Source organism: Tauraco erythrolophus, chromosome 7 (genome assembly GCF_009769465.1).
Source record: "Tauraco erythrolophus isolate bTauEry1 chromosome 7, bTauEry1.pri, whole genome shotgun sequence".
In the NCBI taxonomy this organism is placed as follows: Eukaryota; Metazoa; Chordata; class Aves; order Musophagiformes; family Musophagidae; genus Tauraco; species Tauraco erythrolophus.
In genome coordinates this window covers 31,169,601-31,313,779 of record NC_141471.1, presented here as the reverse complement: position 1 = coordinate 31,313,779, position 144,179 = coordinate 31,169,601, and the positions used below count along the sequence as shown (strand labels likewise).

The 144,179-nt window shown below is 39.7% G+C and overlaps 3 protein-coding genes across 4 annotated transcripts; 1 reads left to right on the top strand and 2 right to left on the bottom strand.

Moving 5' to 3' along the window:
- Positions 1-34,814: 34,814 nt before the first annotated feature.
- VWDE (von Willebrand factor D and EGF domains) lies at positions 34,815-73,510 on the top strand. Its single transcript, XM_086614904.1, has 30 exons — positions 34,815-34,902; positions 40,363-40,547; positions 43,355-43,586; positions 45,610-45,675; positions 46,363-46,622; positions 47,831-47,920; positions 49,264-49,408; positions 50,094-50,308; positions 50,638-50,711; positions 52,612-52,885; positions 54,297-54,505; positions 54,963-55,948; positions 57,161-57,297; positions 60,214-60,369; positions 60,974-61,078; positions 61,446-61,560; positions 63,444-63,694; positions 63,813-64,032; positions 64,596-64,733; positions 65,309-65,371; positions 66,923-67,603; positions 67,930-68,025; positions 68,109-68,204; positions 68,729-68,824; positions 70,155-70,250; positions 70,588-70,683; positions 71,187-71,282; positions 71,382-71,477; positions 72,740-72,835; positions 73,392-73,510. Exons 1-30 carry the CDS (start codon positions 34,815-34,817, stop codon positions 73,508-73,510), a joined length of 5,577 nt encoding a protein of 1,858 aa, XP_086471030.1.
- Positions 73,511-80,909: 7,399 nt separating this feature from the next.
- Positions 80,910-90,828, bottom strand: LOC104375076 (uncharacterized). The gene is made up of 5 exons (XM_086615016.1): positions 90,540-90,828; positions 86,713-86,808; positions 83,508-83,612; positions 82,637-82,732; positions 80,910-81,019 (listed from the first exon to the last, which is right to left on the bottom strand). Exons 1-5 carry the CDS (start codon positions 90,772-90,774, stop codon positions 80,910-80,912), a joined length of 642 nt encoding a protein of 213 aa, XP_086471142.1. The 5' UTR covers positions 90,775-90,828.
- Positions 90,829-126,749: 35,921 nt separating this feature from the next.
- On the bottom strand, positions 126,750-142,143 carry TMEM106B (transmembrane protein 106B). Of its 2 annotated transcripts, none has more exons than XM_086614514.1 (8): positions 142,098-142,143; positions 138,677-138,898; positions 136,181-136,244; positions 134,746-134,905; positions 133,760-133,900; positions 133,620-133,669; positions 130,836-130,889; positions 126,750-130,099 (listed from the first exon to the last, which is right to left on the bottom strand). In XM_086614514.1, exons 2-8 carry the CDS (start codon positions 138,894-138,896, stop codon positions 129,961-129,963), a joined length of 828 nt encoding a protein of 275 aa, XP_086470640.1. In that variant the 5' UTR covers positions 138,897-138,898; positions 142,098-142,143; the 3' UTR covers positions 126,750-129,960. The 2 variants fall into 2 exon arrangements, with proteins under 2 accessions (XP_086470640.1, XP_086470641.1); XM_086614515.1 differs by lacking the exon at positions 142,098-142,143 and adding an exon at positions 141,694-141,823.
- Positions 142,144-144,179: the final 2,036 nt, after the last annotated feature.

Genomic DNA, 144,179 nt, shown 5'->3' with positions numbered 1-144,179 from the left:
CAGGCAGCCTTTTTCATCCATTTCCCTGATCTCTGTAAGGCTGGAAACCATCCACCTAGGAGGCTAGTAATTAAGCACCAGGACTAGGGTCTTACATCCATGTAGGTGATATATGAGGAATAAAGTATCTGAGCTGAAGGAACTGACACATCCAATATCTGCTAGAAAAACAAGAGATTCACAAGTTATTTTCTAAATAACTTGCACAAGGCTGTTTCTGTCATGAATGACAATTTTGAGTGGCTACAATTCCGTTTTATCGCATTGATAATGTAGTTTGGACTCCAAAAGTCATACAAACGATACCTAAAAATAAACAGGTACCATTAGCTGTTTACTGCTGCCTTGTTTAAAGTATTTCAGTCGTCCAGCCAGGGTGCCCAAATTCCCACAACAAGGACGCACCTTTTTATTCTGTACGGTTCCCACCAACCAAACCGTGCTCCGGGACTGCAGCGTTGACGCGTTACCACGTTGTAGGCCAGCACCTGCCTCGCGCTGGCCGAGAAGAGAAGCGGGAAACTGGAACGTTTGGAGTCTCTCGTCTGAAGGTACCAGGTCAGATTATTCGATCAGTGGGAACCATCTGGAGAAAAGCTTATGTTTCTCGTTGAAGAAGTGCCGGAAGAGTTCATTTAGGGAAAAACCTCTTGACTGAGGAAGAAGGTTTCGCAGAGAGACAGGAGGAAAATCCTTGGCAACAGTTTCTTTTGGAAACAGGACTAGAGGTAAGAGACTGCAATTTGTTCCTAACAGTGTGACCTTGGAAAATTCACACTTCTGCTTCAAACATTTTTCCCCTCGCTCCTTTCCCTGCCTGGCTTTTCTGCCCTTTCCTTTCCCTTCCTTTTGCAGAGGCGCCACCATCTCGGCTGAGGGGCTCAGCCATGCCCTGTGGTGGGTCTGTTGGAACCGTCTGGAACCGTCTGGAACTGGCTGTGTCCAGCACTGGGCAGCCCTGGCCTCTCCTCACAGAGGAGCTGCCAGCACCTCCCCGCCAACATCCAGTCGAGCCTTTAACATAAAAACTCACATATTCCGATGATCTTGGGCCGAACAGTGACATTCACCGTGTAAGCCAGCATACCGAGATACACCGAGAGACCTCCCTGTGTGCCCGTGCCAACAAGTCATTACACTGAACTCAAGTAGACCATTTGCTCACTCAGATAGCAGTGGAAAGTGTATGTTCTGATTCAGATACACATTGGAAAATATCTGCCATAAATTAACCAGCACCATGAACACAGGGTCCTGCAGTTCCTACATTTCTGTTCGTAGGAGACCTTCCGATGGATGAGAGATGAGGGTTCAAGCTTCAGCACAACATTAATTCACAACAAACAGTTTAACGAGTTCAAGCACAACATATGAACTGTGTGTAAGACATAATAAATGTTCTGAAAACCTGCAATTCTACGAGGGTGTATACTAGTGAAAACTATAACCTCATTCCTGCCCCCTGAGATAAATAGGGGAGAGGTGGGAAATTGCACCCTTAAGTGCACAGGAATACAAGGGTCTAATCTCTCCTTACGGACCTTTGTTTCTTTAAACTTTTCCAGAAGTGTGTATCTGTATCAGAGCTTTATGATTCAGGCCAACTTCTACAAATCAAGAGTAGCACAGAACAATTTCATAATCTCATGGAAATACATCCAAGAACGGTATTTCCTTTAAAAAGAAGAAACAGCACACCAGAACTGGGTAACCCTGTTTCTTGAATTAGGTGTTCACACAACCTGCTGAATCGTTGCAATTTGAATCCTGAGTATCCAGCTCTCCCCATTCAATGTGCTCTATCTCAGTCTTATGAATTACCTTTATAGTCAGGTATCTAATCTGGAGGCTTTACAGCCATATGCAATATGGTTCCTAAAACATTATTTTGGATACATCCTGCTGACTCTTCAATATTGATAAAACATATATAATAGTATTTTCCTACGTCCACAGAGGTATGCAGTTTTGAGGCAGGGGTATCTAAATACCAAGTCCTGAGACAGGGACACATGATGATGCCCTTACCAGTACCTTTAACTGGCTGAAAACTGGGGAGAGGAAAGAGTGAGTTGTAAGAGAAGGAACGGGGAACAGGCTAACCCCAGAGAGCATCATAGGTATAGACATATAGTATAGAAGGAGGAACTGAGACCAGTCAAGGTTAGCACTCCATTCAGACTTCTTGCAGATGGTGAACAAGAGAAAACCTACTGGTTCTGTCCACTGTAAGTAAGCTGGGACCTAATACATGTTCTCTGCAAATATTCTTTGAAAGACAGTTTTGAAATCATTACCTGACCTCATTTGCTAAATACAGATGAACGTAATTTTCTGCAGGATGTTTTTCCTAGCAGGAACCTAATTTCTTAAACAGCAGACAAAATTTACTAGAATTAAATAATTGCTTAATAAAGACAATTCTTTCATTATATAGTAAGTCCTTTTCTCTTTGAAATTAATTTTCTAGTAATCCCCATATTTCTCTAACAGATGAGAATAATTATATTAGCTCTGCTGAATAACCTTAAGCCATTACATTCCTTTAGCTAAGCATAGTTTTATGAAACAGCCAAATGAACATTGTATTTGTAATGAAGATCTGCAATACTGAATGCTTTGCAGTCTAAATACAAAATTCTACCATAAGAGGCTGGATATTATTTCAATCAGTCAGGACTCTTTCAGGCAAATTGACTAATCATTTTCTAGCATACTTAATTGTAAACTGGAGTTAAATGTTCTGAATTTCCAAGATTCTTTGTTCAGCATTTCGGAAGCCAAATCAAGTATAATTTGCATTACTACAAAGGCGCTAATAAATATACACTGCTTCCAAAGGCTTAATATAAACTCAAATAGATTGCATATATGCACAGCTCTAAATCACTGATTTGTTTATAAATTGAAATCATTAATTCAACCACCATATTACAATATTGTGTCACATTGTAGGACTTACAGTATATTCACATGAAGGCGGATAGAGTTTGCTTTCATTATTCAATATGTTTACCCTTCCAAAATAAATGGAAAGCAATAATGAGTCCTATTGGTGTAGGTAGATGAGTGCATGAAGAAGCCTGGCTTTTATTTGTTTAGCAATAAAATAAATTAAAAAGGAAAATACTTTTCTAGCAACACTCGAATGTTCTTCTTGTCCTCTTAAATATCTCTCTGCCTTCTATTCACAACCCTTTTTCTTGTTAAAAGAGTATTTGGTGAAAGCACCTCACATTTATGAACTAGACCTTTGTATTGGAGTTCCCTTGTGACAGAACAGTGAAAACAGATAGCCTCAATCATCTTTTGCTGAAATGCCAACTTTGACCTCCTTCTCTACTCATTCTTTATGTTTTTCTTACTTCTTCTTAGCTTTAAGCCCTTGGTTTCTTCTCCTTTTACTTCATCCTCTCCCACCACAGGACTGATAGGATGGTGTAGCACTTGTTAGTGGCTCTGCAGAAGTTGGGCACCTTTTCTCTTGGCTAAACTGGATGTTGAGAACTGGATGTCTGGCTTTGGTTAGTGAACTGCTTCTGAGCCCATGTCTTTATGGCCAACTGTACAGGGACTGTTGCACATGCAGAATGGGAAAGTGGGTTTCAGGAAGCTGTCTTCCATAACACATTTGTACTTTGTCCTATTAAACACATTTTTTCACATCAAAACGAGGATTCTACAATTCTCCCAAGTGCACTTTGTTTTCTGTCTGAAACTCTTCAATTCTCATCCTTTCCTGTATCATCTCAAAGAAGGTGATGACACATGGAGCTGTTATATACTGCTATGTACATGGATCTGTGTATCTGCTACACTTTCAGGTTGTATTTCTGTCATCCTGACTTTTCTCTTTCAAATATCTCACATCAACTCCATGGTTCTCATTGAAAGGAGATGCCGTTTGTTAGTGATCTGGAATTTGATTACAATAGCAAAACAGTCAAAAAGACTTTGTTACTCTATTTTACATAAGGCTTATTGAGCAATTAATCAATAATTTGAGAAAGAGGATATCAACTCTATTGTTTGGTGGAATTTAAGCATGTATTTAAGATATTTTCTGGATAAATATAGATTTGATTACACAGGTAAGAGTCTTACTGAATCAAGTTGCTTATTCTAAAACACGAACCTGCATGGTACATGATTAGAACCCAACAGTGCCCAGTATTTGGTGTGCCAAATCTGGTAACAGCATTCTGTGCATGGTATCTGTGTATGTGCTCTGGTTTCAAATGTAGCTCTTCTAACACAAGTGTAACAACAGACATCAGGGCTTGAATCTTAGTTTTCTTAGCAAAAGCTAGTGAAAAATTCAGAAGAAAGAGCTATCCAGTGAGAACTTTTATTTCTACAGTTTTCTGAAAGCTCTTTAAATGCAAATAAAACAGGACATCGCGTTTGGCACTCACAAGACTGCATATTTATAGTCAAAAAGTAAATTAAAATCTTCCACTGTAAATCAAGTGGTGATGCATGTTCGTACTAATAGACATCAAATAAATATCAACGTTCTTTTGCAGCAAGAAGGTTTAGATCTTATACTGACTGGCAGACAAACTGCCTTTAATAAGGGTGATGTAGAGGGTTAGATGTTAAAAGCCAGGGCAGTGCACCAGAGTTCAATGAAAGCTTAGGAGTGAAACCACAGAGACTAAGTCCTAAATCCAAACTGGTATGTGTCATCTGGCAGGCAAGGTTTATCCGGATGTATATCCCTCACTAGACGTAATTTGAGATGCTGTTCTTTAAGCAAGTGATCACCTACAAATAACCCTCACTTTAAAAGAAACAATTCCTGTTCTGGGAGGCTTCAAATTATGTTCTCCAGTTAGCAGTTATCCTGGAATATTTCCCCAGTGCTGCCTCTTGAAGAAATATGTGATAAAACTAGCACAGGATGAAGTCATTACATATCAATATTCATCTGGAAATTCATGACAGGCTTTATGTAGAACTTCTGTAACAGTGATGGCTATGACAGAGAAGGCTGCCCAAAGCCCCTCTGAGTTTAAATTGCTTTGAATCAGGACAGTTGAATGTATGGAGGGATAAGCTATTGCCAGAGCTTTGAAGAAAAAGCGCTAGATGCTTCTTTCTTGAAATGGAGTGGAAACACTCACTACCACTGTCATAAAGTAAGAGAGAAAGTGGACAGTAGCAAAGATTGAGATGCTCTTTTATGGGCTTCTGTGCTGAGGTGTCTGCGACTGCATGAACTACACTTCATCTGCACAGTATGCCTGCAGAGACAGCTAGCTAAAAAAAGCTGTCTGTGAATATGGCCATGTGGATAAATATTGCCAGAACTAACACTAATACCTGAAAACCTCATTTTTGTTTTCAGTTCACTTTGCCAAGAATACTGGTTTTGCCTTCTGAGAGGAAACATGCCTTGCATAGTCAGAGGGAACTGACACTGCAGAACAGTAGAGACACCAGAGAATTAGAAATTCGCAGTCCTTACGGAAGACAAGACAGAGGTAGGTTATGCATCACAGATGCATAGGATGCAGAAAGGTTCAGATGTCTTTTGGATGATAGCTTTTAGAGGACATAGAAATATTATAAACTTCCATAAGGAATGTGCTGCCAAAGTTTTCTGCCATCATGATGCCATCCCGGAAAAATTCAGATACCACAGAACAGCCAGGATAAAGTCACAGGAAAATCTTTTTTGTCTCTTAATCCACATAACTCATAATGATAATAAATTAATTTGCTGACATGCCCAATATTGATTTAATTTAAGAATGGCCAGATAGATGGATTATATTTCCACCTCATAAAATTCCTCATTCTATTTGCTCAATGCAGTATTCCTGAGGATCTACTCCAGACAGCCTGACTGAAAGACACTTTGCTCTGCATGGTATCACTCTGCCTCCGGCTGCCACCTAGAGTTACTAATGGCGTCTTCCCTACAGGGAACAACAGAGATGTTTTTCCTCATCTGTAGATACTGAAAAACAAACTGCAGATGGACTGAGTTTCTAAATCAGCTGCTACAATTTCAAGAAAGGGACCAAAAAAGCCTTGCAATCATTTCCCATTTGTTTGTTGATAGTAAAATACTTGCATTCTGCTCAATTTCCAGCTTTGTGCCTAGGTCTCAGAGCATGATTCTGACCTCTAACAAAACTGAAAAAAGTCAATATATTAAAACAAATGTTACTTCACTTTGAAGCAAGAGTATTCTCTCACTTTCCCTCCCCATACATGCTGCAGAATACCCAGGTCTGGAGACATATTTTACTGGAATGCTGAGACATGTGAAGAAGATTGTAAAACTGTACATAAGTCTCTGGAAAGTTCAGAGCCCTTTAGCTTGTTTAATTAATTTAATACATACCTGGCTCTGTGCCAGGTTCAGCTCAAGACACGAGTGCAATTGCAGATATGATGCTGACATTCACATGAAGATCAAAAGCAGCATCCACCAAGGAACTCGTTATGCACCCTCTTCATTTGGAAGGGAGGGAAGAAGGCAGAGCTGAAGTCATAGCTCCTAGTTCTTAGACAAGTGATTGATGAGGAGGCAGTGGGAGAGCTCTTTGCTACTTCTAGTGAAGAAGGACCATTGAGATCATCTTCCTGTGCCTAGTACTCATGCTCACAAGAGGGCACAACTTCCCCTGTGCTCTTCCTGTTGTGTCTGTCCCAACCAGGCATGCAAGTGCAGTAAAAAGAACATGGCATAGGTAACTGAAGGGCTTTACAGATTTGTGCTTAAGCAAAAGCAGATTATTCCCGGTCCAAGGCTTAAGACTCTGTGTTATATCTAAGTCAAATGTGCTCTCCACATGATTACTCAGCGACAGACAAGAATCAAACAAGATAAGATAGTCTATCAGCTCCCACAAACAACTGTCTTGACACAACTGAAGAGACAGGAACTTCTTAAGTCAACTTATAATGAAATCATTGTTTCACCATGCCAGGAGTCAATAGGATTACTCTAAAAAAGAGCATAACTTGCCTCCCATCACACAGGGCCTTCAGCTTACTTTCTATTGACTAATAAATCCAGAATTTCACACAGAATGCATTTCAGTTGAATACTCACATGGACAAGTTACATGGATACAGCTGGGCAGGACTGTGCTTTTTGGTTCTGTGGCGAAACACAAGTCCTGAAGGATATATTAATCAAGCTAGAAACCACAATAAAATCTTTACATTCTTTTAAAATTCACTAGAGGCTTTACACAATGTGAATTTAATTGAAAACTATCCATCCCCCTTTCAAAGTCAGAAAGTTTTCTAGGCATATCATCAGTGATCAGTGGAACAGTGAAAACTTCCCTGTGTCAAAGGCCTTAAAATTAATTAATCTTGTGAAAAGATTTATGACAGGTCGCTTGTTCACAACTGGCTTCCCTTCACAGCTGAATAGTTCCTGTTCTTGCGTAACTGTGCACATAGATGAAGTCCACGTACCTAAGCCTTTTGAACATCAGAAAGCTTTTTACAGCTCCATGGCAAAGGGCACTTCAAAAATTAGTTGTCAGTAACCAACACCCCTGCCTGTCCTGACCTGGAACACCTGTGAAAATGAACTTAGTTTATGATGATAATGATGTATCTGTGATTTGCGTTTTCAACTTCCTGAGGCCACTTTTTGATTTGTGAACAAAGTTACAGACAGATAATATGCCAAGGAAAATATGGTTTAAGATATAAAATAGTCATATTTAGTTTTGTATTAAAGAATTAGTAATCTACTGAAAAATAATCTTTAGTATATCCCTAATTCTATCTTAGTTACGTAGTGTAACAATATACTTTGCTTTTTCTAATGGCTATTTTCCCAACTTTGTTTACAAAATTCATCCACACATATATTTTGACACAAGGACAAGCCACTCTGATTTGAGCTGTTACATAAATAGGTCTCAAGAACTTCCTTGTTTTCTTATCGCCTATTAAACTGAAGGATTAATGAAATTATTTCACACTGCTTGCAATTTTCTGTTAGAGAATTTTGGTGTTTGCTATAAGGTGAGCTGCCTTAAAAAACATTGTATCCTCCTTTATAAATGGTCTAAATTAAATAAAATATGGATCAGATTAACACACATTCATGTAGCAAGTCTGAGAAAGAACTGGGAATTTTATATTTAATTTTCAAGATGAAAACAGCTGTTTGCTTTTAAGAGTAAATGGCTAATTGTAGAGGGAGCACAAGTGCCTGACTTACCAGAACAAATAACTACATTGAGCGGAGCATCACACCAATGTCACTGCAGAGTTTCCAGAACTGGATCCACTTATTTTCAGTTCTCTCTAATATTTCACCGCATGGACATTTCTAATGCCTCACTAAGACATCTACTATCAAACATTGTTGAGACTAAAATCTGCACTTTCTCACCAAGCCTCATCTCAAGCAAAGCCTGGATCCCTATTAGCATACAACCGTACCAGCAGCCATATGGGGTAGCCCGTTCACTTTTTGGTGTTTCCATCTGTAGTGGCTGACTGTCTTACACCTTACTGTTATAAGGTGCCCTGAAGTCAGTGTATAAATTTTATAGAAAAACCATTTGAGATACAGAATGTCTTGGTCAGATAATGTAATTAAAAGCATAAACTGCAGTTAAGTCTAAACTGAGGTTGCAGCAAAATTAGGGATATATGCAGAAAATTCTGTGTTCTAGCAGGAATAATAAGTTGCATTAAAAAAAGAAAAAAGTGAAAGAATGGAGTGAGTCTAAACCAGCACTTTCCTTGGTATATTTTCCTAGTTTTGGCAGTTCTTAACATTGGGTTTCTTGTTCTGGAGACGTCGGTCAAATCTTTATCTTTAATAGTCCTCAGATAGCTCGCTCTTTGATGAATTTCTAAACTTCGTTTTTCGAACCATCTACACATTTGTATTCCAAACATTCATTTTAATTATACAGTTTGAAAAAAGACTTTATTTTAAACTGGAAACTTGATTACTTGACCAAATGCTCCTTGGTCCTTTTTTAAATGCGAAATAAAGGATTTTTTTTTAATTCCTTGTCTTCATCTGTTTTCTATTAAATGTTAAAAAAAAAAATTAAAATTGCATTTCCATTTCAACTGGTTGCATTTTGCATTGGATGAGCCTGGTTTAGTGGAACAAACACTGTCTGTCTAACAGGATGTAGATTCTTGTAAAGTGCCCTTTTATAACAGACCCATTATCTGAGAACCATGGTGTCTCCCTACTTTGCTAATCCCTCATTCTTTCGTCTTCAAGCAAAGAGAATTATTTTGTCCCGGCAAACATGATTCATTCAGTGAGCCTTTTCTTTGGGAGAGAGGTTATACAAAAAGAAAAAAACACCTTAATCCAAACCAAACATTCTTACTCTACCAAGTTCCTTCCTGTCATTGGTGTCAATGGCTGTTTTTACTAATAGCAATTAGATATTACTTATATAGAGTAAGTACGGAACTGCAGAAATGTTTTCAATAAAGCCACTGTATTTGGCATCTCAGAAAAGAAACTTATCCTGCATTTTATTTCAAAACAATTCTTCCAGCTGAGCTTGTTGGAAGCTGTTGGAACAATTCTTCCAGCTCCAGCTTGTAGCTGAAGACCCAAGCTGTGTGATATACCTGAGGCACTATCAAAACTCTTCAATTTGCAGACAATATATGCAATTTTCTTAAATATGGGACAACTGACAAATATTGCAGAAGCATTAAAGAATTTACAGAGCAATACCAAAACAACAAATTTAGGTGCTATGAGTCCAGGAGGAAATCAGTGTATCTGTTCAAGCTACCAAGACCTTGGGTCCCAGTGAGAGGAAAAAATGTTTATTTTCTTATCTCTGGAGGGAGAAGGTTGCAAATGTCTCTGATGACATTACTACTGCTTCTGAATTACTGTGATTCCCACAGGTGGTACAGTCAGTGACACATCTTGTTCCACAATGAAGCTCATGTTTGTAAAGATCAATGACATTATAACTTCTCTGTGGTTACAGCTTGCAATGTCATGTGATTATGTTGCATTTCAGAAACTGCATATTGGCATGTTTCAAGTAAATATATTACATGTTAATTAACTATAGGAAAACATTGTCTGTTGGAAAAGAAAGCTAGACAATTAATGCTACAGAAATCCAACTGTAAAGGAAACTATTCTAGTTTAGGTGTTCCTGACTCAGATAAGCAATTATTGAGTAACAGGCTCTAATCAGCTGCTATTCTGGAGTCAGAAAAGTCCACAGATCAGCAGTGACCTGATGCAGTAATTAGCTGGGGCTTCTTTCCCATGTCTCTAGCCACCATCCTCACTGCAGTACCTGCTTGCCACCTTGTCACCTACCTTTCTTTCCAACAAAATACAATGGCCCCTACCTCCCTTCACTGCAGCAGCAACCTGGCTGCCCATTACCTCTTCATCTACAGAGGCCATCATGCAGCACGCAGAGACAGGGCTGTGGCTGACTCTCAGCTGCTCTGCCATCAGCTGAGGCTGCCCCAGTTGCAGGCTGCCTGGCTGAGCAGCAGTGCATTCTCTGGCCAGCCATTCCTGCCTATGTTATCTGCTCAGAGTGGTAAGTGAGAGAAAATGCTCAGCAGGACATATGAGGCCCATCTGCCCTATACCCTATAGATATGTTCTAAAGGAATGTGTAAAAACTATAAAATATGTATGCAAACAAAAAGACTTCCTTCTAGGCAGCTCTCCGTAGTTCCACAATCCATTCGATGTCTTGGGTTTCTTTCCTGTCCTTTTGCAAGGCAAAACTTCTAAGAGTGTATGGACTTCAGAAATAGATTAAAATGTCCGGACAACTTTGGAAGCAATTTCTCAGTGGGAACTGCAAAGCTGAGGAGACTTCTGTATATTTCATGTTTATACTGTAAATGAAATATGGTACTTTATGTTTTATTCTCCAAATGTGAACAGATGTGTTACTATAGTTTAAACACTACAATAGGTCACTTAGATGAATTAACACTTACTTGACAAACAGAAGGCTTATCGTTCAGTTTCCGTTTATAAATAGTGCCAAAATAGTGTCAATCTCTATTTCTTTGTTTCCACATATCCCCCTCCCGTAAGTGTTTTGAATTAATCTTATATTTTCTGATTCTTTGTAAAGCGGAATAAAAAGTGCAAAGCATCACACATATCCAACAATATAGGGCCATGTTCAAACATTTTTACTTAGATTTAGTAAGATCTTCTTTTGGAAGAATGGATACTTGGCTCTTCATGACAGACTAATCACACACAAACATCAGCCACAGTTACAGTTACAAAGCTGTATGTGCAAAAGCATGAAAAAATGGACAATAAATAAATACTCCAGGAAAAATTATGAAGTACTCAAGCATCTCCAAATAAACTTTGCTCTATATGTATTTATTGAAGGATGATGATGACATGAAGCACAGGCCTTTCACAACATTGCTGTCCTTTAGGTTTGCAAGTCATATGAGGTGCAACCAGAGAGGCTTTCATGCTCCATATACTTGCTCCATATATACGCTCCATATCACTTCACCACTGGTTAGATACTCTCTTCATACCTGCTATATAACCAACAAAAGATATAACAACTTCCAAGTCCACTAGACAGGCATCAGCCTCTCCTCCTGTGACACTGAGCTACTCTCCTCCCCTCAAATCCATTCTTCGTTCCCAACCCAAATGATATCTCACTATTTTTCTATCTTTCCCCTCAACACCATAGACTCAGTCTTCTTCTTGCAAAGTCCTGCACACCCCACGCTTGCAGGACTGCATCAGAGCAAGACCTACCATCCATTCAGCCCTTGTCTATGTTTTTTTATCTCTGAAATCTTTCCCTCAGCTAACTAAGGACTCCCTCTCTCTGTTAGTAAGGATCTATTAACAAAATCTTGCAGAAGACATGAAAATTAGGATTTTTGAAAACACTCAGTCTTGGCATTCATTTCTGTCCTTGCTGCAGTCTATGGTAAAACTTCTTTTGCCAACATTTGAGAGGTATATAAGAAAATAGTAGGAGGGTCTGAAGTGATCCAGGATTTCAGAAAACTGAAAAGTCATACAGAGTGGCAGAGATAAGCGGTACTGGAACTGATGTTCTCCCTAAATATGAACACATCACCACCTGCAACTGCGAATAACTACAACTAGCAACTTCTCCCATGAATTTCAGACAAGTCTTGCACTGTTTTTACTGTTGCTGCAAGAAATTGCCTAGTCAACAAAAGAGATTGTGACAGAAATCTCATGCTTAAAGAGATTATAGATGAGATATTCAACATGCATAGCACCTGGGATACAGTTAAATGAGGAACATAGACTGCAAATGCTCGAGGGGATCTATTAGCAAAAACGTCCTGCAGTGACAGTACCCAGCAAGGTAACAAAATCATTTGTAATAAGGGTATTCCCTAAAAAAAATAAATCATTAATGTGTTCCTGCTGTGCTAGGAGTATTCATGACTTACGGAGAGACAGTGGTGGTAACTGGGCTGGAGGAGGAAAACAAGGGGTTCTTTTTACAAGATTGATGGTGTTATTTTATACCAACCAGGTATAGAGGGGGAGTAAAACCAATATGTCTAATGACAGCTCCCTAGAGAGGTTATTTATGCTGTGCCAAAAGATTTCAGATGCTGAATTTAAACAGCACCCACAAAAGAAGTGTGGAGTAAGAACAATAAGTTATAAAACTTGAGACTTAATTTTGTTTCCAGGCTTATTGCCACTGAAAAGATGTTTATTGATTTTATATAAACAGTGAGATTTGATGGGTGTTTGATCTTTGAGTTTCTCTCTTAACCTGTATGGATAAGTATCTGATCATGGTGTAAAGATTAGAGTTTAGCAGAGGTTTGGCACACGACCCAGAGGGCTCAAAATTTTGGAAAGTTTCTACCTCAGAGTCACTACTCCACTGTATATAACCAAGGGTGAGATTCCAGTTCTAGATTCAAAAAACATCACCATTTCAGATGCTTTTATTGTAAAAAATTTCAGAACACTTTCTGAATATGAGAGCCAAGTCCCATGAAAATGGATGAGAGAATTGCTATCAACGCTAACGAGCATTTAATAAGAACATAAAAGGAAAGGAAACTAATGGCATACATCAGCTCTTTCTCAAGTTATACTCTTTTGACAGTAAGAGTCTGTGTAATCTGTGACTGGCTTTCTTCTAACATACTCTATATTTCATTGGCTTACTCTGGGATTCCCTTTGATAATAGAGAGTTAATGGATTTCCTGGCACTTACTGACTTTTGAAAATTCTGACTATCTACTTCACAGAGAATTACTTCAATTCGCTAATGTTTACTGAATGCTTTTGAATCCTCTGAAGGAAAGCTTTAGATAAGGCAATGGTATTGTTGTTGTTCTTCGTCTCTGATAGCTTAACTTGGGATTTGCCTTGATGCTGAACAGAACATTCAATGTATAGCTATAAAGCTGCCAGACTTCAGAAAAAATTCAATCTTACTCCAGAAGAAAATAAAAATTGATATTCATTATTTTTAACCCCTGATGATATATACAGTTATAAAGAGTTTCATTTTTAAGCTCTGGGAAATCAAACATTCAAATTTGACAGCATCTTTCAATAGTGTGCTTTGAAAATGGTCCTGGGGGGGACAAAATATTATTGATTTATTCCAGAAGCTCAACATTTACATGAACAGGAAATATACCCCATGATGATCTCTTATAAGCAACCACATAGAGCCAGGAAATTGAATGCATTACTTTATGCTTTTCAACCTGGGATTTAGGAATTTAGATAAAGAGTGGTTCTCTTTATGGAAAAACATGAAAATTTCTCATTTCCCATTCCTCTTGAGATTTTAGTTTCCTTTTTCCAGTGCACTAATATTGTTGGTTTTCCTATTCATTCATTCCATCATGTCAAAATATATTAGCATTCTTTTGAAAAATTAGAAACAGAATGAAAAGACATATGCTTTCAGCATACTCACTAACTAGTTCAATAACTCCATTTTATTGTGCTCTCAGATTTTGCTTCCGAGAGTACAATAGGTTAGCCATTGTCCTCTCCCCCCGCCAGCCACTGCATCTGGAAAAGGGAAAATACCGAATAGAAAGATTGAATAATTTTTTTTTTTATTTTTGCAGCATCACAACAGTGTAATGTAATTTCTAAACCTTTCTATTGCGAAGATGGTCCAAAATGTCCAATGCTGATTGCTGGTTTGCATTGATTTATCTTAAAGAAAACAGCTATTTCACATTTTTTAACACTCTCTCTGTTTAAGTTTTGCAGCCCTTGAAACCCGTGGCTCTGGTGCACTAATTCTGGTGGTCATGTGGTTGTTTTGAAATGTTGCTTTGGAGCTTCTGCTATATTTTCCTTCCTATCTGCCTTGTAGTTACTAGTGGTATAACAATACACGGTGTCCAGGGTCCATTTCTGAGCTCAGCAATACAGGAGAGACATGGACACACTGAAGCAAGCCCAGGGAATGGCCTTGAAGATGATTAAGGAACTGGAGCATCCTTGATATGAGAAGAGGCTGACAGCTGAGACAGTTTAACCTGGAGAAGAACCTAGAGTGGATCTTATCAGTGTGTAGATGATAGATTGTACTCCCTGCAGTTCAATGTTTCTTGCATCAGGGCTTCAGGGTTGCTTGCAGCAGTTAAAAGGTTAATGTTTAGTGCAACTCTGAAGTTTCTAAAGTAGTATCCCATCAACACCTCCTTCTGTTTTTTGACTGCTCTGTGTTTAAGCCAGTCTTTCATTCTGAAACGTCCAAGACCCTGTGTCAAGATAGTCACATTGAAAAATATAATATAATCATTTAGCCACAAACAAAGCAAAATCTGTCTCCATGAGACAATGTGTTAATGAATGCCTGTGAGCTGTGCTTGCGAAGTAATGTTCTGCAAATCCCACAATAAGAGGCAAAGCAGAGAGAAATGTGATTGAACCACATAGACTGGGGAAAAAAAGAAAGAACGAAACAAAAACACTCATTAAGCTTTCATTTTCTGTCTTACAGCTTCAATTCATTTTAGGGAAAACATAACTATCATCCAGACAGCTATATCTTTCTTATTGTATTACAGGAATCTGCGATCAGATGAAAACCTATAGGCTGTCTTCTTTGGTATGATACTTTTAGCAACTCACTTGTTTATAGCTGTATTTGCAATCACATTCTACAGACTAGTTTTTCCCTTCTGTAATCTGAATGCATGTTCAGGGAGTTAAATGGGAATTCTGTTCATAAGCAATTGCAGAGTTAAGTCCCTAACGATAAAGTTGTAACACAGCTATCAAAATACTGCAATTAAATACTGAGATGAGACTGAATTCTGAGCTGCCCTGTACTGCGTAAAGCATAAACCAGACTGCAAAATAACGGATAGCCTACACACGTTATCTGCTATTCGGTTTTCATCTGTTTTTAGTTTAATTTCTTAATCCTTTGGACCAGAATGCTGTTTGATAATATGTCTAGGAAGTAAGTAACAATATATATTGTAACAGTTATAAAACAAATTACAATTGTGCATAGAATATTCTGCAAAGAATATTGTTTAATAAAGTTGCATCACAGGTACCACTGGAGAAAGAAGAATAAGAAGGAAACTGCAAAACATTAGGAACAAGAGTAGAGGACTTAAAACAGCTGTGGAAACAAATATCATCTTTACAGATAATATTTTTAATGTCATCTTCTAATTCTTTTATGTATAGCAATATCTGCTTGAGGCACTGCAGAAGGGTGTAAATGAATATGTCCTCAGCATGCCAGCTGTTGCTCTACAGTTAGCTATGCTACTTTATGTCAGGCAATGTTTAGGTTTATAAGAAAGCTCCACACGTTGCTTTGGAATAGGTGGCTCAATGGGATTCCATCGCCAGGAGCAGCAAGATCAAATGTACTGTCTCGGATTACAATTACCAACTCATATTGCAGAAGCAGGAATTAAATCCCCAGTCAATAACAACAGTATGCAGAGGCAATAATCCCACCCTATGAAGCCACCCTGCTGCTTCTTCTTAAGAAAAATTAAATGGGTAGATAATCATTAAACTGTTCAGAACGTGGTAACCTGCCAGGTCCACTGACCACACTTGATTTGGGTGGGTGTGTACCTCAGCGAGAAATCTGATTAGTAGGAGATAGCTCAAAAAACTCAATGAAATGTTTTGTGAAAAGAGACAGCCCTGCTGTGCAATATTGTTATATCTCAGCCATGCCCTGCTGGGGTAACAAATAAAGCAGGAGCAGCTATAGCTATAAAAACTTACCATATGACTACAATGCAGTGAAAGGATTAAACTTATTTTAGTGACAGCACTCAACTTTAATCGTACCAACATCACCAGAAGAGGAAAGACTGCTGAACAGTGAAAAGAGCCATAGTTTTCACACAGTTTTCAACGTGGCTATCAAATACATGGCCCCACTCTGGCATAACCAAGTCCTTGGCCATTTTGAGTTTTTATATCTGGGAAATTATGTGTTGCACATCAAGATAATTATCTGATTGGTATGAGTATGGCAGAATTCAGAGTGTAAAATTAGAGTATAAACTTTTGAATATACACACTAGCATGCCGATGTAAAATTACGTCTTGCATACTTTCATCTGCAATGTGCTTTTTGTTCCTAGGACAGGTATGTTAGAGTGCAGATGAAAAACTTTAGCTCATTTTGTCAAGTGTTTTGGCTTGATCTCTTTGAACAATGTCACTTGTACTCCTGCATTGTCAAACCTTGGGGCTTTTGACATGCATTTTTTTAAATTTTTGAATAAAATAATACAAAAATACCCCTATGAAAAGCTATTTTTAAAGCTAGTGTCCCTTAGTGTCCCGTCTGCAGCTGCTGATACGTCAGTAAGAAAGATAAAGGTATAACCAAGAAAAAAAGTGCCTTAAGCTCATAAAACAAACTTTACCTGTTGACACACAGCATCTGGGAATATCAGTAACTCAGTGGGCCCTGTCTGAGTTTCCTTCTTCCTTTAACTGACACTGGAGTCTCACATTTACTCTCAAATTAGATCCAGACTAGATAGGGCCAATTCTGTATTCGTTGCTTTGTTAGGTTCACTCTGAAGGAAATCACAGCAGTGATAAAAGCTTGAGTGAACACTGCTCTATTATTGAAATCCAAATAGCTGCATCAAGGCAAAAATCACAGCTACCAGAAAACACTCTTACATATGTCAGTGCTTCATTATAGACAAAAGGAAATTTGTCATGTGTTGAAGTCTTGGAGCTTTGATTGCCTCAGGTTGCACGAGCAAAGCTGCTGAGAAAAATCAGGGTCTTTAGAAGTACTGTTGGAATGTGGTGCCTCCAAAGGTCCCATTTAATGGCTTTTCCACATCATTTGTGAGATAGAACTCTAAACCTCATCTCCTGAGGGTTAACTTTTTTGTCTCTAGGCTCCTCCTGCAGGAAATGAAAGTACAGACTTTTTTTAGCAAGACACACAATACGCTTGAAGACTTAGACACAGCAGAGAAATGTTAGAAATGTTGTCTTTAATAAGATGTGGAAGGTGACCTTAAGATCTGGGAACTCACTTTCCTCCTGAAGAACTAGGATAAATCAGCAATGAAGAAAAAGTCCAAAACTTTAATCCCTAGGGAGACTGCTGAGTTTTCAAGTTAAATAAATAATTGTTTTATCTCTAGTTTGGCAATCTAATGAAGTATTTAAGCCACACTTTCCCTGCAGCAATTAGACCTGTAAGGGAACTCTATTCAGAAGAAAGGAGCCCACTCTGTGAGCACTAAAACGTACATGTTCTAAATACTGCAAGTCAGTAAATCATAACCAAAAGGAACTCAAATGTATTTGGTTGAGGCAGCAGCTGAAGTAATGTCCTCATTTCATGTTTGATGTCCATAAAAATATTTTCACATTTCTTCAAACACCCATAATTTATAATACTGTATCTAGTATGTATGTAGTTGAAGGCAGGATATGGAATATTGTATTAAAACCTACACATATCCTCCTTCAGAACATAAAGACTGGCCTGTTAAGAACTTTGTCTGGGAAACTCTATTTCAGGAGTGATTAGTTCAAATGTATTTATGCCATTTCCATGTAGATGTAACATTAGATTAGTAGAAGCCCCAGGCATAAGTTAAAATGTGTTCCCTCTTCCTCCTAGCCACGCTGCAGATGTCGTACACAGTGCTATTTAGTTGTTCCCAAGAACTCTCTTCTTCCCTGTAGTAGCTTGTTTCTAAATGCAATCTCAGCTTTCATACATCAGTAAAATAAGATTGTGACTTGCCACCGAGTTGGCACTCAGAGCAAAGTCAACAGGGAAACTTTGCTGAATCTTTTATTGAACCCTTGTTCTGCTCAACTGTAGAGCTGGACAACTTGAGAGCTTTGAATGTAAGAACTGTAGACAGCAAATCATCACAGATTGAAAAGTTGTGGGGCTGTGAAAACACTTTATCTTCTCTGTACCAACTCCTCCTTGGGACTCTGGAAATTCAAGTATGTTCAATATAAGTTTCAGTAAAAGATTCAGCTGTAAACACAGGCAATTTCTTGCAAAAGTCAAGCCCTACTTTCCTCTTTCCCCCCTCTTTGATGTGTACATGAGAAGGTGAAACCCTAATGCACGGCACTTTCGACAGAAAATAGACATGACATCAAATTACACAGTAGTGAAGGAGGTATTTTTGCATGGTGTGTTTCTTTCCTCCTCATTCAACAACATGAACGGTATTGGCATGTACAACTACTACACTAGAAGGCTTAAAATACTCTTATAAAACTTGAGGTAGATAGTTATGTTTCCACTTTCGAGAATCAAGAGGTAATTTTATTTTCCTTGAGGAAAATAACTATGATACTTTTTATAGTGATAAAATAGCATTTCTGTTCATCCAGTATGGGATCTGAGGGATCATAATAAATGTCATCCTTGTATTATATTAGCTTATTTTTGTGATAGTACTTGTTTAAGTCTACTTCTCATGCTGTATTTTTTCTGTCAAGGTTAGCTCACATGCTACTAATTATACTTTTTAATTAAGTTAAATTTTTAACTGTGTCATCAATCAATTCTGAGAAATGTAATTTTCTGTAACAATGGCTTTAGGAAACTGGTACCATCTACAGACAGAATAGCCATTAGCATACGTAAATGGAAAAACATGGAAAAGAAGATGAGACCTGTCTGTAGGCTCTGAAATTATCAATCTCCAAGACAAGATAAAAGAACAGCTTCCCTGTGGGAGACAATGACTTACTTCTTCATGATGGTTATTTAATGTCAATGTACTTTATTCAGATAATAAATAAGAGGAGTTCCCCTGAGCCTGATTGCTTGTATAATGTTATATATAATTATAAAGAGAATGAAAAGCCAAGTTGGTGTGTGAGGAAGCACACTAACTTCACCACCCACCACCTCTCCCCATGTTTTTGGCTGCTCACCTGGGCAATTAGCAATGTGTTTTTCACCTGCAGGCTGTATTATGACACATTTGTGAACATCATTTATTTAATAAAACAATCTTTAAAAAAAAATCCACAAATTTATTCCTTATAGGAGACATCATTAGCACATAGCTAAAAAGGGTGCAATAACCTCTAATTCAGGAAACTGAAAGAACCTTTAATGATCTATCCTACAGGACAATTAACCACAAGTTAAATAGCCATCACTGCTTTCAGCAGACTTCAAGTGCGATTGATTCTGCTTTAAGATAAGAATACAGTAATCTTAACATCCCAATTCTGAAAGCCACATAGTACCAGATGTTTGAGACATACGAAAATAAATAAAATGCTAACATCTCCCAAAGGTCTTTAACTTTCAGTGAACAGCTAGGTAGCTAGAGATTCAAAATTTTAAGTCTGGCCCCTAGTCCACACAGTGTGAGAGTCAGTACAAAGCTAGTGCATCATTCAAGCCTTATTAAACCATCTATCTGCAACTTTAATGATACACAAGACTCATGCTGACTTCTCCTGCAGAAATGGCTCTCATGCTGCATCCCTTCCATTTTTACACTACCAAGTTATACAGATACACATCAAATATGTAAAAAAGGCTTTTGGAAACTCAATCAGGTCAAAAATATTGACTAGCATACAACATATAAATCTAAAAGCTGTAAATATAGGATCTTTTTCCTAACTTCGCCCTTCTTTGGGAAACATGCATGAGAAGGAGAAGTTATGACTGACAAACAGGTTATTTGCAAATGTGAAGCCTTTACTGTTTGTGAGTAATCACCACTTCCTGGTGAAAACCAGGCAAATTGCAAAAAGTGTTTTGATGTAATACTCCGGTACTTTCCTGGGGAGTGAGGATGTTAGTATAGGGCAAAAGTACTCTGTCTCCCCTAGAAAGCAGGTAAAACTTACACAGCATTTTTTTACTTAATGCAGGACCAAACACTTATTAAAAATCTTATTGTACAGGGGCTTGTTGGGATGGAGTCCATTTTCTTCATAGCAGCCTATATGGTGCTGTGGTTTAGGTAGGTGTGTTAACACACCAATGTTTCGGCTATTGCTGAACGATGCTTGCACAGTGTCAAGGCTGTCTCTCCAAACACTCCACCAAAGGCCAGGAGGCTGGGAGTCGGCAAGAGGCTGGCAGGGGACACAGCTGGGACAGATGACCCTAACTGGTCAAATGGTTCATATAATGTCACATCCAGCAATAAAACTTGGAGTGAGTTTTTCCAAAGCAGCCTTTGCTCAGAGATTGGCTGGGCACTGATCAGCTGCTTGTGAGTGGTTGCTTTTGCATGTCTTGCTTTTTCCCTTTTGCTTATTAAACGGTCTTTATCTTGACCCACAAGTTTTCTCACTTCTGCTGTTCTGATTCTCTCTGTCCTGCTGGAGAAGAACTGAGTGAGCAACTGGATGGGGGCTTAGCTCCCAGCTGGGATCAACTCACCACACTTACCTAAAATTCTTCTGTATTTCTAGCTTCCTTGTGTTATTGTTTGAGATTCTCAGCCTCAGAAGAAGTCATGCTGAAGCTATCAGGGACCACAGCTTAGGAAACCTGGTCTCCTAAACAGCCTGCCAGGCAAAGAACCAGATTTTTGCTTCACTGAAATGTCACAGGAATGAAGATATTTTTCATTAGGACAAACTGTTTTGTCAGAAGTTTTGCCAGCCTGCTCTAATTTGGACTAGATTATTCCTGTGCCGTGCATTCACAGACCTCCTGGTAGGAAAAGGAAGGAGCTGAAAATAGGCACGGTTGGAGACCTAATTACAGCATAATTGCTGACCTGTCCATGTTGATATTTTGGAGAGCCTTAGAATGAATTCTGCATAGTTATCTGTACCTCACTGGAGTTTTCTGTCATCCTCTCAGAATATTTTATCTGGCTTTTTGGCCAATAAAATCCTGAATCCATTGCTATTCCGCTCATGCCAGATACGAAGGAGCACACAGTCATGTCCTGCGTCCTGATTCTTCCCCTTCCATACATTTCTGGATATAAAAGGCAATAACAGCTCTAACAAAGGAGTCACTACACATTATGCATCGCCTCATGAATCACATGCAGAAACAATTAACAAAGTTCCTTTTCAAACAGAAATGCACATGAGAATATGCATTCATTACTAATGAACATGGCAACAGATGCATGTTTAAGAAGATCAAGTGGAATTAAAATACGTATATCCAAAGTTGAAATCAGGGATACAACCAAAAGATCTCATAGACAGAGAAGTATATAGCTATCTACAAATAAAGGTACAAAACAGGTTCCAATAAATATATTTTATTTTACTGCACAACTCAAAATTAGAGTTTTGACTGAGTAGAGACAACAGAGATCTTGACAGTTTCTTCTAGCTCCAAAGTACTTCAGATGCAGTAATACTCTTCAGAAGATTTGAGCTTTGTTCTTGGATCTACCAGAGAGCTATCTTATAGATGCAACACTTAGAGACGCTAACCATGGGGGGACATGGCCATGACTTAGAGACAATAACTAGGAGACTACGACCTCAGGGTTTGCTAGCAAGACAAATCCTTGTGATAATGTTTGTGAAAAACTTGTAACAGTGTGGTTTAGTGCTAACACTTTTCAAAAGGCAAAAATCTATTCTTGCTCTCATCAAAGGTAGTATCAAAATTATCATTAATTATAGCATAGACAGAAGTATATTTTAAGAGATGACAGCAGCACATTCACAATATGGCTCAACCAAGCCACTACAAGAATAACCAATTACAAAAAGAAGTAACAGTTTACAAATCTTGAATCCTCTTAAACATTTGTTGTTCAATTTAAGACAATTCCTTCACAAAGGATATCTCAAACTAGACATAAAAGTTTTTAAGCCTGTAACTTTAGGATATACTTTTGTTCATCCAGAAGAGCACTTCAAAATAGTTTTTTTCTGCCTTTCATCCAACAACCGGAGAATTGTAAATATTTTCTATAACATCAAAGAATTTAAAAATTTTCACACTTAATTGTGAGTTTTCAAAGACAGTTTTAGATTTTCCCTGAAAGTCCAACCTAAATGCAACCCAAAACCTCAGTAATTAAACTGTTCAGTGTGGCATATCAACAAGTTAAAGATAACACACAGGGTAAATCCTTCCTGAAACATATCTATGTTAGCTAGCTTTGCATTTTATCCAAGGGAACAGTAGGCCCTTCAGCCATTTTCAGTTTCACTGCAAAGCCATTTTTTTGCATGTATAAGAAATATGAAGACGTATTTTGTACAACTTTGCCTTTTCTTACATGTATGTGCTTGTGCCTTTTCTCATATATATAGGTAAAAGATACTCTTAGACTCATATAGAAGATACAGGACTTGTCCATCAATATTTCTATGGTTATGTTTGCTGCAATATTCAAGTTAAGCCTGTCATGTCCCTAAATGGCACAGCAGGACAACAATTTTCTTTTATAAAGAACTTGGTAAAAGGTAGAAGAAAAGATCACTACAATATGTAGAATCCTTTACAGAAGCACCAGAGGCTGAAAAAAATTTTGTCCCCAATAAATTCAGTTGCTGCTGGTGTCATCATAAAGACAAGCAGTGACTAAGATACGCACTTCCTTTTGAGTAATAAGAGCTGAATGGCGAGATAAGCTGTGAAGTATCACATCACTTCATCCAGTAAGCAGGTTTGCCCATTTGCTGAGCCCTGTGTTAGAATCCTTCATCAACGGACTGTTTTCATCAGTGCTGGAAGCAAACCGCCACTCAGTCCACACGTGCTATGGCCAAGAGAAAAGATGATCAGGAAAACATGTACCCTGGAGCAACATTCTGCATTTGACTTGGTCAAGAAAACAAACCTGTTTCAAAGCCATCATTATTGTCTAAAGATTATCATTAAAGATTTTTTTTAAATTGCATCCTTCACAAGAAGCTGCTTCTGCTCCAAATTCTTAAAGCATTCTTCATGCTTTCTGCATTTCTACTTAGTCTTATTTAGAAATAAGTTTTGAGATACGTGAAAAGTTGTCATAGAACATGGGTTTTTTGTTTTGGTTTGTTTTTTTTTAAGTTTAAGATCCTCAACTAGATAAATATTGACATCTAAGTAAAAGTATACTATGATATGTAAGGAATGGTTTTCATATCCACCAAGCAGTCAGACTTTTATTAAAGTCAATTCCAATTATCGTAATTCAGCCCATTACATTTTTGCTCTCTAGGAAAATGAAATCTCTCTATGGAGTGATCTCCATATCCAGTCATCGCTTTCACCTAGATCTAGTTTAGAAAGTCACACAAAATCAGAACTATTCCTATGCATGTAATAAAAGAGGTCTTGTCTGAGCAACTTTAAAAAAACCTGTCTTTAAAGTGGGTCACAAATTTAAAAAAATAATGTGTTGTCTCACATATCGTCTTTCATGTGGGATCTTTATTTAATGGGACTTGCAGTCTTCAAGATTCTTCCAAATATGCCATTCTTTAAATGATGGTAACTCCTTATTCCATAATTGCTTATACTGAAACAATCTAAATGCCAAGCTGTGGAGAAGAAACCTGTTGATGCTGTTCCAGGTTTGTGTCAGCTCTTTAAAGAGCCTGAACATGCTCCAGGAGATGATGTCATTTACTATGACAGTAGTCAAACACTGAAATAGTACTGAAGGACCTTGTGGCCACTTCACAAGGTCTTTCAGTCTTTGGTTTCTGCAGAGGCATTCAGCTGAGCATTATGCCCTTCAGACCTACAGATCCAGGAATCTTTCCAGAGTGGGCAACTTGCAGGACTGCAGGTAACAAGGAAAGGAAGACTGAACTGGTTCCATGGTGCTACACCTGTTCTGTGATAAAGCTCAATACTGAAATGCTGGATAATACTTCCAGAGCTACCAATGTAACCATTTTGTGATTCACAAAAGCTACTCAAAGAGAGAATTACAATTTTCTTACAGCGGGCTTAAAAAGTCTTTGCAAAGAGTCGATAGTATCAGGTGATATAAGTCATGAACACAAAAAAAACTCTAAATATTAACATTTGGTATCTGTAACACGACTTACACTGAATGTGAAATTGTACAGCATTATGCAGCAAAAATTCTGCTTACATGCTTTAGGTAGATTTACAGTTTAAACCGTTGGACAAAACAACAAACCTCTGATAGCTGCCAGTATCATTATGTATCCTTTATATGTGAAGGGTACGTGTATGTATTTACACGCACACACACACACAAACTTCATATGCATGTATAAACATTTATATGTATATACTCATACAAGTTATGACACATTGCTTCAGATCAGCATTGGAGGGCAGCTCAGAGAAGTGGAGATTAAATTTAATAAGAGAAGATGAAAAAACAAAAGGAAAATTTGGGGGGTTTAACTGTTTTCTAGTCTGTACACTAAATGCTAGTCAATGGTCTGGAATATTGAAAATTGCCCTGAGCTTTGCTAGGCAGAGTACAGGGAAGCAGTGGGTAATTTATAGAGCCAGCGAGAACACAACGTTCTAAAAATTACACAAAATGGAGGGAAATGTTTTAAAGAATATTTGGCAATCCCTTCTCCTGTTCGGCTTTTTCCCTAGCAAGCTTATTCTGGTCATTGTGATGTCTATACATTTAAGTGCACAAGTACACACATACACACTAAGATGATTAGATCACTCAAACAAGATGAGAAATCCCAGATGCAAGCCATGGATATTCTCCATTTATACACAAAAGGCAAGCCCTTGGGGAATCTAACCACTCTTCAATTGTAAAACATTTAATGGTGCAGAGAGGATGTAGATCTTGATCCTGCAAACACTTAAACACGTGCTGCAGTGTAAGCTGTTAAATAGCCCAAAGAAGTCAAGTGTGTAAAGCTAAGTACATAATTTAGTTGCAAATCGAAGGTCTTAAAACACTGCAGAATGTATTGCTTTTAAAACTTCCACTATTTTTTTCCTCGGCGATACCACACAAAGCAGGAAGAGATAATCACAGCTTGAAAATCTTTTAGCAGAATTCTTGTAAAACCAAAGATTACACTTAGAAGGGGCAACTGTCATAACCTTTACGTTCACAGATGCCGAAAAGATGCCGGTGGTCTAGGGATTATCTTCAAATACACAATGCTAAGGCTCCAGTTAAACAGCACGACATCTGTTCTTAGCGGAGCAGCAAGTCTGGAAACAGAGAGGTAAGAGCACCACTAAGAGTCACAGATCAGTCACAGATAGAAGAGGAATTCCTAGTTTTACAAATCAGCAAATGCAGTATCTCTAGATTAAATCTGTATCATCAAAGAGGAAGGATTTGAAATAAGGTCTGACTGATTATATTGCCTTTGCAGAGGGCTTAGAGATTGAATGTTTTAACTTCAGTAAACCTGCTATTAATGGGTTGTGGAGTTTAAAATTACCTTTCATCCTCAAAATACAGATGAGCTGGCTTCTACACACATGAGGGTTCTCTGAAAAGAGAAGCCAAGGAGGTTATCAAGAACTAAGCGGGAAAAAAATGTTACAGATGATATCTCTTGCTTAAAAAGATGTTTTTCGTTCTAAGACTGTCATTATACAAAAGGCAAATAACCATCTTTTTGCCTTTGCTACATTATATTCCTTCTTGATTGACAGTCCTTCTCCCCGTGAATAAGTCTATATCGCTATGTAGACAAAAATGAATAGATTTTAAACTGCCTATTCCTTGGTAATTTATGTAAGCTCAGACCCGTCTAAATACAGCAGAAGGAAAGAAAAGAAATGTTACATTGTATTGATCACTTTTACTTCTAAATATGTTCACTTGTGAGCAATAGCCACTTCAGGTTCGTAACTAATCAGATCGCATTTGTTTTCAGATAGTTAAAGAACAGCATTGACCAGGAAAATGATTGTTTTCATCTGAATGCAGAGGACATCAGCTTGAAATAGTCCTCGTGGGACACAGTAGATGTGTTTGAGATCCATGTTATCTGTCAACCTGTATGTGAAGCTTTAAACTGTGATATTTTACATTTTCACAAGGGACTCATAAGCATTAACCTCCACCATATTTCAGGGCAGGTTACAAAACAAATTTCTAACAGATGTTTGAGGACCGTTGAAGATATGAGAAGTTTTGTTACCCAGTGTTTTTTATTAGCTCCTGTTTTAATTTTGTACTTGTGGACTATATTTCGAATTCATGACAGCAGATCCCGCAAAAGAAAAGTGTTATATGCAATGGAAAACTAAGAACACAAAGGCAGGACTGAAAGAAAACTCACTTAAATGTAAAGCCTTCTCTCCCTGTTTGCTGGAACTGTTTTAAATTCATATAAATCCTATGGCCAACTTTCACCAGCACAAGGTCATGTAGCTCCATGGGGCCATACCAGTGTACCGAGGTGTCCCCCACCAGGGACCATTACAACGTCCAACATTTTCCATTCTTTCCAACCTTTCTCCCTGAACTGCATTCAGACATTGCTGTAAAAGAACAGTATAACTTGGCTCTGCTTTTTACTTTTTTTTTTTTTGCTGGTATCTTTTATGTTGATTTCATCCAACAGTTTCAGCAATGATCTGCTGAAAACATTCTCCAAGCCTATGGGTGGTCTCTGAACCATGCAGCAAAGGAGTTGAAAACTGAACAGTATTACGGACCAACAGGCCTAACAGGAGACTATTAATAATAAGACACATTTATTCCATTTTACGTTTTCATAGCTCAGGCTCATAAAGAAGAACACTGAGAGTACCGAGAGCAGTAGAATGCGCTACTACTGAGGGTAACACAGTATTTCCATAGCTCCTTCAAGCACAGCAGCTCAATGCTCTTCCAGCTGATGAATTTCACTAAATTGAAAATTGAGATACAGCAGGAAATAGGACTGTGTTTTACCAGCACTAGCTTTTCTACTGCTGACAGAAAAGACACAGAGGTTCATGGCTTTGTTCTGTTCACCTATCAAAACCTTCAGGTATTTGTCAAAACTGCATTTCTTCATCAGAAAGAGCACAAGCTGCTGACATGTCTTCTGAACATTTCCAGTTTGAAGGAGTGTTGTATAGTACTAAGTAGATGAGGAGTTGAGATTAGCAATTATGCCAAGGACGTCCATAATGTAAAATAAAGTATTTCAATTCTAACAATAGCTCTCAATATCTTTATCAGTTATATACCCACACATAGACATTGTTTAATACATCCATTTAATTAAGAACTAGTTTTATCTAACTAATACTTATTAATTCCAGATATAAATCAGATGTTTATATACTATTATAAAATATTTGGTGCACTATAAAAATAACACCTATGAAGTCAGACTAAAGATATTACCTTCTTTACTGCAAAGCAGGTATGTTGCCCCAACAAGTTGGAATAATGAGTCTTTGTCTAAGGAACATGAAGGAGTTCACCCTTAACTCACCCACTTACATGTTTTCTCAAACACACAAAAACAATACCCCACCAAATATAACAAGTTAATCATGATTTCCCTTTGTCAGGACCATAGATGTAAACATAGCACCTCTGAAGACAGAGAGCTATGATACAGAAAGGGTGTATTTTTAATGGGGAAAAAAAAAGAAATTATGTTATAATCATAGGTTTTGGGGAAGGATTAAGGCAGAGATAAATGCCTACAGACAGTCTGTGTAGGAGAGGCAACTTAGGGGAAGCTGATACACTACAGTCTTGTTCTAGCTAGAGAAATTAAGTAGCTGGTTTGTTGGATTTTGAAATAGCGCTATCCCTGTCTAAATTTTATTGCCGAAGTTGTCATTTTATTCATTCTTGACCTACGTAGTCATTGGAACAAAACTTGAAAGATAAAGAGAGATGCCACAAGGATTTATTTTCTACCCATTGACCATCTGGCTTTCATTCTCAGGTCTATTTCTAAAATGACAAAACTGAGATTATTAACAATACTAAACATCAGAATACAGCAGGTACATTTTCTTTATCCTTACTCAAATCTCTGTCTCTATAAGCCATCTCATTACCTCACACAGTTCATAGAAAAATTCCTAACTGTAGAGGAAGAAAGGTAATAGAACAGAAACTTCAAATTACAGTAAAACTGAAGAGAGTACTTAAATAAATATTATGCCAGAAAGACATTAAATAAAAATAAAATTCAAAAAAAGACAACAAAAAAAACAAAACAACATAGCATTTACCACAGTTCTTTATACTACGAATAAAATGAGAATTAATCTTTTAAACTAATCTAATTGAATTAGAATAGTTTCTCCTTCCCATTTCCAATTGACATCTGTAGGCAATTGAAGCTTTCATATCTGTATTGTTATCAATAGACCTGTGCTGTTGTGCATAGGTTCAAGACTTGATCCATTACCTATAAAGCAGATTGCCTTCTGGCACTTATTAATACAATTCATTTTCTTAATGAGGTTGACACCTCATTAAGAAAAGCTACCTTTTAAAATTTTATTTATAAAATTTAACAATAATTACATCATATAGGGAAACCACACGATTTTTTCTTTTTTTGCTACAATAAGATTTTCCTTGAAACAGATTTCTGACTGCAGTTTCAGACCTCTATTTAAATGACTTAAATGAGGCTTTTGCACTTCTATCCTGAGATTTTTTTGAGAGTCTTGCATCTGGGTACGAACAACCCCATGTACCAGTACAAGCTGGGGACTGAACTGCTGGGGAACCGCACAGGAGAAAGGGACCTGGGGGTCCCAGTGGACAGCAGGATGACCATGAGCCAGCAATGTGCCCTTGTGGCCAAGAAGGCCAATGGCATCCTGGGGTGTATTAGAAGGGGTGTGGTCAGTAGGTCGAGAGAGGTTCTCCTCCCCCTCTACTCTGCCCTGGTGAGGCCACATCCGGAATATTGTGTCCAGTTCTGGGCCCCTCAGTGCAAGAAGGACAAGGAACTGCTTGAGAGAGTCCAGTGCAGGGCAACAAAGATGATTAAGGGAGTGGAGCATCTCCCTTATGAGGAAAGGCTGAGGGAGCTGGGTCTCTTTAGCTTGGAGGAGACTGAGGGGGGACCTCATTAATGTTTATAATGATGTAAAGGGTGACTGTCATGAGGATGGAACCGGGATCTTCTCAGTGGTATCCAATGATAGGACAAGGGGAAATGGATATAAGCTGGAATATAAGTTCTCACCTTCATTTTAGTAGAGCACATAATTTAGACAAGACTTTTAAGTAATGTTAATTTCTATTTGACAAATATAAAAAACAGCAGTGCAAATATAAACAGGTCAAAGTCAGTAAGAATAAGAGCATGATGTACATGGTTACCTACAACATCAATGCTTTGGACCTTACTCAAGTAACCTTTATTCTAAATAGGCTAAAAAACAAATTCCATATTTTTCCCACTTTTTAAAAATTACAACTTACTAATCCGTACACACATGAAAAACAAACCACAGGAGATAGAAAGAGAAGAAATAATATGTGACAGTGGTATCACATGCAAGTGATCAATGTAATTACACGTCAGTGCCACAGTTCAGTATGGGTAGAACAAAGATTATTCCATTAATATTCCACCAGCCAACGGTTTTCCAAGACTTCAAAATATTCTGGCACATTCTGAGTAAGTACAGCTGACAGACATTTGAGTTAAGTTTCAAGCCATTATGTAATAAAGAATATAAAAATACTTGAGAACAGTAAAAGACTGAGGGGCCAATCCAAAGACAATTGAAGTTAATGAAAAGCCTACCATTGATTTTATTTGGCTCTTAATAACTCCTGGAGATGGATTTACTGTGATTTATATTATACTTCATACTGCTTATTACATTAGATTTTTATACTGAAGTCCTTTACTGTGTAAGTCAAATACGGTATATACAAGAGGTCAAATATGAAAGAGAATTAGGAGCTAAAACATACTAAAGATGTCATTACTTCTAAAAGCTAAACAGACTGTCAACACTGAGTACATTTACATGGCAGTTTAAAAAATACCCTCTACAAATTTTAAAAGCATTTCAAAAAACAAATGCCACTCAAAAGCCTTGCAGTTTTCAGAAAAAGCCGCCAGTAGAATAAACATGAGCCGATTTAACCTCTTGTAATGTTGCAATGTTAGCCACAGAATGACCAAAATAAATAAATGCATATGAACATTACTGATTCTCTGTTTCTATTTATTTGGTGTCAAAGTCAGGGATGGGGGATAAAATCAAACCTCTCATTCAGAACCGGAACTGGCAATGTGTCTTAGTCTATCTTCCTACGTTTTAGTGATGTTTCGGGACATTAGTTTCAGAGCTGTTAAACCACGTTTTTAAATCAAATGAACCTTAGCTAAGTTAAAAGTCACACAACCCACAATTTGAAGGGAACATTGGAATTTAACTTTAAGGATAGAATTGATTAGATTAGACACAGAATGTTAACAATTTATTGTTTCAGACAGGACAAGTTCACTTACCATTCGCATAAATGAACTGGCACAATTGAAAAGAAATTATTTTTACAAACAGAGAGAACTAAAAACATTAAAGGGCAAGTGCAAGAGAACTCAAGCTCTCTGACAGTTTTGGATCTGCCTAGAGCTGTTGGCTATCTCTCAGCCATCTGCTCCTTACAGGAGAGGTGTTATCTGCTGAAGGCAACTCTTTCCAAACATTCAGCACTTGGCATTACTACAATGATCCTTTGAAGCTCAGCGGGGAAATCTCTCCCAGCTTCCAAGTTCTATGAACAGCTTTATTTGGAGTTCTCATCCATGTTCTATCTCTGCACAGATAATAAATATAGCAACATAGGTTCAAAGGGCTTATTCAAATTCACCTTGCCTACAATAGCAGACAGGCTTAACCGTACAGCACAGAGGATTCATTTCAGAAAGACTTCCATTCGTGCTTTTAGCTACACGATTTGAAAGAAAGGGCTTATAATAAATCAGATATGGTGGGCTATTTTAGCTTAAGCTTAATCAGAGTCTTTTCTAATTGTTTAGCTTTATTTACAAAATATCGCTAAGATCCTCTAAGTGGCTGAGGGTGTATTGTTCAGGACAGCATCCACCCGCCTAGCTGCTGCCCTTGGCTCTAGGTCTTTGCTTTTCCTCTCCTGTGCACCACCTTTCACACTAATTACTTGTTATTCCAAGTAGCCTGCCACAAGCACAGCCTTTGTTCTGGATGATCCCTTTAGTTCGAGTTTAACTTGGATACAACTACAGAAAACATCCGTGGCTTTGCCTGGAGCCAAAACTCAAAGGTGATTTCTTATTTCCAGTTCACACCTGAACAGCTGGACACACATTTGTGAATGTGCACGTTTTGGCAAACATCAATGATTGTTCTTCCTGACCTACTTACCTAAAATATTTAAGACTATTACTCCTTGATCTTTAATCAGCCTGCTATCCACTTTTCTGCTGCTCACTGTGGACCTTTCCCCCAACTGCACTTTGAGATAACATCATCTTGTTAAATATTAGACAAGACGTGTATTTCATATTATTAAGTTTATGATCGAAGGTGCAGTGTTACAGAGATCACACTAGTGTGTTGTCAGTAGATGTGTCAAATGAACCATGAAATTGCTATATTGGCTGTATTTATAAGACAGCTTCCTTTTTTTCTTTTTCACATTTTTTCTAGGATTCCTGTTCTGCATACAACACGTGTCAGAGCCGCACAGTCATGAACTTATGCAGATAACCATTAAACCAGTACAATCTAGTTGCAGCACAGAGGACTTAGCATCATCAGAACCACCTTCTTTTTTATCTGAATTTTCAAACTTCTGCAATGACTCTATTTTCAGCCTTGCCCAAGCCCCTGCTCCTTGTCACCCAACACGTCTGCTTTTTCCGATTTATCACTATGCTCTTCCCTCCCTAAGAAGTCAGTCCCGAGTCAGCAAAAGCACTTCTTCTCAGGCTTTGTTCAAGCAAAATAGCTTAGTTCATTCATAGATGAAAACTAAAAGTCCACCTTAAATTATATATATATTTAAAAGTTTTACTGAACAGACTTATATTACTAAACTGGAAGTTAGCCCTGGAATAACTTACCTGGAACCAAACTTACATCGCACTTTCTTCATAGTTATTCATAAAATACACTTCTGGGACATGCTGCTCTGTGCTGCAATATCTAAATGCTCCCTAGCATTGATACTGTTGCTCCCTGTCTTGTGTTTCCAGTCAAACTTTAAACTGTTTACAACAGTAATGACTTGGACTACGTAGTCATTTATAGTATCTTAAATTCTTCCTCCATTCGACAGTTTTTCCTCCCAAACATCCTGCTACTTAAGAACATGCATATACAAAATTGTAGTTTTATTTCATATTCCATCGTGAGCGAAAGGGGTGTTTTCAGTAGTGCAAACCTGTTTTACATAGCCCATGATTTACTTAATCAAAACTATGTAAATTACTGTCTTAAACTTTCTGAAACTGCAACCTTCTGGAAAGACCTGTACTCCTATTATAAGCATGAGGCTGCTCTAGAATTTCTTTCATTTTTCGTAAATTCACTGTCACTGACACACTTCTGTCATCATGAGCACCAACTACTACATTCGGCGTGTTGTCAGCTCTTTTAACCACAGTGTGCTCTTGCTCTGCTATGGCTGTAAGAGGCTACAAGGCTGATAACAGCAGCAGAGGGAGCTGGTAGAGGAAAACCAGTGCAGAAAAGATGAAAGGTACCTTTACCCCAGCAGCCATTATTGCCACCTCTTTTGGTCTCCAGCATGATCCATGATGAAAGGTGTTAATCCTCCTGTAAATACCACTCCATCATGATTAGCATAGGTCAAAGTAGTAGCTCAATGTTTAAATTTTGTCAAAGCTTCTTACGTTCTTCTTTCTAGGTCCTCGTTTTGTAACCTGTTTTGTAAAATACCGCTTTCCTTTTGTCTCCTTTATAAAAACACACTTTGGTAAAAACAAACAAACAAACAAACATACAACAAAACTCAAACTAATTTCAGATGTATGCAGCTTTCCAGGATAAAAGTTTACCGAAAATAATAAATAACAAATAACCCAGATAGTTGACTAAACAATTAAGAAAACTCATCATTAAAATTTCCTGGAATGCTTATGATAAAATTATCTACTTCAGAGAACTGACAGAAATCCAAGACCGAGCTCAAGGCTCAGGCTGCGCCAGCGATTCCTTTTAAAAACTTGCTGCTGTCATGGAGTCAAACTGCTTCTTTCAGTGAAGAGGCCCAGGGTGTGTGCACAAGAGCAGGCTGAGGTTACCCACACAACGCTGCGTCTGCTCCAAGCCCTGATACCGCCTTCTGCAGGGAAACTACTCTGCCAAGAGCCACCCAGGTCAGTACCTCCTGAAAGCAGTCCTCACTAAACATTTTACCCTTGTAGATGTTCAGTGGATGGCAGCAAGCTGTGTTTCATTGTCAGCAACATTTATTTGTTTGATTTAGGTCTGCGCACACTGATGAGAACACGAAGCATTTCTGTGGACTGCTGTACACCTTGTGTGTGCAAAGTAGTGCAGTGCCTGCACAACCTCAGGCCTACAAAGGAAAATACCAGCATTACCACATCTTAAATGCTGAGATTTGTCCTTTTCTTTGTCCTCTGCTAGACATTTCCAAAGAGGAACATCTCCTAGAAAGCCTTGAAACTTGGATGCTCGAAACTGTTAAATATTTGCCGAACTCATTCTGTATTAATGGTATCGAACACAGCAGGTTGCAATTGTTACTAAAGCAGAATCATAGAATCATAGAATGGTCAGGGTTGGAAGGGACCTCAAAGACCATCTAGTTCCAACCTCCCTGCCGTGGGCAGGGAAACCCTCCACTACACCAGGTTGCCCAAAGCCTCATCCAGCCTGGCCTTGAACACTTTCAGGGATGGGGCATCTACAACTTCTCCGGGCAACCTGTTCCAGTGCCTCACCACACTCAGTGAAGTATGAAACACTCTTGGCGATGTAAGGAAATGTAAATGTAAATGACCAGAGGGTTCACGGCAAACAGTTTGAAACGGGCTCTTTCTCAGCATTTTACTGCACATTAGGAAATAAACACAGTTATGGGGTCGTTCGCTTGTTTGCTGATAACCCCACCGCTGCAAAACCCTCCCGGGGGCCGGGCCCCATCCGCAGCGCCCGCGCAAACGCCGCAGTCGCTGCCGCCGCCCCAGGGCCTGGAGCGGACACCCGCGGCGCGACCGCCGGCGGGCCGGGCCGGGCCGGGGCCGGCAGCGGGGCGGGCTGAGGGCCGGGCCCCGCCGAGCACCCCCCGAGGGAGGGGCTGCGCTGAGGCGCAGGGTGGGCGCACGAAGCCGCCAGAGCAGCGCGGAGGCACCGCTGGGGCCGGCGGCGGAGCGAGCGGGGCGGCGCGGGCAGCGGAGCGGCCGGCCGGTCAGGCAGTCAGTCGGTCGGTCAGTCGGCCGGCGCGGGGGGCCATGGCGGGGGCCGCCCCCGCAGCCCGCCGCCTCTGGCTCTGCGCCGCCCTGCTGGGGTGCCTGGCGGCGGCGAGGCCCCGCCGGCGAGGTAAGCGACGCCGGGCCGGGCACCGAGAGGGGCGAGCGGCTGCCGGGGGGACATCGCCGCCGGCAGGTGAACGGGAGGGCGCGGAGGCGGGCGGCTGCTCCGGGCGCCGTGGCGCAGAGTGTTGGAATAGCGAGTGTTGGAATAGCGGCTCTTGGAATAGCCCCTGGCAGGGAGCGCGCTCCTTGCCCGGTCGCAGGGGGCGGCTGGGTTCGGTCCTGCCCTGCGACCCCGCATCTGCTTGCTTTCCAGCCCGGCAGTTCCATGTACCTAGTTTTACTGGAAGAGGCTTAACTTTATGAACTGACAAAATAGGAATTGTCATTGGCGGAGTGCACCTGCCGGGAAAACCTGCCAAGTGACAGTGGAAGAGCAGGAACCTTTTTTCTCCCGTTCTTCCTCGTTCCCTTTTGCCTGTGTGCTGCGGCACACGCGGTGCGTCGGCACACCCTGACCTGGGAGCGCTGCGAAGAGCTTTGCAAAAACTGTGTCTGCATTGTTTCAAATTTCTGAGAGAAAATCCACAGAAAGAGTAGATACGATAGCGTATTATATTGAGAACTGCTACAAAATACATTTTTTTAAAGGTTATTTACTGTTATAAACTATTTACTACCTTTACGAAGCACCCTTAGGGTGCAGAAATGAGTGGCTGAGAAGTGTTTTAACATCCATTCAAACAGTGCTATTTATACAGATGTGTCGATGTGTGTGCGTTGATTCTGTTTTATTCGTGGTTCCACATACAGGAGTGTTCATATTTCTGTTCCATGGTATTGTGATAGTCTCATTGCTACAACACTTGCGATCCTGTTCTTTTATATGTCTCATCCAAGCAAATGATATCTTTTAGGTAAATAGTTACATTCGTTTTTATGTTTTACTTTGAAAGTGGTACCCTAAACTTCTTCGGAATGGTAAATCTCTTTCTAGTTTAGTATTTTGAGAGAGTTTAAATCCACAAATACAGCTGAGCACTTTTGTTAAATGCAGTCCTAGCTCTAACTTCTGCCTGGAGGTGTTGACATGCTGCATCCTTTGCAAGAAAAAGCACATTCAAGATCGGAGTGGGCACTTACTAAGGGCAGTATTTGTTTCCCTGTGGTCATTTGCCAGGTCCTGGCCTTTGGACAGCAGAGGATACAAACCGATAGGCTCTCTGTACCTGAGAAACTGAGTTGCCAGTCCTGCTGCACTTTCCTTGCCTGCCTCTACTCTGTGGCTCTCTCCTTTTCCTGTCTCTACTCTGGTTTGCACCCAGCAGACCTCAATCCCTGACTGCTCCATGATGCTGGAAATGTTATGTACAGGTGGAAAATGATCAGCCCTTCCTTGCAGGTGGATGTGAATGGAGATATGGACAGGGAATTGAAAAGGCCTTCCTTTGTGGGACTTGTTTTCCACTTGAGTGCCTCAGGAGCCACTTAAATATCTCTTTCAGGAAAGCGAGCACCTGTGTTTTTTCAGGAACCTCTTTGACTTTCAGTTAACGTGTGATGTTCAGCGTACCTGTTGCCTGACCCCGTTTGTGGCAACCGTGGTACAAACTGCAGTGTTTTGGTAGGAAGTGCCACCAAGTGGAAGAGTGCGGTTGCCTGACGGTTGGCCCAATGGTCTGCCTAAAACAGTCCAAACAGAGCTTAAGTAACTGTGCCTCTCAGAAGACAATCCTCCAGAAACAGGTAGCATTGTCACTTCAGAGATTTCATCTGTATCTTTCCCAGAAAGCCTGATATATGTGTACTAGTTAGTCTCTTTTTTGTATTTTAATCTGTTCAGCGAGATGACTGGAAAAATCTGCCCAGTATGGAAAGCAGACAGAAACCAGTTCTTGGAATAACCCAATGTAACAAATGCATGCACTGAAGTCTGGGTAGCAAACAAGGCAGATATCTGGTATCCAAAATGCCACCTTAATCCTTAATTAAATGAGCTACTTTTACTGTACAAGGAAGTTTTGATAAGGTAAACTCAGGACTGGGTGTAGTAACAAGGCCTCAGCCTTTCAATTGCGAGCAGTAGCTGTGATCCAGTGGAGCTCCTATTGCTCATCCTCCGGCACAATGCTGTACTTGTGTTTAAGATGTTGCAAAAGTTGAATTCTTTTCCGGCTTAGGGTCACATTTCTCAGTATCTGACAGGACCAAGTAGGTCTGGGGTGGATCCAGGCGAAGCTCTGTGTATTAATCCTGAAGACAGTCAAGAAAAAGCAAACAAGGAATGAATTTCTTCATGGCTTGCAGAGACCTCAGTTAAAGAACAGTAGAGAGCCGTTACACAGTGTATAGGGTGTTTGTGGAAAGCAGCACTGAGTGTGGTAAATAAACTCAAATTCTAAGGAAAAAGCTGCATATTTTCCCAAGACAGATTGCTTTTCTAGCAGACAGTGTGTAGATTTAGACCTCGAAACAGAATGGGAGGGTTTGGCTTTCTGGAAGTAAGTCTCTCCTCATAGCCTGTCGCTATGTCTGTCTCCACTAGGCTCAGTTGAACCTTTGGTGCACCATCTACAAAGGAGGCTGAATTTCAGTCTTAAGTATTCATTTATGTATTTCATAATTAGAAATTTTATTTCATTATTCTACAGGAAATATTTAAATTTAAAGCTACTAAAGGACTAATACATTTAAAGGTCCTAAAAGAAAACATTAAAAATAAGATTCCCATATATATGGAAAGATTTCCATCAAGAATAATCATTCTGAAATTATAAATTCAGTTAAAACAAACATGAGTTTTCCTCTGTGTATCAGAACATATCTGAATATTTTGTAACTGTGGAGGAAGATGCTGTAGGTCAACAGTGACATAGATGCCTTCCTGTACTTTAATGTTTCTCCCGCACTAGGCAGAGCTGGCAGGTAAGCGTGCCCTGTAGGTAAGCGTGCCCTGTAGGTAAGCTTCCTTTATACTTTCAAGTTACCAGACCTTGTTTTCAGTTGTTATTTTGTCAGACTTGCCTCACTGGGTTGATAATTGCTGGGCATTAGACACAGGCAGAGCTTTTCTGGAGCATTACAGCATCGTCGGTATTCGTTGTTCTGAGAATGAAGTTTGAAAGCATGTTTATATCAAAATTGTTTCTTTTATAAATAAATCCTGAATAAGGAAATCATTATTTCAGTGGAAAATTTAGCCAACTCGCCTCTTAAGTGCCTGTGTTTCGGGCAGGTGTGGTCTGCAAAGGTAACTTTTTCACAGAGAACACAACATACATCTCTTGTGTATGTAAATATGATAGCTTTATTTGTTTCTGCTGTTGCCAGAGTTAAACAACACATGTTACACTCAGATGTGTAATAAAATATTTTAATTTGTATTATTGATGGCGGTGGTTATTTTCAGTTGTTTTGCAGCATGGATAAAGAAAATAAAAGACGCTAAAAAAAATCAACTAGTGTTACACAACATGAGATTTCCAAGCAGAATACTAGCATGCCTCTAAAAAGGAAGAAAGAATACACAAAGAGCTGGGTGACATTTTAAAGTGATGTGCATAATAACAAGAAATGTATAATTTGATCTTTAGTAGGATTTATAACCCCATTACAAGTGAGTACAGTCAGCTGTTTTAGAGATCTATCAAACGATGATCTAATTAAGCTGTGGAGGAAAAGAAAATAAAGACTTGTCTCATGTCTAGCTTGATTTATTAATGAAAGAGGTAACAGATATTAATTGTTTCAGGAGTGATTCAGTTACAGGAAAGAAAACTAATGAGGGTGCTGTATGAAAGGGAGAATTCCAATAAAAAATAGAAGACAGGAAGAAGCTTTCACCATGGTTCGTAAACTGCTTGTGCTGGAGCTTGCTTGGAAAACATTTCAATAACACACATGACTGACCTGTGATTCTTCAAGGGCTTTTCTTCAAATTCCAAGGAGGGATAAATTCTCAGTAAGGTCAACTTGTATGGACATGAATAGCCTACAGGCTACTACAAGCAACTCAGAAGCACAGTGGTGGCACAGTCAATCACATTGACTTCCATCTGCCCTTAGAGGATAGAAGATAAAGCTATTGTTACCTGCCTGGGTAGCCTAAAGCCCTATCAGATTAAATCTTCAAGTCTTTGAAAGACTATAGGATTCTCATACTGTGCTTGAAAGAGATGAAGTCTCTTCTTTCACTGGGGTATCTTCTCCGTGTAAAGGAGGAGAATTACCTGATTTTGAAACTGTTTTGTAATTGTGGTTATCTGAACAGTGAAATGAAAAATCTGGAAGATAGCACATTATTGCATGATTTGAACCAAAATATGTTTGTAATCAGTAACACAATAACAGCATGCAAAATACAAAAAATAAATGGGAGCAAAAACTGAAAATCAGACTACTAATATTCAAAATTTAAGATTATAGAGTTTACTTACAGCTGCATTTTTAAAATTCATTAGTACCAGAGTAGAGGCAAGAATTAAGATTAACTGTGTAATTCAGGATAACCTGAAATTCCATTCACAGTCAGCATCAGCTGATATCCATTTTAAAAAGTAATGTAAATAGATAATATTTATTTGTAAACATTCTCTTATTTCATCTTTCCCTACTTCCACTTCCTCAACATATTTCTGAGCAAGAATGGCTGTTCCGTATGTTGCATGCAAATATGCCATTAGCCGGAACTTTTACAGTCACTGTCTTTGACAGGAGTCAATTCAGCTTCCAAAGATCAGTCTTACAAATTCTAGCTTTGTTTCTGAATGAGTCTGCATTTAAAGAAAAACACAATAACTCTTGTAAAGACTTCTTCAGATTCTGATCCTTCATTTTACCTGCCAGCAATTTTGAATTTGTTGTTGAGACCACAAGGTCGCTTAGATGTCCAAAAATGTTTGTCAGTTTTGTTTGCTTTGTTGAAATTTAGCGTGTCAATTGACTTAAAATGTATAACTACATATTTACCTATTTCCATACACACTTTTGCTATGGTCTGCATGTATACATGCAAACTGTATGGAACTACCTCTCATCCATTTGAGGGAATTCTTCATTTCAAGCATAGGAACCCTGTAAAGTGGTAGCCTATTTGCAAAAGACCTTTAGATAATCCTTACTCCTCCTGAGGTAAGATTTTCATCCTCCCGTATATCTGACACCCTATTTTTATTGAGGTTGTTACGCTTCATAAACATCAGTGGAACTAGAAAGTCAAAATCTGGAGAGAAAGTATAAACATATTCTTTTGTTTTTACATCTGGGGTAAATGCCTAATGTCGTTATTAATTTACATTTGTTATTCATTTAAACATGGGAAAGTTACCACATGATGGATTCTATTAAATTTTAGAATGCTAACATACCTATTTGTTGTTGTTACTGAGACTTGAATATGTTTTCAATAAAAGTGTTCTTAAAGCATATTGCAGTATCTCCATATGTTCCAGTTGAAAATGCTTAGCATCTTTTCTAATACACTTGTTGGGCATTCCATCTTGATACTCAAAATACTCTTGGTCCACAGTTCTTGAATGCTCTCCTGGTGGACATCAGCTCCTACAGAGCCCCTACCGAAGCGTTGATTTTGATTCATCCCATCTCCAGCAATCAGCTATTCAGGATTTAATATGTGACCATTCCCTAACACCAGGATGGTATCGCTTTATGATTTTTGATAAGCCTGCTGAGATGCCGACCAAGTGTGTGGAGGTATTGTTACAACTCACTTGTTTATGAGAAATACATATTTTTTTTAAGAAATTTTCAATCGGATAGGTATAAAAAAAGAATATGGTTATGGAGACTGATGTGGAAGAATGCAGAGCACCTTTTCTCTCTAAATATGTGAGTATATTGAAATGTTTTAACTGGACAATTTTACATTGAATGGGCAATAGCAGAGGGTGATGAATTACACCCCTCTTAGAGCACTCAAAAACTGTTATTTGTAGTCACTGCTAAAGAAGATTTTCTCAGTGGCAGCGTAGCAGGGATGTCATGTTGTAAAGCTGAAACCTTGTGATGATCAGTCTCTTAGGAAGGCCTTGTGAAAGGAGTATAAAGACTTGCAGCCACATGAATCCAGTAATTGTGGAGCTTTTAAAGTGATTGTGTTAGAGAGAAGAGATTACTCCTAAAATTACTTGAATTAACAGAGCTAACTGAAGATTAGTTGTCTTGTCATCTGCAAGTCCCCTAAAACTCAAGAATTACTTGGAATATGTAATACTTTAGACTTGTAATGCTTGATTTTGGAGCTGTTCCAAAATGTCTGTGATAGTTATATTCTAAGGAGATGTATCTTTGTAGTTTCCTATTTTAAAACGTTTCCTTGTTTAAAAAAGATAAAAATGTCATTAGAGTCTTTTTCTAAAGAATTCAAATTGCCTAGTCACAGTTTCTTAAAAAAAAAGCCCAACCATGAAACATTTTTAACGGAATACAAAACAGTTAAAACATAGTAATGAAATTAAATTCAGTTTATAGCATCCCGTTTTATTTTCATTTATTTATTTATTTATTATTAAATCTTTATAGCAGTATAAAGTACCTTTAATGTGTAGCTGACTCAAGTACTTGAAGGGCTGTGTTTCAGAGGCAGCTGTTATCCAGGCTTTTGTATTGCAAAAAACTGGTGAAAAATGTGATTCCTGAAGGACTTTCTTTCTATTAGATTTAATATAAACAAATTAACTACCTAGTTGTGTTTTCTCAAAATGGATACTTTTATGCAAAGAACGAGCATGAGAAACGAGGGGAAAAAGCAATGTGTCTTTCAGAACAAACTAGCAAGATACCCACTCAGATCATCTAGGAAAGTTTTAGAAATCTGAACAAAGTTTTCAGTGCTTAGTAAATACTTGGTAAAAATAGACTACCATCCTAATACAGAGGAGTCCAGATAATTACAGTTGGAAAGAGATTGATTCAAAACTTATTCAGCAAATTAAATTTATGCATTGACATCTGCTTCTTTGCATCTATTGACAAAAACAAGACATTTGTTTTGAAATCTCGAAGTCAAAACCTTAAACCCAAACTAAAATGGATGTCTTTTTTGGGAAGTTTCATCCTTTCTTTCCCTTTAGGAGAACTTTTATTATAGCTATATTTAATCCTCGTTAAAGAATCTGACTCTGTTAAACAACCCATCCCATTTCTATCTACTTCTCATTAGTTCTGTCTGTCCGATGGATTGATGGTGGGCTCAGATATTCTAGGTAAAGAAAGAAAAGTGTACTTTTGAGATGGTTGATTGCTCAATGAGTCTGCATTGCTCTACAAAATGATCTGAGACTAGGTCACTACCAGGTTAAAGAAAAGAATACTTGAGGTGATGTATGAAGGAGATGAGATTCTCAAAATCTCACAGTTTCAGATTTATGGTTTTCATGTAAAAATTTTCCAAACGCTGGCCTTAACACACCATGTCCTTCTAGGTGTTTCTCTTCAGTTGGCTTTCTGCAGCACATGAAAGACAGGAGGTGATCTTTAACTCATTTTGGTAACCTGCGAACCAGATTCCTTCTTTGACTCCTTTTCTCAGGATTCATTTTTGTGTATTCCACTGGTAAACTCTGATGTCTGCTTAATCAGACTTACGCTTCGGTTACCGTGATTGGTACTGCTGTTAAGTTGTGACCTGCATGGCAGCTTCCTTGACCTGAAGACCTCAGATCACCGCAGTGGTGAGAGGTGAAGGGGTCTATTCCACAGCATGCTTCTCACTCTGTGAGGAAGAGTGCAGAACAAGGCTTTTGTTTGGGAGAGAGGGAACAACAGCCCTCTTCAATCACATGTGGAGTCGGTGTCTGAACAGCAGACCTTGTGAAGCCCACTGCTTTGTAAACGCCAAAGGATTTAGGGTTGCTGCAAAGCCACTGTGGTTGTTACAGGAGTGCTACAAGCATATTTACATCTAAAGGTGGGGAACTGAAAGACAGACAGGGCTTATCAGGTGTCCTGCATTTTTGGCTAAGGCTGCAAGTCAGTAACCTTGTGTCAGCTGGCCATGTCTCTTAGATGAAATCCAGGAGGTTAGCTGAGCCTTGAATTTATGGCAAAGTGCAAATAAAATGTGGCAGCTTTAACACCTTTAGTTGATATTCACTGCATATATGTTGTGCTCTGTATTTGCTGTGCTCTCATTGTATTCACATAGTCAGTTACTGTAGGTTAATGGGTGTAGAGAAACTCATTAAGCCTTAACACAACTGTTAGCTTTTTTTAAGCAAAACACTCAGGTGTGGCTCCTGGTTAAGTTCTTCAGGCACTACATTATAGTCCATCTTTAGAAACCCAAATTCATTAGACTCAGAGAAGGACTTAAGTCTCTTTTGTGTGTATTTGTATTCAACCTTGAGGAGCAAAGTAAGCGAGCCCTCAATTGCACTGTCTAAACTCTGCTAAAAGCTCATGTGGGAAGTTAATTGGATACATGTGTGCCTCTCACTAAAGCACAGCAATAGTTTGATATAGCACTAACCATTTTCTGACGTTTTTCTCTGGTGCTGAAGATGAATCGCTGTGGTACTCAAGCCCCTGTTTGGTTGTCTCTGAGGGAGTCAGAATCCATGCCTCGACCTGGTGAGATCAAGCAGTTAACAGCTTGTGCTACATGGCAGTTTTTCTTCAGCACTTCAAAAGACTGCTGTCTTTTCCGAATTCCTGTCAGTGTGAGGAACTGTGGAGATTTCTTTGTTTACTTACTGCAGCCCACCCAAGGATGCATGGGGTATTGTGCAGAAGGTGAGAAAATGCATGCTCTAACTCAACTAAGTGTGTGTGGCTTTTAGTAAGTGTGTTTCTCTGATATTTGGCTGAGCAGAAATGTCTGGAAATAGTTATACATGCTAAAATTTCTTGCAATCCTTACTTTTAGTATTGATATGAGAGAAGAATGATTTTGTATGGTAAGTTGGGTTCACACCACCCCTTTTTAACTTACATTTAGCACTCAAGTGTTGTTCAAAGCCCAAAAACTTAAGAATTGAAATTTTCCATATAATGAGGTGGGAATATGGCACAGCTAGAAGTCAAAATTCAGAGTACCTACAGTGGCACTCACTCTGCAAATACCCGTTACTGAATGTGCATAGAATTGCGTGTCAGAGTAAATTTTGTTTAAGAACTTGACCAAACTGTATTTATATCAATTATTGTTCAGCATCGTTAGGAATATTTTTCCTACTGTAACTCTTTTATCATCATTCTGGAGAGTGTACATGTTGTTGATAGAAGAAAATTCAATGCAGAAATGCTCTGTTGATAAACACTTTATTAGTATGATGAGAAAGAACTGGAGTCCTTTTGCAATGTCTCAACATTGTCTTGGACCCTTGTGCTGCAAAAGTGTGTTGTGTTCACAGCTCAAAACTTCAGTATTTCATTATTCATGCCAGATGTTTTAGGTGACCTAAGGAAGGCATGAGTAAACCCTTACAGTTAGAAATACTGTGAAGTAGTGACAAATTAGTGTAGTAGGAGATTCTTATTAGCTTATATAACACGCTGTTGTAAAAATTCTACCAATATTCTTATGCATCATATACTGTATTGCTCTAAGTCATATTCTCTATTACTGACTGCCTTCAAAAGCTGAATAGCAAAACTATCGGTGGGTTTTCTGGTGCTTTATTGGCCCATCATTATACCTTTAGGTCCAGTTGTTAAGGCATTCTCCAAGACTTTATTGACAGAAAATAAATGCCAGAAATGGGACATTTCAGCATGCAAGTGACTGAAGCAAGGAAGAACTCCTGCACTATATGACTTCGCATTTACTTTGGATGATGGCTTATGAAGAGGAAGGAGAATATAAAAACCATAGGCAGTGAGCTAGCAAATTTTTACTGCCTTAAAACAAAGTTGGCAAGAAATAGAACTCTGGTTTGGCTCTGCTGAATACTGTAAATCTGATACACATTTTGAGTTTAAAAGCCCTCGTTTAAGATGATATTTTCATGTGAAGTGTGTTACACTCCTGCTTTTTGGATCTAGGTTACCCTATGTACTGTGTTTTCTCTTTAACACTTGATAGCTGCAAGCACCTCATGCAAATTTTCAAACAGTCCCTCCTGTATATGCTAAGAAATTCAAACGTCGTATCACTGAAGAGTGAAACATCAAAATCTGCTTTTCATTCTTTTTGATACAGAGAGTTGCCAGTACTGCTGCCTTTTTAAGTTAGAGTGGAGTGACTAAGTGCTTTCTACTCCTTTTACAAATTCTGTGGTATTTTAATGTTTAATTAAAGTTCCACTTTTTTTTTTTAAATAACATTCAAAGAGGCAACCAATAGCAGTGCACAAGCACTTTTTCGTAGGCCCCTGTAAGAAAGATTTTTTTCGAAGCAGGTCTGCTCTGAGTTTGGGTGTCCAGGGTTACAGCTAATGAATAAGCATTCCAACATGGATTTAGGGAGACAAAATATATATTCAAGAGAATAGTTTAATTTCTTTTTATTCAGTAACAACATCTGTAAATATTGGCTGGGTACATCTGTAGTAAAAGAAGTAGAGGTGATAGAATGTTCTGTACTCTTCCTCCTAGGTGTAGCCAATCTCCTTGTGATTTCCAGCACAAGGCTTTGTACTGACTGCTACCATAATTGTATATGAATCGGATTACAAGATTGTTTTGTTCTGCTAATTTGCACTTCAGTTAGTGTCTTGTGAAATTTGGTGTATTTTTAACATAGGTCAGTAATTTAAGAGCATTGGTGTACCTACTGTCTATGTGTGTGAATATACGAATCAAGAACAATTTATAGTTGTTTCAGATGCAAAGCCACAGACCTGTGATCCTGATAGAATGCAAATTCAAGGCATCTGTAGCAGTAAGTATTTTGTTTTGATTTTCAACATTCTCTTTGCATTCGTGACCCAGTAATGTCAACATTTAGTAGTATTTTGTCTTGAATAAAAACATGTTTGTGTTATCGACGGTATTGGTCTGTTGCAAAATGAGCAGTTTGGAGGTAATTTCAGACCTTGGATTACAAACGTAGTTTCTCATCATAATGTTCAGAATAAGTATCAAAATGTTGAAAAGTAAGTTTAATTTTGCTGATTTACAGATGACTTTCATTCTTCAGGGGGTCAAATATAAGACAAATCTGCAAATCATACTGTTGCTTATTCTGTTCCTTTTTACATAGTCCTTTTTTTTTTTCCTTTTCCTTTACAAGTAGAGAAAATATTCTTCTTTGAGGCAAATTCCTTTGCACGTTGCTTTGTCCTGCCTGGTAAAAGGATTCATTGCATTTTATTTCCTCAGTTTCTTTTCCCCTCTTCAGCACCTTCCTATGGGCTAGAATATAATCAAAGGCTGATAAAGAGTTTTTCTCCATATAATAATTAATAAAAGGAACATACATGCTTTCTCTAATTCTCTAAGCAATTGCTTAAGATTTCCACATACAGAAAAAGGTAAATATAATTGAGAAAATACACGTCAATGTCATTTTATCTGATACTGGTTTTGCGCAGAATAAAAAGCACAAACCACGCTTCTGTTTAACTAGGTAAACTGGCTCCTTCATCATCTCCACCTGTGTCACCACCACTACCAGCCATTCCTGAAGTTGTAGCAGAGTTGATCAAAGGCAGCATTTACCTAAGGTGTACCTTTGGTGCTCCTTTTGCAAATACCTCAGTCGGATTCGTTGTAATTTGGTCAAGACTTTCTCCTGAAGGTATCAAAGAAGAACTGAAACATGAGACAGCAGTTCATACATTCTCACTTCTAGAACTAGATGGGATAAACGTCAGACTTGGAGACAGAGTATGTTAAAAAATATTATGATCTCTTCATATCCTAGTAAATCTATTATTTCTCTTCACCCTCTACTGTGACTTTGTTTGATACTGTAAATTAAGAGGATATTTGGATGCAACTGCATCTAGGTGAGAGACTATAAGAGCCAGAGGTTGTGAGAAGCTGGGTTGTTGATTCATTAGGTAGATTTCTTTCCTCTGATTCAATAATGAGCTGCCACTTGGTGGCTTTGTCTCTAGGGTCGGATTTAAATGGTTTAATCTCTGCCATCAAAAGCAGTGGGAGTACCTGTCGACTTGCATGGTAGCAGAATCAAGATCTAGGTTCTCACAGTAACTTTGAGAAACTTAAGCATTGGAAAATCAATAAGCTTTCTACTTGTATATATCAAATACGGGTTAATTTTTCCTGGCCAAAATATAAAACAAAAAAGCACGTGGTTCGTGTGTGTGTGTGTTCATGCCAAAGCCTGGCTGCTTGGATGGCTTATGGACAACAAAAGCAATTGCTAATCCTCAAAAATCCTTTGGGGACTTGGTGAATAGTTGCCTGACAGTGTTAGTTCAGTGACAGTCAAAAGGAAAGGTACAGTCATAAACTACCTGCTGCTAGTATGCATCCTTGGTTTTCTCAGGGTCTCAAATATTGTTTGTGTGGTCAACACATCTCAAAAGGGATATAGCAAAATAAAGAAAAAAAAAAAAAACAAAACGAAAACCAAAACAAAACCGCAGTGTCTGGTTCAGTGGAGGGAAATCACATTAAATTTTTCAGGTTGAAAAATATTATTCAGGCCCATTATACCAGGAAAAAAAGTATAGTAAGAAGAGGAGGAGGAGGGGATGGTTGTTTTGTGTAATTCAAGATCTAATGAGCACTCAACAAAATTAAAAGGCAACAAATGTGAAACAGACAAAAAGAAGTAAATAACATTAATAAAATACGAAATGCATTTCCACAAGATGGTTTGGATGTGGCCTTTAGTTGAAGAAATCTCGGCACCACTGGTGGGTTATGCCACGAAAAGATCTTAGGATGCTTGATCTGTTTCTGCGCTTTACTTATGCAGCACCACTGGCAATTGGTAACTTCTGGTGCAAACAGAAGACTGGGCATGATGAATCTATTACGCTCACCCCTGCCGGCTCGGTTTTGTCTTGACGTGTCCATTTCATGCCAAAAATGTACTCTGTTATGCTGGTTTTGCCCTACAGGTCTACTGTAGCAGTTCTGCTTTTTTCATGGAGAAGCCAGATATACAAAGCTCTTCTGTTGAGAGCAAGGAATTTTTTGCTGGCATTAAGGTAATTTTGAAAGAAAACGATGTTTTACTTTATTGTAGTAGGAATCTTTCTGAGTATTGCTACAGCAGTCTGTCCTCTGACTAGAAAGCACTCAAAATATATTAATTGTGAAGTAATAGAGCGTGTTGTTGGCTGTAGTGAAATTTGTCGGAAAGCAGAAGAGTCAAAGTTGTTTCTGTGCTCCCCACGTACTCAAGGTGCCGGAATGCTGAATTGACAGCTCACACACGGCATAACAGTGTAGAGAAAACCCTGATCTCCAGCAGCTCGGGTCGGCTCTGACGCTGTGTTTGTGAACTAGGCGGGCCACAGCTCAGACCTGAGCCCCGGCACGCTCTCTCCATTATGTTTAACTGATGCTGCCCTTTCTGGCGTGATTTTGGCCTATGCCAAAGGGCTTTCCCCAGGCACAGCTCTTCCCAGCTGGCTGTGGGGGTAAGGGAAGGGTGAGGCCAACCTGGTCTGGGCTTAGAGAAGGACACTGGGACATGAGCTGTGCCATGCCTATTGGTCAGAGGCCAAGATCCAAACTCATTTTAATTCCTACTGTTGATATAGCTATAGGGACCCATTTGCTGGCCAGGAGCAGGATCCCGGTCCCGGAAAGACATACTGCATGTCATTACATGTTGGGAGTAGTCCTATTGACTTAAGGATTTGCCCTCCATAAAGTTAAGCCTGAGCTCATGTTTCTGCAGGATCAGGGCCCAGATTTATCTCATGTAAGTGCAGGTCTGTAGTGCGCAGCGTGAAGTGTGAGTGCGTTATTTTTGTTTTCCTGTGAGGCCACGCTCAGGATTTCACCCAACGTGCAGCACTCAGTTGCAGGCCTCTGTTACTCATCTGTAATTGCGTTTTTGGTTATGCATCTATAGTGAGATGTGTTGTAAGTTTAGGGAGAGAAATCCCAGGAGAAATACGGTGCTTCCAAATTCTTTTGGGACATTGTTGCCTGTAGGTAGCTTCCCCTTCCCTTCCGCCCATACACTACACCAAACTGTTTGTATTTTAGCTTCCAGAAGTTACCCAGAGAACACATTTTTGTGGTGTTAATATGGTTTGCTAATCCCTTACCTTTTTAGCTAGCTTTTAATCCTGCCTTTTCCTTATCCTTGCCCCTTATTCTCACCTCTTCACGACTCTTGCTGCTGTGCCCTCATCATCTCCCCAGTATGCTGCAGCTCTTCAGACCATCTAGATAAGCCTGATCAAATGGAGCAGGCCAGGCACCGTGCCATTCCATCTCTTCATTTTTTTTATACTGTACTCCTAGCTGGTTAGTAAGCAGTGCTGTAGTTTATTCACAAAGCTTGCATTAAAAAGTACAATTTCTTCTGTGCTAGATACATCCAGAAACATATGATATATCAGAAGATGGGAAGGAATACAGACTGGCAATAGAAAGTAGCATTCCTATTCCTTGTCCTGAGTCTAGCCAGCTTGAAAGTGACTGCAAAATCTCACTAACATTAAATACTGTTGATGAAGGTAAGTATTATCCTGATTTTTGTTGCATTTTGTATGTGTAATGTGGTTTGTTTTAAATATTCCCATTGGTCTGCTTCTTTGGAGAAGCTGTTAAATCGTAAAGTACTTTCTAAAATGTTAAAACAAAATATTCACAGGCTGTTTATACTGCTGCTGAAAGCATGGAAGAACAGGCCCATAATCACTTATTTGTTGAAGTTAGCAGGTGTTTTTGGCAGCTGTGGATATCGGAGCCATATTCTTTAACCTAAATAGACAGAATACCCTAATACTTGCAAAGTTTATAATTCAGTTCATTTTGTTGACCTGTTATGTTGCAGGTATTGTGTACGCAGTTGTGAAGTCCTCATTTTTTACTCTTGTAGTTTCCTGTAGTACTTTCTCAAGCACAAGTCCTGTGAGTCCCAGGAGGAGCCTTGCCTATGCAGACAACCGTTTTTATGTCACATCAGCAAGACTGTCATGATTTTTGGCTCTCAAACTGGAAAATTCAAAACCATTTTCTTGCATGTGTGTATGAAGATATAGAGAGCGACATTTACATGACCAAACCCAAGGAAGATGCATAGTTATTTTTCATTTATGAAAATGCTTGTAAATAAGTTAGTATCTGTATTAACAGTAGTATACAAAATGTGTCTTATTTAAAGGAAGACTCTCTAATGATGTGTTTTTATTAAAACAGGTAAAGAGCAGTTAGGTTTAAACTTGGCTCTTTCTTCTTGTCACGTGGATCTTCTCCAGAAACCCTGCAATAACAGAATCTGTAGTCAAGCTGTAATTTATTTCACTGCTGTGACAGACTTTATGCAGGATGGAGACAGAATTACCAGAATTGCAATCGAACCTGTATCCAGTGAGAATTTCTTGTGGAATGGCTATGTTCCAGAAAGCACACAGGTCAAGAATCTTCATGTTAAGCTCTGTAAACTGACCAGAAATGTGGCTGATGTAAATGAAGCTTCTATTTCAGTTGTGAGTTGCTGACTCACATTGAGATTTCTAAGTGGTCAATTTTCCATTGCTTTATTTGCATTGAAATGCTGCATTTCCATTTGAATTATTTTTTTTTCATTTTAATATTGTTATAATTACTCAGATTGATTAAAAGTATAATATAATATATTTATTAGAATGTAAAGTAGTTTCATAAGATAAATAATGTGCCTGAGTCTGTCTGTTTATTTCCTAATCTGACATGGCTTACTATATGCTTCTTTGTTTTGAAGATTACAGTAAAGGATCTACCCACTGCCTACTGCTACTCATTTACTGACCCTCATATAATTACATTTGATGGAAGGTAATGGCTGGATTACTGTTCTTAATTTTAAGTGTGCTGGGATTTTTTTTGTGGGGGTGTTTTATTTATCTATTTATTTATTTTAAATCTGTGTTGGTAATACAAGTTAGCTATAGTTTTCCACAACTGCACTCTGTATTTTACGTTCTTTCTTGGACAGTAAGGATAAACGTGCTTTAGTTGGTAAAAGTTTGCTAGTGATGATGATGTTTGTAATGTTTGTATTTCTATATGCAAGTTTCGGGATTGTGGCAAAAGAGTGAAGCAAACAGAGTATTTTCCTTTTACAAGAGTCTGCCAAGGGAGGAGTGGTTGTTGTACAGTCTGACTATGAAAGACAGAGATGTTATTAAATGTGAACAATGATAAAATGATTGATGAGGCAAAGATGTTTCTGACCTACAGCATAGTTTCCCTATTTCTGTGTGTCAGTATCTGAATCCTTGTAAGGACGACGTAGCTAGAAGCTACCTGCTGTCTATGTAACGTTGTGCTGAGTTCACTAACGGCGTTGAAAGCGACTTACTCGCTGCTGTCACTTGCGCATCACTGACCTTCTTTCTAAAGTGAAGACAGCTTCCTTGGCCACAGCTGGCATGGTTTTTTTTGGTATGCTTCTGTCTTTCAAAGTGTTTCTAATTCATGGAACGTGTCAAAACAAACACAGGTTGCACATCTGGGACACTTATGTTATCTGCTCAGCAGAAGCACATTTTATCAAGTGGCCAGCTGAGAAGAAGAGGATGTATTGCCTCCAAATAAGGATGTTCAGCCCACAGCCCCACTCGTCTTGTGAACTTGATAACAGAAGGGAGAAGACAAGCTGAAGTTGCTTCTTTGATAGCACTGTGACTAGTAATAATAATAATAATAATAATAAAGTCACTGGGATTATCCTTATCTTGCAATTCCTCCTTCATTGGAAGTTATAGCTTCGGTGGGCATTTTAACCGTCAATGCATTGTGATCAAGCTTTCTTGTGAAGTAGTGATTTACTGTGATATGGTCTTGCTAGAAGCTGCATGGAAAGAACTTTCTTTTTAAGGAAAAAGACTGTTGCTAATTTGTTCTACAAACTAGGGAAACAAATAGAAAAGGAACTGTCTTTACTGAATCACGAGTAATCCTGTGCAGTCCCAGTAGTGTAGCCATCTGCAGTTTATCTGCTGGCCCATGATACACAAAGCAAATCACTGTTCTGCAATTAACTGTCAAATGCCATTTGTAGCCAAGAGGCTGTTAAATTTGCAGCAAAAGTTTGTGGGTTTTTTTTCCCTCTCCTTGTCATCACTGAATCATTAAATTGGCTATTCTAACCTTGCTTCAGGGAACAGATGGCTAACCCTACGGGGGGGAAAAAAAGGAAGTCACTATTTATGATTAATTTTCAAATCCTGGGGAATAAGCACTCCTCATCTCCATCTTAACAAAGCAGACCTTTTTAAAAGTTTGTGATGTTCTGAATCATTTTGTCAAGGGTACTTAGGCAGCCTTCAGTGCCTGCCCCCTGCATGCACACAGTTAAGCATCTTACTGCTCTTGCTGCCTAGGTGTATTGCTGTGAAAACACAAAGGTTGAGAAGCACCCTCCGGTTCCCTGTGATAATCAGTGGCTTCGTGGTTGTCTTTCCGTTCACAACTATTGTCTCTGAATACTACACTTGCAATCCTTCTTTTCTTCCTTCTTTTCAGCTGTAGAAAAGGCTTAATTTTTTTTTCTGATTTAGAGCTGCACGGAGGAAGGTATGATGGTGTTTGGTTTTTCTGATGCAAGAAAATAAGTTGCAGTATCAAAGCTCACTAAATATTAGAAAACTGTTTAAATACAAAGTTTCTGACATGTGATGATACTGTTATTTTATAACCAAAGTGATATCACACACTATTCTTTTGTTTCCAGGCTCTATGACAATTTTAAAACAGGAACATTTGTTCTCTATAAGAGTATGTCTCGAGATTTTGAAGTTCATGTTCGCCAGTGGGACTGTGGAAGTCTTCACCATCCAGCATCCTGTAACTGTGGCTTTGTTGCCAAAGAAGGAAGTGATATAATTGCATTTGACATGTGCAGTGGTCAGCTACGTGAGTCACAGCCACACTTAACTGTAATAAGTAGAGACACAACAGGAAGCAATGTCAGAATCACTGAATCCTACCTAGGAAGAAAAGTAACAGTAAGTAGTGAAGAATTGCTTGCGGATTGTTATCTCAGCAATTATTTTTTACCAGTTCACACCAACTTTAGAACTAAACATGCTTTATTTTCTGCAATTAAGCAATAGCATAATGTTTATTTTACAGTTACAGTCTTTCGGTCAGTGTTTTGCTTGTAAGTGAAGGATGTTGTCCTCAAAAACAAGGATGTGTCAACATGCATACCTTTCTGGAACCATGTTGTCAGTCACAGTTTATTCACACACCCTTGTGTGAACGGTGCAGTTTTCTGATTCAATATGTGCTTATTTAGCAGCCCTTTTGTTCCGAAATGGACCTCTGTGTGCTCTGTTTTGCTCATGCCAGTGTCATATAGGAAGACTGTGCATGCAGATAATCAAGTATGATTGTTGTTGGAATTAGAACTGTAGATGGTTTCTCTCGAGAGTGTGGCCCTGAGATAAAACATCCACATTTGCTTTTACAATTTCCTGTAGCTTTTCTTTTGTAGACAGAATTGCTGTAGGACTCTACTGAAATTCAGATGAAGCAGAATATAAAACCAAAACACTTAACTGCTCTTTAATCACTCTGTTGGTCTGGAAGGCAAGCCATAAAAACAGATACGTCTTTTCAGCTTGGGTTTGACTATTGGTATAATAATATTTTAAGTATTTTTCTTAGTCTGAAGCAATTCATCTGAAGACTTCAGATATTAAGACATCATTAGGCAACAGAGATATTAAATTGCTCCCTCTTTAGAGGTAAGGATACTGAGGAAACAGAAAAATTAAGGGACTTACTCATATTTGTACAAGTTAATAATAGAAACAACATTTTAAGTTGGAGCCGATTTTGTTCTTGAGACTTGTAGTATTTCTTTTAAGAGATCATAAAGTTGCCTAAAATGAGATAGCTCAGAACATTCTCAAACATTTACTATCTAGAACATCTAGGATCAGCTTTGCAGGTAGAAGGTCATTCTGTATTAAGCTAGTAACATGAGGAATCTTGTAGCTGACAAAAAGAAAGTTGAGAAAGGTGCTGCCAAAGGGTCTATTCACATTACCAGAATTACTCCTTTCCGTATGCTAGCATCTGAAGAGTGAGCAGCCCAGCTGATCTTTGATTCTCTATGGTTTTGCAGCCACTGACCTTCCGCAATGTACCTGCTAATGATGGATTAAGTTTATGGACCTGTAGTGCACCACCTACCTGCTGGCTAAGGTTGAGATATATAGGATTTTTATTTACAGGGCTTCACAAGGAGAACGAATAACAAAATTTCTCTGATCAAGAGTAGTTAGAGCCAGAATTTAATGGGATGTCTTTATATGCCTGGCCTTTTCAAATTGCCAACAAACATACCTGATTTTATTAGGTAAAATACAAATAATGTTTCTCATGATGATATCATCAATCTCTTTTTAGGTTTTGTTTTCTTCTGGAGCTTTCGTTCGAGCTGATGTGAGTGAATGGGGAATGAGCTTAACACTTAGGGCACCCAGTTCAGATTACAGACATACAATGGGACTCTGTGGCACCTTTGACGGAAATGCAGAGAATGACTATCACACTGCAAGTGGGGTGGAAATCCCAAACCTTGCTAATGTTCCTTTTTCTTTTATTAAGGAATGGAGGTAACAAAATACTTCTGTTTCAGTCAAATGTCATCACTTTTGGTTCAACCTTTCCTTCACACTCTTAAAAACTTGTTGAAATAATAAAAAAAAAAGCTTCCTAACTTTTTCAATTAATGTTAGAATGTCATCAGTATGTTCCGTAATTATTTTTAGAGCAAATTGTAACTGAAGTGCCAAATTAGTGTTTAAGTAATGTGACTTAAGATTAGTTTGAGTATGTTTTGAACAAAGTATCAAGGTACACAGAAAAGATCCACTTTCTCAATTCTTCTATTGCAAGTTACTCTCATGGTTTTGTGATTTAACTGAGGTCCTTAAATACAGCTGTATGCTGCAGATCCTGTTGTCTATGCTGTAGAAGTATGAAACAACAAAAAGCAAACCAAATGTTAATGCTTTACAAAACCAATGAAAATAGTTCAGATATAGTTTCATCTTTTTCTTTCTTCTCTAGAATTTCACCAGGAGATAGCTTGTTTGACAAGATACCTGCTTCTTTAACATCTTCCAGAAAAATAGTCTTCTGCGACTGCACACTTGAAGATGCTGGATTATTTCAATCAGTGAATAAACTAGAGACAGTTTCCAAGTCAGAACTTCCTCTGTCTTGTAAAGAAAGTGAAAATGGTAGATTACTTTCTTTGATACCAGGACTGGATGTCACTGCTGAATATCTCAGTCCTGTTGATCTTGTCAGAGGCTTAAAGAAACGTTCGTCCGCACGTGAAATGGGTTCATCTGCACTTCCGCAGGGGAAGGATAATCAAACCAAACTTCACAAAGCATTACTTTTAAACACACATGTCTCTGCAACCTCGGTGGGAAATATTGGTGTAGAAAGAGAAGGAACTTCAAGCTCAGACATTAGAAGAAATTCTCACCATTACAGTAGTCACCTTCACAAAAGAAAATCTGTTACAAGTAGGAGAAAGCGCCAAAATTACTATGAATACCATCCGGTGTTTCTATTCCAAAGTCTTAGCCAAACAGATTTAGAGGGATATAGTTATTTTTTCCCAGAGGACCATGCCACAGACACAGACCAAAAGTTCCTTCCTTCCTGGCCAACACCTTCTGGCCTCACCGAGACTAGTGCTTTGTTACTGTGCCAGCAGGCAATAGCCAATTCCAGTATAGGAAGATCTTGTGGTGGCCACCTTGGCCGGCGAATAGAGGATGCGGTCAATATGTGTGTTAAAGATTTGTTGCTGAAAGATGACCTCAGCTGGGCAGAAGCTTCCTTAGCTCTTCTAGAGAATGAATGTGAGAAAAGAGTTTTAGAAGAAATAAATTACAACCGACAGGAACTTGAAGGGTCGATTGAGAGCCTGCTTATTGCATTACAGTGTCCCAGTCTCTGCAGTGGTAATGGGGAATGTACAGAATGGGGCTGTGCATGTTTTGAAGGCTACAGCTCATATGACTGCAGCACACTGTCTGGTAAGTGGGGGGAAAAAAATGAGATTTACTTAAATAACATTCTCAATGTTGGCGCAACATATGTTTATTTTGCTGCCTGTCTCTCCTGCTTTTGTACACTGACAGGGATTCCCTACGGTGGCCCCGTTTGTTATCTGGCAGTTTAGTTCCAATTTGGTACAGCCATAATTGTTTTCTATTCAGCCTTCTTGTTTCCCAAGGGCAGAACATGGGCTTAGTATCTGGTATGTCAGATTTAAAAAATTTACTACTCAGTGAGTTTGCAATCCAGAGCATTGCCCCTAGAGATCAGCAATGTTTCCACATGCTGTCTTCTTCAGGGAAGATGTGCCACATCCATCCATTCCTTAGTTTTTTACAGTTTATGTGATGCTGTTTATTAACTGTAAGTGGGATGTTTTTCTCTTTGGTGATGTTACATCTCTGTAAGCTAACTGTTAGATGTGGTGAAAGCAGATTTGATGTTGAAGAAAATAAAGTTGCAGAAATATTGCTGAGCAGGTTAGGTTTTTTTCCCAGTAGATAAGACTTTCACTAAAAATGCGCTTAAGCGGGTACACTGGAAAAATATGAGAAGTACTAGAGAAGTCAAAGCTCTTTCAAAACAAAATCTGATAATATTTTGTTTTGCAACAGTATTTTTATTTTGGTGACCTGTTTAAAACAAATAAAGAGGTAAGAGAATAATAAAGAGAAATATTTGATTCCTGTTGAAGTCAAATCAAATAGTTTTACTTCATTTTTGAATGTTCTAATATTTGTCAGTTTATTTCGTGAAATAACTTCTACCTGAGATGGTTTTGTTTATTCTTTAAACAAAAAATTGCCATTATAAATTATTGTATAACTGTAACCCTTGTGGTTCCTATTACTAGGGCCTGAGTTTTATTTAGATTTTATGCTGCAAGTGTAATGTAAAGAGCTATAGATTACAAAACAGAACACCTATTCACAAGTGTTTGTTTATTGGATGAATGTTTTCTCTGCTTCATAATCTTCATGTTCCAAGAGAAGACCAAAAGCCTAGCTCTAGAGTTAAGATTCACTTTAACAGTAAAAAATGTTTCTGTTCATGGCTTTCTTCAGCTGGCTCCGTATTTTGTTAGTTACGTAGTTTTCTTAGTTGAATAGAGAAATAAATATATTGCTTAATGTAAATGGATGTGAATGAGTTAATAAACTGGTATTTATTGTTTAATCTCTACTTCGAAGACCAGGCTCCGGAAATTACAGAGCTGGAGAATGCTGGGCTGTGCGATATTCGACAGTATGACTGCACATCAGTGAGAGCTTTTGGACATGGCTTCAGAGAGTCATCGAATCTCAGATGTGAAATTATCAAATTACAAGTAGGTCTCCTTGAATAGTAACAATTACATTTCTCAGAAAATGGGGGGAATAGAATGCGTAGCATGTATTATTCATTTATGTGGGTGCAACCCAATGCTTTAGTAGAAGCTAAAAGCAAAGGCACTCAGCGCTTTGCAGCAGACACTCAAGTCTTTGCAAGATTGCCATTTCCTCCATGATAAGAGAAATACAAAACATAATGGGAATGTTCAGCAGCCGAGAAGGAGATAACAGCATGCGACAGCTATCCATCAGAAAAGGGCAAGGGCAGCCCTATTAGTGGCAAGCAGTACACTGTTGTTCAGTTTTTTAAGTGCTTGTGGAGAGGAATTGAAGTACCACTTCTCTGAAAAAGGACAGCAAGGTTAAAGACATTTACTAGATTTCTGTCTCAAATCTAATGCTTGAAATAGCCCTTTTATAAACATAATAAATCTGTTATGAAAAGAGAAAGGCATTTTTGATGTGTTGTCCATTTCCCTGGGGTAGAATACCATGGCTATTTAATAATATACGTCAGCTCTCTACCTCAGGTTTGAACAGGAGATTAAAAATGTTGTTGTGTGAACTAAGAGGAATCTGTATAGAGCAAATGTTGTTATTGAGACCTAGAATTTGTCCAGGGCAAGTTTACAAGCTGTTTACAAGTGCTAGCCTGAAATAAACAATCTACAGTTACAAGATTTTATGTCATGTTAGACATGAGAATCAAAAAAACTTCGAAGTAAAATTGAGTTTCAGTGATGTGATGATGGGAGGGGGGGAGGGATGGTGAAAGGGGAACCATTCAATGGGAAACTTCAGCTCTTGAGACAAAGGAAGTTTTCCTTAGCTAGTTCCAGCAGATGCTAACGTTATTTTGACAGATTAAGCAATGTGGTCTATAATTTTTTTTTAAACGCAACATGTATTCACTCATCTGCAAATTGGCTTGAAATGATAGAGTTGAGAGTAGGTTTACACTCCATTAGGTTAAAAGACTTGTAGACCAAGCTCACAGTGACACAGTTATTGGGAGTTCACTTATCACAGTTTGAAATATCTCAGTTTTAAATCATGGCAAGATATTTTGATATAACACTCTGTGGTAGTATGTTTGGCTCCTAACTATAAAAACTTCCTATTTAATCACTTTTATTGATGATCTTCTTACTGACAAAAGCCATGTTAGAAAATGAACACTACTGCTGTTATCTACAGTTGAGAAGGAAGCTGAGAGTTTTTTCACCGAAAACAGAAAGAAAGGATGTTTAGGTTTAAGTTTGATTTAATTTGTTTTTGTTAATTTTCAGGCCAGAGTAATAGTGGCTTTATGCAAATCTCAATGTTCTTGCAACAGTATAGGACTCCATGCATTTTGAGATTAAACTTTAAGTGATCAGAATTTCATGGAGCAGATGTTTTGGCAGAATTTAGAGTTAATACACACTGAATTTCTTATTTTTTATATTTTCACTTTTGAAAGGTTAACTCAAATCCATTGTCCGTGGGCTTGTTCTACCATGTTAGGCAGGGTGTTGGTCTCGTGCATGATGCTTGAAGAGATGATTCGGAGAACTCTCTATTGAAGTACTTCACAGAGGCAGGACTGCTGCACATCTCTTGATGGAGATTTGGGTAGGGCATGACCAAGGAACCCATGATTACACAGATCCAGAATTTACTTAGATTTGTGTGAAGAATGAGAGTGTGTTATGAGAGTGTGTTTAACCTCCCCAAAATCAAAATACAGTTTTAGTTCCTTCTTATTTACATTGAACTGCAGAAGTAGATTTTTCTAAGAACCTAACAAGCTAGGATGCTAGTAAATCTGAAGGGTTTTTTAATGTTTTTTTTTAAAGGGTAATATGTTTCTGAAAAAACTATCTCAACTTGCCTCCAGTTAATAACAGAAGTTTTCTGGAGAAGTAGACTGTATCACAAATCGCAGGTTATGGTAATAAATGCTCTCAAAAGAACATATTAAGAAATATTTAACTGTTTCATTTTTACTCACCCTTGCTGTGAATTCCTTAACTGAGCATAAAGTGAAAGAAAACCAGAATGTTTGGCTGGAACAAAATAGCTTGTATGTCTTTTCAGCAAAAAGTTTTATTTCTCTGTTTGTTTAAAAAAAAAACAGTAAAACAAAACAACTCCTGACTCCCCATGTCAGGATTGGAATTGAGTAAATGTCTTGGATTTGCTCCAGTAACTGAAAAACTGTCCAAGCTTGCTCAGTAGAACCTAGTCAAATGATTTTGATCTTGCTGTTCTCTTGATTCTTTGTCTGGGTTCTTACTTCCATCTGACTTTATTTTCAGTGTGCTTATCCCTGCTTCCTCAAGTACTTCAGTCAAATAGTATTATCATCTCTATTCTGTTACCTTGAACTCTCAAGATAAATCCTTGGATGACTTGTCCTTACTGCAGTTTAGAAGAAGAGTCTACAGGGTTAATGGTGTAATCTATTGGGTTGTGCAAGGGTTTAATGGCTAACTGCCAGCATCCCTCAGCAACCAGAATGATACTTGAGCCCTGCCAAAAACCTCATCTGTTCTTTTGACTAAAGCTTATCCTCTCCTGGGAGCAGGGATGGAGAGGTATGGAGGCACTGATACACCAGATCAGTGCTGTTAGAGGATCACTCACTGCTTGACCCTCCCGTTACTCTCCAGCTGGAAGAACTGTTCTTCCTTGACAATGCAGTGCCAAAGTGCCATAGGGCAGGAAAGACTACTCTGCCTTTTCTTCCAGGGTGAAAGGCTTAAGTAGAAATCTGCGTGTGCAAATAATGGCATTTAATATTTCCCCCTGGATTCTAGTCCGGAAGCATTAGACATGTTCAAACACTGTGCAATGCATGTATTTTCTCTGATTAAAATATTTTCATAATGCATTTAACTGAAAAACAGATTATCTGTCTTAACATTTAGTATAGTGATAGCAAATGGATTCCTGGAGAACCTCTAACTATGCCAGCTGCCTTCCAAAATGCCAGGACTGTCGACTGCCAGTTACCAAGTGATGGCCAGCAGTCTGATGTCATGGATCTGGTTGATGATAAACCCATTGCCAGGTGGCAAATAAAGGTACTCACAGAAATTTCAAATATTCACTTACAGGTACTCCTATTAAGATAAAAATATATTAGATAGATATTATCCTTTTACAGTGGTACTAAGGGTAGAACTCAGCTTGCTTAACTTGTGGTCTTAGTCTCGTCACCTCAGCTTAAGTCTTAAGTGCCATTTGAAAGTGCTCCCCTGAAAGGGGACTGGTAGATATGACCTAGAACCTACAGAGACACACATTCTTCAAGGGTAGAAGTTAAAGGCCGAATAGTTACCCAAGAGCATTTCAAATGACATTAGACACATTTATGGGAAAATTGAGTTGAGCCCAGTCTAGATGCATGAATCTCTGTGTGAGGTAGGTATCTGATATCTCACGTAGATTGAGTCAATAAGGTCAATAGAGCCTACACACTATTCAATTTACCCTAAATTAGACGCCTACATGTGGTTGGTCAAATATCTGCCTAGGCTTACTGGAAGGATTGATTAGATTATGAGAGTTTAAACAGCTGAACATGGGTGTCTGTCAATGAGTTGAGTGTCATGCTAGCAGTGCATGCCGGTGATATGTTGTTCTCTGTATGGGTTAATAATTTTTACTATACTATACATCTTGCAGATTTCTAATGATGGATTCATTTATAGCAACTCTAAAACAATGATATTATATGATGGAGCCTGTCAGACATGTGAAACACAGGAGTCGGGGTTATGTACATTAAAGGTAGATATTTTATTACTCTCTCTATTATGAAAATATGCATCTTTTCTGGCAGAAAAAAAATCTAGAAAAATCAGCAGAACATACCCTGTTCTTGTTTCCAGCAGGGATTTTCCATGCACGGAAATGATAAGCACAGAAAGAGAAGCTGAGATTAGGCAATTTTGAAGAAAAAAATCAAAACAAAAGCACTTCATATAATTGCCAAATAAAGTCAAATGCACTGTCAGTTGTTCAGGTTTAAAAACAACCTTAGTTGCTTTGTGGAAGCACGGGATAGATTAGATTGTATTTGATGCTTTACAAATTCACCCAGATTTACTGTTTGGTAACCAAAAATTAATCTATTACATTGTCATTTCTCTAAAAGGAGAAAACATGCAATATAGATGGACTCTGTTACGGTGAAGGTGACACAAATCCAACCAGCCCTTGCTTGCTCTGCAGACCTGACGTATCAAAGTTAACATGGTCAGTTGTTGAAAGTAAGTTCTGAAGAGTTTTTTAATAGCAAGAAGCTGAAAATCTACTATTTTTTAAAAAAGTGTTTGGAAATAGTGAAGTTTTAAGTTTAACTTAAAGTATTTAATTTAAAGCTCAATACCCACTACTTCAGCTTGTAATTTGATCTTGTTTTTCATCTGACATTTCTCCTAATTTCTGAAAATGATATTTTGTTTTCCAGACAATATAGATAAAAGTCAGGCTTCCCTTCACCCTGTAGCCATCAGAAATAACTAATGAAAATTAACAACTCCTGGTCTAATTAGCACTTTGCAGTCTTTTGATATTTGGCACAGCTACATCCACAAATGTTTGTCTTCAACATTTAGGAATAAAAACTGTTTTCCAACTACTGACTTGGATTCTAAACAAGGGGAGAACACAAGAAACTGAATTAAATGGCATGTCTCATTTATTAACCACTTAATATTTGGACATAATTCACATTGATGGCATAGATACATGGCCTAAACAAATACTTGAAAGTATATCCAAGGCTATCATACTTCAGTCCAGTTAGAAACCACACTAGGAAACGTGTGACCTCAATCTAGATTCATCATTTTCCTCCTCCATAGTACAAAGTTCTAGCCTAGACGTTTTAGCTCTTTTGGCTCAGATCTTGACCTTGGATATACAAATTGTATCAGTCCCTGCATCAAATGGGATGTCTCTTGGGGCTTTACTAGTAGCCATCCATCCTGCCCCATCAGCCCAAGTCCATAACGTCTCAAATACATCAGTTCTCTGTGTTTTCATGAATGAATGTGCTAGCAAGACTCTGTGTAGATTGGGAAGGGTCATGCATGAGTGGGACTTCTAGTGCCTATCTTGCTGAATCTTTTCCTCGTTCAAACCTATACTAGAAGCCAAGGTAGCTATACCTGTTCCAAAAGAATGAAACATGAATGGAATAAAACTCATCCAGCAGTCAGGGAGTCAAGGGATTTCCATATTGCAGCCGTGGACTGGAATTCTTCTCTCAGAAGTGAGAGAAGAATGTACACCAGAGGCAATTCCTCAAAATCAAAGAGCACAGCCTCTTCTCTAGATTGGATGATGTTAGGAACAGGGTGTCAGAATCTAACTGCTGGGACACTGATTATGGCTTCTTTTCCCTCTAAGGTAGTTTCTGCCACAGTGGGTGGGTTCCTCCTTGGAGCGATCCCTTCACTGTAACCCAAAACTTAATGATCTTAATCACCTTCCTATGTCCCATCTTCAAGACCTACACTCTCCTCAGGGCTTCTGCTTCTCTCTTTCACAGAACCTGTCCTGGTGCAGTGGGGTTTTGTTTGTTTGTTTTCACCTGGTCTTTCTTGAGATCTAGTTACTCATGCCAGATAGGTTATAGCTCAACAGTACAAGCATCTAAATATCTTACCAGTGAGTAAGTTGTTGTGTGGTTGAAGTCCTTCCAAGGAATGGTGAGTGAATGACTTATTCCATCACCTCATGCTCAGTTTTGCTAAGATAGTCTCTGCAGCCCATTCCCAAGGATTGCTTAACAATGTCCGTTCATTTCTTAAAGGAAACAGCAATCACCTCTGAGTTTTATGGCTTCCTATACTTTCATCTGCAGACTGTCTCTGCATAGTCAAAACACAGTGTTTAAATTCGATAAGTTCTGAATTCTTTTTGTGTAAAGAAGCAATGCATCTTTATAAGCTCTCGTGTAGTGTAAGGAATTTCTTGGTTGTGTTGTTGCAGTTATAATGTGTTTTTCCTGTGCCATTCAAATAACATCAGAATTTAAGAGAAATAATTGCATGTGACTTCCTTAATAGAAAGATATGCTCCTTTTGAATTTTTATATGTGCATTGCAACTTTTGCTTAAAAGAGAAAATGTCTTCTTTGTTACAGACAACCAGCCTCCTGTGCTTGAAACTTTTCAGGGTATGCTGCGGACTTTTTATGGCGAAGATTTAGTGTATCAGTTTTCGGCTTCAGATCCAGAGGGCTCTGCTATTCATTTCACTTTGGATTCTGGTCCAGAAGGTGCCAGTCTTTCCCCATCAGGTCTACTTTTGTGGAAAGCTGTGTCAATGAATCCCCATAAATTAACGTTTTCTTTGACAGATGACTGCAACGCGAAGACTAAGGTAGAAATAGAGGTAATGAATATTGCAGTAAAATGACACATACTAATAAGATGTTTAAGATAACTAATTACAAAACTCACTGTTAGTTCATTTAAAAAAAGAAAACTGTCTTATTGGGCATGTCTTTTAGGTCAGTGTAAAATCATGTGATTGCCTAAATAATGGCTCATGCGTGACAAACATCAGTTTCCCACCTGGAAGTGGAAGATACCTTTGTGTGTGTGTGGCTGGATTTGAAGGTGATCTCTGTCAAGTGAATACTGATGACTGTAAACTTAACCAGTGTGGTTTTGGCAGATGTGTGGATGGAATAAACAGCTATTACTGTGAATGTCCACCTGAACTTCGAGGTAAGTTGCTACTTTATTTACATACATTTATCATGTTTAGTGATAAATAGATGTTTCTAATTTTATGCCTACATACTTTTTTTAGTTTTTGACTGTAAATAGCTTGCTCTTGAAGTATGAAGAAATTTTATGGTCTTGAGATAAAGTTATATGATATATGTCAAGATTTTTTCTTGCGTTAATACAATGGTTGTTTATATTATGAAAGCAAATTTCCATTGTTTTCCTCTGCAGAGGTAAATTCAGCAACATGATGAAACATAGGAGTGATGAGTTTGGTTACAGTGTGATTCCTCCTACGCCTGCAGATAAACATGTAGTCCCCACAGCCCGTCTTCTCCTTACTCTGCAATAAGCAAGATACTTGATATAAGATGAAAAAATGTGAATAGCAAATGTAGTCACTTGTACTTATTAGATGTACTGAAATACTTCATTGCACTTGCTAATGCCCTTTTTGTGTTTCAGCACCTGCGTACATTCTACTTTTATGTTTTTTTAAACATACTGTCAAAGTCTCGTGACGCCATATTTTTTTAAAAAAAATCTGTATTTCAATGCAGGTAAAAACTGTCAAGATGATGTAGATGAATGTGTATCCAATCCTTGCTTCCCTGGAGTGTTTTGCTTCAATACTTTTGGTTCTTACTATTGTGGTCCATGCCCAAATAATCTGCAAGGAGATGTGAAGTCATGTTATGGTAAAATTATTTGTTTTTCATAAGAATGTGATTATCTTATGGTCATTCAGATAAAATATCTTTGGTTGTGCTTCATGTTTGTAACTAACCTTGAACTCTTCTCAGTAGTCAGCAAAACAGGACGACTGTGTCTTTGTTGACAGCTGGGACAGAATCTCAGTTGGTGACATCAGACTGCACTGAGTCACGTAAAAGTTATAGAACACTTTTTAGGTGACTAGAAAAAATAGCTACAAAATACCCTAGTTCTTTTATATAAAAAGAGAATACAAATTTAATTTTTTTTCTGCACTATTTTCAGCCAGGCCATTATTGACAAAATGTTTTCCTATTAGATTGCTTAACATAGATAGAGCTATTTACCCGAATCAAGGGACTTGGAAATAAGGTACCCAAACATTTATTTACAATGTAATTATTGAATAGTTTGTATTTTTAAAATACTCTGTTGAAAACTTTTAAGAAACAATTTTTACTCTTCATCTGCTTTCTGAATTTTGAATTATTCTTATGTACTAAAAATTTAACTCTGTAATTTATTTGCAGTTGAAACAAAACACAGATTTTGTTTTCAGAAAGCTTTGAAGACATTAATGTTGAAAGAAAGGATTCCACAGGAGAAATTGGAGGGAATAAAGGTGATTTTTTTCATGAAGAAAACGAATGTAATTTCTGATTCACATACTGATAAGAATAGAGCTGACAAATAGAGATTTTAGTCAGTTTTATGTTATTCACTTTAATTTTTCAATTTGAATTGATTTAATTCATTACTGGGGTTGTATTCTGGTCTGAAAAATGAGACTGAAATGTCAATACCAACAAATCCCTTGGGTCAGTCAAGTCATTTTATTGACAGTGTGATGTATGACATTCTTACTGACGCCTTTTGTTTTTGTGACTAACCGCTGACATGAAACAGGTAACAGGGGGATAGGGACATCTGTTATATGAGATAAGCAAAAGTTTATGGCCTTATGTCGACTGCCGTTTTCCTACTTTAACTCAAAGGAAAGGTGAAGGATATGGCAAGTGAACATTCTTAATTCCAAAACTTTGTAAACGCTGTTGCTGGCATTTCCAACTCTGGGCCTGCTGGGACTTTCTTTGCCGGAAATTCTCATGTGTCTTTTCCCTTTATCTCTGAATTGTTAGTGGGGGAGGAGGAAAGCGCTCTCACTCTGCTGCCAGAGCTGGATAATTCTTCATCAGCTGCAAAATGGTTTGCTTTTCAGCAGGGGACACAGCACTTTGTAATAAGATTCAGTAAAGTTTAACCTTTTGTAGACTGTTTCCTAGTACCGTTGTAAATGGGGTTAGGGACAGAGTTTAAGTTAGGTTGGATAATCTCCAGTTTCACTCCTCCTCTGCCCCATAGTGCCGAAAGCACAGCATGCTGCCATTCTGGGATTACAGTGCCATACTCCTCTCCACAACCCACCAGACTACCCACTTTTCCTGGGCAGAATATGAAGAACTTTTCATTCACTTTGCACTCCTTTCAACCAGGAGGCTGAGTCGGTCTCTGTTGTTTATAAAACACATGAAACATCCCACTAATAAAGCTCATGCAGAAACTTCAAGAAAGGTGATAAAAAAGTTTGGAGAGTAAAACATGGTAAGATTTTTGCTACAAGGTGGTGGATTATTCATCTAAAATACTGTCCATGGTGTATCAGTAAGTATAAGCATGTATGTACTTGTGATTAAATGATTAAATATCGGCTTCTAAACTCTAGGCTTATTACTAGCACTTAGACACACTGGTGAACCATAAGCACTATCTTCTCTTTAAACTCTGTTTCAGTTATCTAGTTGGAAGGAGTATTTGGAGCTGGTAATTTGCTCTGATAGTAAAGCTGTTTATTGATCCAGTAGACGAAAATCTCTGCGGTCTGCCTCATATATATGGTGCTTTCTCCTTATCTTCCAGCCAAAAAAAAAAGCCATGGTGAGGTTGGGAGTGGACGTAGCCAGAATACCTTGATCTTCTCTAGTTCTGCCAGTTAGGAGTCAGGTTCTACTGCATAGATACATTCTGGTGTAGCAGATGGAAAGACTTCCTGAAGTACAGAATGATTAGGCTGTATGTTTTTTCTGTTAAGAAGCTATTCCCTACCCTCAGAAGGAAAAAAAGTCTCATAATATTCCTATACTTTTTTTCTCCCTTTCTTTCTAACATGCTGTAGGTTTTCAAAAGTCTTCCTTTGAGAAGGTTTCAAGCATCTCAAGCAATATTCCAAGTTCTACAGATGTCCTCAAGAGATTTGTTTCTACAGAAATGGTCAGTAGCAGCACTCCACCAGCCTCCATAGTAGAAACAGTCACTGCTTGGAAGTCACTTGATTCTTGGAGAAGTGCTTCTGTACAACCTGCTGTTATGGGAAACATTGCTCGTGCTCTCGGCACCATCAGTGGTCAGTTTGCTAACGTGGAAGAGAGTTCTTCCGTACATGCTGTGATCACTGCGTCTTCAAGGAGCCGTGCTGTATCACCTGAGAAGAAAGCAAGGGTGCAAGCTGAGGCCTACAGCTACTTTGGGACCAGCGGTAAGACTTCTCCTAGCAGCCAAACAAGTTTAAGCAAAGGGCTTTCTTTGCCAAGCGAAGCCTTCAACAGTGGAAATGCTCACAGAGTTCAGCACCTATTAGCCAAGCATAATGCGAGTCCTTTGCCTTTTGTCCTTGTTGAAGTCACTGTCCCACCAAAAATGTTTCCTGAAGAATTGAGTGAAATAGTGATTCCTGAAGCAGGAACCTGTACCGATTTACCCTGTTTTCCTGGTGTACCTTGTGAGCCAAGTCAGGATGGAAGAGTGAAGTGCGGCCGTTGTCCTTATGGTTATTATGGAGATGGCTTCACTTGCAGAGGTATTTCAAATAAATGCACTAAATGCTTTGCAAAAAAAGAATCTTGTGGCATCTTTATAACTTGAAAGTATGTTGTTACTGTGTGATCAGTGAAATGCATAGAGTATTGAATTTTCTCATTTTCATTATTAACCTTGGCATAGCCTACAGGCTTGTATGGGTGCACTTAAAAATATTTTTCCGATATGTCTCAGGCTCCCCACTTAGGGGCAGAGACCTAATGGATTCTGTGTGATCTGTTCATTACATTAGGCAAGACACAGTTGTGCTGAAATGCCACTTTCATTTTGCTTATTCCTTTCTTTGTTTTCTTCATTGCCTTTCAGCAAGATGTAGACAAACATGTGGCAAGAATATGGAGTGTGTGGCACCCAATATTTGCAAATGCAAGCCTGGTTATACTGGGTATAACTGTCAGGCCGGTGAGTATGGCATTTTCATTTAGCCTGTGGTAACTCATATCCACAAATTAATGATTTGAAGATTACTGTTGATTTTTGCACAGCTCTATGCAGACCTGATTGCAAAAACCGTGGGAAGTGCATTAAACCAAATGTCTGTGAATGTCTACCAGGATACAGTGGCTCCTCTTGTGAGGAAGGTAAATAGAGTATTTTTTGCTTTTGAATCCATAAATACTCCAAGGATGCTGTAAATAATTTCCATGACTGTTCATTCTGACAGCAGAGAGGTGTGTTCATTTTACTTTAACAGAACTCTTTGAGTAACAGATTGGTATATACCCTACTCTTTTTAATACATGATGTAAATGTTGCTTATGATTGGATATTCCTAAATTTAGCTTTCATAGTAAGTAGAGGAGTTCAACAGTGAATGTAAATGCCTCTAAGCTAAACCCTCCCAAAGAGTGGGAAGTCCTGTCTGGAAACACTCGGATTTCTTTTCTTCAGGGTGACCACCACTGTTGGGACTCTGTGTACTCTGTTGGAATTAAGTTGTTCTTGTTAATTATTCTTGTCAAAAGGCATTGCATATGTCGTCTTCTTTTATTTCCAGTTCTTTGCTCACTGTCAATTATTAACGTTTCCCATTTTTCTAAAGCATAAGGAATTCATGCATCTTTTTAGAGGTGATTTCTTGAACAGCATAATTCTGTATCTGCAGCACATTGTAAACCACCCTGTCAAAATGGAGGTACATGCTTGGCCAGAAATCTCTGCACCTGCCCATATGGTTTTGTGGGACCAAGATGTGATACAAGTAAGCAAAAAAGCATAAAGGAGGAACACAGGACATTTCTCCTGTTCTTCAGGAGCAAGAAAGAAAATAATGGTTTAAATTTTTGATGCGCTCTGTCTACTGCTAGCAAATGATGTAATACCTGTGTCTCTTTGAAGGCTCCTATACTTGGGCTTTTCAAACATTAGTTAGGTAATATTTGCACATAACTTTGAAAACATAACATACTGTAAATACTGCAAATAGTTTATTATTTATAATTTATAATATAATGGAAACATTGAGCACGTTGCAGGTGTGATACTACCTTCAGAACAAACACAGATGTTTAATATGTCCTTACAGCTTTTTTTAATTTCTATCATCTTAAATTGGTTAGATGCTCAGGTACATTCAGAAGTTGGTATCAGTGGATGATGGGTCAGAAAAACTGGGATACAGGAAAACTGAATTCGGAACCACATTATGGGATCTTTTTTTTTTTTTTTTTACCTGAGCAAAAAATAAGAAAATTTGCTGTGATCATGGCTGAAAAATTTTAATTAGTTAGTCTCACATAAATTGCCTTTTATGTATCAAATTCTACATGCTACAATTTGGCAACTCCAAATTTTAGGTAGATTTCATGCTGGTAATTTTTATCATTCAGAGAGTCAAATTTAGATGTGCTGTTTATATATCATTCACCTGAACGTGCCACTGCATTATTGACACCAAATTGAAAAACTCCTTTGTTCATCTCGTCCTCAAATCCCAGGGCTCTTCATTCTCAGTTTTTCTTGTTCTAATTTCAATTGTGACACAAAAAAAGTTGTTGCTCTTTGTTAAGTAATACTAAAGAGAATGAGATGTCCTGAAGAAGTGATTCATGGTTTTCCACAGCCACGATTTTTCAATGTCTTGGCTTGTTAGTCTCGTGCCACTCTAAGCGTGCAGCTGCACTTGCTGAAATGATAGAGGACACTTGAGTGAACTCTCTTGGAGTCCGTCAAATCCATCATGTAACATGGTCCGTTTGTCTCTTAGTATTGAATTTCCAATTTTTTTCAGAATTTATTTGAAATTTTCTAGATTTTTAACACTGAATATAACCAGACCATGGATAATTACATACAAAAGCATTTTATTTACCTTTTTAGTCTGGTGCTTGCTTTTTATGGCTTTAAGACTGGATTAATCTGTTCAGCAATTCCTCTTCAACCAGTGGAATTGTATGTTAGTTCTAGTGTTGATATTTGGGAAAGAAATTGAAATTTGTTTGAAAAACGAATCAAGTATAATTTGTAACACATCTCTTTCTCCTCTCTGCCTTCCCCCTGCCTTTGTTTTTGTTCATCTTCTTGGATGGTAGTGGTTTGCAACAGACACTGCGAAAATGGTGGTGAATGTCTTACTCCAGACATCTGCCAGTGTAAACCTGGGTGGTACGGACCTACATGCAGTACAGGTAACATTCCTGCAACTTCCGTGTTCCTGGGAGAGCATCTGTAGGAACTCCCATAGTTTGAAATTTGTAACTACGTGGCTCAGACATCAGGGATGAGTGGCTGCTTACTGCTGTAGAGCCACTGCCTTCCTTCTTGTCTCTACATGTTAGTTCTGCTGCCAACAGCTCCTCTAGGAAGTCTCACTGATCTCAAAAATTTTGGGTAAAGATTTTAATTGAATGGTGTTACCTGCAGTTGTCTTAGGTGTTTAATTCCTGTCCTTGCAGCAGAAGCACTTATTTTATAGACTTTATTTGGTGGTCATGCTTCCCACTCCTCCTGACCCTTTTTCTGCAGCAATGTGTGACCCTGTGTGTCTCAACGGTGGTTCCTGTACTAAGCCAGATGTTTGCCTCTGTCCACATGGATTCTTTGGTGCACAGTGTCAGAATGGTAATCTTTCTTTTCTTTTTTTTTTCCCCTTTGTTTTTTTTTTCCCCTCCCTTCTTAGCTGCTATTATAAGGAAATCTGTGAGAAAACACAGTTATCTTCAGACATAAAATTCACAATCAAGTCACATACTGGTATGAAACAGAGATTACATTGGTTTTTAGATTTTATCTCTGATTAGTGAATGTTCAAGGAGAAGGAAGACTTAAAATATGCTTGTCTTCCACTCAACTTTTGAGCAATGTTCAGCCAGTTGCATTGTATATTATGTAGTCTGGTTACTCATGTACACATACAGTTGCCAACATCAATCCCTTTTTTATCCGATTTTGTATTTACTATTGACGTAGGCACCAATCCACATTAATATGATTTTAACTAGACAGACCTGAATGTCTGTATAAACTATCAGAACTTTAGTGTTGTGCTCTTGTTTCCCAGAACTGTATTGCAAAGGCAAACAAAATGCAAACTACAGCCTTTTTCTCCTGCTTCTATCTTCTAGCTGTCTGCAGCCCACCTTGTAAGAATGGTGGTCATTGCATGAGAAGCAATGTCTGTACTTGTCCTAATGGGTACACAGGCAGAAGATGTGAAAAAAGTAAGCCGGTGTTAAAATCCTTCCAGGATCTGAAAGTAACCAATAAGTTATTCTGTAATCAGTTAAATGTATTAAACGGCAGATGTTCTTGATTTTAAGGTGTCTGTGAGCCAAGGTGCATGAATGGAGGAAAGTGTGTAGGGCCAAACGTTTGCTCTTGTCCTTCAGGATGGAGGGGAAAAAGATGTAACACACGTAAGTATCTTAAAAGTAATCTGTGACTAAAGGACAACTCTGTCCATACAAGTAATGTGAAGCTAGTGCCAAAGAACTCAAGAATATACACATATTGGAAAAAAAAATGGCCTATAACTTGGCAGCAAAATTTAGGGTGGAGAATTAACACCATGCAGTTCCTAGGTTAAATCGTGAGACCAAAATATCTGTTAAATTCTTGTCTAGCAAATACTCATTTCTTTCTTAATTCTTGTCTAAGTAAGAAGCATCTGTGTTTCTGAATACACACAGCTGCAAAGAGCTGAGTCAATGAAGTGAAACGATTTAAATTTGTGCCGTAGGACAGAAAAGCAGATATAATAGAAAAAGTAGTACAGTGAAAGATTGCAAAACTGTGGAAACATAGTGTGAAATGATTGGAATAGAAGATGCAATGGGCACAAGCTCTTTTAGGAAAGGTAGAAATAGGACTGTGATGGTAGCACAGCTGTGGGTCACATTGTATCTTAATGAAGATATTGATGGTGCGTAAAACATATGAAGCAGCATGGATAAAAGCACAGTCTGCATGAAAATCAGCATGAAGATGAGTGGTAGAAATCACATAGATAAAGTGTTAGTGTCTGTCATAGTACCCACCCGAGGCTCAGATATTGATATGGCCAATGAGCTCTCTAATGGCATGGAGGAAAAACAATTTTCCCTGTGTTACTTTCTGTAATTATTGGAAAGTTTTATTGAAAAAAAGTTACCCATATTGACAGGGGTGAGGTATTCTTGGACACTGTGAAAGAGAGATTTGATTACCAAACAGTCAATTAACCAATGAGAAATAATAGTATTTTAGATTATGGCTTAATAAGCAGGGATGAATGTGCAGAAAAATGAGTCATAGAAAATAACTGTGGATCAAATATTCATGAGTTGATTCACTGTGTGTTTAATTGCATGATAGACAAAAGATCTCTCACTAAGATGTGGGTTTTAGAAAGGTAAATTTGGAAAAAAACAAAGCTCTTCAGTGGTGTTGACTTAATTCAGTGTTTGGGGCTTTTGTAGCATCTGTGATGCCTCAGAACATCTCGACGCGTGCTTTGGCTGCAGGGCTTTTTGTTTCTGGTTGCCTCTCTTCTTTAATACCCCGTCGATCTCAGACAGATTTTCAGTGAAGGTGATGTGATTCTTGTGTATGAAAAATACTCAACCTCTCGTGGGCATCCTGAAATGTACCTAAGTAATAATTTGTGATATAACCAAACTTTGTGATGATGTCTGTGCAGCTATCTGTCTTCAGGAGTGTAAGAACGGTGGGGAGTGTATTGGACCGAGCACGTGTCATTGTCCGCCGCAGTGGGAAGGAATCCAGTGTCAGACACGTAAGAATGATGTGACCTGTCAATCTTTTGCTTCAGCACGGTTAAGACTGCCTCAGCAATACATAGTGCCTACAAAAGTCCTACATCTTGAGTGTATTTTAACCCAAATCTGTGTCAAAGGCAGGATAAGGCGGGTAGAGGTTCCTCTGCCCATTCTGAAGCCCTCCGGACATGATGGTAGTCTGGGACCATGGCAGTATGTGGTGACTTGCTCTGACTCCGTATGCTGCTGCAGCAGCCCAGAGGCCATTGCAGTAGCCTGAAATAGTAGAGTGTGCTAAAACCCCACCTTTCTCATGTCCCTGTCTTGGTTTCATTCATGCCCTCAGCATGTTCCCATATTAAATCTGCATCAAAGCCTAAGGGGGATGGGATAATCGTAAGAACATTGTTGGCTTTGTATGACTTCTTGCACTGAGGGGTGTTTCCCTGTGAAAATACCTACTTATCTCAGCTCCTAAAAGCAGGCTGAATAAGTATATAGAGGTAGTAGCCATGTTTCCTTCACCAAGTTGTTTTCATGAGTAAAGCCACATATGTACCTCTCTTATTTTAGCTGTGTGCAACCAGAAGTGCCTGTTTGGAGGCAAGTGTGTGTTGCCTAACGTATGCTCTTGTCGTCCTGGTTATACTGGAGTCCTCTGTGGGAAGAAAATTCAGGTAATTGTAGAATGACACCATGACAGCTACAGCGATCCGGGAGTCACTATCTGGTCCACCCTTGTCCATTGAAGTAACATGAAATATACCACATGTGCTTGTCTCATTTCCTCCTTTCAGTCTCCAGTGAGGGAAAGTTCATAAAATTCCTAAAAGCTATTTCAGAACTTTATAGGCTCTAATACTTACAGAATTTTATCAACACCTAAAGTAAATTTCCTTTGTGTCAAATTAAGCTGATTATCTCTAAATCATCCCCTAAGTGGCTGCAGCAGGAATGGATAACTATCCTCTTCATAACAACCACTATTCTCTTTTCTAGCGTCTGGCCCCATTTTGGGGAAGGGTATCCCACTGCTGACTTTCTCAGCTTGCATCGAGTCAGGCCCTGACCTTTTTCAACTAACTGACTACACTGTTGCTTGGTTCATCTCTGGTTTATACACACATTCCTTATCCCCAAGTGTAACATTGGGAATAGCTTTAATTTTGTGTTATAGTGAATGATGACTGTTTCCCTGTTTTGTCACATAATCTTCTGTTGTGTTCCTTTCCCTGAGTGCTGACAGTCATTCACTGAAGTAAACATGTCATTACAACTAACTTTTTTGTGACATCTGAAGTAGAAAGCATTCTGCTCTTCTCGCATCATCTGTGATGTTTCTCTTCTTTTCATTTGAAGATATTTAGACGCTCTTGTGGTGTCAGTAGAATTCCTTTGGTGGAGCTGGGACATAGCCTAGCTGATTTTACCACTGCATGCTGGTGCTTTTCCTTTACATTCATCTTTAATCAAATACCACTGTTCACACCTGTACTGTGTTTTCTTTTAAAACAACTTAGTTCTTTGGCCTCCTGCTGCAGCCAAAATAGCATATTCTGTCCTTCCCACCTTTCCTTTCTTTTTAGTACTTTGCCACATTTTGTCTTTACAGGTTTTACATTAAATGTGACTGCTAGATCTCCAGGCATTTTTAGTGAGAAATGGGTGAAAACCAGGGAAGACAGCAATGTTTTAACTTTCATCCAGCCTCAGTCTCTCCCAGTTGAAACTACTGGAAGTTCAGATCTTTTTTTCTGTTTTACGAAGTCCAATATACAATGCCCATACCATTTGTGGTCAGGTAGCAGATAACTTGCTAGAGATGGAGCAAATACGTTCAAGAAACTGAAACAAATAATAAATGCTCATACACATTTTGAAAATATAAAACTATACATCCTATAAAGACCAAACTATAATGTCTGCAGTATGGATTTCCAAAATGTGACCTAAAAAAGGAAATAATTCTTTCTTAAATTGTTTCTTAAACTTTTAAAAATGGACCATGTCATTGAAGTATCTTCTTACGTTTATTTGTTTATTTTTCTCTCCAAGGTACAAAGGCATCACGGCTGAAGGAAAGAAGCGTATCAATTAAATTGCAATGCTGCATGGACATGTGAGACTTGAAAATAGCAAGAGGGTTGAAGGCGATTACAGAGTTTATTTAAATGAAAGGAATATCCAGAAGCATTATTTTAAAAGATTTGTATTACAGTCATGAATTTTGGTGAGCTTCAAAACAACAATCTTGTAGTCATTAAAATATACGTATATTTCTGTAATTTTTTGCTACCTCATGCACAAACCCCACAGCCTCAGATTCTTCACTGGGCTCACAGATCTGGTGAATGATGCAAACCCAAAGTTCTGCAGTCTGTTGATGTAGTCAACTGGACTATGAGACTTCGTGTGTGGGAACAAGACTCTAATAGCTGCTGTCTCTACGACAGGAGGCAGCACTTCGTCACTTGGGACTGTTACCTCCTGGTTTTAAACATTGTTTACATTCTGTTATTTGGCTGCGAACAGAAGAAAAAGCAGAACTATTTTTTTCTTCTTTGTCTTGTATTTGCGTCAGTCTGTTCTAATGACAAACTAGTAGAGAGGAAGGAGCAGGAACCTAAACCAAGGCTTGGCTACTAACAGTGGAGGCAAGTTATCATCAGTTAGCAGTCAACCAGATGCAGAATATTGTGGTCTGCCTACAGCAAACCTTTGTAGCCAGGTACCGAGTCTTCTATTTTGACTTCATTACGTACACTCACAAAGTTGAGTACCCAGCTGCTGAATGATTTCTGTCTCTGTAAGACTCAAAACCCCTGTTTTGAGATGGCATTCAGTAATATGAGGAAATCTTGTCCCCGAGTCTCTTAGAGAAATTTGACAATGCTTTTAGCCACGCTGAATCTTAAAATAGAAATTAATAAGAGGAGAAATTTGCTGTACATTATGCCATTCATATTCATCAAATCAGAAAATATTTGTAAAAACATCATAGAGGAGGTTTTTTCCCCATTACCTATTGTTCCAATGAACTGTTACCACTTACCAGCTGCAAGAGTATTTGTTCAAAAACTAAATTCCAGTTTTTCTGAAGTTTCCTACAGAGGACTACGATCATCTTCCCCTAGAGCTGCAAAAGACTTTTCAGTTCCTGCCACAACCAGCTGAGTTTTGGTAATAGATACAAAGGTTCCTTCAGCTAAGCCATTGAAGTTCACTGTTTTGGTTTGTTTTTTTTAAACCAAAAATAAACGTCATGACTTGCTGTTCTCCTGAGTAATATTCAATTTACATACACTAATCCTAAATGGGAAGAAAATAGAGCTCGTTTTGCCATTTATTGCCACTGTGGGATGCTGATTGCCAAATCATAGCTATTAGCAGCTCTGTGCCTAGATTTCTCCTCACCTTTTGATAGTCCTCTTAAGTCCTTTTGCAAAGTAGGCTTGCATTTTGAGAGCTCAGCATCATTCCAGAATGATACCTGATGGATTTCCAAGTGCCTGACTGGTGTATTTAAAAACTGTTTTCAATTTCCCACTTGCATTTTAAGTTTCAGTGTTTCCATAGTTTCTTTCAGTCAGGCATCCAAGTGGGTGATAGCGTGATCTTCTGGGAACTGTTCTATTATTTAAAACCTACTCCACTTGAACTGTTCCCTTTCTCACAACTCATAAAGATCTCTATGAACAAAACCTGATGAGCTATTGGAACTGATGCCTCAGGATGATGCTTTGAATACACAAGGTTCTGAAAATGTTTTTAAAATGCAAACACACCAATATTGCATAATCTCATATTGTAATAACGCCCATTCCATGTGTCAGTTACAGAGGTGGCGTGCTAAAGAGTGAGATAACATCTGCCAGGAACACTGTTAATAGTTCTTTGGTTAATGGGTTTGTGCAACCCTCCATTCACAAAACTGCATCTATATATATATGCCTTTCTAGGATTTCAGGCTGAACGAAAGGGGGTTTTTAATTATAACTTTTAGTGTTTCCCATTTATTTTCTGTGGTCGTAGAGGCAGAAATGATTTCTTTTACATTTTCCAAATGCAAGCTGTGCGAACAAAAGCACACCCAGAGCGTTGCTGCAGTCGTTACATAGTGCTAAGCTGTGCTGTTTTCCAGCAAGCACATGATGCACAAAAATGACTAGTACATGCATAAAGACAGACAGCTACTTCAAAACCGCCCAGCAATTACATGATTAGTTGAAAGTATTTTGTTACTAGATGGTCCATCATCGACATGAAACAGAATTCATTGTAATTAGAAAGCACATGGCAAGAATGCAGTGAAATTGCTGTTTAACTAGAGGCAGAAGCATACAGAGGGCTTGTGTACCCCTGCTAACAAAATTGTTCTAAAATTGCATAATGCAGTCTGAAGTTAGGCCCAAAAGAGGGGATCTGGAAGCAGGGAGAAGGGTTGCATACTGCGGGAGTTGCCACAGTTCCACTCTGATGGAACGAAGAGCAACGTGTGCCAAACAGAAGATCTTGCCGTGATTCTTAGCACATTACACAGAATACAGGTATCTTCACTGAATTTTCTTGCATGATTTTTTTAAATACTAAACAGTGCTGGAAGGTACCTATGCACGTCATCCATTTATTATCTGATTGCACTAAGGTTGCTCTGCAGGCCAGCAGAAATTCTCCCAACGGCAGGTTGACTTTTGCCTGTGCTCTAAAGAAGATCCTTAAAATGCAGAGTAATGACTGTTTTCTGAAGGAAGGATTCGTATCGCAGAAGATACCACAGATCTCAGCAGGGACTCCGTTTCCTACATTTATATCCGTGTTGGTTGTGACTTAAAAAAACACAAAAATGTAGGGCCCATATGACAAGCTCGCTCTTTTTACAAAGGTTTATTACCTATTCTTGTAGCTGAGAATAAAAGTGAGTTAACATTTCTATCTACCAAAAACAAACCTGTGAAGAAGAATCAGCACAAACCCTGAAGTAAATCAGCATAACAGCTTAAGCTACTTGGCAGATTGGCTATATCCACTCCATTACTTGCCCAAATGGGAAAATCCAAAGTTTAAATTCTCAACAAAACCTCGCACCTGGGTCCATACACAAAACCAAACGTAGAGGTTAGAAAATGTCACTAATGACTAAAGATGTTTATGCTGTTTCTCTTACATAAAGGTAGCACTTGGCAGTGTCGGGTCATTTTACTCAGCTTCCACCCACAGCTCAGTTTAGCCCATAAAGGATATTTTACAGATAAACCACGTAACTCCATTGTTACTACAACCACTTACAGCAGAAGAAAACATAAATGGTAAAATGTGCATGCAAGTAAATTAAAAAGAAAAGACACTTTTCACCTTTCCACACATGCTCTAAAAAGACAGAATATCAGAAACGTAACCAGTGCACTACCCCTACGATTTTTCCAGTTGTTTTTATTCAGAGCATCTGTGTAAGTGTTACAGTTAGCTCTAATAAATACGAGAGGTAACCTCTTCTGTATCGTTTTTCTTGACCTTTCAGCTGCATGCACATCTAGCTTTGCACAGGAAGATACATCTAGCTCCAAAAATTACATGCTGTAAGTATGTTTAATCCTCCAGTGAGTCGGAAACAAACAAAAGACAAGGAATACTGACAGCTCCTTTAGTAAATATATGTGGAACTATGGAAGTAATAACTTGGGGACCTGGACTGTCATTAATAACACATTCTGAGACTGTTTTACTTTAAAATAACTACTAGAAAATTCACCTTTAAACTCACCTAAAATATTGCAGAGATTTAAATGGTCTTTCTTAAAAACAAAACAAAACAAAAATCCTATGAAAAACCCTGTAGCCAGTAGATGGTGCTACATTCAAGCAGTATTTCTAAAATATGCCCTCACCTTCTGGGTGCCATCAAATTACTGCTGACTTATTTCAATCATTTCTAAACGAGGAACTATTTAAATTACCATTTGTTCTGGCCAGCTCAGAAACATCAATTACAGGTCTCTCTCACTGACTGCTCTTGGTCTCATGCTCCTAACGATGCTATCTCTTTTGGCTTCTAATCACCGTTACTGTCACTTTTGGCTTTATTAGTAGAAGTCAGTCTTTTCAGGAACAATACTGAGATATTATGCCTCTTTGCATTTAGATGCTTCTCTTTGCATTTAAATACTTCTGCTCATTTACTCTGAAATCTTGGGTCTGAGGAAATCTATTTTTTTCCATTCACTTCCCTGCAACCAGTATGTCATCTAAGGTATGTAACTTAACTCCTGAATTTCTAAATTATGGCGTGATTGTTGTAGTGAACCGCAACACAGAGTTTCATCATCGTAAACCACACTCCAGAACTGTTGATGAAATCATTTTCCATGCATGAATTTTTCACCAGCGCGTCTGAAATACCCAGTCTATCACAGCAAACGCAGCACGAAAAACATGGGCTCCTCTTACTCCATCACCTGCCCCAGCAACAAAACCTGCACAGCACGTGTCCGTAGCAGGTGTCACCTGAACCAAATGCAACAGCCTCCAGAGCAAGGGCAGAGGAAGGCTCAACCACACAACACAGCAATTGCTCGTTAACAGAAAACGGGAGTCTCACAAACTGTTTCCATTGTCTTTCGTTTGCCCTCCGTATGCTTGGGTTCTGTCTCTTAGAGAAGGTTGGCAACTGAGAAGACCCTATTTCCTTTCTTTCTTGTCAATGCTCAGTGGCTTGTAATCCCTGGAGAAACATGTCCACGTAAGTCACTCTGCCTATGAAAGCTACACGTTCTGGTAAAGGATCTTAAACACAGATACAATCTTATTCCATCAAATGGATTAAATTAATGCATAGGGAAATGGATTACAGTAATGCATAGTTAAAATTCTCCCACCAAAAATTCCAGTTTCACCTGGAAGACAATGAAAATCAATCTATCTCAAAAAAAAAAATTAATATGGGTATCATTCAGGAAGTTGACTGATTCAATTTGCATGTTTTGGCAAAACCCTCCTCAACTGTAGCGTTCAAGAAACAGCACAGGCGAGACATGGAACAACGGACGGAGGAGTCTCAACCTGATCTGCATCCCATTTAAAAGGCTGCAAAAGCTAAATGAGGCCAAACAGGAACATGTCCAGAAGACAGGCCTCATCATCCTCCACATTGGCGATTTGTGACAGACACGGCTCTTCCTCACTGCCAGTCCTTATCCTCCCATTATATCACTTCTGTAACACCACAGTCTTGAATAGGAATGAATCATCAATGTCTACCTCTCCAGAAGGGAGATAAACACATTTCCCTGTCTTACTGGGACAAGGACAGGAAATAATTGGAAGTTGAGAGATGATCAGATAATATGATTGTAGAAGTAGTCAAGATAAGGACTCTTTTAGGGTATCAGTGTGGATGAATCTTTTCAAAAGTAACAGTGGAACTGCCTGAACAAGTACTGTGTTTCATTTTTTTTTAATACTGCTTAACTGATCAAGATTCACATCTGATTGGGGGGCAGGGGCAGGAAGCGTACATAAAGCAATAACGAGGATTTTAATAAGATGCTTTGCAGCTTGCTGATGTTCCAGAAAGATGCAAACTCTGCAAGTTTCGTCTTGCAACCATGTAATCTTATTGAAGGTAAATTATACTTGAATTAACATCCACTTCTCATGATCTGAATTAAGGACACTTTGTTTCATGTGCTTTTTAAAAACACATCATTAATATAATGCAGTAATTCTAGTCAAAGGGGAAAAATATCAGAAATAAAAGCATAGATCTATTCTGAAGTACTTTATTTGAAGAGTAAAGTTTATTTCAAGGTCAGCTGTATCAACCAAGACATAATACTTCTGCTTACAAAGAAAAATGAGAACAGAAGAAAACATGTGCCATACACTACACACACGTGGATACTTATAACAGCTTTGTTACAATCAGCAATACTTTTCCTTCATACAGAAAAGCGTTTACTTATTATACTGAAGACAAAAACCTATCTGACATCAATCAGTTACCATGTTTTCTTTGAGGTCTCCCACTGCTGCAAACTTCATCTCTGTATGACGAGCTACATGAAGGAAATGCAGCTTATCTTTGCTGAAGTTGCTTCACTCCTTCCTTTTCTTCGTGCACTGCAGACCAGAGTACGGCAGTCGACATCTGCACACGTTTGGAGCTATGCATTTTCCTCCATGTTGACAAGGCAGCTTACACACAGCTGAAATGAGACACCAGACACACAGGATGTCTTCAGCACAACACAGGATCGTTTTTCTTCTTTGTCTCACTGTGCCAGCAGAATTGTTCCCTGATGACCGCGCTGGGACAGTATAAATAAAATCATAATGGAAGAACTGAAAAGCAATGCCTCTCAATTTATAGCATCGTGGCCTTCACTGGAATACAGCCACAGGATGTCTAGTCTTATTCATGCTCCATTCCCCCTTTAAAACACTATCATTTCTGTTGTTCTTTAAGGCACAGGCTATTTTTGAGATGGATGCCTCCATGAAAGTGAGGGAACAATAAAAATTCTTACTGAAACTTATTCAAGCTGGGTCTTGGATCCACATCCATGAAGAAACAGTTGCCACATACCAGCTGCTGCTCATGCACTGGCTTTATGTTCCCCAACTCCCTCAAAAGCAGGGCAGAGGAGGACTGACTGGGTGCAGCTTTAGGTCTCCCCCAGCTACACACCAGTTCAGTTAAGAAGCCAGGGGCTGTAATTTGCTTATGAGCATCTGTACCAACAGAAGTCAAGCTGGTTGCAGATCTAGTTAGTTCAGCAACAGTGATTACTTTGACATTAAGAACCTGAACACTTCTATGAAGTGTTCCTAACCTTCGAACACTTCCATTATTGCTGGAGCAGGACACGGAGCTAAGCATTTTGTAAGTTCTCTGCATCTCCCATGCTCACCTTTTAATATCACCTTCTATCTTGATACACTGATGAATACAAAGGATAAGCATTTTGCTGGTCAAATGGGAATGTTGAAGTATTATTTGTTACTGTTTTCTTGACTATATATATTGCAGAAGAACTAACACTAGTTCATTTGGATTCCCACAGCCACACAAAAATCTGGACTTAATCTGGAGACCTTCCACCCACGATATTGAGTTCAAAAGCAACATTTAAACGAGCTTTCTCTCTCCCAGAGAGCAAACCAAAAAACTTTCTTTTTGACAATCTCAGGATTATTGCCTTTAGCAGCAGGGCAGTGCTGTTTTGACCATGCAAGGCCCTGTCAGAGAAGGGTAGATTAAAGTTTTTATAATCATCATCAGCTTTTGTGAATCAAAATTTGGGAAAACGCAACTGGTTGTTCAGCAAGAATATCAGTCAGTACTAATCCTGATTACAGCCGGCTTTCTCTTACTCTTTTAAGAGCACCTGGAGCTGATTCTGCCGACTTATCTTCAAAGTGCACAGCAATTTTCAATTTTCCATGTCCATAAAATTTAATGAAGCTTCTAACGCACATCAGTAGTGATGGTGTTTCTGTAATGGCCATCTTCAGTTCTTTATACTGGGGTCTCGATTTATAGAAAGTATTTTGGAAATACTTGCAAGTAATGAATTTGGTGACAACCAAAATCTGAATCTGAATTTACTTAAGGTGAGAAAGCTCTGTCTTTCTGACCAAACTGAAAAGCCAGCAATTCCTTACGCATACTTGTAAGATCCCCAGTACACAGGGGCAGGTCTCATTTACTCTTCTGAGATACTTTCCTGGCAGCTTTGTTAGACACTGAAGATTTGAACACTGTGTTGGTAAATCAAACCAGTGGAGAAAAGGACAAACGAAAAATGTCAGAAGTCATTTACCTAAATGACATGCTCCACCGACCCATCCAGCCGGACAGCTACAAATCCCAGGAGCCACACAAGCTCCATTATTCCGACAACCTTGAGGACAAATTGCTAGAAGAAAAGAATGGCTAAGTCAGCAGGATTTATAAAACTGATATAAAAGAATTCTGACAGAATGAAAGATTCAGGATGATACAAATCAAAATGGTAAAACACATTTTCTTCCAGGCCAGATATTCAACTGGTGTAACTCTAAAGGCATTTCCAGGACCATGGAAATGGAAAAAGATATCTATGTACCATGTTAAGAATTTTGGTTTAAATGTTAACAGATGCATATTGTAATGCAAACTAATTTGACATTATTTTATCTGAGTATGTACCAATAATGTAGGTCCTTCATTTCTACATTAATGCAATGACATTTCCATAGTTATTGGCCTTTTAAGTATTTTAACTTTTTTTTGTTACTGCAGTTATATTTTTAATCAATATCAATATTTTCATTATGTAAATATACCTGGTACTGTGAATGACCCACACCATGATAATGTCACCTTATTATCCTTATTTAATAGCAAAGTAATACAGGCATTTTAACTGAAAAAAAGAGTTCCTTCAAACTTTTCTCCCAGGAGAAAGACAGGGTTTAATTTGGTTCGAGGGTTGCATATTGCCTTTTGTACAAACCAAATGAGTAAGAATTCTGTTCTTGAGAATGCAGTGATAAAAAAATAAGACTACTCTAATAATGTATCTAGCAAATTATTTCTATTTCCAGTGCCCTCTCATCAGGCTGCCACCAGGACTTGTTCACACGCCTTAGGGACTGTTAGCATTTAAGTCACCTGTGGTACAAATAAAGCATGTGAACGTAGACACCCACCTTCTTGGCATCTTGATCCGGTCCAGCCAGAAGCACAAAGGCACTTCACAACTCCATTGACAGAGATGCATTCCCCACCATTTTGACAGCCTCCTTCACAGCTTACTGCAGAAGAACAGTGCATTTCAGAAGCAGCATAGGACTTTAAATAATTATCTCTAAACAGCTGGTCTGTCATCAACTGCTTGTTTGTCACATCTGCAAAGACTAAAATTTCAACTATTCATTGCAAGGCACAGTTCCACAAGGAACTGTGAGTGAGGATGACAGAACCTCGTCTGCAAATGCCAACTCAAAATGCAGTCAAAATTAAGCATGTGCTTAAAAGCTTGTTGACCATTTAGCCTGAGAGTACCAACAAACACACACAATTATCGCTATGGCACAGCTCCTCCCCTCCCCAGCTGTGAATCAGCTGTTCATCAGCTACACCACTGCTCATCGGCTACACCGCAGTAACTACTAACATGCATATTCTTATCAATCTTGCCAAATCACAGCTGGCAAGTCAGTAACGTGGTCAAGGATTCACATACTTCCCTACCTGACAGGACCTACACGTAACAAGAGGAAGAAGAGAAAAGGATATTACTTTGACAAATGAACCTATGACTATAGTCGAGTGGTGCCTTCCCAAAGACCAACTGTCTAAGTCAGCCTGCTCATTCCAGAATCATTCTACATGTCAAATTCCTGACGGCCCCATGAATGAAGCATTATTTGTGCCAGATGTACGATTGGTATCAACTGTGTGTGCCATATTTGAAATCTCATTGTATATATTATTACTCTCCTGTGCAATCAACTGCGTCCTTTCACAAGCATGAGTGTACGTGTACACAACACCTTGACTGTATTGAAGAGAAACAATTATCCTTTATCATAAGTTAAATATGAACAGTTGAGATGTCTGCTTAATACTTGGTATAAAAAAATCTGAATCTCGTTCTGCCGCAAGTTTGGAGCACGATTTCAGCTAATGGATTTTTGGCACAAATGCTGAACAGGCAAGGACACACGAGTCAACTCCAGCACAGCTAGAAAAGGTCTTCAAAGCTCTTTTGCATATTTCTTTGTCACACAGCCTAAGTTAATGTATTTAATATTGATTGTATTCAATCAGCTGTAGTGACTGGGAGAAGTGCCTGAAGACTGGAGGAAAGCAAATGTCACTCCAGTCTTCAAGAAGGGCGAAGAGGACCCAGGGAACTACAGGCCGGTCAGCCTCACCTCAATCCCTGGTAAGGTAACAGAACAGCTGATCCTGGAAACCATCTCCAGGCACATGAAGGACAAGAAAATCATCAGGAATAGTCAGCATGGCTTCACTGTGAGGGTGACCAAGCACTGGTGTAGGTTGCCCAGGAAAGTCGTGAAGTCTCCATCCTTGGACATGGTCCTTGGTGACTGGCTGTAGGGACCCTGCCTGAGCAGGGGGCTTGGACAGGATGACCTCCGGAGGTCCCTTCCTGCCTCAGCCATTCTGTGATTCTGTGCGATGCTGTAATAGCACGTTGCACCGCGATGCAGGTTTGTATATCCAGGCTTCATGTGCCACAGGGCTCCACCTTAAAGGTGAACACAATGACATCCCTTCCTTACAGGGACAACATGGTAACAAATACATGTAGGACTTCTACCCGACACAAATCCAAGTCTAGACTGTAGTTATTAGCATAATCAGAATCTTCACTCTGCTTTTCCTATTTAAGTAGTTTCTCTCACCTTGCTTCTAATTTAAGCTCTTTTGAGAAGGTCATTTCTCCTTCTGTACAGACCCCACAAACCTACACTTTCAGTTGGCTTCTAAGAAATTAAAAAAAAATAATCCTTTTGCTGGAAATTGATGCTGCCCACGCTCCAGTTTGCCTCATTGTTGTCAATGCTGTTATGTCTACTCAAAATGAATAGTTATTTCCCAGTGCACTACACAACAGTACTGTTATGCAGATCCTCGTTAGAAGACAGTTCCTCATCTATCTTATTCCTCTATAATGTCAACAATTTTAGTATCAAATTATTATCACTGGCAGTTGAATCTCTGTTCAGTCTAGATAACATCCCAGAGCTACAGTTTATGCTTCTGCAAACTTAGACAGACGTTATGATGTTAAGTACACTCAGGTCATGCTTTCTTCAAAAGATACCAAATACAGCTTTATTAAAAAAAAAACACAAAAAAACCAAACCCCACCTCAGATGATCCAACAACAACTAGACTCCAGAGAGCTGCAGAAGCTACCCGAGCTCTTTCCCAAGTAGCAATTCAGGTTACACTCCAGGTAAACTCCTGTAGCTGTTTCACATTTGAAGAAAATAAAGAAAACGCCCACAGAATAAACATCAAGCATGAACAGAGAATCCAGCGAGGTGCTGCTAGCTGCTGTGACCGCAGTCAGACAGAACACTTATTTAGTTCTCAGCACAGTGATGACTGCCTAACTAATTTATCAGTGTCTGTTCAAAAAGAACTTTTAGAAAATTTTTAAGTGCCAGGCTGAGACTTTTCTTCTGAAAGGAAAATAACACTTTCTTCTCCCTCACTCTCTGGGGATAATCTTGCCTACAACATCATTTTCCCCTCAAACTATTTCAAGTTTGCTTCCCCTTTTATCCCAGAACTCAAGTTACCATCAGTAGTCTAATCATTTCATAAAAACATAATGTTTTCTAGGATTGCCTTTTCCATTCCATGAATATATTCAATAGGCTTCACAAAACGGTAAAACGGGTCTTTGCTACTCCTCATCTCTGTCATCTCCCATTACCTATCAACAATAAACTGCCACGCATACCTTGAGCAACTTGCCCTCAATATTACCATCTTGCAGATACTACATAAACGTTTCAACCACCTAATAGAGAAATAATATCTATACAAGTCATCTCATTAAATTATTTAGAAAAGGTCTGTTGTACAGCTAAATGGAATGTTTACATAACACATAAAGAAGATATTTTCCAAGGGACAAAATCCTCTCAGATTCCCACAACCCATTTCCGTACATATACTCTACCCCATTCCCCTGCAAGCAGGCAGATCCTTGAGGCCATGCATTTTTTGACAGTAAGATCAGAGGTCTAAGGAATTAAGGTCACTATTTCAAAGCATATTAGATCCTGGACTTGAGGAGTCCTAAATTAATTCTGTCTGTTTTCAAACTTCTTGTCTTTCCAAGCTATCACTTGTTTGGGTTTTACTCACCTTTATGACAGTATCTACCCCCATAGCCAGGTGGACATCTGCATTTTCCAGGTCTGAGGCACTCCCCACCATTTTTGCATTTTGGATAACATGTTGCTGTAAGACAGACAACAAACAAAGTTTGGATAAATGTTGGTGAAGCTTATCAAAATTACTACTTAAGTACATAACAAATCTGCAATATTTTAGTCTCTGAGCACTCAGTTTGCATCACGTTTCCTAAGATATATTTGCCCTACAATCCCACATTGCCAATCAGGTGAAATAGTTTCCCTGCACTCCACCATTTTAAGCTTTTAAACACTCAAAACTAAGGAAGCTTTTGGACTGTAGACAGAATAGACAGAAGAGAGAGCCATACTGAAAAGGAACGAAGGAACACAGCTGGACTGCCAAAGAAGCTTTTGATAATTGAAGTCATGAAATGACAGGTGAAAAAAGAGGTGATAAAAAGAAATGATTTAGTGAGAAATGCATCTTCAGTGGCACCTTCTGATTCTTAAGATGTAATATTAGACTTAACTCTTTACTGTATTCCTACGTACCTCTTTAGAAAAACTACTCGCTCATTTCATCATGCCTATTCTCTAAAATGTCTCCAGAAATAAGTCAGCACTTCCTTCTCCTCCATCCTCTTTTTTTTTGTCTCAGTTGGCCTCTCAGAGACCTTTCTGTAACGTACAGTGTTTGTTTAGAAATCATCTGAGATAAATGTAACTTTTATCATAACTGTAATTATCTGTTGGGAGAAAAGCATTTATAATGATCACAGATTCTGAAACTTTTTCATTGCTGATAGCTTGGACAAGTTGGATAAGGCATAAGCAAAAATCTTCATTTTACAAAGTTCTGGATTAATCCGGTCAGATTGAAAATAAATTACTTATCACATAGCCCTCCTTGCTATTCATAAATCATCCCTGAATCAGCTCTGGTGTCTGACAAAACATTTGTTTATTCACACACAGATTTTAGAAACTCATGTGTTTCAGAGAGTCTCATCGGAACTAACTGCAGGTGTGAGACAAGTTTTCTACATCACATCATTGCTTTATCCTCTGACTGGGTGGGTGAGAAGTCCGAAACAGAGAGAAGAAAGTGGAAAAGACCAGCAGTGAATACCACCACACTGATTTTGCCCTCAAGTACTTATTGCACTCTCAAGCCATCCACCTGAAAAATAGAGGATTTTTCATGTTACTATCTGCAGAATGAGTATTTGCATGCAAATAAAGGACACTGACACGTATGAAAGAACCATTCAGCACTTCAGCACTGTTCTCATCTGTCAACTTTTACTATTCGGACTGCTGGATACTTTCCCATGCAAAGCATCTATTTACAGGAGAGAGCTGGACAAAGACTCTCCATTAGGCACATACCTTTTATAAAGCAGGGATCTCAGTAAAGGGCAGGGGCTGTGTGAAAGAATTAAATATTGTCCTGAAATCCACAGCCTCCAAACTGTACTTCTTTTCCTTATGCTTGTTTTATCCTTTGTCAAAACATATGCAACTCCTCCCAGACTTTTAAAAATAAGCAAGACTGTATCTCCAGTGAATGGGAGGGATCTGACCTGCAGCTTCACAACACAACATGCTACCAGTGGCCTCATCAGAAAAAAGGTTATGCTGAAAACACTCTGAAGTATTTTACAATACACCTGTGTTCAGAAACCTCTTAGGATTGCTCACAGGTATTACAGTTGGGTCCACCAGAACCACTCTACACTTGTGTGTCACTGTGATCCCATTTTGATCAAGAAGGCTAAGCAGAAAAAACTCTTTTCTAAGCAACCTACCCAACTAGAGAGAACCAGTCTTAGAAAAAGTCTTACCCAACTAGAGAGAACCAGTCTTAGAAAAAGTCTTACCCAACTTTTTCCCTCTGTTATATCCACGTTTTGCAATCCCGCAGGCTAGGGTATTCCAAAACCTATACTGAACATAGCATCTGTGCATATAATTAGATCCATTTAGCTTCTAATCACAAATTCAAATACATTTGAAGTTCACCTACTTAAAACAAGAGCAAACATAACTTTTTTTCTGAACTACCTTCAACTACAATGAAATTCACTTCACCTTTTGTTAATTATAGAACAGATTTTTCTCCTTTCCTTCTGAACCATCTCAATAGCCAGAGAAGGCTAGAGGCATCACAAAAACTTTTTTTACCCCACTATTTCAAGAACATGGCAATTCAATTAAAAAGCACAGCAAAAAACTGAAAAACACCTCCCATTCCAGTCAGACAGACAGACATGTCCCACCCTTCATTGGTATGTTTCTGGTGAGCAGGAGGAGGAAAAAAGTTAACTTATCTGAGTGGGTTTTCTTGACAGAACAAGAGATGAAACTTCATTTATCCAAATTTTTTCTGCATTGATGACCTTATCAGAGCCAGCATTCAGTAGCTCCCCTAACAATACTAGACAGTTCACCTCTAGTTCAAAAATGGGTCTGCATCTCTGACAATCTTTCACACCTTCTCTAAACCCCCAAAAATGTCTAGGATCCAAGTTGCTTGGAATAGCACATTCTGCATAGTTATTCATCCCTACTACGCAGTGCATTAGCTATACATCATTTGTCACCACCTGCTAGCCTTAGCTTCTAAACAAAACAACGCTCCATGAACTGTTACGGTGCTGAATGAAATTTTCAGCATCCCATTTCAGATTTAAAAAAAATAATGTTTTAGAAGAAGGGCACCGAGAAATAAAACAAATACTGTACAAATTACATTACGTCTTCACCCAGGACAAGATGTAAGGCAAAAGAACTTCTCCTGATATGGAGTGGTTTTTACCAATTATTAGCCACAACGTTTTGCAGTTAAACTTTTGAAGAAAGGAATTAGAAATTGGGCATGTTACATTAAATAGAGTTTAAATTGAAACTCTTCTCACCAGTGTTTACTTCTGCATACTGGGCAATATTTTAAGAAATACTTTGTCTCCCCCAGGAAACCAACTGGAACAGACTTCAGTTCACCCCATCTTTACGCCTTCCACCATGGAAACGGGATGTACAAACGATTCTGCGGGTCAGGCTCAGGAAGCTGTCAAGCCTCTAAAAGCGTCATTCCTAATTCAGGCAAGTAATTAAACGTGCACAGAGAAAATTATAAAATGCAGATGCAGAAGCCTACCCAGTAAGTAGATGTTTACCCAACGTTCAAACGACGAAACACTACCTACTGACAATACGGCCATTTCCGACAACCGGGTCCTCTCACCTACCTGCGTGTCTTCATGACGGAGCTGGCTCCTGGTTGCGCCCCATCAGTTCGCTGTCACTGCCTCACCCCACCAGAAACCGGGTGTCTCTACCCCTCTTCCAACCCATCGCACGTGCATCCCCCCTGGCATCGAACCACCACCGTCTCACACCACATCCAGACTCGAGCTCCGCAGCCCTTCCTGGAAGGATTACCCGCAGGAGGGCCGACAGCTCCTGGAGCTCACACACAGGTACTTGTGCCCGGGCGCTGTTCCGGCCGGGAAGCGCCCACAGGGACTGCCACCTGCGACGAGGTCCCCGCAGCCCGGGCGGCCGACGCGCGGCGGGGCGCCCACCGCCGGGCTGTGCGGGCGGCCCGGCGCCGTGCGCGGCGCTGCCCGCCGCGCTTCTCACCTGTCCCCGCGGCGAGGCGCGGCGCGGCGCGGAGCGGCCTCTCCCCTCCCGCCATCGCCCCGCGGCCGCCCCGCAGCGGCGCCCGCCTCGCGGCGGCTCCTGCCCGGCGCACCCCAGCACAAGCCGCTGCCTTCCCCCCGCCACCGGCGCCCCGAGCGCCGCTCCCGCGGTGCGAGGCCGGCCCGTTACCGTGCTGGCAGCGCTCGCCCTCGTAGCCCTTGGAGCAGAAGCAGGTGCCGTTGCCGAGGCAGAGCCCGCCGTGCTGGCAGCGCGGGCTGCAGGCGGCCGGAGGGCCCGCGCCGAGGGGCAGGGCGGCCCCGCGGGCGGGCAGGGCGCCAGCCTCGCCGCCCCGCCACAGCGCCCACAGCGCCAGCCAGAGCAGCAGGCGGGGCGGCCCGCGGCCGCCGCCGTCCCGCCGAGCCATGGCCGGGGCGCCTCGCCCGCCAGCAGCCGCTGGCCCGGGCAGCTCGCCGCCGTCCCGCTCCGCTCCCCGCGGCCGCCGCCTCTGCGCGCACTCCTCTTTCACCCCCAGCTCCTTCACGCCCCCCTCGCTTTTCCCCTCTCCCTTCTTTTCCACTCCTCCTCCTCCTCCTCCCCCCCACTCCAGCGCCGGCCTCCCCCCCGCCTCGCGGCGTGTCACGGCGGGTGGAAGCCCCACCCGGGCGCCCCGGGCAGCCAGCGGGTCACCCGTGCGCGGGCAGGGCCGGGGCTGCCGCCACCGGCCTCCCACCGCGCTGCCGGGACGCCCACCCGGCTGAGATAAACCAGGCCCGGGCAGTCTGTGGGCCCACCACCGGCGAAGGACCTGCCACTAGGTGCTCATTTATCGGAGCTCAACTATGCGCAGGACAAGGAGTCCACCTTAGCCACGAGATCCAGCAGTGGGACATGCTGCTCCTTGGCCCTTCCACTGGTTTCCAGGATGGCACCACTCTTGCCATGTAACCGATATCCCTCCCTCTTCGGGAACCTCCAGAATCTCTAGTTGCTCTTCACTTTCATCTTTAAAGTCACCATAAGATGTGAACACTGTAACACAGTAGTTAAGAGTGATTTAAGAGAGAGGACTGACGTACTGAACTCGCTGAACCGTGCAGATGGGAAAATGGGAGGAAGATGGGTTTCATGCTGCCACCTCATCCAACATGCCATCTCTGGGAATGGCTTGAATACAATTCTGTGACAAATAAAATAGTGATATATTTCAGTTGAATTGTGAAAATATCTTCAGTTGCAAGAACAGAAGCATAGATGATCAGAAAACATTTTTCCCCTCATTATTTCCCATCTTTCACAAGTGCTTCCTACCATTTTAATTGTTTCCCAGGGAAGGCACACACTTACAATAGCAAGGGAATTTTTTCAGACAAGTGCAATTCACCAATAGCAATAGAAGTATAGTATAAACCCCCCTTCAAAGCATCTATAGGAAAGTGAAATAAGCCTCATGCCTTTTGAAAAGCTAAGGAAAAAACAAGTCCGTCTTCAACAGTGGGATCTGACTTTCAATTAGTTTTGCGAGTGGCATAAAACAGCTTAATTTGTTGCCTAGATGAAGCAGTAGTATGATCCCGTAACTGAATTCACTTTGACTGGAAATTAAAATTTGTGTAATTGCTTGAGAGAATACAAGGCAAAATAACTTCTGTTGGAAAACTGGCTTTGATCCCTTCTCACACCTACAGAGTGTGGAACATACAGTTCCTAGAGCGAGTAAAATACAAGGCAAATCTTACTGATAGTGTGAGGTGCTGTCTGGCTTCCTGCAAACATTAAGGTACGTGTAATGTGATCTCTGCAAGACTCTATTTAGCCTTTCAAGGAGCAAAGTAACATGTTGAATGATTAAACAAGAGAAGCCTAGAGGTGCAATACTAAACATTTGCCTAAAACAGACGCAATTTGCCTTTTGCTTGTACCTGGGCAACCAAAGCAACTTTTAGATGACAGGTACATACAATTACATTCATCCTGTGCAAACCCATGCTGCAAATATCCTTTCATGTAGTACTGACGATGCAAAAAAAGCAGTGATCTAATTAGCCATGCATTAATTGCCATAGTCTGTAAATTTACTATCTAGAAAAAAAACCATCTAAACCCTGTTTGTATTCCATTTTCAGTTGTGGTGGGAAGAACAGGGTCTCTGATATTCGTATACAGTATTCCCTCTTGCAAGTATGAGGGTAATTGGATTGTGCAGTGCGAGCACTCTTGCTAAAATTGCTTGCCAGAAATATATTGGGGAATAAATTCTTCCCAAAAGGAATAGCTTTGTTTATGCCAACTCCACAAGAGCAAAAGGAGAGAAGAAAAGAACTGAGACACTGACTCTGGGCTGTATTGTTCTCTGGCTATATCATAATTTTACACTTCCTTGACTTCTGCCAATAATTTTGACCATATTGAGTTCTTCACAGAATTATTTTTCTATTTTTTATCTTTTCTCCACTTTAATGTGTAAATGTGCTTTTCTGATATTAACACCTAGCAACAATTCATTCATACAGAATTCTTTTCAGGTTTTAACAGCTATTCTTCATTATTCATGTAGAGAGTCTGATTTTTAAAGTACTATTTATTTTCTGTCCTGTATTCCCAGCTTCCCTATTCCAAAACATGACTTCTGGTGGCTAAGGTTAATTAAGAGCCCTTTTTTTCTGTATTTCTTTCCAGGTTTCCTTTGAGGATCTTAAAATAATTAATACGAAAGAAAATAATCGCATTTTGAAATATGGTAAGTGCCCCTTCAGTGGAGATAATTAAATGCAAAGATTGTATTAAATAAGCTTGCCCAGGTGTTTCGTTGAATGAAATAAATTTGTTTAAACATTATCTTCTGCAGAAAGGATTAGACTGCTTCACCATCTTTGTGCATCTAAATTCATCTCAGGGCTTATCAAATTTGCTGAGTGCATGTCTGCATTTTAAAGGGATTGTGTCATGTTAACAGGGGTTCTCACTGAAAACAGAAATGCTTCCAGGCATCCGACATGCTTTAGCCTTAGAAGCACAATCTGATAAAAAAAGACAGCAGTTAATGGAGTTGCTAAGTAGAGTGTTAGACAAAGAGAATTCACATTCATTGGTGTCGTAATGGTTATATTTGATACTTAGCTTCAAATTAAAAGTAAAGCAGTTTTAGGAGTAGGACATTCACAAGCTCATTTTTTGCTTATTTAAACTGTAGAGGAAGGAGCATCGACATCCTTCTGCTGCACTGGCTGCCTGTATCATAGACAGCAATACGTAATAGCCTCTGGAGGGACATTGCTGCCCAGTCCAGAGAAGACAGGGAAGAAGAAGTGAAACCCACATCATAATGTGAGCTAAGGTACTTGGCCATATATTGTGGGAATAAGGATGCTCACCTGGAGTCTGGGATTCTGCTCCCTGTAAGGCAGAGCAGGTGCAAGGGCTGGGCTCTCCCACAACTCCATGGCAACTCCATACCCCACTTCTGGCCGTCCTAGGAGCATGCACATGTATCTCTTGCTTATTTCAAAGACTTTTATTTCATTACCGTGTGAACAGTATTCAAGAAGTATAAGCTCAGATCTTTACGTGCCATGGGATTTTAGGAGTCAGCCAGCCGTAACACAGCACAACCTGCTCTCAAAAGTACTGACCTGTAAGAAAACGATAAGCCTAGAAATCAGGATATGAAGTTTTAGAGGGTGCTTGTGCAGTGATGATGCACAATAATCTAATAAAATGTCAGTAGCTCATTAATCAAGTAGATTTGCTGGGGTGGGAGGTAATGTTAGGAGGTGTAATACAGATCTAACCTTTTTCCTAGCACTGTGTGGTTCAAAGCTCTGACAATCGTAGCTGCACTGTTACAGTTGGACTCAGTGCCGTACTTAATTACGGCTAATAACATGTCACCCAGAGCTGACGCTTTGTTTGTCAGTGTAGCATCACAATTAGCACCACATTTATAAGTACTTTCAGCATAATTTGATCTCTGTTCTCATCATGTATGGATGAGCCATCAGGTAATGGTACAGTTAAGTAGCATTGATCAAAGCTGTATCCCAACTCAAGTCCATGTCAAGTCTTTCAGATAACAGGGACTTATGACCAACATCAGTCTTTGTTGACAGTTTGAATACTAATCTGTCTTCCAGTGCAATTGGGCTATGGTGACATTTGAAAAATATGTATGAAAGTCACTATAATTCTGCTAAAAGCAGGAAAATGATATATGGGTTTATTTTCAAACGTGACCATGTGTGAATTAGGTGAGCAGAAATACTGTATATGTACAGGCTGTGTAGAAACATTCGTCCACAACCGCCATGCACATCTCTTGTTGGTGTCCGAAATTAAGGGTCTCTATGCATTGCATGTACAGTTTGTCACCATTAGTGCACCTAGCCCTGATTTCATAATATGAAGCCCTATTTTAATTTATCTGAAATAAATATATTAATCTGTAGGATGCCAGCCCTGTATGCAACTTTCAAAACCACTATTCTAATAAGTAATTTTCTTCGCATAATGGCACTCTCAATGTCTGATGTTTAGTCAACAAGACTGATGTGCACTGAAGTCCTTGTTCACAGATTTATATTGCTTACTAGATAGAAACATGGAAGTGGTATGTGTTAGTGAGACATTACAGAATTAACACTTTAATCATTGCAATTAGTTATAATCTCTTGTATTGTCACCTTTCCTAGGCATTTCCAATTAGAGCGCAGAATAAATCTGTGCCAGGGGACTCTGGGTATCCCAAAGCACTACAGGAGTATGGTCAAAAGGCCAGCCAGGATCACTAGAAACGGTTTAGCTCAGTCTGAAGCTCTGTTTTATGCAAGACAGGGTCACTCAGTCACTGCTCCCTCTTTTGAATCCTGGATGTAAATTACCTGACGGAAAAAAAAACATAATTTCTTTTGCCTGTTAAAAGATTACTGAGCAAAAAGATCAAGGCTTGTGTTATTCCCTGGCAAACAGCTCCGCTTTCAGCTGTAACCTTAATTCCTTGTTGGATCTGATTCTGTCTTTTGGGGGAACGTTCAGTGATTTCTAAGCTAATTTGGCCTGGAGTTTAACTTTCAATTTCTACAAAGCAGGAAGGCCAGTGACCCTTTATCTGGTTTCACAAACATAAAGCGTTACTTCAAAGTTGCAATTTTGTAAAATGAGGCCCTAACCTTCCACTGCAGATCACCTTGGTTAGTAGTTACAACGAGGAGGGACCAAATGTTCACACAAATATTGCCCAATTTAATTTGCAAAGCTGAGGCCAGTCTCACTATAATTAAGGAATCTTCTGTTCGTGCTATAGATCTTAAGATCAGCCTCATTCTATGGATGCATCATCTGAAAGATGCTGAGCAGATAGCTGTCACTGGAAACCAAATCTGTAAATCACGTGCAAAAATTACTCTTAAGGACCTAAGTCCAGATAAAGCAAGAGTGTGAGACACTTAAGTCTCACATCCAGTTTTCTTTGGAGCCATCTGGAAAATTCCTTTTTTTCTTCAACACAGTGCTACCAGGCCCTACGTCTTGGCAAATAAATACCATGATGATGCAAGGTGCCTTGAATTTTAATTTGGCCTGGAGTTTAAAGGGCTCAGTATCTCACAAAGCTGACAAAGTCAAACTGAAATAGTCCTCTTCCCATCTTCTTTTCTTTCTGCACTGTACTCTGCTGAGTTGCTGAAGTGGGCTTGCAAGCAAATGAAAATAATTTGATTTCCTCACTACTCGTGGGCTCTTAACCATGTCCCTCATAAATAAATGATTTTTTTTTGGTCACTGAATCTTATATTTTGCCCTCAAAGAAATTTGGCATAATATCCAATGAAAAGAATAGTGGAATAGCACTTGGTGTAACTAGTGACTATAACTCAGATACCACACCACTGCACACAGTATAAATACCAGGGGCATAATGTTCTATAAATTAATTGAAGTGGAAAGTCCATATTCACAATTTATCCCCATGAACTTGAGAAAAAAACCCAAGAGGGTAAACACTATTTCAAACATGGGGGGTTTTAGTATTGAGTAGTGAATTTTATATTGTTCCAGTAGTTAAATCTCTGCCTCACAGGATTCAGCTTTATACCCATCAACTGGCCACAGTATCAAATATTATTAATCATTTTATATTTATATAGTTATTACTGTACCATAATCCCTACACACACTTACGCTGCTGTAAGCCAAAGCAACACTACTTAATCTGCCCCAGAGAAAACTAGTGTCTGTGGAAGCATCCAGAGAATCATCCTTGAGACATAAAGATACCACTTTGTCTGCCACAAAAATGTTGCCAACTTTAGGGTGAATGTGGCTACTGTTCAACAGGGCACAGCAGCACAACCCAGCAATGTGGAACAGGAAACGAATAAAAGAAGACCACATCTAATTGATATTTAGATATGGTAGGATGTAATTACTCATGCTGGAATTCATTCAAAGCATCAGAACTCTGAATGCTCCCTTATTAAAAAAAAAAAAGTACAATCGGCTCTTTACTGTCCATCAACAGAGAAGACTTTAGTTTGGTACCTGATGGTTACAAATTGGTTTAATAGATATTTCTATGTTTCTCATGTCATTGTTATGTTTGTTAAGTTATTATATTACCTCAAATCTACCTCTGAACAAAGAAAGTGGTAGCTCAAGTTAATAGTACAAGTTTACAAGTTTGAAGTTTGGCTGCTTGTGCTAATTTTCACAGCACTCCTGAGGGAAAATTAAATAGCAGAACCACTTTACAAACAGTAAGGCAACAGAAAGTTGTCAATAGCAAAGCTGGAGTATACATGGTATTATTTGTTTGGTCCACGTTTCAGATCATGACACCATGTCTAATACAAACGTGTCTTCATGTGATCTGTGCAACTCTGGCCCGAAAATGAATATGAAAAAAGAAGGAAGTCAGGTAATAATTTATTTCTAAAGAAAGCTGTAATTCATTTGACAACCACTGTTAGACATCATCTTTCCAAATTGCATAGGTATGGTCATGTTGAGGGATCCCACCTCTAAATTGGATAGAGCTGGAATCTGGGTCCAAGAAACTCAAAAGTTAAGAGTTGCTAACTATGGCACCAATCATTCTTACCCAGCTGGATTGAGTTGAAGACAATGAACTAATTAACTACTCAACTCAAGGTACCTATCCTGCCTACAAGAGGCAGGCCATTTCCTCCTGGCTGTGGAGGATGCAACAGTGTCCTTGGTGCCGCAGCCCAGGCTGGTGAGTGACAACTGGTGACCCCGATGTGATACATCTGTGAGACTCTGGGAAGCCCCGACTCCCTCGCCGAGCCGAGAGCCCGAGCCAAAGGAGCCTGAGCCAAAAGAGCCGGAGCCGGGAGCTTGAGTGAGAGTCCTTCGGAGAAGAAGGTAAAGCTGCAAGCCCCGATGTGGTATTCGCAGGAGGGAAGCGTGCTGGAGTTGGATGAATGGGCTGGGTCTCTGCTCACCCATAAAGCCTTTGTGAAAATAAAAAATGGTAAAACAAAAAGGGGGAATTATGGCACCAATCATTCTTACCCAGCTGGATTGAGTTGAAGACAATGAACTAATTAACTACTCAAGGTACCTATCCTGCCTACAAGAGGCAGGCCATTTCCTCCTGGCTGCGGAGGATGCAACAGCGTCCTTGGTGCCGCAGCCCAGGCTGGTGAGCGACAGCTAACCTAAAGCCTTAGTGACAACAGAGCAAACAGGTTGACAGTAAATTAAAATTCATGTTAGCTGACAAAAAAAAAAAAAGGAAAATTATCATTAGTGTCAATGAAAATATCTCAAATCTACCTCTGACTCATGTATGTGTAGGTAACAGCTGGAGGAAATCAATATATCCAGGAAATTTTAACATGTAGAAGAAAACCCAGCATCTTTGTTATTGTCATGTCTCTCTTTAAACATCCCAGTAAATAGGAGATCCCTAGTGGATCAGATCAGCGTGCTCTGCCATTCATGTGCTATGCTCCCACTTAAACTCAGTCCCTCGGTGGACACTAACTGATGGACACTTTTGTCTGCACTGACTGTGAAGGTTTTAATGTTGTATTTAGTAGTAACTGTCATATTTATGTATTGACAGTATTGCCAATTGTGAAGGGTTTCCACAGTTTGTGGGGGTTTTGTTTTGTTTTTCTCCCCTAAATCTTCAGAATCTGGAATCCTGTGAATAGTTTTAATACTTTGTTTTAATTTTAAAAGCTGTGAAAAGGAGCTAAGAATGTGATCCTAGAAAACTCAAGCAGATAACCTTAACTTCTGCCAACTTCATTAAAATAAGATTTTTTTTTTAAACCACTACTTTTTTGTGTCTGTCTTTTGAGTTCCTAGGGTTGGTAATCTTGTCTTTCATTTCCCTTTTTATAAGTGAAATGGCAACTTTGTACATACATGCACACCTTGGAACACATGTTCATGAGAACAGCCAGAGATGTCCTGACATTCTAGCACCGTATCAGTCAGAAAATCCTGAAAAATCAGACTTCCAAGACATAAGATTCTCCATTTGCTAATTTAGATGTTACACCTCCAAGCATTAGTAATGCAGTCCCTTCCATTACCTTAGGTAATTGTAACACGACATTTTTAAAATCAAGTTTCTTAGGCTGTGGCTCTTCTGGAAGACTTTCTTCTCCTTGTTGCAAAACAACGCTTACAAGTTATATTGGAATCTCAAGTGTGGATAGAAGACATTCACGCTTCTCATTTTATCACCTAATTATTCCAAGCTGGTTTAAATCCAGCACTGACAAAGGTGGCAGTTATCAAAGTCTGGTGCCCTGACCACCACAACACGTAATTGAATGTAAATACAGGAGATATCTTTCTGCGCCTAATTGTCAACCATTTGGAGACTTAAAAGTCAGAGGTCCTTGGCTGAAATGTGCCCCACAGGCACAAAATGTTCACATCACCTCGTATATGCCGATCCTACCTATAGCTGATTAATTGGAGGTTGTACAGTGTATATAGGACTTAGATGCTGAACAGAGGAGTGCGGAGCTGCTGCAAACACTGCTCTGGCTCGAAACATGGCAGAAATAAGCTCAGCAAAAATGTTTCAGACAATCGAAAGCAAAACATTTGACTGTATACATTTAACTGACTATACTTGGTGAGTGTAATAAAAGCCCAGCTGCTTAGCACTTTTGTAAGATGATTTTCCTTCCAAATTGAATGTTGCTGGCTGGAGATTTATAGGACATATGCACTATGTCTTATTTAAGAAGAAAAGAATAACAAAAGTTAAAAAAAAAATCTGAAAAACAGTCTCAATAATACAAACAGATTGTAAGACAGCCTCTTCCTCTCTGCAATGGTTAATGTGGAAATGTTTCATTTTTACTGATTTCAGTGATGAAAATATCCAGTCCTGCATTACTTAGCCTCTCCTGTGCCTCTGACCACGACAACCAGACAATGCCAGAACAGACCTTCCCCTTTTTAACATATTTTTTTGTCAAATTTTCATTAAGGGTCTTAGCAATTTTTCTAAGGTAAAACGGAATTCAATAGCATAAATATGATTTAATTAATATTGTCAGATTATGATATCTCCATCCCCTCTTTTGAATTATGCCCAGTGGCAGCAGTTTCCATTTCTAAAAATAATTTCTGATCCATAATTTTATCTCGCCACAGTGACAACTGGTAACAAACATGCCACTGATAACATTTACCAGGAAAATCTTTGAAGATGTATCATGTCTGCATAAACAATAGTGTGACATTCCTCTCACACATATTTGCTCATTTTCGGAGACATGTGGTTCTGTTTTAAGACCCTATACTGGTTGACTATAGATGTTGGCAAAAATACTTCAGTGGAGTATTTGCTCTGCAAAGTTATTACAAGGCCCCGTTCACATGGATTGCAGAGTTAGTGTAGGTTGCAGGACTCCATGTTAAGACACACCATTTGACTTCATTTTTCCAGGGCTGATATTTTCGTACTGTATACTGTATTAGTTTATGGGCTAAACCAAACTGCACGGCTTATGAAGTAAAGGATGAAACTTTTGTTTTCTGCTGTCTACTAGAACTTCTAAAGTTAGTCGCTCGCCTTGATAAACTTGATATCCTTCTGCCCTGACACCTTAAAATAAGCCTGCACTGTGAATGCAAATCAATATGTATTTGCAAGAAAGAAGGTGACAAAACAGTTGTGCTCTTCTCTATAAATCATGCGCTCTCCATTTAACTTCCTTTTTAATGGCACTCAGCGAAGCAGATGGGCTGAAGATCACAAATACAGGGCCATCGCTTCCCTCCTCAGCCAGCTCAGGGGTGGCATTCAAGTGTTCCAGGCGCAATTCGTACTGACCTTTACACTCGGTAATCAATATGAAACATCGGTAATGTTTGACTCACCGTTAAAAGTGTTATTTTTGTTACACTGCTGAAAGAAGAAAAGGCTGATGGGAATTTGCACCATCCCAACGGCTCCAAGGACAGCTGTTCCCTGTGCCCCTCCTTAGCGCCCTGAGCCATCCAGCACCAACACCCTGCACAAACCAAGACAGTTAATGCGTAACGTCAGCCTCTTGAGAAAAGTGTGTTGTTCCTCAGAAAGAAGGTAAAAGATACGAAAGACATTACCAAAGCTTTATTTGTTTAAACCTGCATGGAATTTTCTTAGTGAAAACTTCGATAAGCCAAATAACCCTAAGAAGGCAACATTTCCCATCATAAAAAAATACCCCACTAGAGCCTCTCTGCCAGCCCAGTCTGTGAGAAGAAAAGAAGGACACAAGCTCCTCTTGAGCAGCACAAGCCGGGTAGCAATTCTTTTGGCGACACAAAAATTGTGCCACTGGAGCCTACCCAGTGCAAAATCAGCATTATTGCCTTGGTACTGGCCAGTAGCAGACCCATGCTATTGTTCCTGGGTATACTTAGGGATATTATTTTCATTGCTGCAAAGGCAATGAGGCTGATCACAGAAGTAAAATAAGTGGTATATAGTCAAAGCCAAGCAAGACTCATTTCAAAGTAGTACCAAAGAAAGGAAGGTGCAAAAATTACAGTTGTAAAAGCTTGGGTTATATTTCTGTTTCATAATAAGAATAAAAATAATCTAATAGTGGTCTGGAAAAAGGAAGTTTTATTTCTTATTTTCAGTGATAAGAACACCTACATGGAATAACACCATATTCATAGCTATTTTTCCTCTACTGCTATTATCTGTAAGTTGACATGGAAGTCAATACACAATACAGTCTAGTGCAGTGAATGGAGTCATTATGAGACTATAAGAATTTGTGTCTCCTTTGCAATCCTCACGTTCAGTATTGGCCATTATGGGTTTGCAATAGGAGGAGAAGAACCAGCAATCTGCACAGCCCATATAGTACATCACATTGTCTCGCTGGGACTCGATGAGTTTCTACATCGAAGCCGTTCACAGTTTATTTATACAACAGAGCTAAAACGGAGTGTGAATACCTTAATGTCTTCCTTGCAGACGTCATTCCTGAGCATTAGCTCTACATCTGTAGGGCACTGTCCAAGCTGCTACAGATACATCAATTCAAATGTGTCTTAGTTTTTAGCTGACTGTGGCTTTTTGACATGTCCCACCAAATAGCCAACAATGATGTATTTTTTTGGCATTCCTAAAAATGCTTCCCGTGTCTCTCAATTACTTGCCTGCAGCAGTATGGCTGCAGTCATTCGCATGTGCTTCACTGTGTTATTTTTGTTATTCTAGTTCCATGTGAAGTATGACTTCCTGCCATTTATTTGCTAATGGCAACTAGCTGCCTCTGCCCCCTAAGGTTTCCCCCCTTCCAAATATACTAAATTATTTGCTGTCCAGAAGCATAATTATTCTTCATCCTCAGTACATTCCTCAGTTTCTTTAGGTTTTGTTGACATCCAGCAATGTAGGTACTAGAATTACTTAGCAAGAAGGAAACTTCTCGAGTATAATGAAAAGATACTTTCAAAATACCAAATCCAAACAGTATATAATATATTATCTGACATAGACAAAAAGTACCCTAGAAAAATATCTTGAGACTTACATTTGGGGTTTTTTTGTGATCATCTTAGATTATAGTCTTTAATTCTGAAATACAATTCTATATTAGCACATGCACAGTAATGATGCAAACAGCGTTGGCAGGGGTTTTTTTTGTTTGTTTGCTTTTTTTAAGAGGAATGAATGTTTAATTTTATGTGCTTGGAATCAGCCAAAACTAAAACCCACTGAAATTCACTCCTCCCTGTGTTATTTCCATTTGCGAGAAGAAAATCACCATTTTGTAGATTTGTTTACTCAACCTCCCTTAAATACGAGTTACTGAAAAAGTCTTTTGTGCATTTCTGGGCTTTACAGATTGCTAACCTGGAGTTTTCTGATGAACTGCTGGTGGGGGATTGTAAACCTCTAGCAAGGAATGAGAAATAATAAATAAACTATCAGAGAAAAAAAAGCTGAATTCAGGCTAGAAGGCAGTCAAAGTGTAGAGGCAACAGGAGAGTATGTCCTATACAATCCCATGGTCTGGCCTACTTCATTATTCCCTTTACTGTTTTGTGTTTACCGACTTTCCAAGCTGTGCAGTTAGAGGATGCTCTGAAACTTTTGGCTACCTGTGTATATGATAGGTGGGAGTTTAGTATCCTAGTATTTCCTGGTCTGTTCAGGCAACAAAGTATGGCCAGACCTCTCAGTGTTCAGCCTCAAATCCCCCTGACCAGCCAGCCTTTCCCTCCACACTCTACTTGGGAAAGTGACACCTTTAGGCATTCAAATCACAAATGAGTTGGACTAGATTAATTTGGGATGCAGTAAACCAAGTCTACAGCTAAAGAACAAAAACTAGTATGAAACTGGCATGAAAATCGTGCTAAAGATATAGCTCTGGATTAAACAGTGCCAGAGACTATTACTGGGAAATTTGTAAATTTTGTGTTGGCAAGCTGTTCACATGACCTGCCTTGCTCTTGGTCATTCCAGCCAGCACTGTCCCTTACAGAGTCTGAACTCCTCGGGGATCATTCCCAGCAGGCAATTTGTGCTCAACCATGTTGTTATGTAGAGCAAGACAGTTTAGATACAGGCAGACTGCATTGTGCCTGTTGGTCCCTTTAGCAGCAAACAGACCTGGATACTTTTAGTATCCTAATGTAGATGTAGTTTTACAGCCCTAGCATCCCCTAACGCACCATAGGGGTGTGTTATGCTGCCCTATGACCTATGCCAAGCAGGTTCACTGTTGTCCAGTATGTCACAATAGTAGGATTTGGAAACGGGAAATTCGCAATTGTGATCCATCTCTGACCAAAAGAGCTTTTTAATTCGGTAGAACAGTAGCCAGCAGTTTAATTATATGTCAAACACTGTTATATTTCTATCTTAAATACACAGGCATATTATATTGCATTAGATGTGTAAAGTACTAACTCCGCATTATGTTGTCAAGGAAGAATTGCTCAGCATTCAGATAGCAAAGTATTTTACACGATATTATAGTTAAAAGGTTAACATGATGAGAAGCGTGAGGGAAAGTGCTACAAACGGATTAACAGAGAACTGTTTAGAATAATTTGTAGTAAGCGTAGCATCCATACAGATATTTGGTTTAATACTATTGCGGGCAATATTCTGCTTTCATACTTTTTTAGCTAAAAATATTCTGACCGGTCTGTCCATTTCAGACTAGATAGTAGGAAAAATGCTCAAAGTACATTTTCTTTATTAGTATGACAGCTTTGAGAGGGACTCCATGGTTTGACATGATTTGGGAAAAAGAAGGCATCCACAAGAAAGCATGTGGAATAATGAGGGACCTGTGATTTACTAGCTATTAACTTGATAACAGAGGCAGGAGGAAAGCATTGCCGAGCTGTCTATCACAGCTTTTTCATTTCCAGTCTATCCTTACACATATTCCACTTACATTTTGCTCCTGAAATCAGGTTTACAGTCTCCAGTCTAACATATAAGCAACACAGATATAGTCGCAACCTTTATAAAAGAACACAAATTACTACTCACAACATTAATCAATTGTCCTATGTTTTATTGGGGGAAAGGCATCAGTGCAAACAATAATCGTTAAAAAAAGAAAACAAATCTGTCTCTCCAGCAGGTTCGGTATTGCTAAAAAGCACAGAAATGAGAAAACAAAACCAAACATAGTGACAACTGTTTATAACCAAGATAGCTGGGAAAAAAACAAGCAATTTGAATACATTCTGGAGGCAGTAAATGTCCCTCCAAATTGCATGCATCTGAGGTTTCACGTGTGTATCCAGTTCACATAGAAATCAATGTAAAGCTCTAACTATATTTTTTATTGCTTAGCAACTCAGAGACCCTCAGCAGGAGTCTCACAGAAAACAAAGGCAGACCAATACTTTTACCTAGGAACCTGTAAATTAATGTGGACTGTAATTTAATGTAGGCCGCTAACAAAATGGATGTATTCTTATTTGTTCCAACAAAATCTGAAGAGAAAGTGGTGTAGATCTCAGTTTGAGTTCAGTCCTGTTCAGTGTTAAGAAAGAAATCCTGTTGTCCCCTCTGACAGAGCGTAAAACAGCCACTGTCAACAGGAAACCTCACGTCAACAGCACTCACCTTGCTCTTTCCAGGGTAAGGCCGTGCAACTCCCCTGAAGCAAATGCAGCAAAACTTGGCTTCACTTTTAGCACACATAACAAGCACATGCTGTAGAACAAAATCTACTGTCCTGATGTTGGTACAGTGGGCGGTTTGGCCCCACTTATACCCAGAGTGAGCCCCAGGGCTTTGAGCATTTCTGTTTAATGGTACCAAGGAATAGTTGTTGCTAAGTGCTTCTGAACAAGCACCTCTGACTGAAGCCTGCAGAATTACAAGCCAAACTAAATGAAGAATATCAGATAGCAAAGTGGGGAGAGGTTACATCGTTTTAAAGCTATGATGGTAAGATTTCCCATTTCCTAAAAAGTTCCTCTCAATAATGCTGCAAGGGATGGAAAAATCTGCTTTTCTCTTGGCAAATTATTTCAGCTGTTAATTAACATCAAGGGTAAAACTTTGCACCTTACCTTTACCGGGATTTTGGAGGTCTTAAATATCTTCTTGTGAGAAGACTCTTTTGGAGTCCTTTTTGCAGCTAAAATAAAGCCAAACAAAATCTGAATTTATGTTGATATGGGCCTAGAAACTAGTCCCGGGAAAAGCCCCTACTTAGTTACACAGGTGGTATACATGTACCCTCTAAAGTCAGGGCATTTGGCTGCAAGGATTGCTCCAGATGAGCAATCTAAAGATTCTAAAAAGATACATTGTTAATTGAACAAAAAGTTTAAGTCTGGGCATGAAATAATCCAAGAACTAGAAACTCCCTGGCATAGCTCTGTTGCAAACAGCCTTCAATACGGTGAAGTTTCAGTCAGGAAAATGTACCATTTTGGTGCACGGTACCAATGGTAAGAGCGAAGGGTAACGGGAAGGAGGTTGAGCGCTGTATCGTGACTGATGAGTAAAAGCACTTCTGTGCTGCTTAGGAGGCCAGCAGAAATTGAGATGTTAACCCTGAACATTGACAGTGTGTACGAAATGGCTACAGCTTCTTGCCTGTGCAAGAGAGGATTCTTGTATCCCAGCATGTAAGAGGATGCAACTGGCAAGCCAGTGCAGACTGCAACGCACACCTGGTCCTTATCAACACTCTTTGGGAATGATATAATGGAAGGGCCATGCAAACATGAAAGCGAAATTATGAAACGAGTTTCCCAGCGTCAACTGCGAAAGAACAGGATTTATATTACCTACCACTAGCACTTTAGTTTACCATCCCTGTGGCTTTGATAAGGCTTCAACTTTCACCGGGAGGCGAGGCAAACATGTTGGGGGAGACGAGGCTGCTGCGGGGTGAGGGCAGAACCAGTGAGAAACACCTCGAGCCCTTTCAAACAACTCTCTGGCAAAGTGGAGGATGTTTTGCAGAGGGTTCATCAGCATTATAGCCCATAGGTCTGCACCTTAACCTAACCCACATAAGCAGCTCTCTTAGCCTGAGGGGACTCAGCTATCTTAAAAGATGTGCAAGAAAATTATACGCATGTAAATTGGTGAAACAGTGGGATTTTGTGTGTCTGGTTGAATTTAAAATAAATTAACAAATAATGTTTTTGTTTATGTTGTGTGGTTTGGCTAATGTAGTTTATGGCTACCAGCACATCAAGCAGCTCCTGACGCTGCAGAAACAGTCCTTGTAATTCTACAGCAGTGTCCAAGTGACAGTGGGTGACAGCAAGCAGAGAATGTTTTAGAAGCCTGGTTATGCTCCACTGGGGACTACTGACTGCTTCAGCCCCTAGCATGGTACAGATTTGGAAAAGCACGGCTATGCCTTAAGGCGACATTAGCCAGCTTTCCCTTGAATCTCACCCACATGTCCCAAGGAATCTGGTTAGTGCTTCCCCTTTTAATACTAAAATTAGAATGAGATCTGATTAACTTGCTCCTGGTGGATATTCCCCCTCATTTCAATGATTCAAAACAGGTCCTGCAGCTGGGGCTTGTACAGTGAGAAGGAAGCAGGCATTATCTTTCATGTTTAAGGGAGACTGTAGCTTTGTTCTTCTGAAGCAGCTGGTATTTCTGAACTTAAAAATAAAACATGATGCCATGAAAAATGTGCATGTCTCACATTACTCGATAGCTTTTCCATCACTCTATGAATACAGGAAACACTTTCAACCCATTTACACCTTTGTGGCTTCGTAATGAAAGTCTACGTGAAGAAAAAAAACGCCTAGAAGAGTTAAGCCTAGGAGCTAGTCATTACTCTTCTTGTCAGTGGCTGCATCTCAGTGAGCTTTATAAGTAATTCATGATATTCCTTTTTTTTTTTTTTCTTACTGCACAACATAGTGGGACTATCCATTGAGACTGTGATTCGTTGTTGGGCTTCACAAAGAGTCAATGGTTGACCAAGAAGGGACAAAGGAGGTTTGTGAATCTGTCTTGAACTGAGGGGCTATTACATTTTTAGCTAAGTTTGAGAGGAGGAAAACGTCATCTAGAAACAAAAGGAGCATACTCAATCCATATGTCAAAGCCTAATAAATCCTGTCTTTGATTTTGTGATTGTGAATAGATCAATTAAATGGATGTTACATTCCTGAATGAACCCTTGTAATTTTCATCCATTTGTGGCATGAATAAGTTTTCCTGAGTGGGAACCAGGGGTTCAGGAAACAAAGGGCTCTTGAACCCACTTTCATTTCCTTTTCCCAAAGAGCCCAAGTCTGAAAAGGTCTTCAGATGAAACCAGAAATTAGGACTCCACGCTTAGGCAAAGTAGTAAGTGAAGCCTCTCCACAGTCACACGTCTGGCCAAACGGTTAAAAATGTAGACAAAAGCTTTCAATTTGAAGCATTTCATGAGAGTAGAAATACTCTCAGAAATGAGAGGTAAGAGCACTTCAGAAGTTGAGGGCCATTCATTTTCTCCCTCTCACAAGCTATAATTCTTTTGTAGAATATGGAAAAGTGGTCAGGTATGTCCTTTTCCTTCCCGCTCTTGGGAAGGCGACAGCCACAAAGCCAGGAAGATGGCTGAAGCCAAACACTGACACAATCCCTGCAGCTCTGCTTCACCTTTACAGAGTTATACTGTAAACTGAGCAGTCTAATGCAGGGGAGGCAGAAAGCAGTCACTCTTCCATGTTCTCCTTCGGGCAGGGCAAAGACAGGCTGCTGGCATTTCTGCCACAAAGGCCAGAGGAGATGCTCAATGCCAGGAACACCACGACCTTCCACTTCACGTGGGAAGAGAAGGCTTCAGCTGCTGCAGCATTTGCCAGTAGTAACTTGTTTAATGGAAGCTGAGCTGGGAAAAAGAAAGGAAAAGTGGAGGGCATCACAGCAAGGCTCTGCCAAGACACCAGATGCCGTGATCCAGAGAGCTGGGAGCTCTGCCCCAGCAGCTGCCCTGCCGGTCAGGGAGCCCAGGGTTTCTGAAACCAGCCAGGTGTGCAACAGCCCCCAAATAAATATGTTGTTAAGGACAGCAGCCACACTTCCGGAACCATCACAGTTTCTCCCTCCTCTCCTCTGCTGACACCACATCTCAAAGGCAGAGATCTCAGTTCCTCCCAGTTGTCAACCCTCTGCCTTCTACCTTCCTCCCCGAGACTGGCAAAACACCAGCTGACTCCTTGTCATCTAAGAGCTAAAATTGGTACAGCACGTGGATACTTGCACACTGCAGTGACAAATGCAGATGGAATTAACTTCAATTTTGCTTATTTATGTGACTGTCTGCTTGCCTGCTTGATGTCATTAACAACACCTGTACTCTGTAACTCCAAAAAGTCACGAAGAGAACAGAAGCTTCAGCAGTTTCCATAAGAGACAAGTTGATTAGGACATTGGAAAAGAAAAGTTAGTCATACATTGCATTTACATGAGGCTCTTCCGAAGTGTCCAGACACCAGAACAGGTGGGTTCCTCTTCACCCCTCCCTTTTTCAGGTGTGGGAAGACTACAATATAGAGAGAGCAAATGACTTTGCTGAGGTTAGTCTTGAGTTAGTGGCAGAGCAGGACACAGATCCATAGTGCTAGGGCTTATTCAGACCATTCTCTGCCACCAACACACAGTGACTCAGCAGTGAAGCCTGTTTCAGAAACCAGATCCAAATCCAGTTCATGAAAGTCACACAAACTCTAATGAAAGATGCTTATGTATAGCTCATGAATAAGCTTGTTCATTCATGCTCCCATCATTACCATGACCTGCATCTGCAGAGCACGGTGAAGAGAGATTGTCAGGTTTCACACATTCACATGGCACTCGTTTATTTGACTCCTGCATCACGCAGAGCCCCATTTACAAAGACACTTCGCAAGGCTTCTCCAAATCAAAATCACGTGCATCAAATTTGTGGGTGAAGCCGCTAATAAGTACAGTCTTAATAAAACAGGGGCTCTTGGCTTTTGGCTTGGTTCTAGAGAAGCAAAGCTTAAATATACACTCGTCTATCTGCCTAACCCTCACCTGCCTATTGCCTGTGAACCCATTAGACACCACCAACCAAACACAGAAATGAAGTCAGTTGAGATATCAGGGTCTTACAAGTGCTGCAAAAAATGGGTGGTTGTGTAAAAGAGAGATCTCAAAAATACCCTCATTTTAGGAAGGATACAACTTTTAAGGGACACTGAAGAAACCACATAGAAATGGTCCCATCGCTAAATATCTAATCTAAAGGATTTGCTGATTTATCTGATAGAGTAATTACTGCTTAAAAAAAATAATGGAAAAGAGAAAGTTCCTGACAATGTTATAAAAGTTTTAAGAGAAGGAAAATTAAAAGTGCCTAGATTTCCAAAACCAGCACGCTTCTAAGAAATAACTCCAAAATTAGTCAGAGCCATAAATAATCTCATAAGAGCCTATGCTTCTGAGATTGTGGGCTCAATTATTTTTGCCATGAGAGTTAGAAGAGATTAAAAGGATAGGGGCATAGTGTGCTGATTAAGGAAAAAGGAAACTGGTTTGCTTAGCAGATGTCTTGTCAAAAACATTTCCTTCACCCTGAAGTACAAACACCAAGACCAGCATTGCAATGATCTGCTTTAGGCATTAGAGCATATAGTATTCTGGAGCGCAGCAGTGAGGAAGACAAAGGAAGTACAGTCGTTAGAGTGTGGAGGGACTGCAAGGTAAATGTCTTTCTATGAAAGGATAGACACCGTTGTCTAGATGGTTTCCCATCAGGAGGAACTCAGGAGCTGGGCACGGCCCTCCCCGGCTGTTAACACTCGAGCGGGAAGCACGGTTCCTCAGGGAGGCCCGAGGATGGGCTGATGTCTCTGCTAGACATTTTGCAGAGACAGGATGCTTTGTGCAGAGCCTGTGAGCCAGGCAGGAGGCTGCGAGCAGGGTCAGTGGTGTGACTCCAACAGAAAGCACCACAATGCCTGGGAAGCTGGAGACAGAACAAACTCCACTCTCTCCAGAGATCGCTGACAAGCATGGAAGATTGACTTGTGTGTTGAGTTCAACTCCATGGCTGAGGCTTGGTGGTCTGAACAAATCTGTGGCCTGAGAGACTGAAGATGAGGCTAAGAAAGAGGAAGTCTTGAGTCCTGACAATGTTGCCACTCTTATGACATGTAAACTTGTTTAAATGAGAAAATCTTCACCTTTCATTTTTGCCATCTGTCAGCTGTACCACAGTGCTTTAAAATGTTTGTTCGCACAAATTTAAAAATAGCCATTTTTTTAATCTGAATGCTGGAGAGACTTAACATGCTCTTCCACAGTTCAACAGTTCAGAGGAGACTGTGCAAACTGTACCTGTACAGTCAGGAGCCAGAGACTATAGAAAGTCTTTTTCAATGTTAACTCACAGTTCAATCATGGTGTTGAAAGCATAACAGCACGAAAAGTGACTTTTCCAGCAAGAGACCTGGGAAAAAAGCCCATTGACATATATACACACAAACAACTCTAGGACTCGGTTCAGTTAAGCTGGCTTTAGTTGGCGCGTTCCACAAAGCTAGCTCCATGAGGGGTGGAACCTACATCTCTCTGCAAACTCTTAGCCTAAAAAATGTCTGTCTGTTCCCTCCAATTTAATTAAATTACACTTACATTTTGTCAGAATTTGCTTGAAGGCTTGAACTTATGACGGGACACTAACTCATCCAAGTATATGTTGTTTAACAATATAAAACAGAGTGGGAATAGTATCTGCAGTTTGAGCCCCCCAAATCTGTCATTTGTCACACAGGAAAATGCAGATACATGGCAAAGAATATATTCTCTAACAGTATTTTCTCCATCATATCTAACAGTGCAGAAACCTAATGCACTTGAGTCCTTTCAAAATGACCCCATTTATGACAGCTGCCTTTTTTTTTTACTTTTTAAATTTATTCAGGTTTCTGAACATTAGCTTGGTGGAAATCTTACTAGGGAGTTTCATTAAATATTAACAGTGTATTACACACACATACATTTTTCCAGCTAAATGTACAATGACCCAAGGGTAAGAGGGATGTGAGCGTGCATATAAGAGCGAGCAAACACATACACAAAGTCACTGCCTTGAATACAGGCGTGGAATTAAGATTAAATAAACAAATAACTTCTGTCCATGGACATCAAATCCCCAGACTGACGGGGCCTGACAAGTGGGGTTTGTCACACAGAGTATAGCAGTCTCCGGAGAAAAGGCTCAAGGGACTTTGTGCAGGATATGCATAAGGCGTGTAAGAGGGCACATCCCTGCTGCCACCCCACGTCAGTGGAGCATCTCCAGGCACGTTCAGAGGACCTGCTGGGGAAAGGCAGAAGCGTGCAAAAAGCCATGGACACTCAGGGAGAAGGCACAAAGTAACGCCAGATACATCTTAACATGTGCTCCCATGGGTGCTGCGTGCACCTGGAACTGAACAGACATTCTGAAACCCTGGCAATGCTGCCCTGTCCTTCAGTCCCTGCACTTTGAACGGTGAACTTGACTGACAAGTTCACCAGATCAGCAGGCCTGAACGTCCTTCCAACAACCGCAAAGCTAAGGGCTGTTTTCCAGTTGTCCAACAGGACTGTCACATCCAGCATGCGACCAAATGGAATGGGTCAGAGTGTCCGGATAGTGCTTCATATTACATTAAAACCCCTGGGTATTATTTGGATCAAGGAGTATCTCCTGTTTCCCTAATCCCCAGTTGCAGTTCTGTGCTGCTTCTGAGCAGAAGCAAATGTTATCACAGCTCTAGAGATGCCAGCCTTTCCAGCTCACATTAAAATCATTGGCAGAACGATGATTGCCCAAACCAAAAATTTAGGTAAGCATATTTATCTAATCTACAACATTCATTTTGGCGTCAAAAGAAAAAAGCAACTTTTTTTTTTTCCTATTTAAATTACATTAAAAACTTTCAGTAATATTTTTACATTATTTTGGACCAAAGATCTCAAAAACAATTCATAAACTTCACAAAACTCTCAGTTTAATAAAAACTATCTTTAAAATGTTAATAAAACAAATGAACAAAATTTTAACAAAAAAGAACTTCCTCAGTTCAGGTAAAGTCCACTTCAAAATCCCAGTGAGATTTCTCTATTGACTATTGCTTGCACCTAGTCCATAGCTAGTTTCTAGTAGAGCAATGAACATTTTTTTCATCTATTCACTGTTTAACTTGGTGTTTGCAGAACCTGACACAAAAAGATGTTGCTGACTGAATACTGTAGATTTGATAGAGGTGCAGGAATAAGTTTTGCTAACAATTTTTTAATTAATATTATTGACCTCCTATTGTTATTTATTTTTGTTGCTGCAGAACCCTTCGCAATCCTGTGTATGAATTGTGTATTCTGAATATGTGCACAGGCATATTTATTCATGAGAATAAATGAAACAATATGGGAAAAAAATGTTTTAAGCAATCTCCTGCCAGCAAAATGTATAATTATTTTCCCTGGAAATGGCAAAAATTGAATGTAAGAAAACTAATCATGAGTCTGCTCTGTTGGAAAACCCCCCAGCAAACATCTCTTTGTTGCGAAGTTAGCAACCTGTAAGGAAGAACATCTCTTTTCTAATCTCATCTTTTTTCCGTCAAGTCTGTTAATGTGCTGTGTGGATATCAAGTAATTAATTCCAAGAACCGAGGTGTTTTTAATGTTTGTTCCTTCCTCCTTCACAATCCCACTCCAGCTGCCTGCCTGGGCAGCCATTGCTGATCATCTGAAACTACCGGTTCCTTCATCTTTGTGAGTTAGGCACGGAAAGTCCACCTACATATGACACTGTAAGGCCTGCAAGGCTGCAAGACGCATCTCACACATGGGCACACAGGAAGTTTTGTTCTGGATATCCCAACAAAATATATGGGTTACTTATATAAATGTTAACTTTACTATTCACTTTCGATGCATCTCAAACAACAGCGAAACTAGAAACTGTATTTCCAGCATCGCCCACCTGACATGTTCAGGGTTATGGCCCCCAGGCATGATTGTGTTTTTGCTTAACATGGTTTCAGACACAGCCTACAAGTCAGACGTTTCCATCACACGTGGATGCTTCACCATTTGTAGCCAGGAATGAGGTCAGAGGAAAGTAGGAATAAACTGTATCAGGAAATAATTTGGATAACAACACACTGAGGAGAGGTGATGTATATCAATGTACAGAACTTGCCTGTAGCTTGATATACGGTCATATGAAAACTCCAGTCCATGTGTCAATTCAGTTTGCGCCATTAGTCATTTTTTCCCCATTCACCCTGTTCCGGAGGGAATGTCGCTCTAGAGACAACACTGGATGATACAGTCATTATTTATCATCATGACATCCCTCCTGGGACAGTTAACAAATGAGTCCCACATGTCTCCTGAAAATCTGTCAAGACCGTCAATATATTACAAAGAAGGCACAGGCAGTCATTATGGAATAATACCGCTGCAAAAATATCGTTTAAACAAGGCAATATTAAAGCCTAATAGCCTATTCATCAGCAAAAGAACAGAATAATCTTTGGACTTATTGATACCATCAATGTTTATGTCTTCTATCATGGGCCTTCAGTGCTTAATAACTCACATGTGTGTTCATATACGTGTATACGTACACATATACACACTTTTTCATGTGCCAGAGGTCAAAATTACGGTGCACTTTTACTCACTGAAGAAAAACAAACTCTACGGGTAAAGGCTGTAAGTAGTACTGGTACCATTGCTCTTCCCATGCAGAGGTTTAATGTCTAGTCTCATGGATTTATTTTTCCTGGTAGACAAACACAATTATAGTGATTGGTCTCGTTTTGAAGCCTTTACCAAATTCAAATGACTCTCATCTTGATTTAACCGATTTTAGGTCCCCAAAATCCCGGGTTCAGTTATGCCTAAGAGATTCCATAGAAAATCTGGTGTCTCTTTGTATGGCAGATCCCTTGCTCACAAACCATGACTGGGACTGGCGTTGCCTATGAGACCCTGCTCCTACAGCAGAGTAAGAGGCACTACCTGATAACATCCTCATAGCTGAAGTTTCCAAATTATATTTCAGTCAGAATATTGCTTCCTGCAAAATTCCAAATTTTTCTTCTGATTCAAAATAAAATACAAATCTTTCCATGAATACCAAATTTCAGTCAATTTAATGCTAAGACTTAGACATTTGAGCAGTAACCTGTAAATGTCTACAGGAGGAAAAATAAAGGATAAATAAGCCTATAAAAAAAAGATCAAGATATGACAGTGAGAAAAGCCAGATATGTCTCTGGAAAACTGCTCTGGACTTTGAGTTTTGTACTAAACTAATAGAAGAGCACTTAATCCATTTGGAAGAACTAAAAAAAAAGTCAAGCCATTTTCAGATAAAATCATAGCAGTTTGGGAGTGCTTTAAGCTTTGAACTGTCCAAAATGCATTTTCAAGATATGTGACACTGCTTCCTCGGTATCCTGATTATTTTATATTGCTTTTTAATAGAATTAGACATTCAAGGGATAAACCATCCTTTCACCCCAACATGGAAGACCTGTGTCTCTTTCTATCCAACTACTTGAAATTCTACTAAAATCATCTTAATAACACTCTACTTCTTGCTACATTTGAATGGCTGCTTTTCTTATGCACGGAACACTTAATATTTCCTTAGCAGTGCCTTCAATTTTTCAAAATTTGTTTTGTACTTCTAATTTAATGATTAAGTTGCCAAAGCAAAACAACAAGGTATTTGTAACAGGCAAAAAAAAAATTAAGCTACTACACAATTCTTCTTTCTAGGGAAAAAAATAAAAAGAAATATTGAAAAGATGAGTTGAGAATTAGATGAGTTGTTTCGCTAAACAATGCTGTAAAGTTGACTTTTACATCTAATTTACAATTCCTCCCTCTGACGCCTACATGCTGATAATACTGTTATGCAGGAGCTCATTTTATTTTTGAGGGTTATTTTTTCAGTCAGTTCATTGGCAGTGATTCTTTGCACAATATAATTTCTTCAGGTTGCACTGTTTTCTATCACCACCTGCCAAATGGAGAAGTAGAGAATTTAAATCTGTCAAATAAGAAGTGATATTCTTGCCCAAGAATAAAACAGAGAAGCCAGAAGCAGGATCAGACATCTATTCATTCATCTGTTAAATGAATGGCTTCATTTTGGAAAGTACTGCACAGATGCAAATCTCATTAGCTTTCCAGGGGATATTTAAACACTGGCCCACTTTATCAACACACCAGATATACAGTCAGCATTTCGGTTTAAAGTACTTGCAGAAGTAACACATCTGTTCTTCGTTCTTGGTAGTTTCTATTGGTACATTGGAGACACATATATACACATATACCCACACACATATATAATGTATATATAATTAATGTATTTTTACACATATCTTATATAAAATATATGTGTATATATACTTTATATATATTATATATTATATAATTTTTTAACAACTACTATTTTGTTTTCTAAAAGGATTCACCAAAGCACTTATTACACAACGCATCACATCATTAACACTGAGGGAGTTAGTTTTCCATTTGAGAGAGGGATTGATTTTAGTTTATAAAAACTTAACATTTCAGTGTCATTGTATGTACTTCAATGTTCAGATATTTCATGAATTATGACTCTACTTTGACAGTTAGACAAAGATTCGATATTTGTAATTTTTAGTGTTTTTTTTTTTTTTCCCAGGGATGCTCAATGTTATCCAGTGAAAGTGCTCACTGATCTTGCAGCACTGCATGACCAGTGGTGATGAGCAGAAATAAAGATCTTCTGTGACTTCTATACCATCAACAGTTTTAAAGTCAGCTCTAAACTCCTCTGACGACATCACCATTTAGCATTCATGCAATTTGAATGGATTGTTTTGAGACCAGAATTTACTTCAGCTAAAGAATAGTCAAGGAGAAAAATGAAAAGTATTGTTTTACCTCCAAATGACCGACCTCAAACCATCCTATTTTGAACAGTGTTATGCTAATGATAAATTTTATTAACATGAGTTTTCAGCGTAGTATTCACAGGCTCAAAGAGGGGACTGCAAATGCAATGGATCAGTAGCCCACATGGGAAAACGTGCATGAGTGAAGGCTCGTGCGCGCACACACGCGGGCTGAATCACCAATCATCTCATACACCTCCACAATAAAGTAATTGCTCTTCTTGACACTTCAGATGAGATGTGGGTCAGATTCTGTACAGTCCCAACTGATGTCTCCTGGCAGTTACTTGCCCACCTCTGTGCCTCGCACACCTCCCACCATCAATCAGCCATCCTAATGGAGTGACCACTGCTGCTGCAAGGCAACGGCACGATTCGCAGCGTGCTCTCCCGCAGGAACTCAAACCCCAGGTTCATTTGTAAGTCTCTTCGGTAATTAGTTCAAATGATCAGACCAGGCTTGGGAAACAAAAACAACAAAAAGACCACTGCACTGCTGCACTATAGCAATTCATCAGAGGTCACGGCCACAGTGTCTCGCAGTATGACCACATCTGCTATAGTCTCACAACAGCAGCTGCTGAATTTTCCTGAAGACACGACGGCAAAGAAACTCTGGATTGCTGGAAATAGTTAATTGTACATGCTTAGACTGTAGTTATCAAACAATTATGCATGAGATTCCACGCACTCATGGTTCAGTATCACAATATTAGTAACATGCAGATGACTGCCTAGATGACTTTCCCAAAATAAAATAAAATAAAACAGGTAAGTTAGATCCAGGAATGTATTTAGTGAAGCCCATCATGAGTGCATTACATTGTCAGATCAAGGCTATACTGATTATCCTGTAAGGTAATACTAACACTACTGTGTTTTTTAAATAGCTCAGGAGACTAAGAAAAGAAAAAAATTCAAGCAAAACACCATCCTTATCAACCTAAAAAAACCAGACCAGTTTGTCTCTCACATGGTCACTGCAAATATCTCCTGCAACGTCAGAGATGTGCTTCAATGCCTTATAGACATACAAACTAGGGAGGAGCACAGATGTGAAACACTAATGAATCTGCTTGCTGCATTTGTTGTTATAGTAAGCATTTGCGTCTTCTCAGTGAAATTCTCCTCCCTCAGCTATTAAGAAATAACTCAGTCACTCCAGGCTGTTTTTATTGACCAGATATCCATTTACAACAAAGTTAAGTGTTTACAGGAAATAGATACAACTCCAGATACACTGGTACATGTAACTCTCAAACATACTCTTGTTCATACCATGAGAAAATTGCTTTTCAAAATCTGATTTGCAGTGATGATTAACACACAGCTCTTGAAGATATTATATCCTAATAAGTCTCTCTGTAGAGAAAGGGTGAGAATATCTGCATTTTCAAAATAAGGAAGGCAGTTTGCTCTTTAAAGGTCACAATTTGAGAGCCTGGGAATGAATTCAGGCATTTTTTTTTTGTTTTGAATGCTGAGTCCAAGCCATTAAGCAATACATCTGATTTTAAATAAACTACCAGATACAAACTTCACCTCTACTATGAGAGTATGCTAAAAACAGGGAGGCATGTCTGAGAAATAAGATTTTTCCCAGGCATGTATTAGAGACTGAATTTGGGATAGGTTTCTCAGTGTCTTATTAACAATTCGCTATCTAAGGATGATCATATGGTAAAATTCAAAAATCTGAACAAGTATCTTCTGTATTTCATTCCCTAGGAAGCAGCACAAAATACTGTTACAAGTTTAATATTAATTTCTTGTAATTTAAAATGCCGATGAAGACATCTAGTGAAGAACAGGGTCAGAAATTGATACCAAGGCAGATACATTTGCACAATGCAAAAAAGATTTTTTCCATACTAGTACTCCATAACACAAAATGTATTTGAAGCCATAACTCTGACATGTTAAGGGAAACACGCATAGCAACGAGGTCCTGGAGCTGCCTCCGTAATAGCAGAGGTGCCCTGGGACAGAGCCCACAGCTATTGTTTTTAATCAAGAACACAGCTATTGTTTTTAGTCCAGAAATCTGAACTTCCCTTCTTCCCAGGCTTAACTTTGCTCCTGATTTCTCTATCTCCTCACTGCCAGCGGCGCAGAGGGATGGGGAATGGGGATTGCAGTCAGTTCATCACACGTTGTCTATACCACTCCTTCCTCCTCAGAGGGAGGACTCCTCACACTCTTCCCTTTCTCCAGCATGAGGTCCCTCCCACAGGAGACAGTCCTCCATGAACTTCTCCAACATGAGTCCTTCCCATCGGCTGCAGTTCTTCATGAACTGCTCCAGCGTGGGTCCCTCCCCCAGGGTACAGTCCTTCAGGAGCAGTTTGCTCCAGTGCGGGTCCCACACAAGGTCACAAGTCCTACCAGCAAACCTGCTCCAGCATGGGCTCCTCTCTCCACAGGGCCACAGGTCCTGCCAGGAGGCTGCTCCAACACGGGCTTCCCACAGGGTCCCAGCCTCCTTCAGGCATCCACCTGCTCTGGAGTTGGGTCTTCCATGGGCTGCAGATGGATCTCTGCTCCCCTGTGGACCTCCATGGGCTGCAGGGGCACAGCCTGCCTCACCATGGTCTTCACCACAGGCTACAGGGGAATCTCTGCTCCGGTGCCTGGAGCACCTCCTCCTTCTCCTTCTGCACCAACCTTGGTGTCTGCAGAGGTGTTTCTCTCACATATTCTCACTCATCTCTCCTGGCTGCCATTGTGCATTTTTTTTCCCCTCTTCTTAAATATGCTATCATATTTAAGAAGATAGCACATGCTATCTTCTTATATGCTATACCACTGTTGCTGATGAGCTCAGCCTTGGCCAGCAGAGGCCATCTTGAAGCCGGCTGGCATTGGCTCTGTCGGACATAGGGGAAGCTTCTAGCAGCTCCTCACAGAAACCAGCCCTGTATCCCCCCCCTGCCAAATCCTTGCCACGCAAACCCATTACATACACTCAAGGGGAAGGCCACCATTCAGAGTGACCTGGACAGGCTGGATGGATGAGCCACAGGGATCTAATGAAATTTGACAAGGACTAATGTAAAAACCTACTCCTGGGAAGGAATGACCCCTGCAGTGAGACTCTCTGGGCACCACGGGGCCGGGGAGCAGCTCTGCTGAAGGGCCCGGGGTGCTGAGCACGAGTGAGCCCACAGCCTGCCTTGGCAGCAAACGTCTCTGCAGCATTTATTTCCAGTTTATTTCCAGTTTTCTGAAACAGATGATCATCAGTACCACTGACTGGCTGCTGGTATGCCATGGGCAGAGAGAAAAGCCAGTAGGTAGCACAAATGGGCAATAATGGATTAAAAAAAAACCCGGAAAACAATTCAGACTGAACATCAAAGTAGACTATGGATACCAGGCCATCACAAGAGCAAGAGGAGGGAAAACAGATTTTGATTTTGGTAAGCCTTACGTAGCTACACGCACATAGAATACTGTGTTCAGCTCTGGAGTCCCCAACATAAGAAGGACATGGAGCTACTGGAACGAGTCCAGAGGGGGGCCACGAAGATGATTTGAGGGCTGGAGCACCTCTGCTATGAAGACAGGCTGAGAGAGTTGGGGCTGTTCAGCCTGGAGAAGAGAAGGCTCCGGGGTGATCTTATAGCAGCTTTCCAGTACCTAAAGGGGGCCTAGAGGAAAGCTGGAGAGGGACTTTTTACAAGGGCGTGTAGTGATAGGACAAGGGGCAATGGATTTAAACTGAAAGAGGGCAGATTTAGATTAGATCTAAGGAAGAAATTTCTTACATTGAGGGTGGTGAGGCACTGGAACAGGTTGCCCAGAGAAGTTGTGGATGCTCCATCCCTGGAAGTGTTCAAGGCCAGGTTGGATGAGGCTTTGGGCAACCTGGTGTAGTGGAGGGTTTCCCTGCTCATGGCAGGGGGGTTGGAACTAGATGATCTTTAAGGTCCCTTCCAACCCTGACCATTCTATGATTCTATGATTCTATAAATGGGTAGCTCCAGGTCTTTCATCAAATTCAATGTCTCAGCATTGACACTGCATTCTCACTGCTACTCAGTTAATACATACTTTTACATTTTAAAATCCCAAACAGACCTCTGAATATGAACGCGTGACACATTCAGAATGAAAGTCGTACACTGCATTTATTAGGTTGAAACTCTACTCCATTGGAACAGCTCAACCAGGACAGCTCTGCTCGTTTCTGGAACGTTATTTGTGCTTCTGGTTGCTCTTAACTGCTGGGGCGGGGCGGGGCGGGGCGGGTGGCGGGGGGCCGAGAAGCAGAAGCCCCTTCGACGCCGTCCGCCTCCTCAGGGGTCGCCCCTCAGCCCCCGAGCCGCCCCAGCCCGCCCCGCGCGCGGCTGCCGCAGCGCCGCCGCAGCCCCCGCGCGCCACCTGCCGGCGGGAGGCAGCAGCGCAGCGCGCGCGCGCCTCGGCGGGACGGCTCCACGCGCAGAGGCGGGTCGAACAGCACCGGGATGGAAACCGGGGGGGCTCAGGCGGCACTGTCAGCGGCAATCGGTCATATCTACGAATACTACGAATAATTTGGCCATAATAGTGGCGGGGTTTTAGGTCTGTTTTTTTGTTTGTTTGTTTGTGGGGTTGTTCTTTTTTTTTTTTTTTTTTTTTTTTTCCTGGAGGGGGATGTTGTAGGGGCTGGGGGAGTTCTTTCTGTTTTTTAAATAAAGAACCCCGCATACTCCTTCCCCTGGGTTTAGCTGGTCTCACCAAGGTTACCAAGTAACCTTGAGTCGTATTCAGCATTTCTACTGCTCTTTTGAGAAGGAAATTGGATCCCTCCCATGTTTGAGAAGCCCGGCTTTCAGTTTAAATAGGATTTTTCAAGTATTAGCATATCAAACAGTGTAGCTGTCAGCATGCAACATAAGATCTGCACATTTTATTTTTTCTAAGTCTCAGCGTCCTTCTGTCCTACTACTTTGCATTTTTAGTGAGAAGAAACCAAAGACAAGCTTGGTAGCCATCTGCAAGAGCAAGACACCAGGTATGTCTGTACAACAGCTTAATTTGCTTCCAGAAATCAGAGAGCGGCTTAAAGCTGCTCGGTCTCTCCATGAACACTGCTGGCCCTCCTAAAGTCTACAGGGCGGCGCTTCAGTCCTGACCTCCAAGAATATTTACCAGTACCAAAGACCTGGGATCCTGGCACTCCACAGGGGGTGGCAGAGATGTCAAAGTAGCCAGAAGCCTCTCTTGCTCATACATCGTTCATAGGTAAGTCAGGCACGTCAGGCCACATAGTATGTTAAAAGAGGCATGGAAAGACCTGCTGTGCCCCATCTCTAGATTGGCAGCAAGCAAAAGTGGTTGTAGACGGTACAAGTTTAGAATCTATATTCTGCAGCAATATTTGGGCTTCTAAGGCTCATTTTAACATTTATTTGTGTATTTGATGAAAAGTTCACAGATTTAATGTCAGCGTGGGAAATGAAATAGTTGCACTGATTGTGTCGACATGTTTAGACACATTAAATGTAAAATCTGGTCACAAGTTTATCGTGGTGAATTCAATCACTTAAATGCAGACAGACAGTAACATTCCCGAAACCTAAGCTATTTAAGATGGACTTCAGGTTTAAGAAACAATACATATTCCAGTAGTATGTAAGCCTCCAAATCTCATTAAAAAAATAGTAGGTTTGTAGTTGTTTTTCTAGATATTACCATCTATTGAGATAACCTTTTTATCACTCCTCTGACCAGTACCAGAACAAGTCTTGTGGTAAGATTGTCAGAAGAAAAGTCAGATAAAGGCAAATTACATTCATTTCTCAACCTCAATTATATTGCTAGGGCCACTAAAAGTATTATTTCCTAAAAACCTCTCGAGAATGATATACATCATTATCTTTCAGGTATCCATAACCGCAGTCAGTGAAATATTATACTACAGTGATGCCAAAGCTCCTTAATCAAGTTCTAGTTTTGCTGTATTAGGTGATTCAATGGCCCATGAAAAAGCAGCTCCATTATGAAGCCAGGTCAGCTCCATAGTGCCCATGACAGCTCATTAAACTGTGCGGCACCTGCTACCCACACACAGAAAACACGAGTGAGGCATCTTAGCTCTCAGGCTTAAGAGGCAGGGATTCCTGGAGAAGGAAAAAAAGAAAAATCAAACCAAAGATGTAGAAGGATCTTCACCTCATCTGACATCAAGAGACTTCTAGCAAAATTAAATGTGTGATTTGGTATTCTTTAAGTTGCCAGATAGACATCATCTTCACACTGGAAGGCAATTAGTGTCATTCATCACTAGTGTACCGAAAGTCCTCTCAGGTGAATGTATTAGCACAAAACCATATCCCAAGTATGCGCGCAGTTACACAGTTGTATGGAAAGCTGTATGAAATTTTGAGAAGTAAAAGGAAAGCAACCTACAGCCGGCCAGGGAAACTTCCGAAATCTTTCACAAGTTTGTGTTGTTGTCAGGTCTTCGAAACTAGGCCATTTTGTCAGATCTTTCAGTAGTTAGATCTCAAAAACATCTATTTTGGGTGTTACAGAATGGCAATTTTCGGGCCTTTAAATTTGTCCAAATTCACATTTATTTGCCTCTTCACATCTGTCAGTGTATTCCCTTTTAATCCTCTTCACACTCTCCAGACAGACAAGGTGGTGTTTGAAATTTGCCTAGCATGAATTTGCCTTTGTACTCCCCTACCTGCTCCAGAAGGAAAAAAAACCAGGAGAGGAATACAAGTCACATAGTTTGAAGTATTTGGATCAAGTAAAACTGTTCACTGCTAAAGACATACTTTTGCCTACCTGTACCCAGACAGGCAGAATAGCAGAGAAACAGTTTTTCACATCTCTTCAAGCTCTTACTTACACATAGCAAAATACTGTTTAAAGGTAGCTGTTCTCCAATTCAGTGTTCAATAAAGGGCTTGTCCAAACAGGAAACTTTGGACAATGGTTATGACAATTCTGAGAAGGAAAAAGGACTGTATAAAAAAGAAAACAGCAAGCATGACTGCAATTATTTTCCTATCTAAACTTAGTTTAAAAAAAACAAGCCTTTTTAATGAGATCCACAAGCTGAAACAGAGTAGCCAAAAAAACCTCTACTAAGACTCCCAGTAGTTATCCATTCCAGAAAACCAGCGTAGCAGTCATGAATATACAATAGGTTTATCCAGGCGAATCCTTAAAAAAAACCCCAAATTCTAAGGTGTTCCAAAATATCTGTGTGAGACTACCTGTAACATTTGAACACTAAGAATGCTTTGAGTGTTTCAAAGCCATGTTCTTTGTTGTCCAGCGTTTAAAGATTAAAAGCTTTTAGGTAGGAACAGTTCCTTAACGTAACTTTGCAAATAGCTGTACTGGGATGGAGTTAATTTGCTTCATAGCACCCCATATAGTTGTGTGTTTTGAGTTTCTGGCGAAAACAGTGTTGATAACAAACCAGTGATTCACAGCTAATGCTGAGCAGTGCCCACACAGCACTGAGGTCTTCTTTTTCATTGCCAGGACAGTTGCCCCCACTGACCAAAGGGATATTCCATATGGCATCATACTCAGCAAATAAAAGCTTCGGCAAAAGAGGAGGGAAGAGAGACATTGGGGTTGATGGTGTTTGTCTTCCCATTGTAAACACCTGCCTGCTGATAGGAAAGAAATTCCTTATTTTGCTTTGCTTGTGCACACAACTTTGCTTCCCGTACAGTCTTTATCTTGACCCGTGAGTTTTCTTGCATTTGTCCTGATTCTCTCCACCATCTCACCATGGGGGAGAGCGTATGAGCAACTGGGTGAGGGCGCACCTGCTGGCTGGGTCAACCACAGCAGCCTAGGTTCCTAACTCCATTACTTTAGTAGTTCAGCCAGACAACAGTAATTTAGTCACATATGTAAGGTGCTTAGCTTTCAGATACTCCATTTATTACAGACTTAGCACAACAAAATATAGTAACAAAAGAAAAAAAAAAAGTAGCTTTCAAAGTTTTCACATCATGGAATGTCAATAGTTACAAAAGCTGAAATCATACCATTGAAAATAAATGAAAGCTTGTGGGAAAAATATGGGGAAAAAGGAGGAAAACTTGCCCGAGACGGAAGAGAGAAAAATATTGTCAGTTTAAAAGAGAGATACATGACACAAGCTTTTTTTAATACAAAATTTAATATCATTCTTTGAGTGAAACAATCCTGTCTAGAAACATATATTCATAATGAAGTTAACTCCAGATTTTGAACCTCTAAATAACAAGATCCCTTGTCCCAGTTAACTTACATTAAGATAGCTTCTGCATCCTACAAACAATTCCCAAATGCCCCTTGACTTCTAGAGCGTTTATCATGCTTAAGTTGATAGTTTGCTACACAGTTACAAGAACAAGTTTACAATTCTTAAGTTACAAAAATAGTTATCACTCATTAGTATTTTTATACATATCTCAAGCTATTATATGCACACTCCGTGAAGGGGATGTTAACAGTGGTTAAGTTTGCCTCCTTAAACGAAACAAAAAAGAACTAAATCACTTGAGTCAGACCCAAAATATTCAGGCATGGTAATACATTTGCATGTCTGGCACTAAATATCCCTGCCCACGCGAAGCAAAAGCAGTTTCACTACCCAAGACACATACGCATCCAGGTTGTAAGACCCTTATGATGGCTGGTGGAAGAGGACAGCATGAGGATCCCTAAGTTACTGCTACCAAACAGTTTCACACTACACTGTAGGGCCCAACACCAACTCCAATTGTACCGATTCCTTGCAGACGACTGTTCCTGTCCAATAGGCCTGCCCACGGGCTGAAAAGCAGGTTTACATGGCAAAAGCTGTAGGGCAGCAGAACACACCACCCCAAACTACCCCTCTGGTAATGACTGGAATTCCCCAGCTAAAGGTAAAATAGGAAGGTGACTTCTCAAGTAGACAAACGCTGGATGTTTTTGCCGTATCCGAATTATTGTTTTCAACTTGTTTTTGTTGGGTTTTGGCTTGGGTTTTATTTCTCCCCCCGCAAAGCCAAAAAAAACAATCTAGATTTTTTGGCACGATCAGGGCCAACACTAATAAATGTTTTTCTGGTTGCAGTAGTCCATTATTGAAGTACATTGGTTGCACTTACATTACTTATCCTTCCCTTTCAGGAGCAATGGTAACCTGGAAGCATTGCTAGGGTTGTGGCATTTTGTTAGATAGGCAAGTAAAAAAATTTAGTTCTCAGACGTATTACTGCTAGTCTTACTTAACTCTCCAAGTCCAGTCCAACTGATGTAAAACTTCACGTAGCTGCCCAACTCTGAAACAATTCACCCATTTCAGAAGATGCTGTTTGGGAACAGACAGATGTCCCACTACAGATTTGGGAGGTGGGAAGAAAAGCAAAACCACAACAAACCACCCCATCACCACGACACACACACACACACACAAAAGGAAGCCTTAAATGCTGAATAAAGAATAACAGTTTTTTAAACAAATTTCCGCATCTAGAAATCTTTTGTATTCTACTCCAAGCACTAACCTTTCCATCATGAGGGCACACCACTTCAGTCAGATGGTTAAAGACCTTAACAGTTCAATCCAAGCACTTAGAGATTCCGAGCTTAAACGGTTAGCTTTGTACACCGAACAATAAAAAGCCCAGTCATGTTTGCAATATACTACTATGAAAAAAATTTATTCACTTGCAGAACTTCAAGGACAATTTGGAGCAAAATCAAAGGCATGTACTTAAGTCTGCCAACATAAGGCCACAAAATATAAACACCACAATGTTAATATCAAGGTCATGCACACATCAGAAGTGCATTAAGAACTTCAGAGCTGTATCACACAGGGAAAAGATAATCCTGCTTGCCTTCACAAAAGATGAAGAATTAAGCAACTATCCCCTAAATATCAAGATGAGTAAAACAATTATGAATGAGCTTCTACAGGTTTTTCCTCATACCAGGAATTCAAGAGTAAGTGTCAGGTACTACATCTTTTAGTAAGAGTGCTTCCCTTCATGTCTCTCCAAATGGATATCTGATGGTTAGGTCTTCAAGTATGTTTGGCGGGTTTATTAATTCATTTATTTTTAAAGTATTATATTTAAAATGTAAAATTATTTTGTTCTCCAGGTCAGAATGGTCAAATAGTCAATACTTTTATGCATTTAAGTGTTCCATACTAATTTATCTTGTTATAATTTTGAAATTTTACAGTTATTCTACACAGAATACATTAAGTTTTGTTTTTCAATTGTGCCATTACAGTGCAACATCTGGACCACTGTTTTAAGAGATAACAGAGCTTTTGAAGTGAAACAGGTTTTGGTACAGGAATTGCTACAAAGAATTCAAGTGAAGAGAGTTATACTAGAAATAGATGTAGAAGTAAATATAAATAAAATATAAACTAATATATTAATATATTCTATATATTTATATATTATATATTTATATATTTTATAACAATATAAAATAGAAATAAATAGAAATAAATCCCTTGAAACACAACACTACAATGCCAGTATGTATGTATTTGATAGTAACTGAATATTATGGGGAAGTTACAAATGAAACGTGAGTCACTTCACAAGTCCTTTGGAAACCATCTCACACAGAAAAACAAACCAGAAAAAAAATTTACAATTCTTCAAGCTGACCCTGTGGAGAGAATGTGTACCTATTGATTTACAGTGAACTGAAAGGCTTGCCTTTGTTTTCAAACCAAGATTAAAAAAACCTGAAATAATTACAGGTCTGCCACTCAGATCTATTCTCATAACTTGCTTACGAAGTTATACAAGTTAATACTGCCTTTCCTTGCTCCCTTAGCATGTCTGCAAGCTCAGCCACTGAAATAAAGTCTAAGTTAAGTATTCAAACAGATGCTTAACCTGCTTATCTGACAAGATGCTATATTAAAATTAGTAGTTAAATTCAAATACTTGCCTTGTTTGGTTAGTAATATACTGACAGTTTTGCAAGGACATACTAGCCCATCAGGAAGCCTTCGATTCACCTGTAACTGACTTAATTTGAGGATTCATCAATAGGATCTTTGCTCTACTTTTTTTTTTTGTAACATGAGAACACTTAGTCATTCAGTAAGTCTAGCACAAACTGATAGTGCTAAAGTTTACATCCATTAGATATCACAGATGACAGATATTGAGTTGTATCTTCCCCGTTCCACCACATACACAGAAAGAATAATTCCACTCCTAATTCTTTATTTTAAATTTGCCAATACCAAGCATTTTATGCAATGTAAGATCCACAGATTTAAGTATGTATTTTGCTCAGCATGTCTGCCAAATTTTCAAAGGTCAGTTTGGGTCTCAATGCTGCATAAATAGTGTAATCTCCCGTTACCATGCATGTTGAAGCAGCACTTGCTACTGCCACCAAATAATTTTACCATTGTGTCATTCCAGTTATTTTAGATCACCTTTTACCTCGGAAGAAAAATTTATCTTAAATTGATATAAATATCTGCCTAGAGCTGTTTTTCCTTTTTCCACTTTAAAAAAACAGAAAAAGCAAACAGCAAACCCCAAACAAACAAAACCAACAAGTGCTGGTGTAATTGTGTTGGTGTAGGTGTAAATATGGAGACCTAGAAGAAAAAACCTGGATCACTTGCTGGCTGACTTCAGCTCTGGCATGATTCAAATCAGAATTCTCTTGCTACTCTCCAATATGAGCAAAACTTTCTACAGCAGATAACATGGAAGAGTTTATATCTCTGCTTCTAGCCAGCTCCCCACTATCCCGGTCTTCAGTTATCATCTGTATGGTTTCAGAGTACCAGGCAAGCTTCTGCATGCATTTCATCTGCCACAGGACTGAACCTCATCTGTACCCTAGGAAGACGAGAGTCAATTGTGAGCTAGTTTGCCTTATGATTGGAAGCTGTAATAAAGAATGTTTACTTTTAAGTGCCCAGATTCAAGAATAATTTTCAGAACTTAACTACAGTAAGTCATCGCAATTGTCTATTTCAGTTCCAGAAGTTCTCCAAAGCCAAAGGCTGACATCATAGATATTCAGAGTAAGTGCTTATAGCAATTCAAATAGAGGAGAGGGTTTTTTGGAATGGTTACTTAATTTCTTTTAAGCGAGTTTTACATCAGTGATATTCCTTCCCTCACCCACCCAATTAGGTCCACCCAAGAAAGGCTGATAAAGAAAAGAGTAATAGAGACATGTACCTTCACTGAAGTACTGGAGCATAAGAGATTGTTAGTTGCAAGAAGTTACACAGCAGCCTTTTTCCATAGTGTTTATTGCGAATTCATTTTATATAGCTTATTTCCAGGAGATGGGCAGTGTAAAAACTGCAACATCTATTTTAAAAAATATATTATTCCTTACAATGCAATAGTCTCAATAGTACCTTCTTACAGCTGCATCTTATCCAATCCAGAAAACGATCCTGATCTAGTTAATTAAGAAGTTCTGTACCTAACCCTTAGAACAGACAGCCTTCAGAAGGCAGGCAACTTTGGACCCAAAATTTCCCGTCACTGTGTTTGATAAAAACCCTGGAAATTCTCACAGTGCAAACTATTCTACTGAAACTATTTAATAGCTTTGTTATAAGACAGTCTCATGATTACATCAGCATTTACCTTTATGTAAAGAATTGCTTTATTCTCCTTTACATAACTTTTATGTGAATGGTGAGTACTCTGGAAAATTCAGTTAACTACTGCATTGCTTAGTGAGCCTGAACACTAAATATACACACCCCAACATATTAACACATACAATTAGCTTAGATAGTATATTAAAACAATTAAAATGATGAAAATTTACATCAAGCTGCTCAAACAGTTCCCCACCTAGTTCCAATTGCACAATCTTGATTTTAATACCTGTACTCAAAAGCTTACTAAAAAACAAAGTAGAAAGACACTGCCAAAGTCTTTACCCATTCATTTTCTACCGTCTTGAATTTGTCCTTTGTCAGTAATGATTCTGGGGGTTGTTTCTCCTTCTGCTTTTAAATCCAACAACATACGTTCTCCTTATAACATCCCAGAGGTAGCAGGAGGGAATATGAATGAAAAGATGCCAGATTCTAGAATTTGCACATTCAAGCATAGTGTCATCCAAAAGGGCTTTCCTGGCTTTTGCAGACCGCATGTCACCTCCAATCACGTATAGCAAATGAAAAGTAGAATCTTAAAATAAAGAACTATCGCCACTGGGTTACTAATAGAAGATTCACACCCAGATACCTCAAAGTAATCTTGTTACTCAGGTAGTAATGCTGCCAGTTTCAACAGTCAAATATCAAGAACTGAAGTATAAAACTAAGATTTATGAGTATCAATTTTACTAAAATGCTCATTAGTGACACATTTCACCTAAACACAGATGTACACACAGTTACTCTAAGTTGATGTACCACACTGTAAGGAAAGGTCCCAGTTTAGTTCAAGAATCGGATATTCCCCCTCTCCCTCCCACCACACAACTTGACAGAAGTGCTTACAGTAATAGAAAGCAAACAGAAGGGGAAAACACAACATTTAACAAGTGCATCTATATACATTTTGCACCTTTTCCCTCCTTGCATCTAAAGTGAACAGGTCACCATGTTCGCTATGCTTTACATGCACGTACTCTCCCCTTCACGTAGTACCAGTCCTGTTCGAAGGATCTCTGCAAGCATCAACAGCAGTCAGTCCACACTAAGCAACAGGTGCTTTTATTGCGGAGGCTGAAGTACATTTAAATATTCTGACTGGCCCAGCTGGTAGGTTGTGTTTCCTCCACAGTCCACGTACTCGTATCTCTCCTGGGATATTTGCTCAGAGTGGCCAAAGTACGAGGTTGTCACTGTCACTCTTAAAAAGACAAAACAGAAGAAACATTAATTTTGTAAGAGGCTTCAGTTTCCTACTCTAAGTCCTATTCCTAGGATCAGTGTTTTTACATCACTAGGGTTTTAAGGAAAATGTTTTTGGACAAAGTAAGTTTTAATTAAAGTTAAAAACAAAGTAGTTTACCACTATAGATTTTCTCCATGAATGACGTTTGATTCCCTGAGCGCAGACTTTTTTTCTAAAGATGGTAAAGCTGAGGTTTACTCATTAATACCTCGCTTTCCGAGGAGAAAGCAAATGACTGGAGAAGCTACAGCCATGGTTGGTCTTCACCTCCCCCTCAAAAGAGACCTCATCATGCTGCTATTTATGCAATCAGTCAAAAAGCTGTCTCCAGCAGAGTACTAAAGCCTGCAACCGCTTTAAGATCACAAAGATCTCAGCAACTTCTGAACAGTATTGATACATAAACTCATTTCAAAGTATTTGAGACCTTAGTAGCTCCATGGTGGCAGCCCAAATGCAGAGCAGATACAGTGCTAACAGTTCCACCTATTCAACTGTCTTCACATCACCAGAACCTGTCCAAAGATACCGTTCAGTTTCAAGAACTATGAAGCTTCTACACTAGTAAGCAAGTTGATTTCATTTTATCTATGAAGCAGACTCCAGGATTAAGTATTTCTGAGCAGTATTTCAACGAGAATTACATGGCTTTTAAAGTCGCTTCCAACAAACAGGAGGTTTCCATACTTACTGCATCATCACTACTATGTTATGCACTTTGATAGACTCTAAAGTACAAAAGTCACTGCAAAAAGACAAAAAACACTGTTAGATTTGCATCAAGCTTTTATAGGTAATTATCTCAAAAGCAAGAATTGTGGCAGCTTCAACTGGAAATTCTGCTATCTATGTATATAGAGACTACAGAGTGGCTAGCAATGGCAATTAAGACACTTGTTGAAAAACATTGCTAGTGGCTGTATACTCACCTAGGTCTACTTTTGTATAGTCTTGCTTTCACATGAACTATATTCCCATGTGCTTGCTGACATGCAATGCTTGTCAACGGAAGCGTCCTGTGAAACAGTGTTCACTCCATCTTTCAGAAGCTAATCAAAGTTAACCTGAACTACTACATTAAAGTCTGTCAGAATCACTTCATCACTGATGAAGACTTTTACTATGAAGGGATATAGACATAATTTGCTGCGGTTTCACTCCATGCAAAATTTATACAGAGAGGAAAATTTACAACAAACAATCAATGTTATGCCAACTTCAGCATATTTTCATGTAAAACCAGCATTTCTATGAAAAAAGTGTCTTGAACCTTGCTAGTCTTGCTCAGGAAGTATCAGGAACTTCAGAAAGTCCCTTTTTTTTTGGCACTCATCTACTTCTGTACTATGCAAAGTAACCTTTAACCAATTTGCAGAGATTTGGAAGTCACAGTTATTGTTCTCTTGCAAGATACTCTTTATAGCCTTACATTTTCTGACATGCAGCTACATATCAGTTACACAGAGCATTATGTAAGGGTATACTTATTTGCTCCCCTCCTTAAATCAATTGCTCTTGGTCACAAATTCATCAGCTCTGGAATGAAAGGCATGGTAGCCAACCACAGCATTCGCATGCCATTGTCATTCTTTTCCCCAGCACCAATAAACATATGATGAAGTATTAAACAGTGAATGAACACAGATGACCCAAATTGTATGAAAATACAAATAAAACAGTTCAGTATTAAAAGTTGTTCTATACTGGTATCTGTAGTAATGACAATTTTTTTTTTTTTTTCCCCTGCTAGGCCCAAAACAGGATTTAGTTAGACCATAACACCGGATATTCTCAGTTATTGTAGTTTTCTAATCCAAAATATAGACAACCTGTAACATAACGTAAAGCCAGCTCACATCCAGCAGCACATACTGTAAGGGGAATTCCACATTGAGCCAGCTCTCTAAAATAAACACGTGGAAATGCCCTGTATGATGCTGATTTTATCATACACATCTGTCAAACCCAGATGATTGTATGCAGACGCTTCAGGTGTCTAAGATCTCCTGTATTCAACCCTAGCTGATTTTACAGGACACATACTCTCCAGGATCCAAACAATTAGCTGGTTATGACTAACACAAGACTTAAATTGACTAGTTGGGGAAACACCGAAATGTGATCCACTGTACAATCCCCAGAAGAAGAGTCTGAAATCCATTCAGTTCAGGCCACAGGCAGAACAGCTTTTGCCTGTCTACAATTCTCTACACATCCAACGTCATCCAGGTTTTTCTAAGGTTAGTCACCAGCTTGCAGGTAAAAGGTATTCCCTTCCAATACCTGAAGGGAACTTACAGGAAGGCTGGGGAAGGACTTTTTACAAGAGTGTCCACTGATAGGACAAGGGGAAATGGGTTTAAGTTGAAGGAGAACAGATTTAGATTAGATCTTAGGAAGAAATTCTTCAGTACAAGGGTGTAAGACTTTGGAATAAATTGCCCAGAGAAGCTGTGGCTGCCCCCTCCCTAGAGGTGTTCAAGGCCAGGTTGGACGGAGCCTTGAGTAGCCTGGTCTACTTGAGAGGCGTCCCTGTCCATGACAGGGAGGTTGGATTAGATGATCTCTGAGGTCCCTTCTAGCCTATGCCATTCTATGATTCTATGATTATTGCACCAAAAGCACGACTAGGAGGTACTAGCATGAGTTCTATGAAGGCCACATTTATTTATTCCTCATAAATCCAAAGGGTGAGCAGATTCACAGGATTCAGTGTTTACATAAAGCTAACTCACACTTTTAGGAGGTGGCAGAAGTTCAACACTTACTGCTTACTTAAAGTTAGTGCCCAGCTTGCTATTTCATAGCTATTTCCATTCATTCCAACACTTCGCAGCTGTAAGGTTCTCTCCCACCCCAAAGGGGCTGGCATCAGCTGGAACTGCACACAGATCCGAAGTCTCAGTACTTTACTCTTTCTATTCAGTCTGCATTTCAGTGTAAGAGAACTAACATTTGGTTTTGTTACTAAGATATACTGAGCTAACAGTCTGTTGGTAAAATGAACTTTCAGAAGCTATGAATAAAACTACTTAAAGGACAGGCTGTAAACTCTGCTTACCACTGTATACACATGGTCCGAAGACAAGAAATACAAATTAGCCTCTAATTTGTATAGAATTAAATACAAATTCCCTCTACTGCCAGAGAAATTTGTGGGAAAGTTACTAGAGAACTTGTTAGGGAACACACCTGCACTTTCACCCCCCAAAGCAGGGGATCCTAGCTATTGCCAAGGCCTAAACATTGGGATAGAGATACCATTCAAAGTGCTGAGAGCCAGGTACAGCAAGCCACTATATGACACTATTGAAACAACTGTGGTTTAACTATTTTTCAGTATTATTAAACTCATACAAAGAAAATGCCACAACATCTCTGCAAATAGATTTCTGCTAACTTTCAAAAAGCCTGTTTTAGCACCATTGTAACTTTTCATAAGACCCATGTGATATTTAGAGGTGAGTACACTTACAACATGTAGCTCATTTCATCTTGTATAACTGTGGGCACCATATAGTCAATCTAAAAAAAAAAAGGCAATGGAAACACAAATGAATGGATTTATATATGAAGATTAACACATATTCATCTTTGAAAGCCTATCCTATTTACCTGTTTCATATCCAGAGGACTAATGTTGGTGATGTTGTTTAGCCGTGCTTTGCCAATAACTGTTTTTGAAAACTGGACTTGGGCTGTGATATTTGCCACTTCAACAGAGTAATAGTTGTTGTTTGTTATATTTAGTGTGTTCTGAAAAAAAAATAAATCAACAACCAAACACAATACACTAACAGCTATCCATTCTGTGTATCTTGATGAGCACATTTTGAAATTTATGTCTGAGACAGTAATATCTGCAATTATGCAAACATATTTTCCTGCCTTCTAGGATTGAGGGAGAGGGAGTAAGGGATCATCACTTAACTCCTTTCTCAGTTTTTTTGTGAATATCTTGAGCAGCAAAAACTTCTGTACAACTTTGCTGGTGACCACCCTCTGCTGCAAATACTGTGTTTCTTCCTATCCTCAATTATTCCTTTCAGGAAATTTAACTGTCACAGGACCCTTTCCTCCCATGGCTGCTTTGCTTTATTTAAAATAAGGAACTCTGCCTTTAGGCAATCCTATATTGACTGCATTACCAAGAAGCCTGGAAGCATGTGGAAAGAACTCCTTTAAGTTTTAAGATGGATAAGAAATCATTTTTCCTCAAAGTCAATTTTGACAGCTACGTAATACCAGGGCAGCATTCAATAGCATTCCTACATACACACACCACATTTCACTCATACTCCAGAAATAATGCAGAGAACTCCAAAGTCACTATTCCCCTGAAAACAGAAGATCCAATGGTAGCTTGCAACTACACCTCTATTAGCTATATCTACAGCTATATCTGTTAACTATAGCTACAAGAACCAGTTACAGCAGATCCAGTTACATTTTTCAAACTGGTCGTGTATCTGCTCGTGTTTCTTAAGGCACGAACTAAGCTTACCAACTGGACCACAATTTCTATGTATATTAAACTGTCACTGTAATACCTCTCGTTGCATTTATCCATTACAAGCATCCAAACAGACAGCTAGACTTACCGTAATATTTAGATAGATTATACGTCTACCCTGTTCGTAAGTGACATATACTGACTTCACACCAATGTATTCAACATCAATTGAGCGAGGAAACAAGAAGAATACAGCCAGCCCAGAAAGTAGTAAACATACAATTACAGAAGCAGTCACGTAGAGCTTTCTGGAGAAAAAAAGAGCACATTTCAGAGTCAAAAGCACGTTAAATAATAGTGGCATGTTATTTTCTTTTAAGTGATAAGGAGCATGACTAGTCAACACAACTAGTTCAGTCTATTTCTAGTTTCCATTAGCTTCCAAAGAGGAAAAAAAAAGCTATGCTGCACTTCACACCTATGTCTCAGAGATGTTACTCTTGTATATACATCCAAAATCAAGTTTCAAAACATGTGGTTATCTCAACATTTGTAACTTAAAAAGGAAAAGGAAAGAGGTAAATATTTATGTGCTTTGAAACATAAGCACTTCTTCTTTAAATTTATTTATAGCAGAACTTCTGTCATTCTGCAGGACTCTTGCACAACACACCCAGAAAAAAGAATGAAGTTTGTATAAGCCTTATGCGGGATTCTTTGTCATAAAAGACTTTCAGGGAAAGTGTTAGACTCCCACTAAGGAACAGGAAATTTTCAATTAACTTAATATAAAAAGGTGCGTGTGTGTGTGTGTGTATGATAATAAAATATACACAAATAAAAGCCTCTACTGCAGCTTCAACTTTCTCAAAATTAGAAGGCTAAAGTAGTACGTCTCAAATTTGTACTAATATTACCTCAGAGACATGATTCAGAATAGTATTATGTGAAGTTACTGTGTTTTTTTTTTCCTGATACTCACTTCTCTTTACAACGGAAACATTCAAACATGAAGAAAAAAAAAAAAACAACCACAAAACATGTCAGAACAAGAAGCCCTGAGCACTGTAATTAAACCTTTAAGTAGATCCTAGAAAAAAAAATAAGTAAATATGCTATATCAGAACGATGGATTTGTTGATTTCACGAGCTGCTCAGAGATTTACTAATGAATTTTTAGGTGACTTATTTTGTAGTAGTGGCCCAAAGAAGTTATCACTTTACTAAGACTTTAACATTGAAGATGTATCTGCTTATTTTAATTAAGATACTATAGAGATTGATAAATACTTGCATAATTACTGTAGATATTCAGATAAATGCCTACATGAAAAGACCGCACAGTATTACTTAGCTTCATAGATATACTGTGAGGGGAGTATGTACACCTGTTAATAAATAATTCTCCAAGAGTTAGAGGTTAACCCTACTCACAAGCAGGGTGCTTTCAATACTGAATGCAAGAAAACATTCCAGAGATTTTTCCCCTTGTTTCTTCTTAACCCCATCTCCTTTAATTTGCTGAATTGTAACTAGAGGAGGAGAATTAACTGTAGATTCATGTATCACAACTATTAACTTACGTTCTTCTTGGCCTCAGTCTCTGATCACTGTATGGAATTAACGCTACCAGCTGATTTTCCTGCCCTAGAAACAAAAACACTCTTTCAGACTTTAAACAAACAAAGAATAAGTATTGTTGCAGTTACTTCAAACAAAGAGTGCCTGTAATAACTCAATGGCACCAAACAATAAACACTAAAGATAAACATTTAAATTCCAGATAATGACTCAAGTAGAATACTACTGTACCTTATGTACTTTCTGAAATAGAGCATGTCTTACACAACATCGAGAGGAAAAAAACACCAAGCCCACAAAGACCAAAACAGCAACAAATTCTGCCTCTGTGCTGCATACATGCACAGGAGGCAGCGTGCCTCTGGCACCACTTCCTTGAGAGAAGTGAAAGTATGTAACAGCTTCCAACTCTCTATGCCACACTATATAAAGTCATAGGACAAAACATTCAGAAGCTCAGGCAGCAAGAACTCATCCAGAAGGCATTCTACACGTACTCTTCTGAAAAGCAGAAGCCAGGTTTGTTTTGTTTTTTTTTTTTTTTTAAAAATATATACATGTATCAATTTGGGTGGTTTTGGCAATGCAAGTTACACATATACTGCATTCTGAAAAATGGGTGGTATATACAACCATTTCTCATGGGACTGAGCTTCAGCATCCTGGAAGTCAAAAAAGCATTTACTGGAATTTCTCCAAGCAGTAAGTTACTTCAAAAGACAGCGTTTTTAAAAGGGGGTTATCTTAACAGTAGAAATAAAGAACACGAGCACAGATGAGTTGTTGCAAATGCATGGACTACATCTGCCTGTATAGCTTTTGCTATTTGCTGTGCAAGAAAATGGAATTGAGATTCATCCATATGAGAAGAAAGGCCTCAAGATCAAGTCAGATTTGCACTTTTTAAGCCAAATGCAGAATTTGACCAGCATTATCAGTCAGCTAATCAATCACTTAGAAGTGAGTCCATGCCAAATCACTAAGCTGAGCAAAACACACTAACTAAGCAGGTGGTAGCATGTAACATCAACCTTCTAAAAAAATCTAATTTAAAACAGATTTTCATCTCAGCTTCAGTGAAGTATCTTCAACTTTTGAACAGAACAGCACAGTCTTACTTTCCTATTTTATCATATTGAAAAGTTAAAGCTGCCCAAGCAAAACACAATTTCACGTGTTTATTGTACAGTTATTGTACAGTTCAGCCATTGTAACATGTGCTACAGTCTTCCCTACTAGTCATGCAGTCATTCTATGAACATTTAATTTTTCCCCTCTCCTCTCAAAAAAAAACCAAACATGACTTATTTTTTTTCTAAAGTACCGAGGAATAATTAAATTTGTTCTAACAACTCATTTAAAGTACTAGCCTTAATCACATTATTTCATTAGAATGTATGGACAACATGCATTTTTAATAGTTACTGTAAAGTGTTTAAAAAATTAATTACCTCATATTTAAGCATTACATCCAAGAATCCTATAGTCAAAGAAATAAGCTTTTGAACGTAGGGATCCCACTATTACTGCATTTTAGCTAGCACTATATTGAGTAAAACTTGCTATTGATACTATCAAGTATTTCAAGCCAGCAAGCTAATAGAACAAACTTCCTTCTCTATAGTCTTTCAGTTAAGATAATTTTTAGTTGCATAGCTTTTCCACACTTCAAATTTACTGAATTCAGAGGTACTCAAAGAAGACATCGTAGTATAAAGTTTAACAGCTAAACCACAAATATCTTATGGTATTTGCAACCACTTAAATATCCTGTGCCCTCTGTGTTATTCACCGGTGAGACAAAAGTATTTGTGAACTATATCAGAACCTAATCTGACTGAAGCACATAGACAAGGACAATATGGCACAGCCATCAGTCGATTTTCCCAAGCTGCTTGTCAAAATCAGTTCTGCGAGATTTTACACCCAATGATCCATTTTGGATAAGAGTTCTGGCAAAAGCAACACAGTCCCAAACATGAAACCTTCTCATCAGTTCCTCCCCACTCCGTCAAAGGGAACATCTTACAGCCAAAGCAGACGGCTGTGCCTTGGCACACTGCATTCGCCACTCTCTCCTTTTGCCCAGTTTCAGCTATCCTGCATTCTCCTTTCAAACGTCTCTTCCTAAATAGCTATTTAGCTGGCTTATTAAAAAATAGGTAGTTAAAAAAAGATGCAATAAAATGTCACAAAAATAAAGGTTTGCAAATTCAACTTACAAGGGATAGGGTTATGTGTGAATTTAAAGCTGAGAAGCAAGGAACACTGTCATTGCTGATACAGACAAGAGAAGACCCAACAGGTAACAGCCAAAGCTGACTCGATTTGTTTTGTTCATCCAGTGTAATCATAATAAAATGCTTAGTGCTAAAAAGTAGAAAAATGAAAAAACTTCACCTTGACTAGGAGAGCTATTGTTACGGATTATTACAGTTACAACCACACATGGCTATGAGGTAAATTTATAGGTTAAAAAAAGAAATAAGAAAATTTACCTCGTGGAATTCTTCCTGTTCCCTGGCAAGTTGGGCAGGTGACACTGTCTCTTCCTGTAAATTCCACATAGGGAAACTGTGATACATCTCCACATCGGCCATCTTCATTGTGTGATTCCGAATGAAGTAACCCATTCCTCATATTATCGGACGCTGTGCCTCCATCATAGCCATCTTCCTTGCACGTGTGCATAGGCAGGTGAGACAGTGATTTTCCCATGTCTAAAACAAAAGCCAGAAAAAAGTTTTCAGGCAGAACGATTCAAGCATCTATTCCTTCACATCAGGTAACTGTTAGTCCATGGCCATTAGGCTGACAAGACTCCTGCTGCCCTCTGCTCACACCCCTTAACACCTGCAAAGCACTAAGGCCCTGTTAAACTGGAGTCAATCCCAAGCTGTAAGAACCTGAACTAACTGGCAGTGTTGTTCAGATCCTCCAACACGAACACATTGAAGGGGGACTAACGAGAGGCTTTTAAGTTAGAACAGTACAATTGCTGGCAAAAGCTTGCAACAGTCTAGCAGTGCTTTTCGAACGACCGTTATCACACAGACTTTCACAAAACACAGTAATCTTTGTTTAAAAAAAAAAAAATCAAGACTGGGTTCTAGAAAGCAAGTTTGCAATTTTCAGTGGATCTACACACACTACAGACTCAATTCTAATAAGCTTTTTAGGTTGGACTTGTTTTGAGAACACAAGATCAGCTACTAGTTTCCCAGCTAGAAACATAAATCTCCAGGTCTTTAAACTGATGTCTCCCTTTAACCCAAAAGAGGACTGATTCACAGGAAAGTCAAGGAAAGAACAGGAGTTACTTTAACATAGCTGCTGGCAATATGTAGCATTTATAAAGCATTTGTGCCACCTATGCAAATTTTAAGATTTTCTCTTTTCTGTAGCTTTTCAGCCATGACATTGAAACTACCTTGAAACTTAGAACACTTTAAAAGCTGTAATGAAGTGATGCAAGTTAATTTGCAACAGGTGCAAAACAAATTCAAAGTTCAAAAAATGAATCAGTACAGCAATAGCGATCAGTAGTCCAGCTTATCCCCATAATCCATTTTAGTTACTTAACACACAGAGACACCAGCCACTCAATCCACCAGTGCCTTGGGGAACAGGATGATTTTTAAAAAGAGTATGGAAAACTTCGGTTTTTGCTTTGTAAGTGGCATTTTTAAAGCAGCTGCTAGTAATTATCATGCTGGTTCACTGAGAAAGGAAGCTCTAAGAGGAAGATTAAGAAAGTCAAACAAGTCAGAATATTTTCAACCAACCACTCAAGACAGAACAGAAAGATCTGAAATACGGTGATGGCAACACAAGCACAACATTAATTCATTATATGGCCACAAAGGCTAGGTGAATATAGGAAGAGAAAGTAATTAAATAAATGCCAACATGACCCGGTTACTGTTTCAGCAAATATGAAGCACTATTTTTTCATATAAGTCATTAAACTCTTACAAGAAGGAAGACTATTTATCCTTAAAAGTGCTGCAGCTACAGCACTTTTTAAACATTCTATGTTTGGGAGCCATTCAATAATGACAATTGTTGAACTGAAAATTAAAAATACTGAGCTATCGAAAAAAACTTTTGAAAAAGCTGTTGACAACATTGACAATTATCCTTCATGAAGTTTTTGCTTTACTGTTCTTGTAGCTGACCTACAGCCTTTAAGATACAAAACTTGAGTCTTGCAGCTTAAGCAATAGCTGTCACAGTTACAGGTCTGAAAGATTAGGGATCAATCCCTGGTGGTGTTGTGCTACAACTGTATGCAACTTCCCTGAGCCTACGGTCAGTAAAGTAGGTTACGTTTACATTGACAACAAGCAGCAACTCTGTGGAAATGAACAGTTACTGATGATCCAATATCCACACTATACATGTTTCTGTGTGTTAATTTCATACTAGCTCTTGTCTAGACTGACAACACCCACTCACAATTGAAGTGCACCTTCTAGTTTTAGTTTATTTCCAACAAGGAGTTCACACACTCCCAGATCACACTGTGACGTGAACCAAAGTGCAGCAAACAAGAATGACTGGGAACTCATGTGAAGAGCAGACTCTTTATTTGAATTAAAATACTAATGCAGATGTATCCTCCAATGCTAAACGTTCTTGAGCTTCAATAATTACAATTTAATAGTGTTGCTCTACTGCCAGAGCCTCAGGAGAGACATGTCTTGTCTCACAAATAAGAAAACAGACAACCACTTTCAAGCAAAATGTGTTCCTCCAACAGGCTTTCCTTCCTCAACCAAGCACTGAACCTTATTACAGCTGATCAAAACTCAAGAACACTTTGTTCTTTTATCCAGCACTGATATGCTGAACAGTAGCAGTTCTCAGTATACATCATCTTCATACGTGACAGCCACTTTACTGTCACCAAAGTCACAAATCTTACTTCCTTAACAGCTATGCTTTGACCCAGTCTTTCGCTTGTAACTGATGGATACAATCCAGTCTCCTTGGACTTGTCTGGAGTTGCCTTGAATTCGCAGCCTGTTAAAAACAATTTGGTAAATTAAAAATGTTGTCATAAGCAGCTTTTGTTTAAGACTGCACCCTTCGACTTGCTATGGCACTGCAGCACGGGAGTACACAGAGAAAACCCAAACAACGTCCCAGGCACACAGAACCACCACATCCTGAGTTACACACAAGACTCGGGGGACGAAGACGACGGGACCTTTTTGTTTATAAACTCTGCAAAACTTTGTTAAACTGCATTGTTATACTTCTCCAAAGAGAAGCATTCTCACTCCTTATATGCAAATATATAAACTCGATGCTACCAATCTACTTTTCAAAACAGCAGCTTTTTAAGCACAACCATCTTCTGCCCTATGAGTTGTAGCTTAATCACGAACATCGCAAGCTCCTCCAAAACAAAGAAAGCTGCCAGATAAGGGAATGACTCGGCAGTCACGAACTCGTTCAGCGCGGGCAGGCATCTCCGCTGCTGCCTTTCACGACCCCTTTAGAGACCCACCTCTCGGACACAGCCCGCTCGGTAAGGCTGGCGCTGCCAGAAATACAGGAGTCAAGAACCTCCCCGAGACTGACGGATTTGCTCGCCGGTCAGGCCACAGCGGCAGCTGCTCTCGCAAACATGGCGAAGTTTCCAGCCGGTGGCCGCGGACCAAGACCCGGCGAGCTCGGCCGCTGCCGGGCTACCCCGGGCGGGGGTCTCGGCGCGGAGGGGCGCGGGCAGCCGCCCCGGCCGCCCGGAGATACGCGAGGCCCGGCCGCGGGCCTGCCCAGGCCTCGCCGAAGCCCACGAACCACCACCGCGGCCCCCCGCCCGGCGCCCAGCTCCGCCAGGGCCTCGCAGGCCGCGCTCGGCCCGGCGCAGCCGCCCAGCTCCCCTCCGCCGCGGAAGCGGCCCTCCCCCACCTGCAGCGTGGGCTCCGTGGGCCGGGCCGGGCCGGGGCAAGGCAGACTGCGCCAGGCACGGGAGCCGGCAGGACCGGCGACTCCGGGTGCGACGCAGGCGCCCCGGTGCTAAACCCCGGATCGGGGGCGTGCGCAGGCGCGGGGCGGCGCCGCGGCGGTCCCGTCCCGTGCCGTCCCGTCCCGTCCTGTCCTGTCCCGTCCCGTCGCGTCGCGTCGCGTCCGGGCGCTGCCGGCGGCGGGCGGGGTTCGGCCTGGTTGCCTGCGGGGTCGCGGCGCGGGGGGTCACCGGCGGTCCCCTCGCCGGTGGCGGCGGCGGCTGCCTGGGCTTACCCTCGCCCTCCGGTCGGCGGAAGCCTCGGGAACCGCACGGAAACCGCCGTCCCGAGCGTGAGGCGGTGCCCGGGCGGAGGGGTGGGGGTGAGGGGCGCTCTCGCAGCCTGGGCCCCCGGGGCAGAAGCAAGGAAAAAGGAAAGGGAGGTCAGGAGATTGCGCATCCCCTCTGCCCGGCCAAGGGGCGGAGCGCAGAGCGGGTGTCCTCCCGAGGTTTCTCTGCCAGCAGTTGTGTGCTCCCCCTCCTCCACAGAAGCTCGACGTTGCGTTAATCACAGGGAAAAAGGGGATTTTTCTGTCCGCAACTGAGTTTACTTCGTGGTACCTTCACAGCCACCACCGTTATTTTCTGTTCCCTGTTGGATGGCTCTGGTGGAAGTGGCTCACCACGCTGGGCTCTGGGGGAAGCGAGGTGCTGGAGCCAGGAAAGCTGTGGCAGATCAGCAAAAAAGGTGCAGGAAATGAGACATGCCACTGCTGCAATTCAGTTCTATGACTCGTGCCGTGTTATACAAGGTTGCACGTCCAGCTGTTTATTCAGGGCATGGACAGCAAAGCGTTCTCCGAGTGATTTGCCAGGGCAAAATGAAGTACATTGGAAATGAATAACTTGAGACTGTTGCTCTTCGTGTGCCTTCCACTGCCTATGGCAGCACAGGAGACCACTCTTCTGAGGGGATGTGGGGGCAGCGAAGTGACAAGAGCTGCACAGACGGGCGGACAGCTCGGGATAAAGGAAGCTGGGGGACCAGGGAGGAGCTGTGCCCAGCTTGAAAGCCTTGTCCCAGCTGCAGGAATGAATCAGCCTGGGGGAAACCCTGTCATTCACACCACGTGTCAAGGTGCAAGGGCAAACATAGAGGCAGGCTCAAGGATAAGGAAGCAAGTCCTTAACAACAACTTGGGGTAATCACGAGGCTGAGGCAGGGCACCAGGCTGCTCCAGAGGCCTCCAGCAGCCACCCAGAGCTGGTGCCGGTGTGGGGCCACCTGCAGTACAGCCCTGCCAGCAGCATGCGTGGTACCTGGCCACAGGTCTAGGAAATGATCAGCACAGAAAATAACCTTCTTCCACCCAAACATGTGCTCAGAATAAAAAGCCCTGCACGTATCTTTACCTGGGCCAATGTCAGACCATTTATTCCCTTTATCCTTGGAACTTCCTGGCATTTTCTGGGAGTTTAAAAGGTCTTGGCTAGCAATAGTCCCCAGCCTTCATTATCCAGTTCACGTAAAGGAGAGTCTTGCACACTGCTTGCTGGTAGCTTGTCTCTACTTCTCTAGCCAGCCGTGGTCAAGCTCCTGACAGTATTGGCAAAAGCTGGCGCGTCCCTTGTCCCTCTGGTAGACTTTCATCTGAGTCTTTGGCCTATCACTGTTCAAAGTTCCTGAGGTGCCCATACAATGCTCTCTGTGCAGCAAGATTGACCACAGTACTTTGTGGGTTCATAAATATAAAATGGTGGTGTAAGACGCCTTGAACAGATCCCTGGCATGCTCAGGCCCTAGATGGAGTTTGTATCTTGCTTTAGAGCACCAGCAAATGCCAAATTATGTGAGTTTAGTAGGCTCAGGCCTGGCTATTAGTTTCACTGTCTATTGCCTTTCGGTTCTGGCTCAACTTTATGTTGATCCGAGGTGCACAAAGCACAGTGTAGAAAATAGTCATAGCTTTCAGCAGTCCAAACAGAAAGTGAGAACACCAAGTCTTTGCCTGTTACATTGTTTTAAACAGTAGTGGCAGCCAGGCACA

Bases quoted from the DNA above. Each gene is read 5' to 3' on its own strand.
- LOC104375076 (XM_086615016.1), bottom strand. From the start codon at position 90,774: ATGGCTCGGCGGGACGGCGGCGGCCGCGGGCCGCCCCGCCTGCTGCTC. The intron at 86,809-90,539 runs GTAACGGGCCGG...TCTGTCTTACAG, and splicing joins GGGCGAGCGCTGCCAGCACG to CAACATGTTATCCAAAATGC. The intron at 81,020-82,636 runs GTAAATGACTTC...GTCTCATTTCAG, and splicing joins CGGTGGAGCATGTCATTTAG to CTGTGTGTAAGCTGCCTTGT.
- TMEM106B (XM_086614514.1), bottom strand. From the start codon at position 138,896: ATGGGAAAATCACTGTCTCACCTGCCTATGCACACGTGCAAGGAAGAT. The intron at 136,245-138,676 runs GTAAATTTTCTT...TTTTGTTTCTAG, and splicing joins AACAGGAAGAATTCCACGAG to GGCAGGAAAATCAGCTGGTA. The intron at 130,100-130,835 runs GTAAGTATGGAA...TGTCTTTTTAAG, and splicing joins AACATAGTAGTGATGATGCA to AGTGACAGTGACAACCTCGT.
- VWDE (XM_086614904.1), top strand. From the start codon at position 34,815: ATGGCGGGGGCCGCCCCCGCAGCCCGCCGCCTCTGGCTCTGCGCCGCC. The intron at 63,695-63,812 runs GTAATGAATATT...CATGTCTTTTAG, and splicing joins AGACTAAGGTAGAAATAGAG to GTCAGTGTAAAATCATGTGA. The intron at 67,604-67,929 runs GTATTTCAAATA...ATTGCCTTTCAG, and splicing joins AGATGGCTTCACTTGCAGAG to CAAGATGTAGACAAACATGT.